General features: G+C 42.2%; 1 protein-coding gene across 14 annotated transcripts; it reads right to left on the minus strand.

Annotated features, from left to right (window-relative positions):
• Positions 1–8,969: 8,969 nt before the first annotated feature.
• Positions 8,970–108,054, minus strand: svila (supervillin a). 14 transcript variants are annotated; one of them, XM_074621537.1, is made up of 45 exons: positions 107,897–108,054; positions 101,072–101,146; positions 63,477–63,540; positions 60,908–60,999; positions 59,505–59,568; positions 59,237–59,379; positions 58,442–59,156; positions 53,633–53,716; positions 51,766–52,635; positions 49,883–50,068; positions 49,143–49,177; positions 46,955–47,019; positions 46,390–46,526; positions 44,665–44,760; positions 43,930–44,236; positions 41,621–41,686; positions 40,337–40,883; positions 37,127–37,277; positions 33,434–33,566; positions 30,177–30,230; positions 28,809–28,889; positions 28,296–28,352; positions 26,408–26,573; positions 25,091–25,174; positions 24,705–24,731; positions 24,159–24,245; positions 23,114–23,291; positions 22,840–23,012; positions 20,620–20,775; positions 18,522–18,658; positions 17,850–17,997; positions 17,610–17,755; positions 17,238–17,413; positions 16,109–16,259; positions 15,732–16,011; positions 14,867–15,021; positions 14,632–14,737; positions 13,431–13,638; positions 13,154–13,287; positions 12,892–13,047; positions 12,517–12,660; positions 11,757–11,878; positions 11,320–11,475; positions 10,279–10,299; positions 8,970–9,905 (listed from the first exon to the last, which is right to left on the minus strand). In XM_074621537.1, exons 5-45 carry the CDS (start codon positions 59,510–59,512, stop codon positions 9,819–9,821), a joined length of 6,933 nt encoding a protein of 2,310 aa, XP_074477638.1. In that variant the 5' UTR covers positions 59,513–59,568; positions 60,908–60,999; positions 63,477–63,540; positions 101,072–101,146; positions 107,897–108,054; the 3' UTR covers positions 8,970–9,818. The 14 variants fall into 14 exon arrangements, with proteins under 14 accessions (XP_074477638.1, XP_074477639.1, XP_074477628.1 ...); XM_074621538.1 differs by lacking the exon at positions 101,072–101,146 and having other exon boundaries at positions 107,897–108,050; XM_074621527.1 differs by lacking the exons at positions 101,072–101,146; positions 107,897–108,054 and adding an exon at positions 92,216–92,361.
• Positions 108,055–139,355: the final 31,301 nt, after the last annotated feature.

Genomic DNA, 139,355 nt, shown 5'->3' on the forward strand with positions numbered 1-139,355 from the left:
GCCAGTAGAGTCTTTTAGTCAGTGCACAGCAGGTCAACTGAACATGCAACATGTGTCCAAAGGATAGAGCGTACAATTGAACAAGAAGAATAAAGTTTCCAATAATAAATGAACCATGACTGTATATTCGTTGGGTTTAAATGAAGCAGTTCTTTCAAGGAACTTTTCCTATAATTAGTACCAGTTTACAAAGTAAAAGTACCATTAAATACATAGGAAACTGTTACTGTAGGACTTTACAGACCCGTAAAATAAAGCAGTTTGACGCTGTTTCTGCAGAGAATCTATTAATCAACATTTTAAGTGGCTGATAATAACTCTACTCACAAGCTGCCTGTTTTCCATAATGGACCTATGGATTATGGCACTATTAATGTTTGTTAGATGTGGACTGCTGGATACTGACGGACATTTTGGTATGAAACTCCTCAGCTGTTTCGAAGATATTGTGCAAAAATAACCTGTATATTTAGCAAAAGCTGGCAAGATCGAAGACATGGTCGTCATGGTCTAAGATGCATTTAATAGCTCTGGAAAAAGCTACTTGAGTTTTAAGATTTTTATGTCAAAAATAATCTTCAGTCGCCGCTCTGTCCACAACTTACTTCTAATTTCTTATTATTTTCCATCTAGAGGTTAATTCCATCATAAACCTGAGGAATAAAAGCTAGACGTCTGTAGAGCTCATACTGTAGTGTGTGGTCTGCTGGAGCTGATGTGCCCCAGGTGGTGCAGAGCCTTCATCCAGCTTCCAAAGTGACTGTCCAGGTCTAAATTGGACAGGAGACAGAGGAGAGACACAGTCAGCGAGGGGACCTGAGGCACGTGGCTGCGCTCCACATTATATAAATCCACACCACTTTTATGGGCTCCATCAGGGTAGAGATCTAAATCTGGGTTAACAAGCAGAGCTTACCACTAAGAGCCCAGGGCACCAGAAAAGAGAAGAAAAGTCTTCTTCCTGAAATTCATTTCCCATAAATCATCTCAGGCCCGAGTCTTTGAAGTGGCTTTCTTAGACTTTGGACAGGAAGTGTGGGGATTAGAGCTTTTTTTCCAACCCAAAGAGGGAGAGGAGAGGAGAGGAGAGGAGAGGAGAGGAGAGGAGAGGAGGAATCAGGAGAGGTGAGGAGAGGAGAGAAAGGGAGGAGAGGAGAGGAGAGGAGAGAAAGGGAGGAGAGGAGAGGAGAGACAAGGAGAGGAGAGGAGACGAAAGGAGACGAGAGGAGAGGAGGGGACAGGACAGGACAGGACAGGACAGGACAGGAAGAGAGGAGAGGAGAGGAGAGGAGAGGAGAGGAGAGGAGAGGAGGAATCAGGAGAGGAGAAGAGAGGAGAGGAGAGGAGAGGAGAGGAGAGGAGAGGAGAGGAGAGGAGAGGAGAGGAGAGGAGGGGAAGAGAGGAGAAGAGAGGAGGGGAGGAGAGGAGGAATCAGGAGAGGTGAGGAGAGGAGAGGAGAGGAGAGGAGAGGAGAGGAGAGGAGAGGAGAGGAGAGGAGAGGAGAGGAGAGGAGAGGAGAGGAGAGGAGAGGAGAGAAGGAACCAGGAGAGGTAAAGAGAGGCGAGGAGAGGAAAGGACAGGACAGGAGAGGAAGAGAGGAGAGGAGAGGAGAGGAGAGGAGAGGAAAGGACAGGACAGGAGGGGAAGAGAGGAGAGGAGAGGAGGGGAGGAGAGGAGGAATCAGGAGAGGTGAGGAGAGGAGAGGAGAGGAGAGGAGAGGAGAGGAGAGGAGAGGAGAGGAGAGGAGAGGAGAGGAGGAACCAGGAGAGGTAAAGAGAGGCGAGGAGAGAAGAGAAGAGAAGAGAAGAGAAGAGAAGAGAAGAGAAGAGAAGAGGAGAGGAGAGGAGGGGAGAGGAGAGGAGAGGAGAGGAGAGGAGAGGGGAGGAGGAATCAGGAGAGGAGAGGAGAGGAGAAGCCCCATTGTGATGCTGAGAGCAGCTGATAATCCACACATAAATAGAAACTGTGAACAAAAAGGAAACACAGCATGCAGAAGAATATGTGCTAAGCCTTATTTGGACGCTCATTGTTCGCTGCTTGTCATCTTCTGTGGATGGAGGAGAGGAGGAGAGGAGGAGAGGAGGAGAGGGGAGGAGTGCTTCTGGGCCGGCACACCGCCAGATGCAAATATTGTGGAATAAATGGTGCTAAAGCTCAACTGTGCCACTTTGCACCTAAGCCTGTGTTGAATTAACACTGTTATCATAAACAAAACATTATGTTACTGTGGAAGTGGGTTGAGCGTCGACAGATGGTTAAGAGCATTAGGGAGATACCTGCCAAAGGGCGCCTTTCACCCCGTTTGGGATATTAAAATTCACAGGCGAGCCATGGCTGCAAAAGCGCCCGTGGCATATGGCCCGGTAAATATTGACTGATATTTTAATTACCCTTTGCATAATCTAATAATTAATCACAAACATTACAGTTTCACCTTTCCCCGCCGCTGCTTCATGGGTTCAGAATCACTCTCTGCGGAGACTCAGGATGAAGTGCTGTCACATCAGGAGATGATGGTTAACGTCCAACTTCCAATAATTTGTGATGGAAAGTATTCAGATCCTTAATTCAGCAAAAGGCCAATACTACAATATACAAATACCACATTAAAAAGGAAGCCCTGGATTAGTAGTCATGGTGCAAAATGCCACCTTTTATAGTGTTATATGTATTATTTCATTATTACTGGTTAATGTGTTAGCAGGATTTTCATGTTGCACCTGGTTTGAGGTGGAACACATTTATATACTGTTGGGTAGGCTAGACTTATTATACTATACAACATGATCATGGATTTTGGATGCAAAATCTCCAAAGTAGAATTATTAAAGGTGCACTCCACCAATTTTGCATGTTAGGTCAATTCACTCGTCAGGAGGAGTCCCACTCAGCCTGTGAAAACAGTTGTATTATATCCTTTTTGACACTGGAGGGAGCTTTACAAAGTACAATTAAAGGCACGATGGGCGATCTTGAGAAACCAGCAAGAGTACACTAGATTTTTAAAAATGATCCAACCGAAAAACCCAGCCCAGTGTTGCCAACTCTTTTCCAATGAAAATAGCTCCAAAAGTCCCTAAATCTAGCGAGAAAGTTGCCAAGTCGGCAACACCGACAGCCCACTGATGACGTCATCAAGTTTATCTCAGCGTGAGCTTGGAGGCTAAAAACATAGCAGAAAGCCTGTGTTACAAACTGGGGTCAGGTGTTTAAAAGATACAGGCTTTACCAGGCAGGAAGGGTTAAAAAAAACAAAAAACAGATGACATCGGTTAATTCATGGGAAATATAGGATCCTGTAGTGACTAAATATACTAAATAAATACCACTGACTAAAAGACAGGATGAAATAAACAAAGATCTATCTCCTCTAATGTATATAACAGTAGCAGAAGTTGGGTCGAGTGTACGGGTTTGTAGTACTGAACGATCTCAGCAGGGAGCGCATACAGCTACGGTAAGCCTCGAGGGGAAAACATGTCATTCAGTCACTATGTGCACAGTATTTTTATCTTAGTCACATGGTACTGCAGTGACTTTGTGATACATGTCATGTTCTACCTGCTTCGAATGTCATGGTTAAATTATCAATTATCATTATCAGCCTCACAGATATGGGTTAGAAGGGTCCTGCTGTAGGTAGGTTCAGAAGGCCATTATCATCTATTCATATGATTGATCACCGATACGGAAACAAGGAGACAACACCGACCTCTAGTGGCCATGTGTTGCATGAATTGGCAGCGCTTTTTTTTTTATCTGCCTCCATCAAGTCCTCAAACTTTATGGAAGGGCCAATACTAAATCTCAGGGTTACCCCTTTAAAGTCTCCCTGTGGAGTTTTTGGCCACTAGTAGCACCATGGAGCAATGTTTTTACGAGTGGGTCCCAGTTTTGCAGATGTCTGTGCGTCTTCAAGCTTCTGATTGAAGGCCCACATATACACTGCAGCACATGCACAAGCTGTGGGCACCGCGACTCACATCATGCCATCAGTTTCACGACATTCCACCGATCAACAGTGGCAGTAACTCGCCAACAAACGCAGCAATACGCCAACAAAGGCAGTGAAGAAGAAGACTGCTAGAAAGCAAACACGGATGCAAACAATGCAGGTTTTGATAGATCCAGACCTAGTTACTTTGGTCCTGCAACAAACTGCCTGATGACCTGAGATCTCCTACATGGATATGTATGTACAACTGTGTACATTGTCATGTAAAGCAGTTTAATCTATATAAATACATTTTGCCTTGCGAACAGATTAATAGAGAAGTTAAAGGGATTAGAGGTTAGAGTTGAAGGAACTCTATTTAACCGATTTGACTAAATGTGCTCGTAAGCCCTGAGTGTTTTTACTGTGCACTATGCGACACATAAAAAGGTTACAAGGGGATTTTTTAAATCATTTAAACCAAGTAATAAAATGGAAATATTTTCCACAAAAGAAAAAGTCCCTTTGAAAACTCTTGACGGTATGTTCTATGGATTACCCAGAATACCTGGGAAATTGTTAATGGCAAATTTTTCATGTACTTTTCAATACCGTGAGCAGCATTTACTAAAGCGTTTGGTTAATTTGGGTGAACTGACCCTTTAGCACTTGAATAAATGGACTTAATTACTTTCTTCCACTGATGTTTCATTTCTCTTTGACATTCCGATCTTTGACCTTTACTTTGTCTCCTATTCTGGTGCTGCTTTCAGTCCGTCTGCTATACATATAATTACTAGATTGTGTATGTGTATGTGTGTGTGTGTGTGTGTGTGTGTATACACATACTGTACAGGTGTGTGTGTGTGTGTCGTGCTGTTTTGCATTCATGTTTCTACATCCTGTAAAGGGATTGTATCAAAGGAAAAGCTCAGCACAGAAACTGGGCTCAGAGTCAAAACGGGCTCAGAGATACTACACACACCTGGCAGCAGCGTACTGTACATCCTACTGGAGACAGGATGGAGAGGGTTGGGGATGGAAGGGAGGGAGAGGGGGGGGGTTGGAGCATGTTGCACTGAGTGGGTGCGGAGGAGCGGGTGGGCGGATACGCTCCGTGTCGCACATCAAACTCCTCGCAGGCCAGAGGAGTTCAGAGGAGGCATGTGCAAGCAGAAGAACCCAGCGCCGGCTCAGCATCCAACAACTTAGCATGCAAGAGAGGGCGAGCAGATGAGAAACAGCGAGAACCGCGCAGCGCTTTGCCAACCTTTTCTGGAAAAAAAAAAAAAAAGGCAGCAAGCAGCTTCTTCTGCTTTCTCTCGTTGCTGTTTCGGGGCAGGCTGTCAGTAAGGCTGTTAAAATATTGAGCAACACTCCAGCAACAGTTGGATGAACAGAAACCTGCTGTGTATATTGTTCTACTGTGATTGCATGAAATTCCCCTCTAATTGCTCTTGTTCCTCAGCACAGGCCAAACGGCTGATATTGAGAACATCTGAGGGCTTTCAGCGTGTGTGAGTGTGTGTGTGTGTGTGTGTGTGTGTGTGTGTGTGTGTGTGTGTGAACTTGGAGGACAGCCTGGAAAATGGGGCTGTGAGGTTTGACAGGTTGGAGAGCTGATTGTAGCTTTCACCTGTGACTTCACATAGGTAATTGAGCTTTTAACAGAATCCATAAAGCTGCCATATGGGAGCCACACAAACCGAACGGTGGGTTGTTACTGCATATCACAACCATAGGTTGTATGTAAAGACAGACGACGCTTCTCTACTTCCTCCCTCTGCACAGAAGTGAAGCCAAAATATACCGGATACGGGAGATGCCATGTTGAGATTTTGACGTCATTCGGAGAGGACGCGTTATCGAGGTCACCCGCCTGAACCAATTGTGAAGAGCAGCTCGTCAGCGAGAGAGATTCACGACTCAGACGCTGCAAATCATGACGTCTCGCACCCTTTATGGCACACGGGAGAAGTTTCAGTTGGTTGCAATCTGCAGCCTCACCGCTAGATGTTGCCAAATCCTACACACTGCACGTTTAAGTAAAAGTAAGTAAGTATTATTAGCAAAATATACTTAGAGTTTCAAAAGTAAAAGTACTCAATATAGAAAAAAGTCCCCTCTAATTATTATTATTATTGAATTATTACCTCCGCCAAGGCCGAAGGCCTAGGAAGGAGGTTATGTTTTCAGCGGCGTTGGTTTGTTGGTTTGTCTGTTTGGAGGATTACTTCAAAAGTCCACGATGGATTTGAATGAAATTTTTTGGAGGGGTGGGATGTGGCACAATGGAAAATTCATTCGATTTTGGTGGCGATTCAGATTATGATCTGGCTTTGGGATTTTTTTTGAATAACTGCGGTCAGCCTGTGCATTAACACCACAGGCTTTAGGACATGCACAGTGTAACTGATGACGCTTTAATGACGCGTCACCCTGCCTCTTTCCTTTTGCCTGCAGAGGAACAGAAAGAGAGAGAGCGGGGGTGTGGGGGTGGGGGACAACTGTAGATCTGCCGTTTTTTCACATTAAACTCTGTGAAATTACAGTTGAGTTCGACCAAAGCACACTTGGTGATTGTTGGAAAGAGTTACGACAACGGTTTAGGTGAGTTTTACTTTGTTTCTGTCCAGTTTGAATGAAGTGTTTTACGATGCTCCGCTATGTACAGCTGATCTCAACATAAACAAAAATACACTTGGATGATGGCGCAAGCTGAACGGAGAGGGGGGGGCATTCGTACTCGTGCAGCTTGGCGGAGGTCTGCGCTCTCAGAGTGCCATTCTAGTTAGACTAATACTGCTGCTGATGTATTAATGTGTAAGTAGCATTTTACCGTTGTAGCTGTTCAAGATGGAGCCAGTTTTAATGACTTTATGTACTGTTTGGTAGTATAGCCTACTACAGTTTGTATCAAACGGTACACAATCCTATTTTCATCCTATGTATGTTTTTTGTAAAGTAACTGCACCTGTCAGATAAATATAGTGGAGTAAAAAGCACAATATCTCCCTCTGAATGGTAGAAGTATAAAATGGCATGAAGTAGAAATACTCAAGTAAAGTACCTCAAATTTGTACATGAGTATATGTAATTACCTTTAGTTACATTTACGTTTTTAGATTAAAGACAGAAGGCCCTCTCAATACTCTGACGGTAAACACAACAGCCAGATAGACTTCATATTTTGGATTTAACTGACATGTTTGTTTTTCTTTTCTTCCCAAAAATCTGCTCCTTTAGTGTTTTTACATGCTCGCTGACTAAACCTTTCCAACCTCCATCTGGATAGCGTTGCATCCGAGCACGGTTGTTTCTTTGTTGTTACCAAACAGGGCTTTTTCACATTATACATTTTGACATGTGACAGAGGGAAACACACACAGGTTTTAAATAATAATAAAATGAACGATGGCTGGATTCCATTTAGCTGGTTTAGTTTCACAGCTTTACTGGGACGCTTGAATAGAACGGAGCCATCATCATTAATGTTATTAGTAACACCTGTGTTGCTCCTACAAGTCAAAATGTCTGCTGTGAAACAGGACTATGAATCAGATTCATTCAGCTTTTGTTCTTTCAATACAATAATTCATCTATGAGCTATACTGCAGTCGTAACTTAGTTGGTTTGTGGCCCATTTACAGTATATCTATGTAATGTCTACTCTCTTTTTAGTGTGATTTACTTCTGTTTCATTTGAATAAGAGACATGAATACATTACAGATAGAGGTAATTATAGAAGTAAAATCCCTCCAGTACACAAGAAAAAAAGAAAAAGGCTTGAAAAAAGAAACATAATTTGGTGCAGGGCAAATTCTTCTGCTTTCCTATACTGTTATTAATCTGTTCTGATTTATAATCCATCCCCCAGTGGTGGTGGTCGTCGACCCCCTGGGTTAGGAAACCACTCAGTTTTGGTATGTCTCATCTTTCTGGGTACTACAAGTTGTATTTAGTCAAGTTTACCACAGAAAAAGAAACTGATATACAGCAGGTACGTTTGACTAGAGCAGTGGTTCCCAAACTTTTTCATGTCAAGGACCCCTAAACTGACACAAATTAGAGAATACTGATGCAAATACAGTGTGTTCTGTGTTACTGAATCTCACATGACTTCAATGTGACTCACCATGAATCCAACCGATCATCAGTTTCTATACCGGTCATGTCTCGAGTCCACAGAAATTAGTGTTATACTGCCCTCTACTGGATTATAAAAAACATTGTGTTCATATTGTGGAGCAGTTCATGTTGTGAATCTAAGATTTTAATCCACAGTATATAAATTAGAGCCGTCATTCGATTAACATATTTAATCATGATTAATTAATAAAACATTATATATGTTAAAAATGTACCTTAAAAAGGAGTTTTAGCAAGTATTTAATACTCTTATCAACATGAGGGGGCAAATATTCTGCTTTATGTAAAAGTATGTATATATTTATTATTGGAAATCTATTAACACTAAATAATGACAAATATTGTCCAGAAACCCTCACAGGTACTGCATTTAGCATAACAAAATATGCTCAAATCATAACATGGCAAACTGCAGCCCAACAGGCAACAACAGCTGTCAGTGTGTCAGTGTGCTGACTTGACTATGACTTGCCCCAAAACTGCATGTGATTATCATAAAGTGGGCATGTCTGTAAGGGGAGACTCGTGGGTACCCAGAGAACCCATTTTCATTCAAATATCTGGAGGTCAGGGGACCCCTTTGAAAATGGCCAAAGCAAGTTTTTCCTCGCCAAAATTTAGGTCACGTTTGGAGCGTTATTTAGCCTCCTTTACGACAAACTAGTATGACATGGTTGGTACCAATGGATTTCTTTGGCTTCTCTAGTTTCATATGATACCAGTATCTTCACTCTAGCTTTAAAACTGAGCCTGCTACAACCTCCAAAAGATCAATTGCGTAAATGAAATTAGTGGCATTAAAATGAATTTGCATTAAAGCGTTATTATCACGTTAAGAGGAGAAAACAAAAAACAAGATTCATTTTCCAACTTTCCATCTCTCAGTTTATTTTTCTAATATTTATTTATATCACAAAAAGTCTTCAAAATGCAGACTAGGATCTGTATAGAAACTGTACACAAAAGCAAGGCACTATACACTGTGGGATTTAAAAATCAAATACATTTCATCATCACTTTATAGCCTGTATCCTCTCTTCTATCACAAACAATAATGACACTAGACGAAAGCTGCATCATTTGTAAATGGCAAAATGGTGAACTGTACAGCGAGAGAGAGAATCCTGTAATATCCAGTATTTTATCAACATATGACACAAACCTCCTCCATATTAATTACATTATTTATTCAGTCTTTTTTTTTTAGCTCGGTGAATATTCACGATAAAAATTTACTATATGAATTTTGATAAATATAAATTATTTGTAATGCACAAAACATACATAGAGGAGTAGCAGGGAGTCTGACGTGGAGTGTGCTGAGCGGGCTGACGGGCCTGCTCCCCACTAACAGATGGCTGCATGGCTGACAACGTAAGGGCACTGGGCTGTTCTGCTACATATGTACATACATTATATTCAATAACGTTCTTGGACCTGGACGTCAGACTTTAAAGAAGAGCTGTAACACATTCGCTCAGAAGTGCATCCGCCTACATCCGTTTCCTACTTTATACAACCAAAATATCGAGACAACAAATGGAAGGAGCCGACACACCTCTCGTTCATTGATCACCTCTTCAGCGCTTTCTTTCCTTCCTCCCTTCGTCCGTCCGTCTGTTTACGGGGTTACCTCAGGAGTGGTAGTTCCTGAGCCTCTGTTGTGTCCAGACGTGAATAGGAGACAAAAGGGGACTTAACAACATCCTGGTGTCTCCCAGGTCAGCTCTCTGTTTAGAAAAGTCCTTTGGCTTTCTTCACGTTCACTTGCTTCCAGCCAGGCAGACCTCCGTACTCCCTTCTGGTCATCTCCAGGCCCTTCTGTGGGAGCAGCCACACACACAATCAGCATGAAGCAGCAGTCACGACAAAGTTTACCATACAGATTGTTCACGATTTCAAACCAAAAGACATCCTGCAAACTCGCATGGTGAGGAATGAGTAAACACACTCATGCGTCGGTAAGATTAAGAACGTCATTCTTCAATTCACATCTCCGGTAAAATATAGTCAGAGAGCTCCAGGATTCAGTACTGCGTATCCACACCAGCTCGCAGATTGTGAGTGAACAGCATGCTAATAAACAAATGAGAGCAGTTTTTTTGTCAGAGAATGATGAGGAAGAGAGAGAGCGAGAGAGCGAGAGAGAGAAAGCACTAGTCCAGGCCATCCATGCTCAAGTCCGATGACTCACCTTCCCATCAGCCCCTACACCCTGGAGGGTGGAATGAATGAAGTAGACAAGTTTACAAAAAGACAAAAGGACGCAGAGAAGATGGCAGAACATGATGAAAGATTGTGAAAAGAAAGAGGAAGAAAGCGATGAACATAAAGGGAAATCTGCAAAAGCTGAATGATGCATATAGCCGTAGAGAAGTCAGGAAGAACATAACATATTCCCCAAAAAGTGATCTGTAATATTCCTATAACCTTACAGTATTTATTAACAGGAATTTTCCTCCTATTTGAGTCAAAATAATATACGTTGTATAGAGTTCAAGTTAAAGGATTAGGCCTGTCTTATTCCATATTCTTCTGTGCATGCTTTCGGCACTTGTAGCGCCCAAAAAGTTGTAAAACCACAGATATGACATGGGCATATATGTTTATATGGCTAATGTGTTCGCAAACATATTGCTTGCTTATTTACACATTCAGCAAACACAGAGCAACATCAATTTTTGTTTGTTCAGGAACCACATCGCTTCACTTTGCAATGTTAGATCAACCTCATCACACCACAGACGCCAATTCAAGGCAATGTGTCTTCAAAGTCTGGATGCTAATGATAATGTGATGATAATGTGATGATTCTGGTCTTAAAGTATTTAATTATTGCTAAATATAAATTGCAAAATATAATTTGATTAGGTCATCCACGGCAAATGGCGGTGTCTGTGGAGTGATGAGGTTGATCCAACCTTGCAAAGTGAAGTGATGTCTTTAAATATAAACAATAATTTTAGTTTTTTTCCCCTGTAAATCTACTACTTTCATCTCAGAGAATATCCAGGATTTTTTCTTGGAAATTTATGGATTTTATCTTGGACATCCACCTCTCCCTGCTCTGTAAAAAAAATGTTTTATTACTTTAATTGGCCTTAACACGCCGTCTCAGGCTAAATGTTTTCTCTTTTACTCATTTATTTACAGTCATACTAGTTAATATCTAAATAAAAGCTGCAACGCCTTTAAAGTGACACATCAGAGACGGTCTGTAGACTGCAGTTCTTACCTCAAAGTCCTCATCAGAGAGGTAGACCTCTAGACGAAGAGGGTCAACGCCCTCGGGCAGCGGCCGGGCCAGGAGATCTGCCAGGGGATACTTGGTCTTACACAGCCTGGCCAACACGTCCTCCACTAGAATGATCTGGTTACACACCTCAGCCTCCTGACAACACACACACACACACACACACACACACACACACTAAATATATTATTTTTCAATGCAAAAAGCACCCAGAGTTGGATAGTGTGGAGAGTGGACAACAAATTTAATCAGGAAATCAATGATGGGATAATGGCTTACACCTGGACTGACCTGTATTCATGAAAAAAAAGTACAAAATAAAGTACACTAATGGCTACAGGCAGACACTGTGAGCAACACTGGTTCCTATCAGATGATGTAGCTGGGAGTAATCAGATAATAGGATCCGATCCACACACCCTCTCAGTGATCTCAGCGATGTCCTCTCTGTGCTCCCAGCTGGGGAACATGTTGGTGAAGGTGAGCGGCTCCAGACCGGCGTGGATCAGATACGCTTTGGGAGGCTTCTTCTCGTTCTTTTCTGTGGAAAACAAAACAATAACAGATCGGCGGTTTTAAAGCACTGTAGTTGACATTTATCATTTTCTATTCAACAGTGTGGCTAGCACTGACATCTGAGGACGTTCTCAACCCAACATCAACGAATGAAAGATGTAGCTAAAATGTTGAACAGTAACAGAGAGAGGTAAATAAGGCGGCGTAATAGAGCCATGGTTGGTAAAAAAAAGAAATGAATCATGTAGCCGGGGGACGGGGGGTTAATATACCGAGAAAAAACTTGCATATTCTCTGAGATTAAAGTCTTGGTCTTCAAGTTACCTCAGTGTTCAAAGGGGATGGTGTGATGAGGTTGATCCAACCTTGCAACGTGACACAATGTGTTTCCTTGACGAAACGTTTTTTTCCTTTAAGTTTGTGACGTTAATCTTAGAGAATTTCTGAGTTTTATTCTTGCAAATTTATGACTTTATAATCTCAGAGAATGTTCAAGTTTTTTTCTCTTAAAGTTGCGACTTAATTTCGTAAAAAAAATTTTTTTTTCTCTGAATAATACCACCCTTCCCGGGCTTCGTAATTTTTTTAACTTTTCTACCTACAATGGCCCTAATAAACCGTCGTTGGTAAATATGTGTCTAATAATAGAATGAAGCTGAATACCTCGACAGTACTGCAGCACAGTCTCCATGGCACACTTCCTGTCCGAGTCCCAGCGGATTCGGGCTGAGCCGGTGCTTTCGCTGTCTTGAGGCCACCAGCCCTGCCACAGATACACCTCGTGGTGGTTGTCCACCAGGAACAGGCCTGAACAGCAGAGAGAGAGAGACAACAAGATGACGACTTTCAAAGTGAGGACCATTTCAGGCTGATAGTTTGTGTGTTGCAAGTTGCTTTTTCGCTGCGTAATATTCGCCTTCTGTATGAAAATACTAATAAAAAAACAACAGTTCGGAAAAATATATTGATGTGTGAATTAATCGCAGGAAAAAAGACGCCTCCAGTGTGTAAAGGCCTTAATGCGTGCGTGTACTGTACCTGGCTGGGAAGCTGTGTAAAGGTCCTCCTGCAGGAACGGCATGGAGTTGACCTCCTTGGGGTCTCTGGCGGGGTACAGAAACTCCACAGCTGCAAACTCCCCTGAGCTGCTGCTCAACTGGTACAGACGTGGTGAGAAGTTAAACCTGCCAGGGTCTGAGGGTCAAAGGTCAACAAAAGGTTAACTTCACCATCAGCAGCTGTTCACAGTAAAGAAAAACATGTTAAGAATCAGACTCTGGGTTTTCATGGTTCCCCCCACCTTGCAGCATGCAGTCGTACGCTTTCCTGTCCCTCCTCCCGAGAGGTTCCCAGAATCCCGTGGGCTCGGCTCCCTCGTCAAATTCCTGGATGTTCACCTTGCTGCTGCTGTGGAGGCCTGTTTCCAGAGGACAACTGCACGAGGACAAAACGTGTCACAATGACTGATAACGGCAGCATGAGAACAAATCGGATACCTCAATACATTTGTGAGATGATCAATTGGTTATTTGTTGGCAGAAGTCAAATGGAACGGTCCAATCAATTTTCCCACTCACAGTTCTTTGAGTTTGTTGGCGGCGGTGCGCGCCACCTCCCGCGTGTGTGCCTGAGACTTGCAGCCGTGCCACAGGTAGATGAGCGCCTGGCTGACGCGCAGCAGCACCATGGAGACCCTGGAGCGCAGGCTGCTGCAGTGACAGGCCACCTCCAGCAGGTGGCCCTCCACCTCCGCCTCCCCCCGCACACAGTACAGACGCCAGTCATCTGGGGGGGGGGGAAGAGACAGGGGCAGAGCGAGAGGTGAGAGAGACGGACACATGAGTTTTCTCCAATAAATTTGGACTTTTGGACTTTACAATGCTTATTATTATAAGTTAATAAGGAAAGGAGATATTGGAAATGTTTGGATCACACGAGGCGGACACAATCCTCTGCATCCACCACTAGAATCTTATTCTACAAATAGTCTAACACTAATAATATTAGCCTGATCTTTATCCGCAACTGTGCAGAAATACAGTGAACGTGGCTACGTAGCAAAAAATTATATCTTTTAAAATAGTTTTATATAACGACTTTTGTTTCAATTATCCAGTAAGCGTGCTATTTTGATTTTATTTATACATGTGCAAATCTAATTTTGACAACCTCAGAGCAGACAAATGCTGCTGCACCCCCCTGTGGTCTTTGTCGGGGGACTGGACCCCAGGTTGGGAGCCACTGCACAATCCTGTGGTCTAAATAATAGGGCTAAAAGCATTCATGTTTTTCCCTAACGGCAGATTAGTGCATGTTAAAACACATTTCCAGCCAAAAGAAAGACATGACCGTAATGTTACGTAACTTGCTAACATACGATATAATGTACCTTGTGTTTAGAGTGCATGGAGAAAGTAAAAGAAGAGAACATCTTTGCTCAGGTGTAACTTGCCTGAAGAACAAGGGCTCAGTTATTTGAGGAGTTCGTACAGAGTATTCTTACAATCCAATTCTTCTCTAAGCCACAACACAGTTCTCATGTGTATGGGTCACTCATTATGGGCAGATGATGAATTTACGACTGCTTTAGAATTAATCATTGCTGTTAATGCAGGTCTAAGAAGCCACTGTGAGTCTTATTTATTTAGAAACAGGACCTTTAAACACACTATTGTCTTATTAAGCCTGAACAGGAAATGACGGAACAGCAGCAGAGAGCAAACTGTGTGTTTGTCGTGATGACTGATGGCTGATCTTAAAGGAGTAACAGGGGCTTACTCTGGGAGTTTTCCTCCTCCTCTTCTCTCTTCCCTGAGTGGACGACCATCCCTCCTTTGAAGCACTGCAGGAAGCACGGAGGCTCCTTACCCTGCTGCACCTGAACCTGGAGGGGAGATGAAATCCAACAGGAGAGGAGTAAAGCTAAGACAAGAAAAGACAAAGAAAACAGACCTATCTATCGTTCTCTCTTTCTCTATCTTTCTAGCTTATACACACACACTCTTTGGTGTACCTGTGCTCCCCGCTCCTCGTCCAGCTCCACCGTCATCAGCGCCGACGTTCCTTTCTCGCTGACGGTGGAGTTGCGGCCCTGCCAGAAGAAGTAGCAGCACTTCTCCTTGCCGGCCCCCGCCGTCTTCTGCTGCTCCGGCTTCTGTCTCCTCCCGACTGATGAAGAGAGATTGTTATCTTTTGTTTGTACTGTAAGTAATGATGGAACATGATCTTATAAGGAAGTGATGGATAATCTAATTTAAACTGGATAAATTTGACACCTTGGAAGGTTTATGTGAGGGATAATGTACAGCGAGCCGGTCATTGTTCGGCGTCGGGGTGCAGCATCGCCCTGAAGGGGATTCTTTCACCACAATGACCCGCTAGCTGTACATTATCCCGCTTATTACACGGCTACGAGTATTCACCACAGCCGTGTAATAATCTGTTGTCTGCAAATAGAGAACACTAGTGTCTAAATCAAAGATGTGTGTATTCAAAGTGAGTCAGAAGTGTTGACGTGCAGTTGGAATGGCCTAGATATACAGTAACCTACATACTGTAAGAATCATCTAGTGTTGTGGCTTTTGAGGAGGAGGCAAACATAAAACACTTTTTATGAGGGTAGAAAGGCCCTGGAAAATGTCCCCGGAACTTAATTTAGACCCTGGGCCCTCCCCTCCAGTTGAAACGCAATGAGTTCCTCAAAAGGCTCTTAGTTCCGGGGGGAAGTTCCTGCAGTCGAAAAGGGGCTGCAGTAGCGTATTCAATCTGAACAGAAGTTATCTCAAGAGGCTTTTCATATAGAGCAGGTCTAGACCGTACTCTATAATATTATATATATATAAAAGTGTGTCGCATGTGTGAAAACAGTTGATACCGACCTGCAGCGCTGACCATGTACTTCCACTTCATCACGTATGTGTCGCCCTCGTGAAACTGCCCGATGCTCTGGCGCGGCAGGCGGCTGTAGTCGAACTCCAGGATGTGCCACACCTCCACCGCCAGCGTGCTGATCTCGTAGCTCCGCCACTCCTCCGCCTCCACCAGGCCGTAGCCCCGCCCCACGTTGAACCCGTCCAGTTTGGTGCAGACGGGCGCCTCGTGCAGGGGCAGCATCAGCGAGGTGTCGTACGCGTGGGGCTGATCAGAGGTGGACTGCTCCTGGGGTGAAGATGTGCATTTGATACCGAACATTAACCTCTGTGCCGCAGTGATTATAGTAATAAGACTTTTACGACGCTGAAGTACTTTTCGATACCTTTTGATCGGCGATGTGGTCGTTGGTTCTTGTGGGACTTGGCGATTTTCTGGAGTCGCTCCAGTCCAGGAACTTCTCTTTGAACAGGGTGGTTTCATTGTGCTGAGTCAGCCTGCCGAACACCGCCCAGTCAGGTCGGCCCTGACCTTTCCTGCAGGCGAAGACGACACAGTCCGTCAGTGACACAATACCAATACTTCAATCAAATATTCTCATTACACTGTTGTAGTAGTAGCAGTGATCTGTGGCATTCACTCGTGAATGACAAACATTAAGAGCATTTAGACCATCAAGCGAGATTGAAACTCTACATTCAGACTAATAACATTGTTTTTGGTGGTTTACCAGCTTACTGGCAATGCAGGCTACTGCTGCTGCGGATGGGGGATTTTAGACACCTAAAAAAAAGTGTACACCATATATAGAATAGAATATTTTCACTACTTTACCTCACCATCAGACAGCTCTTTTGCACAGGGAACTGAAGCCATTATCTATGCTCTCTTCAAAGCCACCAAACTCCATTGACAAAAATGGTAATTTTAAATCGCAGCACACAGGAGTTGCTGGTCTACCGCTGCCTTGATCGGTTAGTTTGTTTGTGTTATTGTGTGACTTTGGTGAATCCGAACTAACCCTTTAAAACAGCAAAGTCACACAATAACAAACAAACAAACCGATAGAGGCAGCGGTTGACCAGCAACTCCCGGGCTCTGCAAGGTAAAATTACTATTTTTGTCAATGGAGTCTGGTGGCTTTGAAGAGAGCATTGATAACGGCTTCAGTTCCCCGTCGGAAAGAGCTGTCTGATGGCAAGGTGAAAATAATCTAAATATAGCGTACACTTAAACTGATACTGGTTCTTTTAGGTGTTTAAAATCTTTTTTACTGCTGCCCCCGTCCACAGCAGTACATTGCTTTGTTCCCGTGCTGGTACTCCTGTCTGTTTCTCCTAACTGGGGGCGTGCCAATCGCCATCTATTGTAGGTAATACACTGACTATGGATCAGTACCTCAACACTACTTCAAAACATCCAAACTATCCCTTTAAAGTTTGTAAAATCTCCTGTACACACACACACACACACACACACACTGTTCTATAATGACGCAGTACATGTTTCCGTACTTGGGTATGAGCGGGTTGCACTCTCCCGGGTCGAGCGGGTTGATGTCACAGTTCGTGTAGTCGAAGGTGCCGTTCCACAGGTGCTTGGCCAGCTGGAAGGCCACCTTCCTCTGGGCCAGCGTCACTTCCTTTCCGTGCCATATGTACATCTCGCTGCCAAAGTCAAACACCAAAACCTGCACAGAAACACAGACAAAGAGTTTTTTTCCCCCCCAATCCAACAATACCAGCAGGCCTTGATGTTGCCCACAGTTTCCATTGGGTGGCGCCAAAGTACAAATATTTAAATCCTACACAAAATGGCTTTAAATCCCTAGCTGATTTACACCTCAACATATTCAAGATAAATTGACTCCAGTCAGATTATCTGACCTCCTTGGGGTCGAGCAGGGAACAACGGGGCACCTTGGCCCAAAAATCATCATCTGGGACCAGTTTGTCATCCATCAGGCGGTAAATACAGTTGGTCTCCACAATGGCACCCTCGTACAGCTCGTCTTCATCCGGTGTCCCTGCAGCTGCAAGAAAGAAACACAAACGCCATCAGGCTTGCATTTTATCACTTCGCCGAATGTTTTCCTCGAGGTCGGCTTTATTATGCCAGATCCTTACACTGATAACTCGACTGCCCTCCCACAATCTTCCAGAAATCCTTGGCGGCATGGCTGTGAGCGCCGCCGCCCTCCTCGATGACCTGGACGTAGTTAGCCCGGCAGCCTAGATCTCTCTTTCTCTGGATGAAGTTTGCTAACTCTGAAGCCTGGAAAAAATGACAGAGAAAAACTTGTATTACATTATGCTGACGAGTTCTGTTAACTCCAAAAACACAGGGAGGGGTTCTGTGCTTTTTAATAAACTGTCATTTTAAGGGAAAGAAAGTTCAAGTTCATTACTCAGGAAGAAGAGTCTGTAAACTTTAATGACCTAAACTGAAACAACCCCTCATAAATAATGAGGGCCATAGCTCAGAGCTTTCCCTCTGGTCCAATTGAGGTCAGCGCTTTGTTCAGCCAATCACAGGTCACCAGTCTAGGCCTTTGAACAATAGCCTTGTTTTGTGTCTGCTTCCTGCAACAACCCCCACACACACACATACTTCCTTTCCGTCAACACACACTTCTTCCTGTGCTGTGCCACCACTGCTTCCTCCCAGGGCTGTGTTTACATCCTGCACGTGAAGTCTGCACCACCCTTACTCCACCTGTGTTGACTGAAACTTCTAAAGTCTATCCAAACTAGCTTTTCTAGTTGTTTTTTTTTGCAACGCTCAAAAGCCAGACTCGCCTTGTTTTTCTCGATGACGTTGGCGAACTCTCCGGTCCAGATGAAGCAGTGGTGTGGCGTGATGAGCAGGAAACAATCGCCGCTGTTCAGGGAGGACGCTCTGGGCTCCACCAGCCTGGTCTGGACGTGCCGTCGGCCTGGTGTTATACACAGGCAGGAAAAAAAACAACACCCAGACAGGTGGCTTATCAGTGGCAGCTCTGATTATCGCTGTCAGCATGCCTGGATTATCATACCGGGGGGTGTTGGGGCAAGGATGTGCCAGCCATCACCGTTTGACCCTGAACATGTATGTACATGTATCTGCCTTGTCACGTACCTACCTCTTCGTATTAAAGGGGACCTAATATGTTTTTTTTTCCTTTCCTTTACTGTGTTATATAATTTTTTTTGGGCATGTAAAAGGTCTGAAAAGTTATGCTGCCTTCAAATGAAGCTCAACATGGGAAGTCGTGTACACGATATGTTTGGCGTTCAAGTCGCTAAGTCGTGAGAACACCGCTGCTAAGCAACGGCAATATCAACGTTACCGTCAGCGACTAGAAGCCACAGAGGCGAAGAAAAACTATATACAACTAAAATTACAATATGTTAACTTATTATGCACCGAAAAATTTACTTCCATGGCCTCCGCCATTTCCCGCCTTTCCTTCTGTAACGTGGTGATGTCACCAAGTAACACATTTGCATAAAACCTGCCTAGCGGCTAGTTCTGCATGCCCTCAAACAAAACTAGTTAGAAACGGCGATGGAGTGGAGTCCGAAGAGTTTGGTTCGGTTGACCAATCACAACAGAGTTGGCCAGCTGACCAATCAGAGCAGACTGGGCTCAAACAGAGCGTTTCAGACAGAGGGTGAAAAGAGGTGCTGCAGCACAGCCGGTATGAGAAAAATAAAGCGTTTTTTTTTAACATTAAACATGAAAACATGTTCTAGTAGAAACCTCATATACAAGAATGCAACTGAAAATAAACATAATAGGTCCCCTTTAAAAACACCTCTTTCCAACTAATTCATGCAGTCAGGCCAGTGTGCAATCTTCATTAAATCATAAATGTGCCTAAATACAAACTTTTTAGGGGGCCTCAGTGACTCAAACGACCCCATTGGCTCTTCAGGTGATCCAAGCAGAAGCTATTCTAAAGTACGACTCTCAACACTGTCAGGTTGGGACAGCTAACCTCCTAACAAAGCGGTACCCCCCCGGTGTGCTGGATTTGCTCTGGATTACAGACAGTGGGAGGTTTTTAGGAGAGGATCAGCCCACGATAGTGTGAGGTGACCTGGAGAGAATGATTTAGAGACACAGCTGTCACCAACAGACGCGTGGCGGAGCCGCGAAGACACCGAAATAGACCGACTCTCGTCTCCTATTTTAGATATCTTCTGGAGAGGACACTCTTGAAGTAGCATCCTCCAAAAAGCTTATTGTAAAAACAGTAGCCATTTGTTTTTTCCACGCTCTTAAACAACCGAATGCAACAGCTGGTAAAGATGCTGCCTCACTGGAACCCATACATGAAAACAAACAAAAAAGATCAGGAAAATGTAGCCAGATGTTTTGGATCTCTTCCTGCTTGGATGGCTTGTTTGTGTAGTAAACATGTTGCATCCTCAAGTCTGTCCATTACAGGAGGCTGGCCCTCAATCTGACTTTTATAAGGGTTGTGCTTTCAACAGAAGACAGAGATATTGTTAAGTACGACATGATGGCCTCTGTGCCCCCTCAGGACAAATCTTTATTAGTTCCCACATTAGAGTCCCTGTGGTTCCCAACTGGTGGCATCCAAAAGTTGAGTAGGGTGCATTCTGGCCGAGGTGTGGATCTAGTAATGGCAAAGCACTAGATGTCACTTTTCATTTAGCGCCATCATCAGGTCAAATTTTAACTTTGGTTTATGACCAAAAACCTTCAAAACAAAGGACATTTCCCATCAGCCTCAGTTGTACTTTGTGTTTATTGATAATCGTTAGCTAGTCAACATTGTAATATACCTGCTAAACGTCAGCCCCTACTGGAATTATGGTGCGGTAAACTAAAAATAGGATGGAAAAAAAGACCCTATTGTGGGTCTATGTGCCTGTTCACTCAACTGACCTTTGACCTGTAACAGCATGAGCTTCTTGTACGGCACGGCGCTGTTGTTGGTCATCTGCTCGGAGATGTTGACGCTGCGCAGGTTGACGCTGCTGAAGTTCTCCTTGCTGGCCAGACCGGCCAGAGCCACGTCAGAGAAACCAGAGTTCTTGCTCACTGCAGTGAACACAACAGAGCACAGAGAGGCACAGACACAACATTCAATCATTACATTTAGCTCTTATAACACAAACGAGACCACAGCTAGAGACCAAGTGACCTTTCGAGCCCGACAAAGCCGGCCTCTATAATATGACTGCAACAAATATAGAACACTGCAGGAGACAGTTGAAGTGGTTTTATTGCTGTCACAGGAGGTGAAGGAGGAAGCTATGGGAGCAACATGACATTGACTTTGTGGGTTATCTCACGTCACTCTGAAAACAGGCTGCAGACCACGTCCAGCTTTTGAGGACTGCTCCGCACAATGACGGGAAACTGACTCCAACCCCAGATATAGGTCAGTATGAGTCCCAAAGTAGCTCGGGTGGGCTCATTCTCAGCATGGAGAGACCATTTATAGACTGCATCATATCAGTGACGCTTAATTTTGTATCTGTGATTGAGATGGATGCTCTGCTCTCTCTTATTTTGCAGCAGAACTTCAAACACTGGATGAACACTATTATAAAGACAAGAAAAAGCAGACATTTACTGCACTTGGGGGATTATGAAGATTAAAACATGGAGATGTTTTGTTGTTCTGCAGAGGACACATCTATAAAAGCTCATGCATTTTCACATGTCCAGCGATTTTTCACAACTCGGCACATGAACAAAGTGGAAACAAGATAACACACAATGTACTTATGGCTGGGCGATATGCCTTATAAATAATATCTCAATATTTTAAGGCTGTATTGCAATATACGATATCTATCGGACCTCTAACTCATAAATTATTGAAAATTATTAAATTTGACAGATTTCTATTTTAACCGGCGCAGCAACCGTGGCGCGTGAAGCCAAAATGGCTCGACTTCCGAGAGGAAAAGTACCCGGATCTTCCGGCGAGCTTCCGCATCCATTGCAAGGCCTATAGAAGGAGGCTTGGTCACGCATCATCGACGCGTCATATCTTTAGGGCACAACACATGCGCAGTAAAGTCTGGTCTGCACTCGCCGAAATTGAGCCAATCGTAACGCATGACCGCAACTTCAGTTATGTGTTATACCCCGTACCCCAAGACCCATGTCTGCTCGTGTCCCAGCCTCCTTCAATAGGCCTTGATCCATTGGGCCAACGGAGCAGGCGCAGTAGCATCCGCTCGGTCACGGGGTCACAGATGTTGTCGCGGCTTGCTAATTCCGCCTCCCAGCCCTCGCTCCAGCCTCGGTCTGGGGATCATTCACACACGTGAGGAAGGGAAATAACTCTGGATTCGGCTAATAGTGCGTTTTACAACTTTTAGGACCTAATGATTTAAACAAGGGCAAGTCAAGGAAGTTGTAATTCCCCCGTTTGGCCACTACGAAAAAAAAGGCATCAACGGCCGGCGCTCTTCCTGGGGGCTTGTATGGCACTGGTTTAGCGGCCCATTAAACTCACAGACCAATTGCACGCATTGTAAATCTTCTCAGGTGATGCTACTAAGCGGTAACGTCTTTTTTGAAGTGGAGGCTGGCATCTTCCGTCACCTTTTCTAAGGCCTAAACACGAATAAACTCCCTTTGGCGTTTCACTTCTTCTGCTCTCTCCAGGCTGTTTCCCTGTTCTCTGCTTCCCTCCAGATACCAAAAAAACACACTCCCCATACGCACATCCATGCTCATACGCCACACACAATCACCCAGGAGAGTGTCTGTGAGAGGGGGAGAGCTGCGGGAGAAGCAAGACGCCAAAGCGAGTCTCATGCCGGCAGCTTAAAAAAAATTACAATTAATATTTATACTCGATGTTGGCGATATGGTCATTTTCTACATCCCACGTAGAACAAGCAACAATACAGCGAGTATATTGGATATATCTCCCACCACCTACATGTACTGCACTTTTATTTAAAATATGAAACTCCCATGTGACGGGCCATTTCTCTTGAAAACATTCTAGGTTTTAATATTGCAACATCGAGAATTATATTGAGAGTTTTATTGTGCAAATTTAGAAGTCATTTTGGAGCCTGTCACATGTTGTATCCCTGAGTGTTTTGGTCTCCAGCTCCTCATCGCATCCTCACTCACTCTTCTCCGCCTTCATCCTCTTGCTCTCCAGCAGGCCGATGTTGAGCCTCTGCTCCGTGTACTCGTGCCTGATGTCCTCCCTGGCGGCCAGCATCTTCAGAGGGTTCCTGGACGCCTGGACGTTACGCGTCGGGCGCACCGCTCGCCTGTGCCGCACCATCTCCGAGGTCAGCCTGTGGGAGAGGTCAGAGGTGAAGGAGAGGTCAACAGAGGAAAAACTAGAGTCTCACAATGATGTCAGTTCAAATTGAAACCTCTGGCAGCGAGAGCTTACTTTGGCTCCTGGGGACCGAAGATGGCGTCGAAGTCGTCGTCTATCTCCACCTTGTTGGTGTTGGCGGGGAACTCCTCCACTTGGCGGTAGAACTTGGAGAAAGTTTCATCTTCGAGGGTCATCACTTCCTTTACCTTCTTCTGTGTAACTGTGATGGTTGCTTCTGGCAGTCCGCACACTGAGGAGAGACAAGAAGTTACTACTGCAGACAATTTGCCAAAGCCTGTGCCTGTGCTGAACATGTGATTATTTATTCATTATTTATTTATGGATAAATGTCAAATTTAAATTGTAACTTTGATTTGTGAAGAAAACTTTCACATAAATCTAGTAAAAGTCTTATTTATGACTTATTTTGTCGCCTCTCTAAATGATAAATTTAAGTTTTACTTGCAAGGTGCATCTTTATCTGAACTTAACTGAAATTGCCTACAAACACACAATTCATTAACATGATGAATTATTTATTTATTTTTTCATTTTTCTATTTCTTTCTGTATATTTGGACAGTAGAGATGTGACAGGAACTTAGAGGGGGGATGACGTGCTACAAACGTCTTCGGCAGGAATCAAAACAGGGATGTTGCGATCATACTGCAGTATATGGTAAGCATATTTAGCCACAAAGGTGTTTGTTGCTCACAGGCTGCATCACTGATGGACTTTTAACCCTATTTTGCTGTTGAAGCACTCAGACTTCGCGGTAACGCGCCTAAAGGTCTGTGAGTCTGTGAGCGCGGACGTTGGGATCGTGTCTATTACTAGAAAATAAGAAAAAAGCCTGAGGCTTCCTGGAAAAATGCAACACCAATAGATGTCTCTCATCTCAAATGGATTACAGCGAACTAGGCGGAGAATACTGCATCTAATTCGTTAAATTTGGTCTGGATTACACATCTGATATACATCAGGAGATTTAATCTATAATTGATCGTATGGTTGTTAACGTGGGAATATTTTCTCACGGTGTGAACAACGTGACGGAGTACGGCACCAAGCAGAAGCATGATGGACTTGTGGACAGCGTGCCGAAAACAGGACTGACCTTTACTGTTGAGCTTGCCGAGGAATGACTCCAGTTTATCCAGCTTCAAGTCCGACTCCAGGTTCAGATCTGGTACGGCTTTGATCTCTGCACAACCACACACACACACACACACACACACACACACACACAGCTGTTAGAGCCATAAATCGACTCTGATTTTAGCACAGGTCCTACTGTGTCTGAGCAGGCAGGATGTCTGAGCTTCTGTTGTTCACAGTCACACTCCCCACCACTGATGCTGATTTGGAACAATAACCGAGCATGAGCAGTTGTCACAATGAAGTCATCTCAACATAGTAATGTCAATCACAAGCATTTTAACAACTAAATATGAATCCTTCTGCGCGTCAGACTCATGCGCACTGATGGTAACATTGTCCCATGGTTTATATTCTATCAGGCTTTGATGACCTAATAGAAGTCTCACAGCAACATCAGCCACATTAGCGTTGATGAGATTTGTGGTTTTGGTGAATATGATGATGATGATGATGAATATTGCATTCAGTGCAACACCAAAAAAAGAAAGAAAAAGCTAAACACCTTCGATATCAGACATCTCCTCCACGTCTTGTGAAAAAGAAGCAAAGACAATCAGTTACTCTGTGTTCAAATGAGATATGACCCAGAATCAACTGTATATTTAGAAACAGTGGAACCAGCTGTCAGCTCAGAATCTGTAATCATATTACACAGGAATCCATTTATGTTCACGACAACATTTCAGTTAGTTAACTGTACGCAGGATTGGTTTAGGAAACTGTGTCTGGTGTCAGTTGAGGATGTCATTAAGTCTTAATCAGATTGGAGCAGCGGCAGCCTTCATTAATCCGGCTAAATGAACTGAACGGCTCAACATGATGGCGGTGTGACAGAATAGGTAACAGTAAAGGTAAAACGTAGACACAGCGGGATAAAAAGAAACGTACCTTCCTGTGGTTTGGAGATGGCCAGGCTGCTGTTCTTGGGTTTTGAGGACGCTGGAGACTGGAGAGCTGTCGGGGAGGCCAACCCTGTTGTATGAACACAGACAGGCATGAACACCAAATGACCCGACAAGCATCAGATATTATTTTTTTCCCCCTTGTGACGTTACCAGAAAACATTGGTTCAATGTACACCACAGAACAGGTCATTTATTGTTATTAGAGATACTTGAAGACACTTTGATTAGTTGAACAGAGGTGGGAAGGACCCCTGTACTGTCTCGACGGACCGCTACGACCTGCAAGGTGAGGGGCACGTGACTGACAGGTCTAACTGAGTTAGTACTATAACTAATATCTAATAGATCTCACTAACTCTGGATTGTTGTTTTATGAGTTTATATTTGAAAAACTGCTTTTCCTATTTCCTCATCATCAGCTATTTCTCCAGCCGGACATTCTGCCTTCTAATACAGAAAGTATTTCATAATGAAGGGATGCTTTTCAAAATCTGATTAACTAGATATGTTTGCTTAAATATTCATCATGATATTTTGGGACTGAAGTTGGCTTGCTAGTTTTTAGTTTGTTTCTCTGGTCTTTACATTTGCAAATTTTTTGGATTCTTTGAATCACAATTTGTCAAAACTGAGTAGAGGTGAAAGAATAAAGAAATACAGCAGGTTGATTAACAAGTGTTACCTTGTTTGTTTTGTTTTTACAACAGAATAACATAGCTAGGCAACAGCTTGGCTCCATGTTTACTTCCTGCCAGCTCATTCACATTCACTGCAACAGGAAATCGTTGTTTATGTTTTAACGACTGTCATATCACACCAGTGAGGAATGATATGCAGCAGTAGTAAAGGTCCTCTTATGTTGCAATCATGCAGCTAAAATGTAATAAACAAGTCAGTGGAACTAGTGCTAACAACACTATAATTTCTGATGCTAATCTTTGCTATGCATCTTCTGGCCAAACCCACCGACTGACTCCCCCGAAACACAAATTAAACCTCCCATCAGCCGCCCCCTCTGGCTGAGCCTGAAGCTAATAGGGAACAACTCCGACCATGAAGTCATTTTCTGCCTGAGCAGAGTCCCGTCAGCAGCCATTCTGACCTGGTTGTGTCTGGAGGAGAGTCATTTCCCCCCCCCCCAGCTGCTAAATGAGACGGGGGCTTTGGAGGGTTCAGGGCAGAGAGCAGAGACGGAACTACGGACTTGAGTGTAATTCAGCATGTGTTCATTTGCTTGTGAGCGATGAAGAAAGAGGACTTTAGAGACGTGTGAAGTGTGTGTTCGGTTTCCCCCTCTGACCTTTCTTCACCATGCGTGCAGCCACAGTGAACTGGGTGGAGTCGTTGGCGGCTCCGTGGCCCTTCGTCTTCCAGGCCTCCTCTTGGGCCACTATTAGCCGTTTCCTCTCCTGGATGGACATTTGAGCGTCGATGCTCTGGCACTCCATCTCAGCCTCGGCTATCCTCTGAGAGAAAGAGAGACAGGAGGAGAGAGTCAGTTACAATGAATACGCCCGATGGACTGAAAGTTAAAGGAATAATCCACGTCGGGGGTACTACGCTGGGATATATCTGCAGTTTGCGATGTTCGATGAATTCCAGGAACTATTTTGTGAGTAGGTGACATGATTGACCCTTCCTAAGTCCCGCCCCTTTTCTCTCTGTTCTCCAATAACAGTTGAGCAAGCCTGGAACCCGGCAGAACCTCGGTCAACTTTCCTGTTGGGTTTTACTTAGATATGCTGTGTCTGAACAAAGGTAACATTACAATGTAAGCCACATTACAATCTTCACAGACACATCACATTGTATATAGTCACAGTTACTATGAGGAACTTTCATTCTGTGTTGATTTTGGCGTTCCCTGTGGAAAAAGCGGTCGTGGGTCCGAGAAAACCTCTTATTTTACAGCAGCAGGGTCTGACAGTCTGTCACACAGAGTCTTGGTTCTGGTTCTCCAGTGCCTCCCTTCCCTCTGGCGGGCCCAGCAATACGGCCTGTGCCTCCAGCAGCGTGGTGTCGGTATTGGCTCCCAGTAGGGACTGGCGGAGCAGCGAGGTGAAGCTCCTGGCCGGAGGAAGAGCCGCTGCTGCCGGGCGTGGAGCTCGTCGCTGCCGGAGGCCCCGCTAAAGTTTATATTATCTCTGATTCGTGTCGCCCTAAAGTATGTTTCTTTTTGTCAAGCTTGTCTGACCTAGCAACAGTAACTAAGGGGGGCGGGACTTAGGAACAGTCAATCATCCAACTGGATCCACAACAGTCCTTTTTGTTAGAATTTCCCTAGAATGACTGCTGCACTTGGACTTGGACAGAAGGAGTACAAAAAAAATTCTTTCTCTGGAAGTATGTTGTCACGCTACACCACAGCACCCGACTACACAATGGAACCATCTTACATTGCCACTGGCTGTTTGTGATAAAGTGTTTAAATGTGGAATTTTCCTTTAACAGCAGGCCACGTTCACAAACAAAGTAGCCAAGCAAATCAAGGACACCAAACGGGGGGTAATTAACACACAGGAAGCCCATTAATCCCTGCTCACACGGAAAACAAGCTGTTTATGACTAATATTCTTTCTTTTCTCTGCTGGATGACTTGAGCAATGTTTTACTGACATTCATGAAGTAAAAAGAATGAAAGAAATGTTAGTTAAAGTGAAGACAGAGAACGAAAGCAGACAGTGTCCTTTAGTGACCAATTATAACTAGGGCTATCAAAGTTATCGCAATAATGACGCGTAAACACAAATTCGTTTGAACGATTTCTTTATCGCATTAATGCAATTTTTAGGTTTTAGCTGGAAGTTAAAATGCTGGCATCATATGAAACGAGAAAACCTAAGGAATCCATTGGTACCAACCATGTCATACTAGCTTGTCGGAAAGGAGGCTAAATACCGCTCCAAACTTAGGCTACATTTTGGCAAGGAAAAACTGTCATGGCCATTTTCAAAGGGGTCCCTTGGCCTCCGACCTCAATATATGAGAATGAAAATGGGTTCTATTAACTATGGACAATCATGCGATTACTCGTGATCAAATATTTTAATTGATTGACAGCCCTAATTATAACATAACTCATTGGGTGCAAATTTGGATTTGACCGTATGTGTGTGTAAAGGCTGGGGGGGGGGGGGGGGGTTGAGGGGGATTTGCGAGAGCGCTGTATACAGTATTGACAGGGTCACCTTCCGTCTCCAGGGGTGTCTCTCATCCACCTGCACGGGTCTGGGGGATCTGATGGTCTTCACAACCAGAGGGATGAATGAGGATGAGGAAGGTAAGAAAGGATGAGGGTTTAGAAATGAAGATGAAAAGATGGTAGAGAAAATGCTCTGCATATGCATTGGACGCTACAGGGGGGCTGCCATGCTGGATTCAAAACAGGACGGGGATATTTCAGTGGCATAAAACAGGAGCAGGGTGGCTGTGAAGAACTGCAGGGCACTACTGAACATAATGTGCACTAATGTGCAGCTGAGGGAGCAGAAAGACTTGACAGCTTTGGGCGGAGTGAAATGGTTTTGTGATGTGAAACAATGCAGGGCCAAATAACCAACACAGGTATGGCTGAAGAGCATTTTGGGAAGCTTCACACTCTGTACAGGGAAGATGCATGTTAAATGGGGTTTGGTTAAGTAGGTGGGGAAGCAAGCAAAGGGCAAGCAACTCATGCAGCAAGAGCTGATGCCGCTTCCTACCTGGCTGAATGACTCATCAGGGGAAGGAGATAGGAAAGGAGGCTCAGGAGGAGGAGAGAAAGTACAGGCAAAGACCGGCTCCTATAGAGACATAGCCATGGGAAGAGGAAATAGTATTTAAAGGACCACTCAGTTTGCTAGTCGGGGTCGATGCTGTGAGAACTATTGTCTAATGGCTAATAACCCCTGATGATGTCATAGTGATGACATCAGGGTTATCTCAGCTTGAGCTATATGAGACTACAAATTTACAACAGAAAGCCTGTGTAACAAACAGGGGGTGTAGAGTTAGAAAGAGGAGAAGTGTAGGATCCAGTGTTTTTGGAGGGACTAAAAGTCAGGATACCTCCGCCTCTGTTCTTTTCATTTCCCATAAGTCCCTCTAATTTATGGCAGTGCAATATTAAATCAGTGAATCCTTCAAGAGATAAAAAATCATACTTCATTCATTTCACTGCTCAGTTACATTTAATCTTCACTTTAATGCCCTTCATAATGGTTTCATTATAGTCCATATGCTGTTTTAAAGCCTTCTTTATCGTGCCAGGTGTGTTATTTGGGTGGAGAACACAAAATTCCTTTTACTAAACTAGAATTTATCAAATTCATTTTGGCCAACTGGCAACAAGCTTTAAACGCAAAATTGGCATATTATCGATTTATAAAGTTACGTTGGACAAGCCGGCAATTACTGTACTTATTTACATATTCAGCAGATGCAAATGAAACATTAGAAACTATTTGGAGTAGTGTTTCTGGTCTAATATTCATCGCTTTTATTCTGTTTTGGGCTCAACAAACTCCTGAGGGAAATACTGTATTTGGTTCTTAAGCAGCTAAATGCTCCAATATGATCACCAGCTACAGTCGCTAACTTTGTCTGTTGTTTCACTACAGTATCATACAGTTGGTTAGTTGGTTGGTTACTGTTACCTCACATTACCAATAAACATCTCTCGCAAAAAATATGATGATTAGAGACAAATACACTTAAAACTTTAAACATACAGACACATAGAAAACACGTCCAGAGTGTGTGAGAGTGTGAGAGAAAAACCTTGACAGTCTTAATTCTGAAAACCAACGAGCAGAGGTGGGATGAATTAGAGAAGCACACACCATAAGTACAACACCTTCACCATGACTGTAAAAGGAAACACCATCACCGAGTACCACTACCAATACCACCACATGTACACACACATACACAGATGAATGTGTGTTACACTCAGGATGTATTTATCAAGAGGGTTGTGTTAGCAGCCAGGAGATGCGGTTAAGGATGTAAAACTTAGATCCAATCCAATTTGAATGCACTTGATAAATACCACCGCAGTGTGTGATTTGGGTCTTGCACGCTGGCCTTACCCATAGCTGGTCGGACACAGCGAACTCATCGATCATCATCAGTTCTTCGTCGTCCTACGGACAAGCAGCCGTAGGTGAGACCACAGACCGGATAAAAACAACCAATCAGAGCTGATCTGGAGTCTGCCATCCAGCTGATGAAAGCCACGAGTCAATCACTCGCAAACTCCGATCAAACGGTCAAACTAGGCAGCGCTGATCAAATATGAATCAATATTCTGTTACTGTAATGCCTATTTCTCTCCTCAGATGTTCTCAGAATCATCTTGTAGTGTACTGTTTAGCTGTAAAATGAGAAAGTTTGTGACCCGGCGGCCATGTTGAGATCAGTTGAGGAAATACCAAGCACCGCCCACCAGCCGGAGCACAGCCAATAGGAACGCTCTCTCTCTGAAATGACTTGTGATTGGTCAAAGTGTCCCGTCACGTCCTAGATTTTTTAAAGCCTGAAAACAGAGCCATGAGGAGGTGCTGAAGTCTAGTTTTCTCTCAGAACACTTGAATTACAATATGCTGAAATGTTATTATGGAATTTGTGCCCAATGATGCCAAAAACGTGTTGCCTACTGAAGCTGTAAAGGATAAAAAAACAAACTTTTTTTGTTTTCAACTCCAAAAATGCAGATAACCACAGGTTCCCATTCATTTTATAATAGACATTTGTGTTGTGATATTTAAGCAAACCATCCGTCAACAAGGAAATAAAAGCCTCTTGTCTACAGACCGATCTTTCTAGAGAGCTCCAGCCAGCTCATAGCGGTCTGTGAGCGTGACCGCCCGGCTGGCGAGGTAGAAAACCCTGCAGGCGCTAGATAGCCGTCATGGGAGTTTTTTTTGAGCTTCTAAACTCCGAAAACGCTGGAGCAAATGTTCGATTTGCCATCTAATATTGTAAAACTGTCAATATTCAACATCTACACAGTTGATTCCTCGCCTCATAAATTCTCAGAAGTGAATTTAGTAATGAAATAGTTACGAAAAATGTAAATAAAAAAGACAAGCCGTTTTTGGCTGCTGTTGTTGTTGTGACTGTAACCTGGACCATTACAGCACTTTGCATTGTGGGATGCAGTAGGCGAGGTAGACTGGTCCGATGCATACTGGAGATCTTTTTTAAAATCATTACGACCTCTGGGTATTTTTTGCATACTGGAGATTTAGCTTTTTTTTTGCATACTGCATACTACATGCTACATTTTGGCCAAATCAGTGCATATTACTAATATAGTATGAGGTTTTGGAAACAGCCTTGGTTGGAACAATGGAAATCTTTGTCTGATCTTTAGTGCTGCTCTTCTTTGATCTAAAATAGGAAATTGACTGATTGTGTCCATGAAAACAAGATGAACAACATCACCTGTCCTTCCTCTTGACCTCTACTCAGCGATCACTGGAAATTGATTTAAAATGTTTTTGCCCTGATTTGATTAAAGCGTCATGCTTTTGTAGCAAACATTCAGAGAAGGCCGTATCAGATCATTCACAGCGGCGTCAGAGCATCAAAAAGCAAAACTCTTCCTGACCTTAAATGAACTGAAATACCTAAAATGAGAGTATTATGCAGCAGGCAGAGCCGTTGAGCCGAGCTGAACAAACCCTGATAAGCAGCTGGAAACAAAAACAGCCGTCGGTTTGGACAGTAGCGGTTTGAATATGTCTAAACAGAGAGGTGCGTGTTGCCGTCCCCGCCCTAACCCTCCCTTCAAAAACAAACCAACACAGAAACACACTCAACATGCAGAGGATGAAATGAGGTTTATTTTTTTTAAAAAGTTAAAAGGACATGCAAACAGAGACAAAGGCAAACAGGAGAATGAAAGGTTACATGTAACATGCAGTTTAGTGGAGAGAAAGGTTGAAGAGACGACATGCAGAGGCTACATTACACTGGACAGTTAGTCTTTACTGTCGCTGACTGTTGTTTTTGAAAAGTGCACACAAAGTAATTTACTTTTCTCTGAGTAAAAATAGACTCCGTATGTGTAATTTAGGTAAAATTAGGCTTCAAATTGAGCTAAATGTACTCTAATCTTGATATTCTCTGATCACAACGACTGTAACAAATATACAATATATACTAGAGACAATTAAACTGCTGTGTATGGAAGTCCACTACTGCAAATATTAAAATTAAATCATTTGATCTAATTGAGATTTCATATTCCACTTGTGCACGAATAATGTATGACAAAAGTCACATTTTATAAATTATTATAGTTGAAATACATAACTACTATCAAAATTAAAATGAAACTCCAATGACAAAGATGTTTTAGTGTAGTCCAGCTTACGGGACTTGGATAGTGTTATTAACACATAATAATGTTAATAAGCATATTATAAGGATTTGTAAGGGCCTTATTACCTATTATGCTTATTACAAGGATTAATAGGATTAACATAAACCTTAATATACAGCGTTACCTATGATTCTTATGGTCATGCATCATGCATGCACAAAATGAAAAAAAAATACTACTACTATATACTAATACTACTTTAATTTAATTAAATGCTTTCATTTTAATATCGCCAGCCATACACTTCCATATCCATGGAATGAAAACAGCACGCACCGTCGTGAAATAATGTGCGACTGATCCAGATGCAACAGTGTCTATTCTAAAAGCAGATCAACTCTCGATACAGTCCGAACACAAGAACATGCAACAGCTGCGTGTGAGACAGAAAGAGACGGGAAAGAGACAAAGAGATGAAAAGACGCAGACATGGACAAGACACAACCTCTCTGTTTAGAGATATCCATTATTGTTACCATGCGCCGCTGCTGGTTTCTACTCTGATTGTTTAAAGGCAGTCATCCTTCTAACCTTCCTACGACTGTAGAGTGTCAGCAGAAGAAGATCAGAAACATCTCCTGCTGTAAACTCTGTGTAATAAACAGCCTGACTTCAGAGGCGGATACAGGAAATGCTTGCTGACGTAATGCAAGAATCAAATCAAATTACTGGAGCCTCAGCGGGATGTCACTGCCTCTGTATTAGTGCTGCATTGGGCAGACAGTAGAGTGCTGGAGTGACCGTTAGAAGCAGTTCCCTGGAAGGGATCATGTGTTTGATTGGTGCCATGATTGGAATTTGGATGCTCCTGATATGTAGTTCAAACAGGACACTTTACTATCATTTAAAACATGACATGAATGGAGCATAGAGTCATGAAAAACATGACAGACATAAGAGCCACAGATGTCTGCTGATGTGTTGGGTCAGCAGTGAGTGTGCAGGTCAAGCGTTTACCTTCTTCTTGAAGCTCTGCTCCGCCTCCCAGAGCTGAGCCTGCTGTTCGCTCACGGCGACCTTCATCGCGTCCTGCTTCCTATTGATCCGGTTCCTCCAGTCGTCCTCGCCGCTCTTCTTCAACAAGGCCACTCTGAGGGGGCAGAGACGGCAGAAGGAAGGGGGGACAGTTACAATACAGTTCATACTAGGGAAGAAAATACAGCCCACATATAAAATATATTCACATTCACATAAATTGTACTTTATTTTATGGTTAAGATATTTTACACAGTACTTAAAACCACAGAAACGCAGCAGTCTTTGTGGTTCTGGCAAAAAACTTTGAAAATGTGGCATCCCCTTCCTGGACTACGCTGAATCTCACACCGCATCAATGAAATGGTTCATATTAAATTCTTTAGCATTTGACTGACCCCCCAAATGTATTTATTATTTCTTTTTTTATGTGTTTGTGTGCATGTTTTGTTTTTAATTATTTCTAAATTTTTTGTCATTATCACTCTTTTGTTTGTAAAACACAAAATGTTATTTGCATTGAACTCTGTAAAACTGAAAACCAATAAACAATTGTACTTTAAATTTGCCAAATCATAATTAAACTAGGGCTGCCATTAAAATAGTTAGTCGCGATTAATCGCAAATTAATCGCACGTTTCTTTACTGTTCAAATTGTACCTTAAAAAGGGAGATTTGTCAAGTATTACATTTATTTATTTAATTTTAATTTCCTTTGGGATCAATAAAGTATCTATCTATCTAATTGTCTCATCACCATTGGAGTGGGCAAATGCATGGATGTGATTATCATAAAGTGGGCATGTCTGTAATGGGGAGACTCGTGGGTACCCATAGAACCCACTTTCATTCACATATCTTGAGGTCAGAGGTCGAGGAACCCCTTTGAAAATGGCCATGCCAGTTTTTCCTCGCCTAAATGTAGTGCAAGTTTGGAGCATTATTTAGCCTCCTTCGCGACAAGCTAGTATGACATGGATTCCTTAGGTTTTGTAGTTTCATATGATACCAGTATCTTCACTCTAGCTTTAAAACTGAGCCAGCTACAACCTAAAAATCGCAAGTTGCGTTAATGCGTTAAAGAAATTAGTGGCCTTAAAACAAATTTGCATTTTAACTTGGACAGCCCTAAATTAAAACCTTTGAGAATTGACCTGAGTTCTACTCACAGCACTGGTAATGTTCAATGAGTGTTTAGTGGTGATTTCAGAAAAGTGTTGATGAAACCTGCAGAGACTCAGAGATCTAACTCATCCAACTCTGATCAAATAGCGCATTAAAAGCATATCTCCCAAAATGTCAAACTACTCCTTTAAGTTTACTAGCTTGTATTAAAATGGGACTTTTTGGACAGAGAAATCAGTCCATACCATCATCACACAAATACTACAGCGTAGAGCTAACATAACATGCATGAAATGAAGACAGACAACCCTTTGCACGAGGTTACTGCAAGTCAAGCACTTGTCGAAAAAGAACCTAAATTTTGCTTCCCCTCCGCTTTTAACTCGACCTGTCACAACAAAAAAACAGAGACGCTGCCAGAAGACAGCAGACACTAAGCAGAGGCAGACAGTCTGCCATTTAGCAGCCACAGTTAGAAATACTGTTTCACGTTCTGGATAAACAGACTGGAGACAGTTTAAATACAATCACACATAAAGATCACTTCGAAATGTCAGTCAGTGTAATGGGAGCTGGCTGAGTATTTGACGTTTTTAAACAAAGCAATTTATTTTAGCTAAATCTAGGCCAAACATGTGGGGAAGTGACAATTTGAAATTTGAACATATACTCTTTTAAATGAGTTGTGGAAAAGTGGGATTACATATGAAGCACATGGGAGATTAGAAGATCACAAACTGGAGTGACAACAACAGAGGTTCGATTATTGAGCTCTCATTTGTGAGTAGGGAGCAGACGAGACCCATGATGGAGGGGTCAGGGTGCTGGCAGTCCCCTCTGTGCCCCCTCTAACAAGCACCCTTCTGTGACCCAGTGAGGGGACGTCCTGTTCTGCCCCGGGGGGGGACTCCACGACAACGCCACAACACAGGATGAAAGTTAACACTGAATAGATGTGGCCCAGCTGTATCTGGGATACAGATCCTGCCTCCAGTGAAATCCCTTTTATAACGGCAGAGACTCAAAGACGTCCTGACAGGGTGAGCACACTGGAACAGGCCACACACACACATACACACACACGCCCTGTAACACCAGTTCACATGTACTTCTATTATGTCACCAATCAATTGGGAGTGTGTTGACCAGTCAAACCAGCAGACGATGTAAACACAATGTGACATAACTGGACTTATGTAATGGTTACAGTTGTCAAGGAATCCAATGATGACCTTCAGTTAAAAGTAGAGCTGTAAAAATTGTATCTTAAAGGGAGATTTCTCAACTATTTAATCCTCTTATCAACATGGGAGTGGGCAAATATACTGCTTTATGCAAATGTATGTATATATTTATTATTGGAAATCAATTAATAACACAAAACAATGACAGATATCATCCAGAAACCCTCACCGGTACTGCATTTAGCATAAAAAATATGCTCAAATCATAACATGGCAAACTGCAGCCCAACAGGCAACAACAGCTGTCAGTGTGTCAGTGTGCTGACTTGACTATGACTTGCCCCAAACTGCATGTGATTATCATAAAGTGGGCATGTCTGTAGAGGGGAGACTCATGGGTACCCATAGAACCCATTTTCATTCACATATCTTGAGGTCAGAGGTCAAGGGACCCCTTTGAAAATGGCCATTCCAGTTTTTCCTCGCCAAAATGTAGCGCAATTTTTAGCGTTATTTAGCCTCCTTTGCGACAGGCTGGTATAACATGGTACCAATGGATTCCTCAGGTTTTATAGTTTCATATGATACCAGTATCTTCACTCTAGCTTTAAAACTGAGCCTGTTACAAGCTCTGAACAATCAATTGCGTTAATACATTTTAGAAATTAGTGGCATTAAAACGAGTCAACTTTGACAGCCCTACCAAAAACACATCAATGAGCTGCACCGTATCACTGATGGACATGTTCCATCATTACCGTATAATGCACATACTGTACACACTGTAGTTTATTTTGACTCATCTCACATACTCCAAATGTGTATAAATCTACAGCTAAAAATAGTCAAATGCACCTTTTTCTCCTGTTTGAGTAATTTCAGCAGTAAAGCTGCTGAAATGAGCAGCGTGCCAGGATAACCCGCAAACGTCTCATTGTAAAGACATCTATTTATCTCATTTAATAAGATCCATGCGTTAAGATTAGTAGCATTCAAGAGCATCAGCATGACTGTAGATTGTCCATTCTGTCCCTTTCCATATCCAGAATACTCAACTCCTTATCCTGGGGAGCCCAGCAGCACAGCAGCAAAAAACTCTAACAAACCCACTAAATTGCTCCGTCTCATCCTCATGATCTCATGTTCTGTCTCCATTTAACCCACATTTCAAACAGACAATGACAGGGAATCTTCTCTTCTTCAGCCTCGTTGGCTTTATTTACTGACCGACTGATTCAAATGGCAGATTAAATGAGAGGTTTACTCGGTCATACAAACAACATTCTGGATGAACGAAAAGAAGAAAAAAACAACAGCTCACACACTCTTCAGCTTTAAATCAATCCCAGCAGACCACAGCGCTCACCTGTCTCTGATGGACATGTGTCTGGCCATCATCGCGTCGCTCAGCTCCTCTCCCTCCTCGGGGTGAACCAGGCTGTCTGCGTGTGCGTCCGCACTGCCAGGCGAACCGGATGCTGCTCTGGATGTTACCACGGTGGACTCCGGTGGCAGCTCTGTGAGCACAACGGAGGGGAGTGAAATCAATAACTTGACAGCAACTATGCACATGTTAACATGGTTCCCATGGAGGGTTAGATTTATTTTCTGCTTAGGAAGGGGCTTATGTGAAGAAAAAAACGGTGTGAAACTGGATTTAAAATGCATTCTGCAAATGTATCAATGACCCTGATATTCTGCATTGGATACACCCCGGGTACGCTTGACCCCAAAGTCCAGTTGGATAGATTAGTGTGAACGCTCTGTACCGTACTTGGGCACGATTCGTCGATCCGTACTCGAGTCTACTTGAAAGGTGGTCTTGAGTACGGTTCATGTGTACTCGGGTATGATTTGCATCAGGTGTGAAAGCTAACTGTACCAAGACACGGAAGTGGACCGCTATTTAACACGAGTAACGTCAGCAGTCAGAGAGTAGTTGTGAAAGGGCAGGCTTTTTTCAACTCCGCCGGTCTCCTCCGATCATCTGTATCCGTGCACAGCATGTGCCGGTCTCCTCCTCTGAACTGCACGGCCACGGATGATTAAGCAGGAAGGCAGGCGAGAAATTCCTTAATATATAAACAATAGTAGACGATGTTTGTTTGTTATTTTATTTGGCTAATTTAATGATCTGCCTCCGAAAAATGAGAGACACTCAGCAGGCAGAGAAAGAGAGAGACAGCGGGGGGGAAACCCGGCATATTTTCACATCGAACTCTGGGAAATAAGAGTTTATTTCGACCAAACCAGAGTTGGTGATTGTCTGAAAGACTAACATAGACAGTTTTGGTGAGTTTTATTTTGTTTCCATCAAGTTTGAATGAAGTGTTTTGCCATGCTCCGCCACTAATAACAGCTGATCTCAACATAAACAAATACACGTGGGTGATGACACAAGTGTACTCGGGTACAGGCACCGAGCACGGTAAGGATCGATCGTAACTAATATAAAAATGCCCTAAATATCACAATAATCCAAAAGTTCCATGACTACAGGGTTTTGCAGTCACGGCCTCTCACAGTGCAAACTCAGCAGCACAAACCAGCGTGGGAGAGAAACATCTTTCATGCTCACCAAGAGGCTGTCATGTCATCCATCTGTGAGAAGCAGCGCAGACACTTTTAACAGCTTTAACCCTCCCCGCCACAGCTGTGATCAATAACCCCACGCCGAGGCCCGCTTGTCGAGGAACTACTGCCTGGTTTTCGTCCGTGCGTCCACACCGCTCTGTCTGATTTCTGTGTCTCTCTTTCTGACAAGTTGCACACCGATACAGACACAATCAAAGTGTTTGGCTCGGAGTTACCTCTGCTCAGACACAGAGGAAGCCCGAAAACCACAACCTGAATGTAACACAGACGCAGGAAATGTGGTTGAATGAGAAAGAGGTTGTTGTCGACTGTGGACTGAAATTGACGCCGGTGTTTATTTAGTCTCACAGTTTGCTCTTTAAATATTTAAAATCCACTTCAGCATCATTTTCATTTCTTAAATTTTGTTCTGTAAAAAACCACAACCACCAAATATGACATTGCTCCCTTTATAATGTAAAACCTGATATTTAAATGCTAAATGCTAAATATGATAATATTATGACAATGCTGATGATTAGCAGGCATTGTGTTTATTGTGTTCTTCATCTTAGTTTTGTGTTAGCATGTTAAAATTTAGCACACAGTCTAAAATTGACAGTTGTATTAAAGCAGCAGTGGGTAGAAATGGAGCAAATATGATTAGAAAAAGTTATTTTTATAAAACGGTCACTATATCCTGACAGTAGTGCATGAGACAGGTAATCTGAAAAAAATCATGTTCCTCTGTGTCCTCTGGTGCTCCTAATGGCATCTGCAAGATTTCAAAGACTGGAGGAAAACAACCAATAAGAGCTGATCTGGAGCCTTGCCGTCTCTGAGCAGCTGTCAATCACTCACCAACTCCGATCAAACGGTCAAACTAGGCAGCGCTGATCAAATATGAATCAATATTCTGTTACTGTAATGCCTATTTCTCTCCTCAAATGTTGTAGTTGTAAAATGAGAAAGTTTGTGACCCGGCAGCCATGTTGAGATCTGCTGAGGAAATAGGAAGCACCGCCCACCAGCCAGTGCACAGCCAATAGGCACGCTCTCTCTCTCTGAAATGACCTGTGATTGGCCAAAGTCTCCAGTCAAGTGCTAGATTTTCTAAAGCCTAAAAACAGAGCCATGAGGAGGTGCAGAAATCTAGTTTTCTCTCAGAACACTTGAATTACAATATGGATGAAAGGTTACTATGGAATTTGTGCCCAATGAAGCCAAAAATATACTGCCTACTGCCACTATCTACTGCCGAATCTAATATCAAACAGCCACTTATTCGCCACAAAATGAGTCACTACCTACATTTGCACATTGGAAAAACTATTTGGCTATTTGGTGTCAAAGCCAGACATTGTAACAGTGAAAGCCTGTAAAACCTGATATTGTATAAACTGTGGAAAAGTGCCATTCTAGTTTTTCTAAAAAATGTATGTTTAAATATGGAAATTAGGTATTATCTTATTAAATATGCAATAATTTCATACATTTCCAGAACATAAATCTGAACACTGGATAAAACCAGGTTCAAAATTCTTGTTCCATTTTGTTGACATATTAGAATCAAAGGTTTTTACAGAGGGAACTTTACATATCTCTTTTTATCACTGCATAAATCAGAAAATACAGCCATAAAAAAAAAAACCATTTTCACCATGTTTTAGGAATATCATTTAAATAAATCAGGCTATGAATGATTATATGAACAAACCCCTCTGTGAAAACCTTTCCTTTGTTGTAACCAAAAATCTCAGCGTGTGCGCGAATTGTTCCGGCAAGGGGATCAAATGCAAGAGCAAACAGCAAGGGACTAAGAGCACATCCCTGCCTAGTGCCCCTGCAAAGTTTAAATGCATCTGAAAATGTCCAATAAGTAAGGATTCTAGCACTGGGCTTGTTGTATTGTTCCCCTTAAATTCTTACAAATTCAAAGTTCACATACAGTGAATAAGTAAACAAGAGAGAAAAATGTAAGGACAAAAAAAGGTGTTCTTACCTCCACTGAAGGCCCTGCTCCTTTGACTGTCCTGGTAGTGTGTTTCCTCCCTCTGATACGCCTCCTGCCTCTCCTGGAGCATGTGGCTCTCCGAGCTCTGCCCGGCTCGCTCTCCACACCCTCTGGCCAGCCACTCCTCCACCTCCTCCTCCTTGTCCCTCCTCTCTCTTCCACTGTGGGGCTGTGGCAGAGCGGCCTGCCTGGCTGCTCTCTCCGGAGAGGGCAGCTTCCTCTTCCCTCCTCCCAGATCAGCTTGACCGTCTGAGATCTGGTACCTCTGGTGGTCCGCCGAGTCCTGGGACCTCCAGGGGGGGCCGTCCGGGTGGTGGTGGTGAGGGGGCAGAGACCTGTCAGAGCTGGGGGGAGGAAGAAGGGGTTCCACCCGGGCTGCTGCTGCTGCTGCTGCTGCTGCTGCTGCTGCTGCTGCTGCTGCTCTGGGTATGTGGATGTCTCCGGCGTGGTCGGAGGAGACGGTGCCTTCTCTCAGAGCAGAGGAGGACGATGAAGTGGGGGGCTCTCCCGACCGAGAGCCTGTTCCGTTGTGAAGCTGTGAAACGGGGACGGAGAAAGAAGAAAAGTGGGTCTGTTTGCCACATAGGCTCAGAAACATGTCGGGCAAACTGCACACACACACACAAATGAAGAGAACCACGCTGACTAATCAGCGCCCGCCTGACTCACTGCACTTCCTGCGCATCAAAGGGCAGCGGCCTATCTCGCCGGTCAATTGCAACCTACATCACAAAGCCATGCCAGCAACCCTCCCACCCCCCTACTACGAAGAATGCATCCAGCTGAAGCCAAAGACACACTTTCCAAATCCAGAACTTCAGTTAGTGAACCAACCTGACATGTTTGCTGAGTAATAAATGACAAGCAGCAGTAAACATCCATGGAAACCACGGAAAAATCTTTCAAAAATAGAGTCCTTTAAAAAACGTTATGATGAGCAGCTGTTTTCAGAGCATGTGGTGGTGAACGAGAGTCACAGAGCTTCTGTTCTCCTCCACCACAGCATCATCTCTGTGCTGAAATATGGCCCTGGCATCATCATCCATCCACTCACACATCACACAGCCTCGTCATTGACACAGCAGGATGATGAGTCAGAACTTAATCAGAAGCCGGGCAATGAGCTGAACATTCATAATGAAATCACACAACAACAATAACATGGATACGGGATGGCACGTGTTCACAGAAAGGTTTGGTCATTTCTGAGAAGCCATGTCATCCTCCGTTGTGCCAGGCAAATGCGCGGCGATCGTTCAGAGGGAACCTTACTTGTAGGAGCTCTACCGGGCTGTCACACAGCTCCTGTTCATCCCTGACGTCTATGTCTGAAGGCTCCTGGAGCAGAAAACACGCACACGCTGCAATGCTCGGTTTGTGGATTCTTCTGTTTTTATTAGGGATGCAACAATCCGACTTTTTTTTTGTCTCGACACCGATACCGATACCTGGGCTTTGTGTATCGGCCGATACCGAGTATCTGTCCCATTCCAGTGTTTAATTAATTAATTAATAAGCTGTATGGCTCACTGTGTGGAAGTGACTGGGATCATTCTTTTATGTGTAAGACAACATCATTGACTTAAACGTTGCTTTCCTAACTTTGTAAAACTAAATGTAACAAATAAATACGTAGATAAAATAACATAAATTTATTGAATTCTTATTTATTATTAAAATAATAAATCGTACACCAGCAACTTGGCACAAAAAATTCTTCAAAATTAACAGGAATTACAGTTCAAGTGTAAATTGTTTTAAAGCAGCAAACAAATTGGTTAAACAGGAATTAAAATTCCAGTATATAATGTATATAAACATAGAATTGAATTGAATAGATTAGCCTCATTATCAGCTATTTGAATCAGTATCAACCCGATATCCGATCCGGTATCAGTGCATCCCTAATTTTGATATACTGTATATATACTGCACTTGTTGACACTCCTTGACACTTAAAGGCACAATGTGTAACATTTCGGGGGATCTATTGGCATAAATTGAATATAATATTCATAACTATGATTTCATTAGTGATTAATCACCTGAAACTAAGAATCATTGTGTTTTCAATAGCTTAGAATGAGCCGTTCATATCTACATAGGGAGCGGGTCGCTAAATTACGAATCCTGCCATAGCGTAGGGATGACCCGTCCTACTCGGCCTCTGATTGGCTAGCACTCGCTGCCTTTGTTGGTTGGATTGGTCAGGTTTAGGCAGACTGGTTAGGGTAAGAATATTATGGTAAAGCCAATCACCTTATCCCAAAAAATATGTGATTTTTTTATCTATATAAATAAAATTCACATGAACATTTTTGTACCAGTATTTCTTTCAAATGGTCGACACCTTGGAGAATATGCTTAGTCACTCTCTTGTTGAGAGTTAGATGAGATGATACCACTCTCTCCAGCACCTCTAAGGCTCACTAATTAACACATTAACAACTTCTCTGCTGGTTGCCTGACATCGGGCCAAAATACAGTATACAGTAGCTCCAGCACGTCACTTCCATAACACCACAAAAGAGTTGTTTTTACATTCTGGTTTGTGGATTAAAACAAACAGGAATGTCAAGCTATTCCTTTAAAACAATATATTTTGTGTGTACAACATAAAAATGACACTTTATAGTGAAAAAGATATGGTCATCATGTGTTGAAAGTAGGGCTGTCAATTGATTAAAATACTTCATAGTGATTAATTGCAAATTAATAACTTTTTTTGTCTGTTCAAAATGAACCTTAAAAGGGAGATTTATCAAGTATTTAATACTCTTATCAACATGGGAGAGGGCACATATGCTGCTTTATGCAAATATGTATATATTTATAGTTGGAAATCAATTACCAACACAAAACAATGACAAATATTGTCCAGAAACCCTCACAGGTACTGCATTTAGCATTAAAAATATGCTCAAATCATAACATGGCAAACTGCAGCCCAACAGGCAACAACAGCTGTCAGTGTGTCAGTGTGCTGACTTGACTATGACTTGCCACGAAACTGCATGTGATTATCATAAAGTGGGCATGTCTGTAAAGGGGAGACTCGTGGGTACCCATAGAACCCATTTTCATTCACATATCTTGAGGTCGGAGGTCAAGGGAACCCTTTGAAAATGGCCATGACCATGTTTCCTCGCCAAAATTTAGTGCAAGTTTGGAGCGTTATTTAACCTCCATTGTGACAAGCTAGTATGACATGGTTGGCACCGATGGATTAATTAGGTTTATCTAGTTTCATACGATGCCAGTATCTTCACTCTATCCCACAACAACCTAAAGAGTTGTGTTAATGCGTTAAAGAAATTAGTGGCATTAAAAAACTTATTATTATTGTGTTAACTTTGACAGCCCTAGTACGGATTAAACAAACTGGAACTATTCCTTTAAAACAATATATTTTGAAGTGTGTACAACATATTCATGACACTTTATAACCAAAAATATGGAGCAAGAAGCATGAATACGTTGTCATTAGAATAATAAGTTTAGTGTAAATGCAGATTTCCAGTGATATATCGGCAGAAAAGACAGTTATTCTACAGAACAAACTGATCCTGCTGCTCTCCTACCTGCTCCATATCGCCCAGCGTGATGGGTTGTGTCTGGTAGCGAGCGTTGGCCCTGCGCTGCCGGGTGTCCGCTCTGGTGCGGGTGACCCTGATGGGGGGCTGAGCCAGCCTGTTGAACAGCGCCATCTTCTCCGCCAGGCTGAGGGTGCTGAGGTCAGGCTCGTCCTGGCTCTGACTCTGGTTCGGATCTTTTCTCTCCACCGTGGACACCGGCTTAGAGCGCTGGACCTCCTGGGTATCCTGCAACTGCCGGGCCTCTCGTGCCTGCTCCCGGGCGACGGCGCTCTGCTGCGAGGACGCCCGTAGGCTGGAGGGGCAGGAATGACAACCGAGAGACAAAGAAGGTAGGAAAAAAGGGAGACTTCTGGTAAGCATAGAAGGAGCTCATGCAAGCTGGCTAGTGGCATGCTACATGGCAGGCAGGAGCTGTGTGCACCTAATAAAGAGGTATAACATAGAGCTTGTTGTTACACACGCAGAGTGAGTCATGGCCACAACAAACAAAACTATGATATTAAGTATAATCCTTATCATGTAGTTTCCTCCAATCACACAGGAGGGCACCAGAACTCAAACAACCTTGTGCATTAGGACTCTTCCATCCATCCGACATCCTGTGGGGTGAATACCACTCTACTGTATGTCGTAGTGTATGAGCAGCATTCAGTAAAGATCAACCATGTTAGTCACACGCTGTAAAAGGTTGGCGTGAGCATTCGTATCCGTGCCATGTACCTGTATGGCGGGACAGTGCTGCGAACTAGGGTGGGGCTAGGGACGCGTGCTGCAGCAGTGTGAACAGTCACCGTGTGTGGCACGTGAGTGGGCACGCTACAGCGGCGAAGGACAGGGACAGAGTCACACACACACATATACAGACAGAGAGGTGACAGAGGAAAGAGCAGGGAATGAACTTCCAGGTAATTAAGAAAAAAAAAATCAAGCTAAGGGAGAGGAGTATAAACAATGGTGAGGTTCAGACAGGTGTTCAGAAAGATGGCTGGAGGCTTAAAACACAAATTTAATTTCAGAATTCATGTAGAATTTCACATTTGTTCCACAATTTTCAATCAGAGCAGTACATGTGATAGTTAAGGTGACAAAAACAGAAAATGCTGCTGCATCATAAAGCTTGTTGAAATTTCAAATATCTAAAGGGGTAGGTTCCCTTTACAAAATATATTACAAAAAACATCTCGTCTCACTTACCCCGACTAAAGTCTAGCCATGCCGATTGATAGTTTGGGTTTTATAGCGATACGAACAAAAATGTATATCAAGGTATTTCTTTTGTTTTTTGCGGTGACGGCATTATTTCACGATATTACAAAATTAAAAAGGGATACTCCACTCAAAATATGATTCTACCTCTTTTCTTTCTATTGGCAATGTAAGGGGACATATCTTAAGAAAGAAACATTTTTTTTTTTAAAAAACAGATCCAAATTGAAAATGACTTATAAGCCTACATGTGTTTTGCGAGGAGTAGCTTGCCCCATAATGTACATTTAATGTGATTCATTCAGAGTTAATAATAACAGTCATGCTGTTGTTTTCAGTTGTGAGTGAACTGTAGTTGACTGTCAAGCAACCTGGATCTCAGCAATAAAAGAATATTTGGAACATTTTTTTTGTTTTTTTCACATATTTAGCCTACTGTTTTATTATTACAAATTATTATATTTTTTGTCCCCCTCTTTTGACCACAGCCAAACTGGGAATTACATTATATTTAATTAAATTAATTAATTAATTGAATTTAAATCTTTGAAGAAACCGAATATTTAGTTCCAAAACTAAATCCAGAGCAATGAGAACGTAATTAAAGAAATAGATGTTGCTTCAGATATTTTCAATGCTGTGAGCACCACAAACTAAATCCTGTTGACCTCCGCTGCTTTTTTTAACTGACTCTTTAAAGCCTATTTTCCTTGAATCCCCCCACCCCCACAGTTGTATCTAAGACCACCCCTCAGTGTCGTCAACATAAATAAAGTGATGACGTCATGACGGATTCGCCAAACGAATGCAGATACATAAAGTGATTGTTTTTTTTACTTTATTAATTTACTATAACCGTGCTCAAGCCAAAACATGTTTTTGTTATTGTTATATTGTTATTATTATTAATTATCCAGTAAGTGTGTTATTATGATTTACACATGTGCAAATCAAATTTTGACAACCTCAGTGCAGACAAATAATGGTGCATCCCCTGTGATCTTTGGCGCCCCCCTAAGGGGGGCCCGGACCCCAGCTTGGGAACAACTGTTCTAAAGCACATAAGGTGTGCTTCATTTAAAGGAATAGTTTGCCATACTCCCATTCGCTTTCCTCTTGAGAGTCAGAAGAGAAGATTGATACCACTCTCACGTTTGAAAGCCGTACTGATCTTCTCATCCAACAAAAAAAAAATTCAAACTACTCCTTTAATTTAGCACTAAACACAGTAAGACTTACGTGGCGGCGATGACTACTTCCTCAGTGGTGACGGGCTGAGTTCTGGATCGGTCTTGTGTCCGTCTCAGTCTCCTGTCCACGGCTGCGTTCCTGGAGCGTGGTTTAGGAGCTCCTCCATCAATGCTCTTCTCCAGCTCCTGGATGGAAACGTTGGAGGAAACATGGAAAAATCATTTTAAATCAATGGAATATTTCACCTCACCTTAACTCTGGTAGGATAATCTGGGAGCAGAGCCTGGTTGTTGAGAGTTTTGAAGTGAAAGACTGTTGAAACCTGGGCTTCACACACTCTGACAAGGGAGTGTTTGCATTGAAAGTGACAGTGGGTTTGATGACTCAATTGGCTACTGAAGTAGATCGAATTAGCACAACAGCTTGTTCCAGTAGAATGTCTGCGCTGAAACCAAATCATGAGTATTTCCAAGTTTTCATCTCTAAATCCTCACAGTAATGAGGGCAGGAAATAAAGTGTCAATGTTTGTGTCCATGATCAGTAGCACATGTCTCCGTGCTTGGTGTCTGTAGAAATGAGAGGACAAACAGACGACAGTTGATTGAAGCTCACCCTGAAGAGAGAGCGCTTGGCTGCTACGCTCAGCTTGGCCCGTTCATCTAGCGTCTCTTCATCAGCTACAGAGAGAGAGAGAGAGGCAGAGGACATAATGACATCACAAACTGTGGATAGTACCTTCATCATTACTCAGCAACAGCTGAGATAAAACCACAGAACCTGTGACTGGTGTCATTGAGGAGACTATGCAGAGCTAGACAGGTGTGAGAGGCATGGCTGCACATGCACATACTCTCACTGCAGGACATATGACATGACATCACCAAACAGCTATTCGCTCTGACTGACGCCGCTGTGCTGAGCTCCGCTCCCTCTAATTCTCCTCAGGATGAAAAAGCGTCCCAGCTGAGTGTGCGCTTATAAGAAGCAGATGAGCTGCTTCTGCCCTCCGCGGAGCTGCTGCTGTGCTGTTATGCTACCGTGAGCACCAGTAATGACTCTATAAACTCCACTTCCAAATGTTGAGCTTTCCTGTTCAAAAAGGGAGATTTGAGCCATTTGGACTTCACGCTCATGTTATATTCTTGAAGCTTTGACATAAAGTCACTGGAAAAGTCACATTCTATTCATTTGTGGCTGGCAGCAACTGTGAAGCTCCAGATACAATCATGTTGTTTTCATTGGCAAATGTATACGTGGACTAGATATTACCTAGTAAAGATAAAGGGTAACTTTGGTATTTTTTAACCTGAACCTAGAAACCCCTGTTTCCCCATGTTTTTTGTGTCTAATTGACTAATGGGGACAAACAGTTTTTGAAATTGGTCCAGTATCGAGGGAGAACACTTTAGATGCGAGGGGCAAGTGAGCAGCTTCAATGTAACGTCCACTAAAAGTTCTTGTTTTTACCACTGACAGGTTCAGATTGTTATTGTAAGTGTCTGAGATTCAAAGACTTCATCCACATTGTGGAAATCATCTAAATATTCAGCCATGACATTGAAAATCTATCATTGAAAAAGCTACGTTTTCTGTACTCCAACACAACAAACTCCAACATGGATGTTTTCCACTATTCCACCGTTGTCTTCCGGCAGCAACTTCACCTCGCCAGATTTCAGAACGAGACTTCTCCTTGACCGAGACTCTTTCCATAATATCAGACACTTATAATAACAATCCGAGTCTGTCGTGGCCAAAACAAGCACTTTTAGTGGACGGAAATGACGCTGCCAGCTTGCCCCAATAGCACCATATTACAGCCTGTGAGCAGCTGCCGTCTACAGCACTCTCCCTCAATTACTGGTCCAATTTCAGAAATTGTTGTCCCTATTAGTCCCTTAGACACAAAAATATGGGAGAATAAGGTCCAGGTTGAAAAATACAGAAGTTACCCTTTAAGTATGACAGATAACCCGTCCCACACGGAAACCCTATAAATATGATTCAGAGCCAATTTAACAGGAATGGAAAGCAACTCAAACTTAATTAGATGTTTTTTTTAACTTCAACGTGATCTCAACAACACAGCCCATCCAAAGACAAAAGACTGTTGGAATTTCCCTCATCCCTCATTATTCCCCTCAAAATCTGTGTCATGGTTTCATATAATATAGAAACATCATTCATTACTACCAGTCAATCTAATTATATATTTTGGAGTTCAAACACGCTAGAAATGGTTATGTTTTTCTTCTCCCTCATGTGCAAAAAGAAACCAGACTGAAATCCAGTAACTGCACTACAAACCAAACCGTTGCACCTCTAATTCTAACCCTTTAAAGAACCTAAATATAGTGTGAATGTTTGCTGTTGGTAGCATCACATCATAAGTCAAAAATTACACCATGAAACTAAAAACATAGTCCCCATTTGATGCATAAGCTGTGAACAAAACTTACTTCTACTGCAGTAAATGGGCCATCGGACATTATGCAACTGGAAGTCCCGGCCAAGTAATCTCATTGGTCAAACACATACAGCCATGTTGATAATTCCACTAAAGCTAGCCATGCTTAATCAATTATCTCTCCAACACTTGAGGCTACAGTAGTTCATGAGCTTTTACGTTACACATGTTTGTAGAAATACGTTGAGCAATAAAACCTGAATGTTCATCGACAAATATGCGTATGTTCTAACCTTTTTTATGACAAAACTGGTGCATTATATGTCCATTATGTGTTACAGTGGTGAAAGTTCTACTCTAAAACCTTCAAATCTTAAAAGAAAAAAGACTTACCTTCAGTGGAAGGGAGATTGGAACTCACGCAGGACCTTCAAAAGTGCACAAATTAGAAAAAAAAAACAATTAGCAAAAGCTAGTAGTGGTATCCACGCAGCAATGCATAAGTCAGTAATATGAAAAGGGTGGTGAGTGGTTAGAGACAAGAGAGTGAAAGCTAGTCACAGAGGAGGAGAGGAGATGAAAAGTTTCTGGTTACTGCTGGAAATGCAAGTGACGGCGAGTGTTAGGTGAAGAAATGAAAAAAAAGGGGAAACTCAGTCTGGTAAAGCAGACTAAGCTGGAGAATTAAGACGGTATTACAGAAGTCTGTTTGGTTCCATGGTCTCGGGGAGTGATTACCAACAAAGACCAATTCATGCTCCCTTGGTATGGTCACATGTGATGACCACTGCCAAGCTCCAATCAGAGGGACCTTTGGCCTTTAAGCTTCCCAGTTTGCTAATGTTGTTAGAGGGGTAAAATCAAGGAGAAAGTGTGTGTGTGTGTGTATGATCCAGCTCATGGTATTAATCTGATTACTGACTTACTACATACTATAGAATTATTTATAACAGCGTGTACTTGATGATTAATCGGTATAATGCACCAAAACATGATTGGAATCTGTGCATCAAATATAATAATAAAAAAACAAAAACATTATGTTATGATTTCTGTGCCATGCATGATCATGTGGATATTTCCCAGCATTCTTCACTCTCAGCCATGCATTCTCGAGTCCAGGGCAGATATACCTATCGGTCTCCTGGCGCTCAGCGGAAGTGATGGGCTGCGTCCTAAACCTCTCTGAGGTCTGTCTACTCTCCCCGGGATAGATATACTGCCGGGGCCTGCGCCCCCTTTCCCTCTCCCCTCTCCATGGGGCCCCGGAGCCTGCGAGGGCCCCAGAGCCTGCGAGGGCCCCGTCCCCTTCAACCTCACTGTAGAAGGGGGCCACCATGAGGAGAGGGACCGACAGATAGAGTACCAAAAAAGGAAAGAGAAAATACAGCAATAGTGAGGGAGAGATAGAGAGGGACTGGTAGCAAAAATGAAGATTTTTCTTTTTAAAAGCAGAGGTTTGAATATTCAGTCACACCTCTGGTTTTTAGATCAATTATGTGAGTAAGACCATGCAGATTTATTAGCAGTTACAGCGTGCACACGTTCATTGGCCCCAGGTTGTGACCACAAAAGTCACAGAGCCAACGAAGAATAAAACGTACATTATAGGAAGCTTAAGTTGAGCATACACTGTACGATTTTAGCAATGTCGTTGTGTACTTCCTACTCCTGCTGTACGAGTAGATCGTTTGCGATGTAAAGCCACTGAACGGTCCGATTGTCAGTCACAACCTGAGTGATCCCACTGTATGTGTAAAATAGAAAAAAGAACACGGCCCGTCGGCCCCTGCAAAACGTTCTGGCTGTTGACAGTTGTCAATAAAGATTTGTTTGAAAGCTCCGAGGCAGGTTAAGTTTGTTTGCTGGCAGAGGTCAGTATGGGTCACAATGCTAACAAGGCATAAATGTGCTGCCTTGATCATCTGTGCCATCCTATCTGCTGAAACGTCTAAAAAGAAATGGGCACTGGCGTATATGGACTCGCAGGTGGCTAGTACAGGTGTGTCAAAAATAAGGCTCGCGGGCCAGAACTGGCCTGCCAAAGGGCCAAATCCAGGGCACTGGATGATTTTGAAAAGTGTGAAAATTGCAGAGAAGTCATTAATTTGTGTCCACTGGGGGTCACGCTGTCCTAATAAGAGTAGCAGGCCGAATGCTGGATACGCTAATATAGATCCTGCAGGCTGCGTGACACAACACTGTCAAGCGTAGGCTACTGTTCATGCCGCCGGTGGAAAAATGAAAAGAGGACACAGAGTGTCAGGTTTTTAGGGTAAATGGGTAGCCAGTGTGCTCTGTGTGTTCACAGCCCCTGTCAGTGCTCAAAGAATGTAATACTCTGTGCCATTATCAGACTCATCGTGGCGAAAAAAATACAAGAACTTGCAAGGACAACTGAGAACAGAGAAGATAAATGAGATTTTGACAGGTTTGTAGCCGAGAGATCAGCGAGACATCTCAGGCTGTTTCATCAGTTTTCAGAATGTACTTATAAGTCTTTACACTAAAGAAAGGGAACATTTGGAGTTGTTGTTTTTTATAGGTTAGGCTATTATGCAATGGTTTTACTGGTCCGGCCCAGTTGAGATCAAATATGTGTTCCATGAACTACAATGAGTTTGACACCCCTGGGCTACGAAGACGTGGACAGTTTGGCTTGTCCATTTTGCAGAGAGAATTGGAGGTAAGCTAGCGACGTTTTACTATATCTATTGTACATTGTTATGTTAATAGCTACGCTCTGATTACCGTAAAAAAAGCGAGTCGTGTGGCTCAAAATTCAGGCCAGGAACGGGCTAAAATCGCAATTGTGTATGCCCAGCTTTAGTGTTAGGCCATTAGTGCATGAAAGCCATTTCTACAGATTAGAAACTGTGACGTTGACTTCGCTCCAGCCTCAGTTGTTTGTTAGTCATTCAGTAGCCAGCCGATGTCGGGTAACAAGCATCGGTGTGAGTTCTAGAGAAGCCAGCCAGTGAGCAGCGGCGGTGCAACGCTCTACTTTGACACCTACAGGTCATTCCTCCGGCTGGTCGGAGGGGTGGTGGTGGTGGTGTTGGCGCTCTCCATGTAGGAGTGTCTGAGCTGGGCCACGGACACCCGGCTGTCCTGGTGAGTCTCTCGGTTACCGATTCCTTCGCCCTCCCTGACCTCTCGGGTCTCGTGGTGCTGCGGGTTCCTCTGACTGAGCCCTCGAGGATCCCCAGCGTCCGACACCGACCTGCTCCGAGCTGTAGCGGAGCTTCCTTGTGCCGCTCTGGGCAGGACATTGGCGGCCGCCCCTTTGTGGACATAAATGGCGTTTTCCCGCTCTCTGGGCCTGCTCTCTGACGCTTGCGGACGGGAGGTGTGCTCCGTTTCGTCCCACCTGGCTCTGCTTCTGTGTCCTCCTCTTGTGGGATCCTCTGTCTCAACCTCCCTCGCCTGGCTGAGACTCGGCGCCCTGGACATCTCAAGCTCCTCTTCCCCCCGTCCTCGCTGGGGGTCTTCGGTGCTCTTCTCCCTGCGGCGGATCTCGGAGGGCAGCACTGCTTGCCTGCTCCTCAGAAGGCCCTCTGTCTTCACGTCCTCAGACTCCTCAGTCTCTTCCTCCTCCTGCTGCTGCTGCTGCTGCCCTCCTCTTGATGTGGGACCAGAGGCCATGGACAGGTAACTGGGGTAACCGCCGACTTCTTGTCCTCCCGGCGGCGCGGGACGGGTGAGCTGAGCCTGGGGGTGATGCTGGGGATGGGAGTAAACCTGCTGGGGGCCTGGTGGGTCTGTGTGGTAGCGTGTGGAGGGTTGGGTTTGGGGTCTGCGGTAAACCGGGGCTTCTGTAACATTCCCCAGCTCTGGGCTCCTCTGGCGACCCTCCTCCCGGGCAAGCCTCTCCCTAACTCTGATTCTTCAGGGAAACAAAGGGCTGGTTAACATTAGTACTACATGAACAGACTGCATATGTCTCTTAACCTCATAAAGAGGGATACTGTACAGCACCCAACTCCTATTCTAACCTAGATGATTCTCCGTGTGTACACCTGAAGAGCTGATTCTTTATCTCGTTTGATATTAGGGCTTGGTACCTGTACATTAACTCCTATTGTTATTCTTTTTCTTACTTCTACGAATCTTCTTGGGATTTTCATGTACTTAGTTTCGGGACTACAGTTCCCACTGGGGGATACAGAACTGGAAATATAATGTTGCTATGTCAGGGCTCAACAGTAAGGATTGCCCACTCCAAAGCTGATTATGGAAGTAGCTATGGAGTGAGCCATCTCGCTTCCTTCTCATCTCTGCTAAGAGTTGGACATGCGCAGTACCGATCATGATGTGGTAGGACGCAAGATTTGAAGTTGTGATTTCAAAGCGACAATAAGCGTTTCAGCTCTAATTGAAACAAGTTCATTTTAGCATCTGTACTGAAACTGATACTGAAAACACCTGACACAACACCTACCTCACCTGATTCTTGATAGAAAAAAAGAACTGAACAAAAAGCAGAGTGGAAGATGCTAATTGTAAACACAGGTCAGTATTAATCCAGGAAAAGAAAGCAATACTGCAACGTCACTATCCAATGTTGTATCCTTCATTGATATGTTAAACATATGTTCAAACACTTGTTTTCACACGGGGATTAAACACAGCAACTTGTGCATGGGAGATGAAGTTATGCCCTGAAGCAAAGGAAGTTGTGGCGATGAGGATGATGACAGAGCTCAAAGCAGAGCTTCTTAAACATTTGTGTCTTCTAATCAGTCCAGGACCAGAACGTAGTTGGGGTCCTGTTCTGACCTACACTTTAATAAGAAGCACTGCTCATAAAGGTTGATGGGTCCAGCTGAATGGGGAGCATGGCAGGGGGATGTTGGGGTGACACACAACCAGCCTGGGTGTACCTCGAGGGCCAGTTGATGAGGGAATGGGTGTCGCCCTCAGCATCGGTCTGGAGGAACCAATCAGTGCTCGGTTTCGCCGTCGCACTGTTGCAATGGAAACCCAGTGGGAGACAAGTGAATGAGGAGGGGTGGGTCAAAGTCTAGGTTCAGTATTCAGCCTTTTTTCTTGGAGCACACACACACACATATACACCACTGCATTACACACACCACTGACTTCACACTGAGCATGACCAGGGTGAGAATGGGCTTGGACACCAGCAGGATCCTGCTAAGAGTACAAGTTCAACTCCCCGGGGAGACATTTCATTGTTGTTGTGGTTTTTCGGGGAGGCGATAAAATATGAACAATAAATCTCTGATCTAATGTTTGTTAAATGAAGAGCAATGACTCATATTAGATCAGACGTGGCCACAGACTGCACCTCTGTTATCAATGCAACGCTGTATCAAGAGAAAAAGTCTCATCTACTGAGAAGATATTTCAGAGGAAATGCCATCTCACTCCGCCGCAGCCAAAAGGCAGATGAGTCACGCTGGCCCTCTGATGCTGCATTAAGACAAATAGCCTAATTCATTTTAATTAAACCGAGGCCTGAGCTCAACAAAATCGAGGAGAATGTTCCTCAATCATGATAACAGAGGGAGAGGACATAAAAGGGAAACTTATGGAGGGAGAGAGCATTTTATAAACCAAATATAGCCTTTTAGTGCTGCTCGGATCTGAAATCACAACAAAACAAAAAGTTATATCTGATTGAAGCGTAATTAAATAGATTTATTTATTTTTTAATAGTTTTTGGGCGTCGCCGTTTTGGCTTTCAGCCGTCACCACATTGCTTTTTTGCAACAAGAAGTGACACGACAGGGTGGAGCTAAGTACAACAGAATTGTATTGAAGACTTGAAACAAAGGATTGAGTATGGAGGACGAAACCTGCCAAAATCAAAAATAAATGAATGAATGAATGAATAAATAAATAAATAAATCATTAAATGTAGCAAAAATATTAAAAATAAATATAGCCATTCATAAATTTATATTTCTGTTTTAATTTGCTTCTTTATTTATGTAAATTCCCTTATTTACTTAATCTTCTGTTTAATTTTCCCTTTTTTTATGCATCTATTTTACATTTAATCTTTTTTACAAAGATAGATAAATAAAGCAGCAAATTAAAACAGAAAAATCAATTTGTGCCACATTTTATCTCCTTCTAGCTACATTTATTTTTTATATTAGTTTTGCTACATTTAATGACATTTTATTTATTTATCGAGTCATTTATTTACTTATTTATTCATTTTTGTTTTTGGCAGGTTCCGTCCTCCATAATTGAGACCATAAACTCATGTTTACAATGTTTACTGAGGTAATAAATCAAGTGAGAAGCAGGCTCATTTTCTCATAGACTTCTATACTATCACACTTCTTTTTGTAACTAGAAGAGTCGCCCCCTGCTGGCTATTAGAAAGAATGCAAGTTTAAGGACACTTCAGCATTGGCTTCACTTTTGCAGAACTGGAGGTTGCCCGCCTGATCCGCATGGATAAGAGCATACCGAGTATCAGCTCTGATCACGTGGTACATAAAAATCACTGCAAGACAAGGCGTCCTGGTAGCCGAATGGTTAAGAAGCATACCACATAACAGCAATGTCCTTGATTTAATGCTTCATTTAATCAAGAAAATGTCCCGGCGGAGAGCTCGTTATTTTTTTTCCTAAAAGCGACTTGATGCAGAGAAAACTACTGTAAAGTGTAAATGGCCACAAATGGCTTCTTCTGAAGTATCTACTTCATGGAATATGTACAGACACCACCAGGAGCGATGCAGAGAAGATGGGCAACACTGATGATCGGCAGCATCTTAAAACACCAGTTGAACTGTGCCTGGTAAAACAGACTGTCTAAAAGGTCAAGATTGAACTCAAGGTCATCACATAGTTAAAAAAAGGATTTTTACTACTAAGTCCTAAAATGTAACCATTCATTTTGAGCCTCAGACTCCCTGAGAAGACGTAGAGGGGACGCTCTTCTACGTGCTTCTTTCCCGTCAGGCCTCCCTGGTCTTGATCAAGCCCAGCTGTGGGTCAGAGTTCTGACCGCAGAGTCACACTGAGCCGCCCAGTAACACAACACCCACCCTACAAAACACACAAACACACACACACACACGCACGCACACGCCAGCCAGAAGTTTTGAAACCAGAGAGGGTGATTTAGGAGCAGCGACAGGGACCGTATGATAGAGAACGACAGCGTAGTCGGGTGTGGAGTCGTCTTCATCTGGTCGTTAGCGACTAACAGGGTCAAACCTGGTCAAGAGCTGGGCCGGGCCAGCTGGTTGTTACATCACAAGATGAGGAAGAGCGGCACGTTGATGCTATCTGTGCTAGTGGAGCCAAAACACTCCTTAGCACTTATCCTCTGCAGCAGCAGCAATGAATATCTGCTTTGGATTAAACCATTAATGCTTATAGCCCTTTAGGAAAACATACACTGGCCGTCTCTTGAGGTCTCGAGGCCACTATAAGAATAAACACACTTCCTCACAGTCATGTATTTAATGAATGCCTAATTTAGTGAGCGCTGGAGCTGCTAATCAGTGTCGGCTGAACCAATTAAAGGAATAGTTCAGTGTATTACAACTTGGGAGCTTAGTAATCGCTGAGGTCTGAGAACAGGACAACATCACTACAACAGTAGTAGTGAATGGTGGTAATAAATGGCCGGATGTACACGGACATGTTCTCACATGTTTGTCTGTGTGTAAGGTCCACATGCATGCAGACTAATGGAATTTATGTCACATGAATCCCTGTGGCCATGCAGACAAAGAGTACAGAAGCAAAGAGGCAAAACTCGGGTGCCTTTTTGGCAACAGCCGCTAGGTGGCGCTGCGGTCGTGCTGCCACCATTTTGGACTGTAAACGCCAATGAGTCTGTGGCCATGGATGTATAAAGAGGCGTCTGTGAATCAGAGAATCTTTTTTTTATTTTTAGGTAAATCAACTTCCCAGTACGAACACTTAAATAGCCCTCATTTAAATCATTATGTCCTAAAATTAGTGTGCATCAGACCCACGGGACTGCACCGCCCTGCACGCTCATATGACTTATCCGGTTCTGCCAGCTTCCTGCTAGCTGTATGCGGCTGTAATAATGGATCTATTGGCTGTAATTCATCACTTTTATTATCTTCTAATACACCCATGGGCTGTATGCTGTAAGCCTGTACCGTGGTGGATGTATTAACGTCTCTGTTCCCAAACAACCGGCTATCGGCCAGTAGCTAGCAGTACTAGTAGCATGACATAAGCAGACTTTAATGGAGTTGTAGGCTATTTACTAACACACAGGGCGAAAGCACAGGACTCAACCTCTTATACATCCATGGTCTGTGGTCTGTTGGACTCCATTTTGGATCCTTGACATGAAAAAGTTTAAGATTGCTCTCAAAATCTGGATTTTTCTAACTTCCTGTATGTACTTCGCATATCTCGAGAACCGTTCATCCGATCTACTGCACACTTGGCGGGTACATTGCCGGGGACCCAAGGATGTGCAGTGTCACAGTTGGACATGCGACTAAGGCTAAACGATTTTGAAATATTAATATGATATTATATTGAAATTACGATAGGATTTTACGATATTAGAGGGAATGATCATTTTTACATCATTATTGTCATTTTCATTGAAAAACATTAAAATGATTACAGAGTAATTTTTGGAGGGATCTGTACCAAACAAAGATGTTTTTGTGAAGTCTGTAGAATATGATGTGCAGGCCAGGACATCTCCGCACCACCAAATTACTGAATTTAAAATGCTATTTTGACAAATTGTGCAGCCCTACATGTGACACGTTCAACATTAATACATTTTAAATAAACAAGCGCTTCAGCTGCTTCAGGGCTCTGCGTACTGAGTCGAGCATGTTGTCCTCAGATCTCCTACTGATCTCCTCTTCACTCCCCTGGAGTCAAAGAGTGATGAGTGGTTGGTAATCCAGCCTTGGTGCAAGCACAGCTTCTACAAGTACGGTACAGTATGTTGAAGTTGAACCACAAAGTCGATCTGAAAACTTGTGACTGATGTCAACAACAGCCCGATAGGAACCATCGGTTCAACTCGAGCCGTAATAAACTGGAGCTCTCCTTTAAGGAAGCACCTGGTGATGCTCTGATCAGCATCCTAGAACTTCTCAAAGAGGAGTTAAGAAAGTGGGATCAGCTACAGAGCCAGATGGTTCGCTTCATCCAAACAGCATCGGAAAACAGCTCTTCCTAACCAAATAGCGACAGCTCGGCCAGTGAGAGTTCCCTTAGGGAGTTTAAAAAGTACGAGAAATTTGCTTTTCTCAACAGTTCAGCCTGAAATCTCTGGAATTGAAATACAGCACATTATGTATTAACCTGCCCTGTATTTTTGCAAGCCCCAGCTGTGGGTCTCAGTGGGACTCAAAGATTGTTCCAGAACGAGCTCAGGTTACGAGACCCGGTATGAAACCACAGGCCTGCCGACAGGACGACCTTGGACACGTGTGGATAAGAGGGACAGAGACAGAGATGGAGGGAGAGATATAATGCTGTCACAGCGAGTCCATCTATTAAAAGAGAATGATACAGCAGTGTTCTGGCTCGCATGGAAACTCATGCTCGAACCCTGTGCATATGGATTTGAAAGGAAAGCTGGACCCTGGAAGGGGAATAGTCTGCTGATGAGATATCAAACACAGAAAAACAAGAGAAACTATTTTGGATATAAATAGAGATCACAAAGGAACAGGGACCGGACCACTCACCCTTGCCTGCTGAGGATGCTGTGGGCCTGCTGCTCGATGAATAGGTCCCCAGGAGACGCCCCGTGTTTAGGTGAGGAAAGGGAAGCGTGCCTGCTCATCTTGGGTGAACTGGGTGGCATCCCCGTGACGGAATAGTCCTTGGCGGGCACCTTGGCAGCTGATGACAGCGATGTCACATCCATGTACGAGGAAGAGGACGGAGGCTCGGGAGGAGCGGCTCTGCGTTGATTCTCCAGGTTCATCAGCCTCTCCCTCTCCGAGAACGAGTCCACCCTGGTCCGACTCATCTCGTAACTCGGGTCGGGGTGCTGCGGCGCCGTGCGTCCGACCCTCGGGCTAGTGGTGGAGGTGTATGAACTCGGGGCGATGTCCCTCCCGTCCTCCCCCGCTGACTCCCCTCGGATTCTCCTCTCCGAGCCTTCCGAGTCCTTCCGGGTGCGAGCTTGAGGGCGGGGGGGTTGGTCCGAGTCTGGCTCCTGATCTAAAGAGATGCCGTAGCGCTCGGCCAGCTGCCGGCGCCGCTCCGCCTTGTAGCGGGCGATGCGTTCGACCTTGGACTCGAGCTCGGGGGCACCGGTGGTGGAAGTGTAGATGGGCTCTGTGTGGATGGAGGACTGGGGGTCAGGTCTGCAGAGAGCTCTGGACTGTCGCTCTGGAGCCGTCAGCTGCATTTCTGGGCTTTCGAATCCCTCCGTGCCGTACCGCTGGACTGTAACTAGGAGACACAGAGAGAACACGAGTCAGTCATCGCCATAGCAACACAAATAAAGAGTCACGGTGCTGTACTGGTCTCACCACCACAGGGCTCACAGGGATCAGAGGCCCTGGTGTATCGTGGCGTGTCCTCCTCCAGAAGCCGATTGGCCACCAGGCTAGGCAGCAGAGACGGATGCACCTCAGCCTCTATGCCCTCCAACCGCCGAGCGATACGCTCCTTTCTACACACACACGTGGACAGAAAGGAAGAAGTAGTCGACCTCAGACACGTTATTATCCACCACAACATTTATCATCATCAGAAATGCTTCCAGCCCTTTTTATACACTCATCATCACCTCCTCACCTGTTCATTTCCCAGTCGCTTGTGCTTGTGGTTATGCCTTCAAATCGTTTCCTCAATTCAGAGACTAAAGTGGGAATAAAAACATAACACTATTATAGCTTAACAAAAGGAAAACATCTGTTTTGGCATCTCAACCGAACCAATCTGTACCTTCCGGACATTTACAGGTTAGATCTGGATGTCAGATGTTAGAGTCCAGTATTTGTATCTGCTTTTAAACTGAATTTAATTCTTTTAAATACTTATTCAAATCTATTTAGGTTTTGCTTTCAATATTTTTAAGTAAAAATGTATAAATAATAAGGCTGTCAAAGTTAACTTTACGCGATAAGGCAAATTTGTTTTAACGACACTAATTTCTTTAACACATTATAACAACTTGCAATTTTTGGATTGTAGCGGGCTCAGTGTTAAAGCTAGAGTGAAGATACTGGCATCATATGAAACTGAAAAACCTAATGAATCCATTGGTATCTATAGCTTGTAGCGAATGAGGTTGAATAACTCTCCAAACTTACGCTACATTTTGACGAGGAAAAACTGTCATGGTCAATTTTCCCTTGAGGTCCCTTGACCTCTGACCTCAAAATATGTGGATGAAAATGGGTTCTATGGGTACCAACGAGTCTCCCCTTTACAGACATGCCCACTTTATGATAGTCACATGCAGTTTGGGGCAAGTCATAGTCAAGTCAGCACACTGACACACTGACACACTGACAGCTGTTGTTGCCTGTTGGGCTGCAGTTTGCCATGTTATGATTTGAGCATGTTTGTTATGCTAAATGCAGTACCTGTGAGGGTTTCTGGACAATATTTGTCATTGTTTCATGTTAACTGATTTACAATAATGCATATATACATACATTTGCATAAAGCAGCTTATTTGTCCACTTCCATGTTGATAAGAGTATTAAATACTTGACAAATCTCCCTTTAAGGTACATTTTGAACAGATTAAAAAATGTGTGATTAATTTGCGTTTAAGAATTTTAATAGATTGACAGCCCTAATATTGCAAAGTATTGAATCGTAACCCCATCTATTTACATTTTTACATCCACAGACTCTCTCATTACTCAAATCACAACTTGCATAAAGCGAATCATACTATTATATTCACCATTCAGTGGGCCTTAACAGACCCACTATAGGATCAAATCTCTTTATTGGAGTAAATGGAGCCGGTCTAAAAAAAAAAAAAATAGAGTGCAGAGTTTCATACTGTATGTGAGGACTGTGTTGGTAAGAAAACTGGTTTTAGACAACTCTTGACATGAAGCCACCTGGCAAAGAGGCTGCTGTTGCACAACAGTGACTTTCAAAAGCCCTGAGAAAGTTGACATTGCGAGGGCCTTTTGCAAGCAGGCAGGAAATAAAAAAATAAAAAAATCCTTACTCACCTTTGGGGAGATTGGCCAAGAGACTAACATCTATATCCTTGGTGCTTTTTGCTGGGTCGTCTTTTTCGTCGAGGGAGAATTCTTTCTGGAAGCTGAGGGGTGCAGGATAAATACCGACTGTTATTGAAGCAGGGCTGAGCTGTGGGAAAGTGTGGGGTTTGTTTATAGGCCCACAGTGTCGGCGGTTGTGAGGGGCTCAGCCGAATGAATCTGAATTTGATCAAACAGTAAATAAAAGGGTTTGGCTGGAATGATGTTCAAGAATCTCGTCAAACAGCCAATGGGTTATGGATGAAGCTACGAAAACAAGAAATTAATCATCTAAACAATACATTTGTAAATTTCATAAAGTCTTGAATCCCCTAATATTTATCTAGAAATTAAAAGGCTTTACCCTCGGCACACCCACGTCTCTCTGAGAAACATACTGAAGTCGTTTATGGCTTTGAGTCAAAACCACACAGTTACGATACGGCTATAAAAGAACTGGCAGTAGATTACTGATGTGAGAAAACAGTCAAGAATTGGGAAAACATGACTTTGCGGCTTTGTCCGTTCCAGCGACCGCAGAGTTGTGAACACACACATAGACATCATACATCTTTTTCTATCAAAACAGCATCTGTTTTTCATGACATCTAACTCCTACATGCACAACGTTCTGAGTCACAGCCACACCCACACACACACACACACACACACACAGTACGGCACCAACTTGGTGTCACAGCACCCAGCGTCCTTGCTGCTGCGAAAGAAACGTTCTAAATGGAGGGTAACGTATAGACCTGGTGGTGTATTTGACACCTGGCCAACAACACAAATGCTGCGCAATCCTACTACAGTGTAATGCTCCAGCAAGGAGGTTTCACACTGCCGCGCAGCAAAGTGAGCTTATCTTGGACACTTGCCCTGTCTGAAAGCACCAAAGCTTTATCTGATACCCTGCTATCTGTTTGCTTACATAATTAAAGTACTACATTAAGGTTGTGTTTAATGGATATCTCCATTTCGGTCTTGGATAAGTACTTAAAGGGAAACTTTGGTATTTTTCAGCCATGTTTTTGTGTCTAACTGACCAATAGCGACAACATTTTCTGAAACTGGTCCAGTATTGACGGAGAGCGCTGTAATATGGTGCTATTGGGGCAAGCTGGCACCGTCAATTACGTCTACTAAAAGTGCTATTATGCGATTTTTATTGTCTGACATTATGGAAAGAGTCTCACTCAATTAGGAGAAGTGTCGTTCTGGAATTTAGCAAGGTGACGTGAATGGAAGACAACGGTGGAATAGTGGAATACGTCCACGGTGGAGACACGAGTGGCAGCCAGGCAGAGTTTGTTGTGTTGGGACGTACAGAAAGCGGAGCTTAAGTGTTATCTAAAATATTTCCAATGTCCTTGAGTGGGACTTGGACACACTAATAAACAGTCCGGATCAAGTAAAAGGTAAGAAAAAGGTTTTATTCCTCTGTAAGGTCTTTTCCTTAATGTTGTCAGACACTTATAATCACAATCTGAGCCTGTCAGTGGCAAAAACAAGCACTTTTAGTGGACATAACATTACATTGGTGCTGCTCACTGCACTAGCTTTTTTAGCTTTTAGCGGCTGCTGGTTCCAGTGTTCTCCGTCAATACTGGACCAGACAAAATTGTTGTCCCCATTAGTCATTCAGTTTTTTTTTAAAAAGAAATAGCACATTCTTTCTCTTACATAAGCAATAAAACGCACACTTGTTCAGTTCAATACATGCAAGGGTTTTGCTGTTACAGCGTTACTTGCTCTGGTAGCTGACCAGTATGGTGGCTATTGAGTGCTTGATGATGATCTCATTCTTTTATTGAACTCTTATTAAAGTCGACATATCATGCTCATTTTCAGGTTCATGCTTGTATTTTAAGGTTTCTACTAGAACATGTTTACACGCTTTAATGTTCAAAAAACACATCATTGTTCTCATCCTGTCTGTCTGAATAAACCTGTATTCACCCTCTGTCTGAAACGCTCCGTTTTGGCGCGTGTCTCTTTAAGACCCCCCTCCTGAAAAAGCCCAGTTTGCTCTGATTGGCTGGTGTAAAAAAATATGGTGCACCTTTGCAAAGGTTGTTCTCAGATCTGAATGGCTTGTTGAATCACATGTGTTCTGATCTAAACAGCTCACAGAAAACTGACTGGGTCGTCTTATTTCACAGTTTGTGGGTCGGTAGGCTCTCCAGATACCCAGATGTGCACAAGCATTGAAAAGAGATTTTTTATGTCTCCTTTAATATCTCAAGATGAAAGCCCCCATGTGTACAATAGTTATGTGATTGTAGCATCTTTAAAATCATTCTGATGTTTTTTTTTGTAATAGAAACTGGTGTCTGTCTCTTCTTCAAGACTATCACAACAGTTGTGGTACAACTACTACCATGGACCGGACATTTTCAAATGCTACACATAGGAGCTTTAATGTGATGATGATTTATTTATGTCAAATCTCTTATATGGACCCAGGTTGTTTATTCACCGGGTCTTTAACAAAGTGATCTAACGCAACAGAATGTTTTTTTTAAGCATATCTTACCTCAAAGCTCTCTTCTGCAGCAATCTGGGGTTGCTTAGTTTAAGGGCCGTCTCACTCCCAAGTCCTGTGGACAAAACAAAAGAGTGTAACGTTTAGTCACGTCACAATGCTCGTCCATCTAACTGCATTTTAATTTTGCACAGCAGAACCTTCAGTTTTAGCTTTTAATGAACACATTGCAAAGGTGACCCAGTCTGCAGGTCCTTGGCACAGAAACGCATTCATTAAGTGGACTTCCGCTGAGAAAAACAAGATGTGATGTGGAAAGCAATAATCGCCCCGCCTGACCGAATCCCATCAAATAAGAAGTGATCTGTGTAGTTAAAAAGGTACAACAAACAACAGCAACAAATCATCACTGCACTTAACACCCAGAGACAGTGGCTGTAACCATCTCAAGTGTCAGTCGCTGTCGCTGCGCATGAGGTCATAGCTGAAAGGGTTTGATAGAAGAGTGACTGCGTGTATGTGTCACTGAGACCGGCGCTGTGAAGTCTGATCGCACGTCAAGGTTGCAGTGCAGCTGGAATGATGCCAGGAAGAGCCGAGCACATCAGTGTCACTGGGCAGAACTTTCATACCCGACGTGAATATAGATTGGGGACAAAATGAAGAGTAAGGGTGGAGGGGGTGGGGTGGGTGTAATCGGCACAGCATAGTATGGCCCTATTTTGTGTCACAATATTGTATCGATAAACAGACATCAAGTATCTTTTATTATATAAACTAACCTCTTAACCCGGCCGCTATGCTGTCTTTCAGACGGCGGGCTCATTCTTGAAGCTACAGTGAAGATACTGGAATCATATGAAACTGAAAAACCACAGGAATCAATTTGTACCAACCATGTCGTGTTAGCTTGTCGGGAAGAACGCTAGATAATGCTCCAAAGAATTGGTAATTAAGGTTTTAAAACTCTCTGAGACCAACGATCCCGAGTGACATTACTGTCTTTAAGACAGGCTGTAGCGGGCTCAGTCTGAAGATACTAATTTCATATGAAGAAACAAGAACATATAGAAGAACCATAGCAACCATGCCATGTTAGCTTGATTAGAAGAATGCTAGATAATGCTCCAATTTTAGTTAAATTTTGGAGAGGAAAAACTGGCATGGCCATTTTCAAAAAGGGTCTCTTGACCTCTGACCTCAAGATATGTGAATGAAAATGGGTTCTATGGGTACCCACGAGTCTCCCCTTTACAGACATGCCCACTTTATGATAATCACATACAGGTTTGGGGCAAGTCATAGTCAAGTCAGCACACTGACACACTGACAGCTGTTGTTGCCTGTTGGGCTGCAGTTTGCCATGTTATGATTTGAGCATATTTTTTATGCTAAATGCAGTACCTGTGAGGGTTTCTGGACAATATTAGTCATTGTTTTTTGTTGTTAATTTATTTCCAATTATAAATATATACATGTATTTGCATAAAGCAAGCCCAAGCCCGTGTTCATAAGAGTATTAAATACTTGACAAATCTCCCTTTAAGGTACATTTTGAAGAGATATAAAATTGTGAGATTAAATATTTGAATTGAGTGACAGCCCTAGTTATTAGATAAAACAGATGTTGACAAACTGCATAATTTACAGTTGAAAAAGGATAATAAATCACAATATATATTTTCGCAATACTCAGCATATCGCAAAATGTTTAAAATCACAATAAGATCGTATCGTGATTTAAGGATCATGATAACATCGTATCGTGGGGTTTCTGGTGATTCTCGCCCCTAATGAAGAGACATAGAAACCATATTGTCCAATTCCCCAAACCTTACAAACACACTATTATGAAGCCATGTTATAAACTCAATTAGACACACATGAGTGAGCAATCACCTACTAAAGTCTGGGATCTATAAGGAAAATGGCCAAAATCAGTAAACAAGGGCAGCATGTGACATAAACACCTGCCTCCAGAGAAATACAGCCTCATTACTGAGAAAAGGGGGCATTAGTGGGTATTACACATCGTAAACAGTCTGGTGAGGAATGCGAGTTGTGTGGAGCATCCCCTTAAGGAATGTCCGCTCCAGTTATCGACTCCAAACCTCCAACGTGTGGTTGCGGCTGCCCTCGGACCTCAGAGCGGCCAGAGCTGTGCAATTTCGGGACAAACATGTGGTCCCACTTCCATCCCGTACGAGTTCACCTCAGGGCCGCGTGACGCCCCCGACTCCCCCACGGCTCCACCCCAAAAACCCCTAACCTCTCCCTCGAGGCCGCCCACCCTAAACCCCCTCCCCATTCCAGATCTGTTAGTCCTTATTAAGGATGTTTGGGTTGATGCTTTAAATCCCTCCGACTTAAGCAAAACATCATTTGAGAAGAAAGCGGGCTTATTTGGAGAGGGCCGGCGTGCCTGGATGTGTTTGGGGATGGTCGTGTATTGTTTCAGCTGGGGGGGAATATACGGCTGGTGAAAACACGACTCATTCCCTGCGAGTCTTGAATGATAATCCTGGTTATCTGAGCCGTTTGTGTTTTCTTTTGAAAATGATCCAAAGATTAGGTTGACAGCATTCTAGCAGGTATTTCAAAGTATAAAACAATGGATAGATTAGATTTGTCTGATATGTAGCCAAGTATCCCGCTAACACCTACACATATGTGCAACTACAAAGCTGAAACCGGTTCTGTGTGAGCTTCATGAGGTCTGGGCGAACTGAACTTACTCAAAACATACATTACCATGTAAAAGTTCACATTAACCCTTTGAACCCTTTACTTTTTTTGCTCTGATTCACTTTCATTTACAGGCTTTCAGTAGCTTTCAGTCACTAGAAGTCTTATCTAGGCGTGCCATGAAATGCTTTTTTCAGAATAAATTGACCATCTAGAAACAGCATGTACAGTAAGTGGTGCTATATATGTTCTAGGACAGGTTTCACGAGAAGGAAATGTTTTTGCAATTTGTAATAGTTGAAAAGATTTTGGGCCTGAGACAATTTTTTTTCCCGCATTTCTTTACATCTTGGTGAATCAGCACCATAAAAAGTAGAGATGCGGCGATACCGGATCGGATATCGGGCCGATACTGACTCATATAGCTGGATCGGATATCGGTGACAATGGGGCCAATCTATTAAATTAAATTCTACGTGTATATACTATAAACATTATATACTGGAATTTGAATTCTTGTTTATGTTTTGACCAGTTTGTTGCTGCATTAAAAAAGTTTAATTGCTGTTCATTTTGAAGATCTTTTTTACCAAGTTGTTGGTGTACGATTTATTATTTCAATAATAAATAATATATGTTATCTATGTATTTATTTGTTACATTTTGTTTTACAAAGTTAGGAAAGCTATGTTTAAGTCAAGCCTGATGTTGTCTTACACATCCTTTCCACACAGTGGGGCATACAGCTTATTAATTATACACTGGTATTGGATTGGTTCTCGGTATCGGCCGATACCCCAAAGCCCCGGTATCACTATAGGTAACGAGAAATATGCGGCCCCGCAGCAAAAGCTGGACCGGAAAGGCCAGAACCACCGCCATCCAACGTTAGAGATCCAAGTAAGTGCTCTACATATATATTGAGCATCATCTTTTCTTGTAAAATGTCCGGTGTAATCGGTAACACCGGTGTTGTCACAAGTTTATTAGCCAGTGGGAAGATTTCCTCACTGTGACATCCCTAGACTACAACACAAACTTTGCCCAAATCAACATGTTTTTTGCCAGAGCGCGTGTTTCCCAGCTCTCTACAATGCAGGTGGTGAGCAGAATGTTATCATGACCAACAGTCATAAAGGTCAAAAATGTAAGAATAACACCCAAGTTGACAAATCCCAGAATTTCTCTTTAAGCAACAGTGTGGAACAAAACCAGATGCCACAGTAAAGGATAATGAGCTGCTAGTGTGAAAATAACAAAAAGCAATCGTCCCTCCGGGGCAGCTGTCTGAGGCTATCGTCACGTCTAACATACAGAGTTCTCCGCAGCTCAGACCTGTGTTCCTATAACACCTCATACAGCCTATATGTAGTGGCATGCGGGCCATCGGAGGCGACCCCCCCCTCGGAAAGCCTCGATGCATTCGTCATTCCAGACGCGGACATAAAAACCTCCACGATGATCACAGATGTGGCAGAGCCTTTGATGCTGGCTGTAATGTATAGAAACTCTATGGCTGCTTTAGCCGGGAGGGACTGATGCAGGAATTCCTCAGCGCAGCGCCCCGTGTGCATTGATGAGGCCGTAAAAGCGTCTCGACTCTGACAAAACATGAGGATAAAAATGGTTTCATGATTCAATGGAGTGTCATTCAGGCTCTGCGGTGAGGAAAGCCTTTTATGTGAAGGTCTCAAAGGTGTGAATATGTAATAATATACAGTATATATATATATTAACCGTTAGCAACAAATTGGTCAAAACTTAAGCAAATAAAATTCCAGTATATAATGTATATAAATATAGAATTGAATTGAATAGATCGGCTCCATTGTCACCGATACCCAATCCAACTGTTCGAGTCAGTATCGGCCCGATATCCGATCCAGTATCGGTACCGGTGCATCCCTACTTTAACCCGACGCCCAGGTCGAAGCTCCCAGTTAGAACACATTACAAATAAATGAGGGACCATTCACAAGAGGACTGGAGTGGATGTCAATCAAACAGAAATGCTTACACCGTGTCTTGAGACACAAACGCACCCGGTGTGGTAACCAAAGAGGCATCAGGGGCCGAGCATTATGTCCAAATTGAGATACAGGATTAACTCCGATTGCTGGGATCACAGCGGAAATGTGTCACTCTTTAACTGTCTGTATTACATCACACTACATTGGCATGTGTGCGCGTGCATGTTTAAGTCTTAACACCACCCCCCCAAAAACAGTTGCCCACCTACTCTGCCTTCACCCCGTTGAACTAAAGCCCTCCCTGAGAGAGGCTTAAGAAGTAAAGCATTAAAAGAAAAACAGATGGAGAATCAGAAATTAGGTGAGGCCGTGTCTACAAACAGTAGGTTTAACAAAAGGATGTGACAATAAGCCAATTTAGCACTAATAACAATGAGGATACAAGCAGCTCGGCCTCAAATTCAATGCAGGGGGAGGAAACAGAGCAAGCTACACGGACACATTTAAACCCTCCAACAAACATCCTCAATCCTTCCCAAAACACATCTCTCTTCTTGTGTAAAAGCCTTAAACTCTGGGGCCACCTGTTGCGGATTCCCAGACAGTTTAGCGTGGAGGCCAGATCTCAACACTCAGTTCTCACTCCGAAAATATTACAGAGACGGGAGGGAATAAGAAGCATTCTGAGAGCCAGACGTGGACCTGTAGCTTGTGAACAATAGTCCTGGATGATGTGAATCTAGAATCAGAATAGGTAGAAAGTAAGTAGGTTATTCACATACAAGGACTTTGCCTTGGTGTTTTGTGCATAGCCTACAATAAACAATAGACATATTAAGGATATAAAAGTATTTAATCGCAAATCACATTTTTTTTAAAAAACTGAGCCCCCTACAACCTAAAAATTGCAAGTTGAGTTAATGGGTTAAAGAAATTAGTGATGTTAAAACAAATTTGGTTCTCAGGATTGCATGTCATTTCATTCAATACAGATTTACTGACAAGGGGGGAAATCTTCGCAAATTAACAAGCTACCTTGCTAACTGTCATTCAGCTTGTTAGCTAACGGCAAAATACTATAAATTCACACAATTCATTCAAGAAACACATTTGTTCTATAAATTATTCTCTCATTCTGGTCTAAAACAATTAATTTTTGCAAAGCAATTTATACTCCATCCATAAAAGTGGATGGTGCAACACAGCTAATAGAGTGCTGCAGGGATGACACATTTTTGTAGGCCAACCAGGAAGTTAGCATCACCCTGGGTTCCCTCGACAAAAAGCCAATGGGATTGTTCCATTGGATTTTGGATTACTGCAGAAAATAAGCTCTGTGGCAAACACACGTTTATGATACTTACACATTTTGTTCAGCAAGATAATCTTCACAACTGAACACCACTTTTATGATTTTTGAAAAGTGAATGCAATCGCCAGAAGTATAAAGCTAACGTTAGGCTATAAACGAACTACACCACGGTCGCATGGGTCAGCATTATGACGTTTCATTTAGCCACTTGTTAGCAATCGTCATTTTTAAGACACAAAGACTTCAAAATTCATGAGTGGGGTATTTATTGATGTATTTTATGTCGTAAAACAAAACATTAAAATCTCTTCAGCTTGTGTTAACCACAGAACTTATTTCAGGCATCTAACTAAAAACTCATTCAAAAAACCCATTGACTTCCAGACGAGGGAACCGAAAGTGCTAAAATGCTAACTCATTCCGCGTTTTAGTGAGAATTCCTCTAGCTCTCTATAAGCTAAGCTACATTAACGTTCTCCATTTTGGACTGTTCGGCTTTCTGTTCCCTCAAAGGTCAGCACTTTCGAGATGGTTTGCTAATAGTCAACAGAGCAAATTTTAATGCCAAAGTTCAACTCAATGTTAAAAGAAAAAGTGCTGCTTTATTTCACCCTCTAAATGGAACCCACTGTTTGGGGCAATTTCAATTGAAATCAATACATTTTACTGCAAAATGATGCCATTCTAAATGCTGGTGTGACTTGGACCTTAGACTTAGGGCAAACTGGCTGGCTTAACTTATAGTTAGACATTGAAGGTTTAACAATTTGGAATTCATTCATATTATTTTTATAATAACGATGAGAGTAAAGCTCCATAATGTCGGCAATTCAATGAATTGATTTGTCATCCAGCCCCAGTGGTAAACCTAAGAATACATCCATACATGCAACTTCACTTTTCCTAAATCGGAGTCCAAGTAGCTGCGGAGCCTAGAAATAGCTTCCTCTCTAGAACAGCCCCCTGCGCTGTTAGAGTCCCTTATCTCTGCTACGTAGTGTCCTTGGAGGCTACAGCTGCAGTGCAAGGACAGCTGGCTAGAAAGCAGGACAGTGAGAGCAGAGAGGAAAGGGAGTCTGCGGTTTACTGCCTGCCAACTTCTGAGAGCTCAGATTCCCCCGCTCCGCAAACCAGAGTAACCTGTCCCTGATGCTCCTCAGCCTGAGCTTCAAAAATCTCAGCTGCGAGTCTGCATGCTCTTACCTTGGCTGCAAAACTTGACATGAGTCAGGTAATTCGAGATCCACGGGTTCCGATACATTTTGGCAACAAAGTCGGGGTGGAGGGGGAGACAGAAAAGAAAGGAAGACGGGGTAGAAAGAGGGTGAGGGCTGCTTAGGAGGTGATGCAGCTACAAAAGCAGTTTGTCAGTGCTCCGGGACAGACGAGGAGAGGGGAAGACAGAGGGGAGTCAGGTAGCGTTAGAGAGAGGCAGAGGAGGGAGGGAGGGGAGAGATTAGAGAGAGAGAGAGAGAGAGAGAGACGTCCCAGCCGCAGTGCCGGTGCGAGTTTAGAGGTGGTCCTGGTAGGCAAACAGAGGAGTGGTGAAGCTGTGGCTGCAGCTCTGCCCTCTTCTGAGATCCACTCCTCCGCTCTGGAACCGCTAACCAGTGCCCGCCACAACAACCTGCAGGGCTAAAAGCTGCTCAGCACGGGCTAAGCTCATTAGCCAAGGCGAGCAAATTAGGCCCCATCCCTATACTCCAGATTGGAGAAAAAAAAAAGAGTCTTGCATGCTTCAGAATGAAGCGCACGGGAAGAGGAAGAAGAGTACGTGTGTGAAAGTGAAAGAGAGAGAGAGAGAGATAGTTAGGAGTGTCCCAGGAGAGCGCCTGCCTTCCCTTGGCTCGCACACACGAGCGGGATGCCAAAGAAACCGGTGCATAGCGTCAGAAAAGGAGGGGAGAGAAGAGAAGAGGGAGCGCGCAGGCAGGCAGGGTGGATGGGAGTGGAAATAAAGTGAGCAAGGGGAAGAGGAGAAAGTTAAAATGACCCTCTCGGCCAGATGAGAAATTCCAGTCATCTCTCAGCGGGGACAAAATAAAAGGAGAGAGAGAGAGGGAGAGAGAAAGAGGAGGTGGGAGGGGACAAAGAGAGGGCAAGAAAGAGAAATAGTGAAGCAAAGTCAGGAGGAGATAGAGCGTAATGAGAGACGGAGAATGCGAGTGTCCGCTTGTGAGTAATGCTATCATTATGCTTAACACCGTGGTTCTTCCTAGAGCAGCTGAAAAGAGGCACAAGGGGGAAGACAAATAGGTTTGATTTATCGTCAGCGCCGTTTTCACACACTCATCAAATGTGTGTGTGTCTCAGAGCACACATATTCGCCGTGAGTCATGGTGTGTATAAACCCATTTCCTAGTATGATTATACTGTAAGTGAATACCAAGACACCTCCTCGCCTACGCATCAACGTGACGACGGCGACGTGCTTATCATTGTACTGAGGGGGGAATTGGCACAGAGCCCAACGCTGCTTTTCAGACGCTGTTGTGGGAAAACAGTGAGCAGGGTATCTTATCTCTCTGCAGAATACAGAGCGAAAGCTGTCGCCGCCAAACATGCGGGCATCAACATAAAGCAGATCTAGCGGATTGAAGCGGTCGCAGAACGTCAGTTTCTCAAATCAGAGGCTGCGGAGTGGCAAGAATAGCAATCAGAGGAAGACTTGGAATGAATGCTGTGATTTACAGAATGCAGATCTCAGTAGGGCTGGGACGACACCTATCTCCCGATTCGATATTGATAATTGCAATTTTTAAGTATTGCGATTGCTTTTTTAACACTAGACCATGGGAAAAAGTTGAATCATACACTTCTATGGACTTTTACTTTGGAAAAAATCTAAAATAATAAAGTAAAAATGTTTGATTTTCAGCATGTACTGTATGTAGTCAGAGATGTCCTGAATATACCATTGTCAGACTTTTTTTTTTTTTTTCCTGCAATCCAAAAATCAAAGAATAAAATACATTTCCCTCACAAATTAGTGGTATTTTCTTTTTAATTTATAACGGACACGCAATGTTTTATACTTCTGGTGAATATAATCCAATCAATAATATTTCCATATCTGTATTTTGTATATACAGTTCCCTTTGTTATCACCTTATTTTGAAAACCGGACGTATTCACACGTGTATACTTCCTCTAACTTCTCCAAGTCCGTCTCTAGCTTTCCCATCAGCTCTGTTCTCTTTATACATCCATGGTCAGCTCCATCGGGGCCGTTTGAATGCATTTAATAAAAATGTCAGCATATGGGTGCTCTACATTTGTAGCGTCGGCCCATTTGACCACGGAGATGAGAGTGACGGCCGGCTTGACAGACGTTACCGCAATACGATGACGTCTCCTGTCCGTGACAGAGTTAGCATGCAGCTTTAACCGTGATGTCTAGCTCTGCTTTTCATGTTGATGTGTGAAACCCAAAGTGTTTCCATACTTTACTGTAAGTGTAGTGTTTACCACTTTGGATTTAACATGTGAGGGTGCAGGTTGTATCCACGTGGACCCTCCGCCGTTTTCTACTTTCTCGTTTCTGCTCGCTGCGGTTTGTTTGGTTGACGGATACGGAAGGGATTTGGTGTCACGTTACTCAGACTACAACAATAAAAGCAGTTACTTCCTTTTACCTCCGTATAGAATCAAATGAAGCAAAACTATCGATTCTGCCAATAAAAAAAATATTTCAAAATCGCAAAAAAAAAAGCATAGTTGAATCGATTTTTAGATCTCATTGCATTTCATCTAAAAATTCTTGTAAATGTAAGTCAGGTCGTTGGAGCATTTGATAAAACACCACCGCAGACCAGACTTATCACATCGTAACATTTGACAAATCCCTTAAATCTGTCCAGCCTCACCATCAAAGGCTACTCAGATGTGTCATGATGCAGACTGACTGGAGTGTGTAAACTTTAGAGGTGGGATGTTTGGATCCTTCTCTGAGATGAGCTCATCGAGCTCAGCATGTGAACTGCACACATACACATACACACACACACACATCACAAACATGCCAATTCCCACTCGGGGTATAAAGTTGCGTGCTACCTGCACGCAACACTGTTATTTTCAGCACCAGCCTTCAGGGGTAAGACAAGACTGTAATTCATCAAACTTACTGCCGGACTGAAAGCAGATGATTCATAAAGTAATGAATTAATAAAGGGAAAAAAAAGCATCTATTGGTGATCTTTTGACCTTATCTGGTGGTGAATGCTAAATTGAAGTAGTTTAAATGGAAAGTGAGTTAAAGAGGCTAGCATCAAACAAAGCAAAGTGTCCAGTTTGGTATTGTTTCATTTTAATTTCAGTCATCACTCATCATGTCTAGAAGGTAACTGACAAGATGCGAATTTCTCCCGAGATGGTTAAAGGGGACCTATTATGCTTTTGTGCTTTTCCCCCTTTCCTTTAGTGTGTTATATAGTTGTTTGTGCATGTAAAAGGTCTGCAAAGTTACAAAGCCCACAGTCCAGGCCAAAGGGAGTTACTCTGTAAAAACGTGAATGGCCCTCTCTACTGCCAATGTTTGGTTTGTCCGTTCTGGGCTACTGTAGCAACACGGCGGACTCCGTGAAGAGGAGTCGATATAAACGGCTTATTCTAAAGTTAATAAAACAGAACAATTCATATTTTCAGGCGATTATACACTAAAGAGAACACACTTATTAGTATTATATTCAGATTCTGCCAATAGATCCCCCTAATTGTTTCACACTGTTCCTTTAAAAGGAACTCTCTTTGTTACTTAAATTTGTTGTTCAAATGCGGTAATAATGGTTTATCACTTGACACATACGTAATCTAATGAGCTTTTGTAATTATCTGCCTTCAAGCGGCTACCATTTTGTGGTTTTTCAAAAGAAAGCAGAGTCGATGAACATCTGACATCTATTCTAACTAAACAAGCTGTAATAGGAAATGAGTGTGGTAACTGTTTAATCATGCCAACATGCCCCGTGAAGCACCTTTATTGGCATAAAATACGATCACCGATGACGAAAGAACAGCTGTCATCATCAGCTCTACACCTACCACCATCTGGCTGTCTGACTCGTATGTAATGTTTGTTTCTTTGAATCGTCTGCTACAGGGATGATATCAGACCTACAAAACCACTTGACGGCTTCTACCCTGTTATTAGCAATGACGAGTCTTTACTGCCAAGCATGGGCAAGACCTAACAGGTCGCTGCAATGATGCAACACTGCTCTTGTTCTCTAATCTTTGTAGTGGGTTGTAGGATTTATTCAGACTGTAGTATAGGCCCGAGAAAAGAAGCATTTACGGAAGCAAGAAAATGCACAGATGGACTTAAAAGAAATGGTATTTATTTGGCGTTCAGCCCTGTACGCACATATAGAGTGCTACAGAAATGAGTCCTAAAACTTGGAAATGAGTTTAGCATTTTAGCACTTCCGGTTCCCTAGTCTGGAAGTCAATGGGTTTTTAGTTAGGTGCCTGAAATAAGGTCTGTGGTTAACACAAGCCGAAGAGATTTTAATGTTTTGATCTACAACATAAAATAAATCAATAAATATCCCACTCGTGAATTTTGAAGTTTTCATGTGTCTTAAAAAAGGCAGTTGCTAACAAGTGGCTAAATGAGACTACTAAACATCACGCCGACTCGTCCGCCTTTACAGCCTTGTTGTGTACACTCGCGCTAATGCGACCGTGGTGTAGTTAGTTTATAGCATAACATGCGATTTTACTTTTGGCGATTGCATTCACACTTTAAAAATCATAAAAATGGTGTTGATTTGTGGAGATTATCTTGCTGAACAAAACGTGTAAGTAGCATAAGCGCGGTTCACAGCAACGACAGTGAAAGTGATCTATTGACTGTATAGACATCATACCAGCAACATTACTAAAGTTTCAATGTCTAGACATCTGTAGACAATGTTACGGATATGAAAAAAAGTAAAGACTTATTTTAAAAAAAACAGACAGAATTCTTTCATTTGTTAACACGAGGCTTTTATTCTGAAATATTTGCAGGACAGTGCTGTAGAACATGCAGTGACTTGCAGAGTTGTATGAATGAATATAGTACAGGGTTTTAATTGTGGATTAATACTATTATCTACAAATTACCACACATTTCTAAACCTTTCCCTGTCTAAAATAAATATAAATGACATTTATAATGAAATGAAATGGCCATTATGAAAGGCAAACTGTTTGTAGAAAGAAAGGCCTGCCAGAAACGCAGCAGAAACGCAGCGGAAACGCAGCTGGTCTGAACAGCCGACACATGAATCGCCACTCGATCTTGACGTGCCCAGTCTGTCCCAGGCGTTAAGCTCTACCGCTTTCCGACGTTTCTTCAGCATATTGAAAAGAGCAGTGCTCCTGTCATTTGAGGGCGCTCCTGTCACGACACCGCTCCAGTCACGACACCGCTTGCCTCTACAGGCAACCTCTTTGCAAACCTCCTCACCTCAACATGCTGAATGGTGCAAAAAATTTCCAACTCGGGCAGGCTAGAGCTGACGGTGCGGGACACACCGCAAAAGCTAGGCCGACAGACGCCCACCGACGGCCCCAAACGGTGTGGTGTGTCAGAGCCTTAAGAGCAGAGGGAGCTGGAGCAGGAAGGGGGTTTGGAGATGGGAACCCAGGGTATAGGCTGTAGGCTAGAATAAATGTAATTAATGAAAACGTTTCTGAATCTGCTCTATTGATTTACAGATTATGATTTCACATGACAAACCAGCTCTATGCTTGTGATGTTTGCGGGTTTCTAATTGAAAAGATTGATCTTCTTGTGTTGCCACTGTGCACACAGGACAACTTGGCTCAATAACCTAGATCCGTCTTGACCTATTATTGTCGTATTGTCTCATGATGACTTTCATATTCTGTTTACTGATCAGGAGGGCACTCCGTTTAATATTTGTTGCTGTCCATTGACGGGGGGTTCTGAATTAAAGTTGCCTTGGCATATTGTGAAAGGAGGGAAGGGCCTCCAAAATCTCTGTAGCCTCGGGGCCTCATGTAATATTAAGGCGCTCCTGCTCGCAACGTCTCCAACAGAAGTGAAGGGTGGAGATAGGTCTGGCTATAGGCAAGACTACTTGCAAAGAGACAGATGCACACAGCAGCACATCTGTTATAAAGTACCAAACCCAGTCCATATAGAAACGTTAATAGATTATCAAGCAATTAGCAAAATTCATGAAATATAAACCCATTTTACTACATTTGGACAAGCTCTTACATTATCCAACAGTTGTCACATGTCCAGTATTTATATACAGGAAATATCATTCGTATAGATTCATTGTTGTTTTTGTTTTATTTATTTAGTTTTCTGTGAGTGTGTAACACTGCTCAGCATGTCTGACTGAATCCAAATAAATTAGAGAGACAAAGACTCATATGAGAGTTTTGATTGTTAGATTTGGATATATAAGGGACTTCTAATAAAGATATTGGAATTTTTTTTTTTTTAAGTAGCCCCCCAAGGAGTTCATCACAATAATCCAGTTCAAAATAAGTGACACACACTTTGGTATCTTTCTGTAGCTTCATCATCAGTGCAAGACTGAATGTCTAGACTGTTCATTTAGTCTCCCAGTGACACCAACTGCCTTGATAAATGTCATACGTTATCGTCTTTGCTTTACTGTGAGTAACCAACTTGAAAATGTTCTCAAGGTGAAATGCACCTTCTGGAAGCACCCTGTGGTGTTCAAAGGATGAGGCACTGAAGGACTAACGTTACACTCAATGTTGTAAATAACATATTCAGATTTTTTATAGTCAGCACATTAATATACAACAGTGACCTGACAGTTTAACGTGAACTACCTTGTAGGTGTGCATTATCAGGAATTAATTGACACCCTGCAGTCATCAGAATCGAGTATTCATCCAGACCAAGGTATAATGATTGACAAATTAGTATTTAACCAGGCCAGACAAATACAAGGGCTTCGTGCATACTTTGCACTACATACTCAATATGTGTACTATCCTTCAACATACTTTTGTGTGAATAAACAGTAGCATGTATCTTTTAGGACAAACTGAACTGTAATTACCATGTTACTTCCCGAGAGCCACCTTGGCTGTTGGAGATGCGTAACCATGGTAACCCGTACCAACCTCATGTGACCAAATGATGATTTGTGAGAATAATGAAGTGTTAACTAATTAGTTAGACTTCTTCAACCGTGTGAACACAGCCTCCCTGTTTCATTCCTTCAACCACCTTCTTGAAAAGGTTGGTGTTGCGATATTTGCACAAACCAAAAACTCTTTAGGTCATGCATCTCTGCAAACTGTCGGCTAGTTGGTTTGTGTACAACGCACAGAGCTGCCAGTAAACGGGCAAGAGGTTGTGTGTCGCAGACGGCCGTAAAAAACCCAAATTGAGACGCATATTCTAAATGTGCTGTATACGTGTCCAAAGAATGCTACTAAAACCTGAAAAATATCAGCATATCACACATGTTTACATGACCCGTATCAAATCCGGAGTAATGGTGGAATATTAGTGTGCATGTAAACAGTCACTGACAAACAACTGTCTGTTTAAATGAAGAGATGGAAGCAGTTTAACTGTCATTTAAAGAGTAAGAGATGAAAGCAGTTGAAATGTCAGTTTAACTGTAAATGACATAAGCAATTGAAATATCAGTTTCAGTGAAGCACCAAACATGATTTGAGTATGTTCACTGCAAATCGTTGAAGGGTCAGTTTGTATACAAGCAGTCACGTCAGTTGAAATGTTAATTTGTTAATAAAATGCTAATTACAATAACAATGTCAGTGTCAGGCTGATAGATTGGTAAGCTAACATGTTAAAACACTACTAGAAAGGCACTTCAGGTCCTTGAAATTAAACAGCACCAAGACCGAGGCAGGTTATGTTTAATGTCATAATAAGAGAGCCACGCCTCTCCACTAATCATCCCCCCAGATGTGCAGTCAGCTCCACATTCGGAGTGGATGCTATTTCAGCCTGGACAAGCTCACATGTGCAGCCAGTCAGTGGGTCATTATTAGATAAACACTTCCAGACAGTCCATGTTTGCACTTCAAATGACCTATAGCGCAGCAGAGGCATCCCGACAGGTCTGCTATAGGGGAGAAGTGCTTAACGGCTGCATCACCTTCATGGTCGAAAAAAAAGCAACTTTCACGAACGTTGAGAAAGAGGGAGAGATTTAAGCATTAGCAAGGCTCGTCTCCTGCTCTGGGCTCTCTCACAGCCATCTTAGAAATAAAGTACAGATTTATGGCGTCCCCTAGGAAACATATCCGTCTTGTCTGGCGAGAGTGGCGGAGGGATCCAGTGCGCACGGCCACGCCGTCTCAGCAGACACATAACAGAGCCTGAGCCTCTGCAGCATGGCCATAAATTCAGATGGGGGGGGTGGGAAGGGGGATGAAAAGGTAAAGATATTCATACGCACACATAAAAGGGAGTTAGAGGGAGGAGAACTGAGGCTAAAACTCCATTTGCATGGCTGTTTGATGTATTTTACTGGGCATGATGGGATTTCAGCATGAAGCACTTCTATGTGCCCTTTGACCTTTAAAGACTCAGAATTGTCAGATGAGAAATAAAATGTTCTTTGCAACACGTCTCGATATAAAATCTGAACACTGAATTTGAATCTGTAGTTTGAACCGAAGTTCTTTAAAAATGTGTTATCAAATCTATTTAGGTTTAGCTTTTGACCATTTTGAGTAAGAACTAAGAAACTGCTCGACAAGTCAACAACGGTTCCAACGGAGCCGTGGTGCAAACACAAAGCAGACCAACTACAGGATTGTGTGATAGAAGAAATGCGATTTTTAGCATGAATTCATAAGCTGTAGAACTTTATTTACACAAGCCATGCGCTCATAAAGTGATGTCCTGTATAGTTGTGCAGGATCCTTTGGTAACCGCGGTAACATGTATCATGCTGATATGCAAGCAATGACAGCAGTTGAAATGTTAACTTCCTAAAGGTTTGTTGAGCCTTTGTTCCATGAATTTTGGTAGTTCCTCATTAAAAAGTGAGGAACTGATGAGACTAGATATAATCTATAGTCTATAGATTTTGGATATCGTAATATGGCATAAATGTTGTCTTTTCCTGGTTTTAAAGGCTGCATTACAGTAAAGTGTAGTAATTTTCTGAACTTACCAGACTGTTCTATACAACTTAGTCGTTATATCCACATTACTGATGATTATTTAGCAAAAATCTTACTGTGTAATTATTTTGTGAAAGCACCATTGGTCAACCCTACAATATCGATATCGAGGTATTTGGTCAGAAGTATTGGGATATTTGATTTTCTCTATATCGCCCAGCCCAACTCTCCCTATGGCTTTATATTGCTGATCGCCACAGTGGATAAATGAATACAAAGAGGCACAGTAAAGTGCTGAATGACCTGCTGTCAATCACCGGAATTTGACCTCCCCACATGGATCCATGTAGCGTTGATGATGCAGGATGATGAGTCATCAAAAACTGTCCAATCAGTCCATATGCCTCCATGTTTACTCCTCTTGGTTCATTTGTAAAAAGTTAGTGTGAACACGAAATGGACCACAACTTAAATGCAAGAACTTTTTTCCATTTTTTTTCCCAGTTACAAAATATCTGAATTTGTTGTATCAAATTATACATTTAAGTTTTCACGTAATGTAAAAATATCAATAATTGTAATAATTTGAAGAAATTTAATACAACAAAACCAGATATTTTACAACCACATTCAAAAAGGAACTGTTTATCCAACCGATCTGTCCTGCTATATATGCGGAGTGTTAACAGAATCAGCTAGCTAGTTTAAATGTCATTGTGTATACAATGTGTGGCACCCTGAGCCCTGCAGGGCCTCTTGGGTCAGATATGACAGACCTTAAACTTCAAGAGACCCTCCTGGACCTGAGCTTCAAACCTCGTTATCAACTTCGTTTCATGACTGTCTTAAGTCTTTGAAACTTTACAGTCGCACTACAAATAGATTCACCAAGACAACGCTGACCTTCTCTGGCAATTGTAACGGGTATTAACACCCAGAAAGACACAAACGCACACCTCAGCGTGGCTTTCCCAAAATAAAACAGATAAGAGGTTTTAAGTAGGGGACTCAGTGACTCCAAGTGGAGTGATCCAAGAGGTCCAGCGATGTGTGCCTCGAGGCCTTTCACTGAGCTTAAATTTGGCCCTGGGCCTCGGCTATACCTCCGTTAGGCCAATGGAAAGATTAAGGTGGTTCCCTCACCCGACAACCAATAATGTCTCGTCTTTACAAAAGGAGATTCAACAACAGTTCCATCCACAGATATTCCATAACTGTTATGTATCACCAATCTGTGACGTACAATGCCTTTTCAAACTCCAGGAAGTCTTTGATTCCACGGTGCTGACACCAAAACTATGGAGTACGGAAGCTGCCAAAATAAAAAATAAAAATTTGTGAATAAATAAATGACTCGATAAATAAATATGTGATTAAATGTAGTACAAATATTAAAAATAAATGTAATTAATTGATAAAATGTGACATAAATTGATTTCTGTTTTAATTTGCTTCTTTATTTATTTCTTTGTATTAATTCCCCTATTTATTTACTCATGTTTAATTTTTCCCTTTTATCTATGCATTTATTTTTTATTATTTTATCTAGTTTTAAATGTATGTATTTATTTACGCATTTATTTATTTATTTATTTCTGTACGATTTGCCCTTTGCATTTCACCCCTTATTTATTTCGCCAAACTCATTTATTTCTGTATTCTTTTCTTTATACAATTCTTTACACATTTGTCTTTACATTTCTTTTATGCATTTCTACCTCACTATACTAAATGACTGTCATTGGGTCAGAAAACAGAAATATCAATTTATGTCACATTTTATCAATTCATTAACAGCTACATTTATTTTCAATATTATTTTTGCTACATTTAATGACATATTTATGTATTTATTGATTGATTCATTTTTAATTTTGGCAGGTTCCGTCCTCCATAAAAAAACTGACATTTGCTTTTACCATTTTCGTTCTGCTATTTGAAGTACTTCTTGCCAATTATCCATTGGAATCAAAAAAAGTACCAAACAACAAAAACAGACCAAATATCTTAATATAATGCCAAAAAACATTATTCACACAATACTTTTCCTTTTCCTGTCCCTGAATAAGTAAGAAACTTAATACTAGCAGCGAGTGGGCTACACACATCCCACACCCATAATTGCAATCATGATTAATTTGTAAATCGATATAGCACCATCTGTTCCTCAGTGATGATGACACCCTCGAGACATGTGATGCACCTGAAACCCTGAAACACGCGTCTACAATATCGGATTCAAACGGAGCCCGGGGGAATATATACCTAAAGACACGTGTGTGCTTCAGTGAGTTACACGCAGCACATCTGGACAGAGGAGAGAGCTGCAGCACCAGTAATCCTCATCGATCCCACTTGCCAGGGAATTAGTTTCCATCCCGAGCGCGGAGGACACCTTCCCAAGAACTGTCATCCTGGACGACGGGAACACTTAAAGGGATGGTAGAGACAGTGGTGGAAAGCTCGTGTCTCTCGTTTCACCTCCAGAGTCGACGCAGTGTGAGGTGAGCCAGCGGAGCGGAGGCTGCCATTGGGTGGAATCCCACAGCGTCGCAAGAGATGGTCTGTTCACTCTCACTTTCTGTCCTTTGCTTCCAGCTACTTTTCAACTACTAAAACTAATCCAGCAGTGCAGCCAGACTGCATGCAAAATAGAGACAATTCTAAAGGGAAGGTCCAAAAACAAGTCAACATGATACATGCCACAACTTGGTTTGGGAATAGACTTGATTTTAGTGTTGGTATAAAGACAACATGATGACAATACCAAGGGATTCTGGGTAGAAAACATTAATCTAAGTGCAAAAGATATGTAGTCTCGAATGATAGTGAGAAAAGCTTGCAAAAATATTCATGCTTTTGCGCCACTTTTGTCTCTTTATATCTTTTCTGGGTGTTAAGCTATCAAAATCATGAATGCTCGCAGTCTGTAATGCATCTCAGTCACAGCAGCATGTGTCAGAGCTCAAGTCTGAGGTCAACTCCAAGGGTAGAGAGACCCTGTTATTGGCTATTAGTGGCTCATCATAAATCACCACTAATTAGACTTTAAACTGGGCCCGGTGGGTTTAAAATAAAGGAGAAAGCTGTCATGGAGGTGTAAATATGCACTTAAGACCCACCACGTGAGATCAGCAGGCCTAAGCCTCCTGCAAGAGGTGCTACATAAAGCCTGGAGAGGGTCCATGTGGGTCCGTAGACAGGGACACTTTAGCGTCATCTGGCTGAGGCAGACTGATGGACAAGGATCCAGTTACAGTAGACAGGAAAGTCATTGCCCTAACTGTAAGACTCAGCAGGGTTGGTCAGCAGTGCTGGAACGACCTGCTAGAACAACATAGACCGCAAACTACACATCACAGCTTCATTATATTTTGCCCAAAGGCCAAGAAACCAACCAGTATTCCTAAGCTAGAAGACTACTCTGCCCTGCGTTGTGTCAGTATGTGGTAATTTGATCTAAAGCTGCGCTAATCAATATTGCCCAGAACCCAACAGTTATAGACGCACAAAGTTAGCAACTAGCTGGTGAACATGGAACATTTAGCAGCTCAAGAGCCAGATATTTCCCTTGGTGGAGGAGAGCAAAACAGAGCTAAAAGTAGAGTTGGCCTTACATTCCTTATGTGAATTTCTTGCATGATTAATTGCAATTTTTGGAGATCAATTAACAACACAAAAGAAATGACATATATTGTCCAGAAACCCTCACAGGTACTGCATTTAGCATTTGCGTTAACTTTGACAGCCCTGGTAAAGAGGAAACTCTTTGCTAACATGTTGGCCATATCATTGGGGACATATCATGAAAAACTCAATTTCTCAGTGCTTGTGTACATCCATTTGGGTATCTGGAGTTCCTACCATCCCACAAACTGTGAAACAAGACAACCCAGTCAGTTTTTTATTGGCTGCCTTGATCAGAAAACATGTGATTCAACAAGCCATTCAGATCTGCCCCCCCTTCCTATGTCACATGCAGGCTCATTAGAACAGCTTGAGAACTACCTTTGTAAAGGTGCACCATATTTTTCTCACCAGCCAATCAGAGCAGACTGGGCTTTTTTCAGGAGGGGGTCTTATAGAGACAGGCGCCAAACCGGAGCGTTACAGGTATATTCAGACAGACAGGATGAGAACAATAATGTGTTTTTTCAACATTAAAGTGTGTAAACATGTTCTAGTAGAAACCCCAAAATACAACCATGAACCTAAAAATGAGCGTGATGTGTCAACTTTAACCTTGTCAATGTTATTTTCACAGCTAGTCAATATTGCAGCTCACTCCGCTGCCCCCAAGTGGGCAAAAAAGAAACCTCAATACAGCTTTTAACACAAATATATTCAGTAATGTGCACCATAAAAGCAAAACATCAACTGAAATATACAGTGCCTCAAAGGTAAAAATGCAGATGCTGCCTTAAGGCCATGCAGCTATTTGATTCAATCAATCAAATTACCAAAAACAGACATGAACCCTCAGGGGCTGCAGGGCCTGACCCAGCTGGGAGTCCAGCATCATTGGTTGGACAAAACACAAAATTTGAAGATGTAACCTTTGATTGTGTGAAATTGTAATATAGGCGTTTCCACTATTTTCTAACATGTACATCCAAATTTACACATGCACATCTTGAAATATGCTGCCAGTTGATACGGACAAAATCTGACAAAAAGGATCAAACTAACAGAACGTACTACAGAGCAAACTGAGCTGAGACACACTGTTCATGTCCAGCTATGGCGACAGAACAAGTAAACAAAAAAAGTCTTAGGTAAGTCTAAGCTCTATTTAACTCGTCCACCCTGTGTTTGGTCATCCCTGGCTGTCAATAGGGGACGTCCAGGCTAAAATAAGGCCTTGAACAGCAGTATGAGACATGTTCAGTCATGGTGCTTCTGTCAGCGAGACATTAATCCGCAGGCAGGCTCAACCGTTTGTCTCTGTTATCTGTGAAGGCTGCAAACACACTGCTGTAGGTCTTTTTGTCCTGTGATAGAGCAGCTCCTGCTAAACTGACAGCAACACACTCTCCATCTTTGACAGGTGAATAAGCCGTCAGAGGCCTGAGCTCAACTCCCCAAAAGGAAAATGAAAACCCTCAAAATGACTACCTTGGACCCCAGACACAACACAGATACATCTCTGACACGTGAACACAGTGCACTTCCTCTCAACCCCAGTAGGAGATCAGTTGCTCTGGATCTGAGCCAGGCAAATAACCCCTACGGCAGTCTGACACCATGACAAACAGCTGAGAAAAGTGACAGTGACAGAGCCAGAGACACAGCCAACCACTGACAACAACATCGCCGCTCTGCCTCACCTCCTCCCACGCCGGAAATCAGATCAGCCAATTAAATAACTGAACCAGGGCTCATGTATATTTGGAGCGGATGGTAAAAATAAACCGATTGCTCAGGGATCATGATTTAATGACGTATACAAGAGAATATGCATAAATCTGGAGTTATTTATATAACACTTAAACATCAGAATTTCACACAGTTTTGGTTTCCTGACATTACGGTTTTAAAATAATAATAATAAAGTTTTCATACATTAAAAAGGGACTGCATGTAACTTTTTACGAGGAAAAACTGTCATGGCTATTTTCAAAGGGCTCCCTTGACCTCTGACCTCAAGATATGTGAATGAAAATGGGTTCGATTAAATATTTTACAAAAAAAAATGAAACCCTCTGCAACTTTCTGGGGTTTCCTCTATCAGCCTGTAGACTGATTTTAATGTGAAGAACCCGGGCCCGTTTTTCCGAAAAAAATACAACGAATGTGACGTTATGCACGCTGGCGAGCGCCTTAGCCGTAGCTAACGTTTGGTTGGAAATGGAGTCCGCTAACGCTAACAAACGACCAGCCCCCACCACAACTCAGACACAAACTCCACGGAAGCACAAAAGAAACAAAGTTATATCTAGTAAAGCCCGTCTGGCAAAAACAGGAATGTGACCGACGTCGGGCAAAAAATATTTTGAGTGAGTGTGTGTGTGCACGTGGGAAGTGAGTGGTGAAGCAAGAGAGAGAGAGAGTGGAGAAAACGAGCAAGCAGCGGAGAGTTTCTTTTCAGCTTTCAGAATGTCAAGTGAATGTTCAGTGGATGTTGCAGTTTGTGCCGAAATGTGTCTCGTTTCCCTGCTGCTGAGTGGAGTGACGGGGGTTTAACTCTGGAGTGAGTAAAGTTATCGACTCCGGTTCAGGGAGACCAAAACTACGGCGTCTCTCCTGTGTCTTCTGACCACGGTCGGGAGGCTGAAGCAGGAAAAGTTAACACCATTATCAATATCAATTCGTGGAGGGACCTTCATTTGGTCAGCTAACATCACTGCCAAGCAGGTGAATTCTATAATGATATTGTGCTTTTAGCTGCTAATGTTGCTAACGTTAATCAACATGATGCCTGTCAATCACGTTCAGTCTCGTGTGTGTCAGTAGTGCGAGCACCAGGACGCTGACTGTCGTTGACTTTGCATTCACAGGCGTCACTGTTAACAAGCAAATTCTGATTCTTACATCCAGCCCCTTTAAGTGGAGGCGGTAGCTAAATGATAACATGGATTCTCATTGCTGGGTGTTGAGCATAGTGCTAAAACGCTGACATGAGTAACGATTAAAGACGGGGCTCAATGGAAAAAACTTGTGTAAAATGTTTTGGTGTGTGTTGCCCTGTTAGGCAGCGCTCTATTTCTGTCGGTGCGTCCTGACAGAGTGAGAGCAGGTGCAGCACAATGAACAACTGTAGTCTCAGTCACTCACCACTGAATGAATCACACAAACACACGGAGGAGCTCAGCAGCCCCAAAATGTAAATCTCACTCAGACCATTAATTTCCTCAACTCACGTACAGTATATACACATATGGAGGTACGGATATATCCAGCGAATCACTTTCAGTTGAGAGATTGGAACAAGCACCACATTTGTATCTGAACATGTCATAAATTACAGACACGAGGAGCTGGAATCTGTTGCTGAGCTGCTTCTTGGATCTGACAGTCTCCTCAGAAACGGTTAAATGTACCAGACTGTAATTAAATCATTAATCCAGAATGGATTTTTCCTGCAAACATTATTATTTAAAAAAACACTTCTCCTGAACATTAATGTTCTACCTGTGTTGGCATCAATCCTAAAACCACCTAATCTAGGACCATAAAAAAAAAAAATGTTTCACCACCAAAGTCATTCAACAACTAATCCTATCGGTCATCAGTTGAAAGCCACATACCTTCTTAGTGTAGGGTATCTTCTCAGAGAGCCATTGGGTCTTAGAGTTGAAGTGTTGCAGGTGGTTACAGTTACAGGTTTGCTAAAAGTCTTTCCTGTTTGGTTGAGAGTCTACCGGTTTCCACGGTCCCTGAGAAGGTCAGAGCTCTGGAGGGCTTGTGTGGGACAGGACTACTGGGACATAAAGATAGACTGGTCCAAAGGCCCCTGCCAGCTAACACCCCCCCACCCCCCACCCCCACCCACTTTCTATCTACAACCCTTCCCTTAGGGGCGCATGTGTTGTGGCTAGATCCACTCAGCAGGCATGTACCCGTGGGGTGGGTGGGTGGTAAATTTAGAACGGTGCTTTCCCACTCCATCAGGGACAGGCCAGATCAATCAAATGACGAAAGTGACAAGTGGCGTCATCACTCTAGGCCGATCCAACTGGGGGAAGGGAGATGTAGGAAGATTGCCTGAAAATCCTGTCACATTCAAAAGCTAGAAATGATGGAATGACATCCACAGAATGACTCCGTAAAATACAGAGAACGTACAGAGAACCACGGCCTAATTCAACAGATATGCTCACAAACACTCGTTAGATAAGTGCTGAAATTATTAATCTATCATCTCAGAAGTTCATTAATTCAAAATGTGATAATTGTTCATTTATTTGCTTGTTACAGCTTCAGAAATGCCTCAATGACCTTGCTTATCTGTATTTCATAATGTATTGGAATGAATACTTTATTTGGAGTCAGACCACAGAGCAAATCCTAAAATAAACTCTGAGGTACTTGTGACCTTGTTTTAAAACAAATACGCTACTATTAATGGAACAGTGAGTTGCACCGCTACATAAGACATGACATACATTATAACATTCTTTAATATAGCTATATGCTAAAATAAGTGTATCTCATGCAATGTAAATTTACCTTAAAGGGGTACTACAGTGGTGTAGTACTGCACGTCTTCTACAGACTAAAAGAACAACCCTGATTGATGCAGCTAGGGCCGAGATATCTTCACTTTTAGTTCCTAGTATGGGCCAAGCTGCAGAGAGCTAGATCCTACATTTCCCATGATGCAACTGCATCTTTAGATCGACTTCCTCTGCCTCGTCAATGCTCACGATTGTCAAACCCCATACGCCCCAGTTTGTAACTGTTAACTATGCCTTGTCGTTAACAATTTATAGTCTCCAAGCCCTAAACCTGATGACATCACTAGGGTTGTTTCCTCATACTTAAGAAACTCCCCCTCTGAGCTACAGAGACATCATACAACTCTCATCAAAGGCTGTATATGAGAAATAGGTGGAGGAGCAGAATATATGAGGTATTTTATTCCATCAGCTAATCTACATGTAGTTAGGCCAGTTATTAGCTGGTGACTCGTAGCTCATTGGGTCAAGATCTACCAACAGGAAGTAGCAGTAAAGACACTAGAGCAGTGTTCGAAGTGGGCCGGTACGCAGTTCCGCCACTTCTACATTTTAATACTTGGCTAACATGACTTTTTCTATCGCACCGGAACTTATCACAAGCTGCCGGTACTCTCCATATCAGATTCTCCGGGAGATTCATAACGGCGCAGCGCCAGCGTATTTGTAAGCATCATAAGCCGTATGGACATAAAAAAACTATGTGGAGAGCATCAGGACGAGCCGACGCACAGCACGGGGGACGGGGGGGGGGTGAGATAATAAAATAATTATTTAACTTTGGGCGTTATCTAGCCTATAGTAGCCTGATAATAATGTCCAAAATGATGTAAATTTGCATAGTATTAAGTCAAAATCCTTCAAATTTTCTTGAAGGAGGACCCCCAAACCCACTATCTCCTGGTATCTTTGATTCACTGTATAAACTCAGAATGTGTCTCTGTATAATATGTGGGAGCATCCTGACTGGGACACTGCTCCTAAAACCTGAATGAACAACTCACACACCTCAGCTCTGCATGTATATACCTGCCTGTCTGTCTGGATGCTGTTGATTCCATCTTATAGACATCCATATAATATATTATAGAGTGATACTACAAGTAACACAGGAAAGCACTTTAAGTGTTAACCCTATACAAACACACCACCGTAACTTTATAATGTCACAGTTCAAATGCTATTGGAGTATTATAGGCCTACTATAGAAAATGCATAGCCAAAGTATAATCATTGCAATAAAACCACAGCTGATTATGACTGACGCAGTTTAACATGCTTAAAGAAGTAATGAATAAACAGGAATAAGTTGCAACAGATTGCTGATCCACACGCCAACATGTGACTATTTTTCCACTTCAAACACTGCACTACAGCATCGTGTTAAAAAAACAAAACAATGGCTCAGTCTGATTTGAGTCATAATCCTCTCTCAGTGGACACCACACCCAACGACTCATCACCAAACAAAGACCATTAGCGCTAAAAAAGTGACATGAAGACACTTAAACAGTCAGTTGAACAAGCAGACAAACGTCTCATTCATCATGCTGTTTACACATTTGGGGGTTCAAAAGCACAGTGGAGGACAACACCGGACAGATGGAGAGGAAGGAAGGGAATCAAAACGCACGCACAAAGACCCAAAGATAAGGACGGGGCTCCGTTTCAGCTGGCTGCTGAACAAAGGACACACAGGAGAGGACACTGGGACACTGGCCAGTCAGAGGGGAAAAAGGGGACATAAAGGACGAGGCAGAGATTTCTCATTTAAAAGGTTTGTTTTTGTGGACAGTAGTGTATTAAACATAAGGGCTACAGACTCATTCGAACTGGCATGTATTCACTCCAAACACCGACTCCCACTGTGGTTTTAGAGCGTCACAGCGAAGAGCTCCATCTAGTGTTGACAACGAGGTATGACCCGGTTGTTCACTCAGAGGCTTCTGGTCTGCTTTGTTGGCTTTTTAAAGCCCCCTAACACCACCTCATTCTTCAAGTTATCACACCAGCTGATTTGTTTATGGCGGCGTGAATAGGTAAACGCTCACCGTGATTCATTTCAGCTGGTGGAGAAAAGCAGGTCTGGGCTCAGGGCCAAGCCGTGAGGCTCTTCAGCCGGGGCCTTTGTACTTTTGAATAAGCTTTTTTGAAAGCGACGGGGTTCAGCCACTCCCGGGCTAATTAGCGGTGGAGAAACATTAGTTCTTCCAAAGCCAGCAGAGAAACTGCCGGAGCCAATGTGATTTCGATTTAGGCCCCTTGTTTAGGCGAGAGCTGAATGTTGATTGCTAACATGCCGCGACCACACTGAACTGTCAGCACAACACAGAACACTGAGGGCGAAAGAACTCGCCTCCTGTTTTTCCATAAACAGTTGCAGATAGACCACAACAATGCAGAAAAACTGGAAGTATGCATACTATTAAAAACCTCTCCTCTCCTTCGCTGCCTCGCTTTGATGAGGGTCCGCCGTGCAGACACACTCAGCAGCTTTTGGTCAAAGGGAATATTCTGCAGAACATGCAGAGCCCCCGATACCATTAGCGCGAGCATGGACGACTGTTGAGACAGAGCAGACCAGACTGGGACTGAAACCCTTCCAGCCGCCATTCACACAGAGACAACAACTGAGCGTGAACCACCGGCGCCAATTAAACAGAGACGCAATAAAAGTCTGTTTTAAAGTGTTGAGAAAAGAAATAACAGATGGGGGGAAAGAGAACGCCACAAGAACAGGTTGGAGAGAGAAAGACACAGAACATTATCTGGATATTTTAAACAAGTCTGTCTCATTATTAACATCAGGTTTTATATTATTTCAGAATTGAGAGCAATAAGTGGATTTATGGGTTCAAAAGGAGAGTGATATGCTCAAAATGTATGCTCTGATGCTCCTAAAGAAAAATATACAACATCTTTGCGAGGAAAAACTGGCATGGCCATTTTCGAAACGGTTCCCTTGACCTCTGACCTCAAGATATGTGAATGAAAATGGGTTCTATGGGTACCCACGAGTCTCCCCTTTACAGACATGCCCACTTTATGATAATCACATGCAGTTTTGGGGCAAGTCATAGTCGAGTCAGCACACTGACACACTGACAGCTGTTGTTGCCTGTTGGGCTGCAGTTTGCCATGTCATCATTTGAGCATATTTTGTTATGCTAAATGCAGTACCTGTGAGGGTTTCTGGACAATATGTGTCATTGTTTTGTGTTGTTAATTGATTTCTAATAATAAATATATACATACATTTGTTTAAAGAAACATATTTGTCCACTCCCATGTTGATAAGAGTATTAAATACTTGACTAATCTCACAAAAAATGTGCGATTACATATTTTAATCGATTGACAGCCCTAAACATAGATATAAATTTACTGAATTGATATTTATTATTAAAATAATAAATTGTTCACCAACAACTTTGTAAAAAAAAATCTTAAAAACAGAAATTACATTTCAAGTGTAAACCTTTTTATTGCAGCAACAAATAGGTCAAAACTTAAACAGGAATTAAAATTCCAGTACATATTGTATATACACATAGAATTGAATTGAATAGAACGGCCCCATTGTCACCGATACAGCTATTTGAGTCCGTATCGGTGGATCCTTAGGTGTTGGAGCAGCAATGTTGAAGTTAGAATAAAAAGTCTTTATTAGTTACATTGCTTATTCATAAAATTAAAATAAAATAATTGTGCATTCTTTTTTAAAAAGCCTGTCAGAGCAGCAGAAAACACACACTCTAATATAGCCTCTCTAGAAGAAAAGTGAGGTGAGCAAGTTCAGTTAATCCCATCTTTAGTAGAGTAGTAACCCAAAAAGTAAAAACCTCTCACTCCCATTAGTGCCCCAACAACAAGTCAGTTCAACAACGCTGTGCCCTCACCAGACTGCAAGGTAAGCATCCAGATGTGCCACAGTGGTTTTGCTCAAAGCCTCTTCCTCAGACTGAACACTCCCTCTTCCCACCTCTGATGCAGACAAGGGGATAGTTTACCCAGGGGCACCTTTTAGCACGGCAAAATTCTGCAGCCACGAATAGACGAAGCGAGAGCAGATAAGAGCTTCAGAGAGGGCTGATAAAGAGGTCAGTGGGTGAAAGAAAGAAATGGGGAGTAGAAGTGGGTGCATGAGTGTGATAAAAGCACCACAAAGCAAGTGAAGAGAGAGAGAGAGAAAGATAAGACGATAAAAGGTGTATTTTTTTTGTTTATATTGTGAGCGCCTCATCTTGACAGCACCCATCCAGGACAGCACCAGGGGACGGGATGCTATCAGCCTTCTCTTCCCATTTCACCTCTAGCATCCTACACTCCTATAACCTACATGTCTAGTCAACGGCAGCAACACTGCGGTTACACAAACCAGACCTCCCTTTTTCCACCAAAGCCTGCCACCCAGGCTCCCGGCAGATAAACAGGCTTTCAAAGCACATTAATGAGCGGACACATACTACCACAGAGAGACAGAGAGATTAGATGATGGGAGCAAAGGAGAAAGTGAAGATGAACAAGGGACTGTACCTTTCATAGCTCGTCTTCTTCCCGTCGTTATTTGTAGAATCTCCAGTAAAAGTCAGTATCCACGGGGTCAGAACAGTTGAGAAGCAGCAGGGAGGAAGAAAAGACATAGCAAGGAGGACATAGTAGAGAAGACGAGGACAGAGAAGGAGTGAGACTGCTCGAGCAGGGTAGGACTGGAAGGACTAGGAGTCACATGACCAGCAGACTGGCGGCTCACCAGTAACCACGGCCAACAAAAAAACCACAGGGTGGGTTTGGCCGTGACACCGCCGTTGGCCCGTTAAGGCAGCGACAGGCAGCCTGGCATCTGGGAGGGGGACGCTGGGGGCGGGGGGGTCACCAGGATCACAGCCAATGATTTCTGAGAGAGAGAGACGTACACCTGGAGTGTGTCTGACAGCACTAACGGACACTGTGACAGCGATGAATAGGAATGGGAATCTGTCCTAATGAGGATGGATTTGTGGGAGAGGGGGTGGGCCGAGTCACCCAGCAGAGATAGGAGTGGGGGGGCGGGGGAATCGGCCCTGATGAGTCAAACAGAGGGACAGCAAACCAGAAAACAGCTCTGAGGCATGGGGAACAACTTCCCCACATGGCTGAGGACCAACGGCCATAACTGACAGACACAAAACATTATTCCGGTTCCCGCAGGAGATAAGAGAGGCTGCTGTGTCACTCCCTTCGACAGTTTGAGGGATAGTTTTTCCTCCAGGTCAGAGGTTAAACTGACTGAACTGGTGCTGTGCTATATATCAGATCTCAAGGCTGATTAAAAGTGACAGAAGATAATTTATTTCAAAATGCCTGCGAGTAATATACAGTTGATATCCACTGACACAAAATGCTCAGATGAAAGTTGATAAATAATTAGTGTTCTGAAAGCTAAATATTTGTACCAAAGACTTCCGAGCTTTCAAGGGTTTTATCGGCGTGGAAAAGCCTATCGAGGTGCCCTTACACAGTGGACCACGAGAGCTCTCTACTGAAACTAGCAGGACATAAATGAAAGTTTGTGGCTCCTCAAGACAGACTGGCTGTTCTCATACGCCATTCGTAGCTATATAAAAAATAATGCACTGCAATTCGTAAACATCCCACAAAATTAATTTGTGTGTAATCCACGTAATCCTGAACCAGGAAGTATGAAGAGCGACAAATGCCACGTACTAAGGAGGAGGTCGGGGGTGGATGAGTGGGTCAAAAAAAACAACAGACTTTCGCCGGAGACAGGAGACCGCTGTTTGTGTTCCGTGGGAAACCAGAAGTCAACGTTGATTTATTTGTCACATAACTTCCGTACTTAAAGTGGCAGTAGGCAAAAATTCCATAATAACCTTTCAGCATATTGTAATTCAAGTGTCGTGAGAGATTTCCAGACTTCTGCACCTCCTCATTACTCTGTTTTCAGGCTTTAAAAAAAATCTCAATCACAATGGCTGCCGCGTCACAAACTTTCTAATTTTACAGCTAAACCGTGCACTACAAGATGATTCTGAAAACATTTGAGGAGAGAAATAAGCATCAACGTAACATAATATTGATTCATATTTGATCAGCGCGGCCTAGTTTGACCGTTTGGTCGGAGTTTGCGAGTGATTGACAGCCGGCTCTCATAGACTGCAGACTCCAGATCAGCTCTGACTGCCTGTTTTCCTCCGGGCTGTGAAATCTTGCAGATGCCGTTAGGAGCACCGGAGGACACCGGAGGACGCAGAGGCACATGATACTAAAAGCTTTTAAAGACTTATATTGATGCTGTTCCATTTCAGGTCTTGTCTCTTAACTTCCTGTTGCTATTGCTCTCTATAAATAGAAGACAAAAGTCATGGTTTTGATTGGTTCACACAGCCTACTATACTATTTCTCACCATGACTATTACAGTAAGATGACCGGCTGATCCCGGTGCTGTGCAGGAGACCTGATCTGACTAGTTTGTCATGTAAATAGCGATCGATGTTTGTCAGACTGCTGTAATAGAAAGCCTCTCATTTTCTCATCTATTTTTTTTTATGTCAGTCTCATGCTGTGCATTATATTAGAAAACTGGTCAGATGTTTGCTAAAATGCAAGTAAAAGTGATCACAAGCAGGGATGTCTGCCTACACAACTCGACACACTCCGACTTCCAGCGTAGACAGGAAGTTAAAAGACAATGCAAGCACTTCCTTATTGCTGAAACGCAAAAGGTCAATAACTGAGGGAAGGGAGGAACCTAAAATTGAATAGAAGAACAGCTGATATACCTATTATGCTTTTGTGCTTTTTCCTTTTCCTTTAGTGTGTTGTATAGGTTTTTGTGTATGTAAATGGTCTGCAAAGTTACGAAGTCCACGCCAAAGGGAGTTACTCTCCTCCACAGAAAAACGGCTCCTGAACTGCCTGAAACGCCTTGCTTGAAGTCCCACCTTTTCTTCCGTAACGTGGTGATGTCACCAAGTTTACATTAGCATAATACCTGCCTAGTGGCTAGTTTGGCACGCCCTCAAACAAAGCTAGTTAGAGCGGAGCCGGAGTGGAGTCCGAAGATTTTGGTTCGGTTTACCAATCACAACAGAGGGGCAAGCTGACCAATCAGAGCAGACTGGACTTTACAGGAGGAGGAGGAGGAGGAGGAGGAGGGGGGGGAGAGGTGCTGCAGCACAGCCGGTATGAGAAAAGTAAAATGTTTTTTGAACATTGAATCATGTAAACATGTTCTAGTAGAAACCCCAATTACAAGTGTGCACCTGAAAGCATAATAGGTCCCCTTTAAATGAGCAGATGTAGCATCAAAGAATCACGGGAACACTATTGAGACTACTACTTCAGACAAGTGATTAATGTGTTGGGGAACATTCACAAAGCAGTTTATCGTCACAAGCCAAACAACAGTGCCGAGTGGAGAGAGGCCCGAGGTAAGCCATTCAGGAACAAAGGGAGTGAATGAGGCAGGAACAAGCAAAAAGGAGGCAAAGACTGGTTAGTAACCATTTAAAAACAAGACTTGGTCAAAACTGAGTATATGACTGGACTGTGTATGGTCAGTCTGTGAATTTGTGGCTACCCAAACAGTCAGTGGTCATGTCTATAATGTTAAATCCAGCGCTGCATGTCCACCAGGTCCGGCGAGGACACTAGAGGGACGCGCTGCTCCACTCAACAAGTGGTGACGTACCCTATCGTTGAATGCACCTGATTGGTCCCTGGTTTCAAACAGGAAACAACTTGGCAGCCTCCTCATAAACTTCCTGTTATTCCGTCGAAACAATCCACCAAAATCTACTTGTGAAAACATTCTAAGCGAGAAATAGGCCACGCCGCTGCTGAATCTGGTTTCATTTTGTATCGCCTAATTTCACAGCCTGGTCTGAGTTTTGTGAACCGGATGTGCCGCGTTGGGACGGGCTCATTTGCATAAAGTTGAGATTTGTTTCCAACTTTATGCAAATACAGACCTTCTCCAACTCACCGCAAAACACTCCCATCATGCACTGGGTCACCGCTTTCTCCTGCTTTCCATAGGAAATGAATGGAATGCGTTGAGACACCCTCCGTCACCAGATCTGGTGGAAATGCACTTGACATGAGTCCGTCCTTGCACATGGTAGGGGGTTAGGTACATGGGTGTGTATACAAACACATGTACACACCCACAGCCACACACTCCTACCATCTTGGGCATTCTGTTACGAATGCTTGCCTATAAAAGGCTCTCGGCTCTCGGCTCTCAGCTCCAGCATTGCATCAGACCAGGGACAATGATGAGCAGCACCAGGTGTAGGTGTGTGTTCATGTACGTCTGTCACCGGCCAGACTTCGGCACTTCATGATGACTCCTCTTTTAACTCATCGCTCACCTCTTGATCAGTGTCAGCTAGACACGAGGGGAGGATGAACAGCACCTGGAGCCACCTGATAACATCCAGCTTCGTGACCTCACACACTCGGCTGCATCAGGGTCTGTTATTGGAACTAGAGATGGATATTTTTGCAGGATGATTAAAACCCATGTGGAGCGCTAGATGGGTGGGGTTTCCCTTTCCCTTAGCACAGGACTAATAGCATCAGGCTGTCAATCAGATGCGACTACATGAACTGAATTTCAAATATTTGCACTGAAACAACAGGCACAACCTATTTGTAACGTCTGTTTGAGTCAGCCATTGTGAGTATCCTGTTTCAGCATGAGTCACGTCCATGTCATTCTGAGAGCACCGAGCTTCTTCAGGACCCGACTGTGAATCATTCACTAACACATACAAGGTGGGACGTATAGGAAAACACACACTTCAGTGTTAGATTGATGGGTAACTGTCGGTAATTGTTAGGTTATAAGAATGTCCGCAGACACACAGCACACATATGATCCTAATTTATAGAAGGAATACTGTGGGTGGATCTGGTGATGTATAGAGTCTGAGCTCAGGGGCTGAGGGGTAAATTACAGTTTGGGCAAACAGCAGGAACCTGTGAGAAACGTGTTACTCTGCTCAAAGTGTGTATAGAGTTGATCTTTAAAAAGGACAGTTCTACGTCTTACTACAACAATTTCTGACTTTCTTCTTTTCATTTTGGGTCTTTGAAAATGTTCCATATTAAAAGGGACTGTATGTAAGTTTGTACATGTATATCCGTGGAGTTTGTGTTGGAGTCTGACTTGTGGTGGGGGCTGGTCATTTGTTGGTGTTAGCGGACTCCATTTTTAACCAAATGTTAGCTCTAGTTGCACACTGTTAGGCCTGTAATCGGAGCTGAAATTAAAGACTGTAGCGAGCGTGCATGACGTCACATTTGTCGAATTTTCCAGAAAAAAATGTCCCCCATTCTTCACATTAAAAGCAGTCAACAGGCTGATAGAGGAAACCCAGAAAGTCATGGAAGGTCTCATTTTTTAGTTTAGGTTACAACCTGTTCACACATTGCTAATTAAAATGATTAAAACACATCTATACTGTATGTGTAAAAACTTACATACTGTCCCTTTAAATAACCTGAAAAAGTGTAAAAAAAACAACTATTTTTGGTGCTCGACACTCATGTCAAGGAGACATAACTTCAGTTTAAGCGGTCACAAATCAAACGTTTGGAAACTACTGATGTAAAACCACGTTAGCGCACTAGAAATAATGGTAACAATCTCTCATTTTACAAGAATATTATGTGCGCACAATTACGGTAGGTACGGTAAGACAAAGAATTAATCTGTAAACTGTGATTAATATTTAATAGACGGGGAAATCATTTTGCTGTTCTTCCATCCATCCATCCATCTGTCACCACTTATCCTATTCGGGGTCGCAGGGGGAATAGAGCCGATCCCAGCTGACAATGGGGAAGGCGGGGTACACCCTGGACAGGTCTCCAGACTATCACAGGGCTGACACATAGAGACAGACAACCATTCACACTCACATTCACACCTACGGGATATTTAGAGTCAACAATGAACCTAACCTGCATATCTTTGGACTGTGGGAGGAAACCCACGCCAACACCAGGAGAACATGCAAACTCCACACAGAAGGACCCCAAGCCCTGTCCCTAGAGCAGGGGTCAGCAACCTGCGGCTCCGGAGCCACATGCGGCTCTTTAGCTCCTCTCCAGTGGCTCCCTGTGGATTTTTTAAAAAAATTAGTGGAAATGAATAACTGTTTTTTTGTTTGCATTTTCATTTTTATTTATCATTGTTGTAGGTCTATGGTACGACGGTACGACGCAGTATTAGGGGCACATTGAGGAAAACAAATAAATCTGAGATTTTGAGAACAAAGTCATAATATTACGAGAATAAAGTTATACGTTTACGAGTAAAAAAGAATAATAAAAAGAAAGAATAATATTATAAAGTAGAAATTTTACGTGTTATTTCATTTTTTTCTCGTTAAGTTATGACTTTAGTCCTCGTAATATTACGACTTTTTTCTCGTAAAGTTATGACCTAACTCTCGTAATATTACGACTTCATTTCTCGTAAAGTTATGACTTCATTCTTGTAATGTTAAGACTTTTTTCTCGTAATATTATGACTTTATTCTGGAAATATCTGACTTTTTTTCCCCTCAATGTGACCCTAATACTCCGTAGTACATTTGCACTTGGGCCCTCACTGCATTAGACTTATATACTATATACTTAGACAATAAGCTGTGTTACCTTCATCACAATGCTCAGATGTTTTGCAGCTCCAGACAGATATTTTTTTTTTTTTGGCTGATTAGACATCTGCTCACGTTAAAGGTGGATGAGGCTGGAATGACGTGACGTCACTGGACACTAAAGAGCTCTAATGGACCAAAATGAGTGAAATCACCTATGTGGGTTTACCAGGACTTCTAAACCCACCACTGCTTTCTTTCATAACTGCCAATATTGTCACTGTTTTGATTATAAATATATAAAAAAAAACAAAGAATCAGGCAGACCTGGACCAGAATCTGGTTTGGCTTCTTGGTGTGACTATCAGAGTTAGTGAAGTAGGAATAAACATGTTGGCGAGTGGATCAAAGTCGGTCAGGGTCTCCGCTAAAGCACTAAAACACTCACTCCTGACACTATTAGGCCACTTAAGCCCCTACGTGCATGTGTGTGTGTACTTGGCAACACGCTGCCTATTGTGTCAACACAACAGCTGCTGAGGTCTCATCTTTCTAGCATCTAGAAAGACATAACACACACAGCGGAAAGTTTGTCCATCAGTGCCAGTGAGGGTGCTGGATTATTAATATTTAGAGGACTGTGTTGCCCACATCACAGCTTCTGTTCTGGGACAGCAGATAATACACAAAGCACAAATTGGTCGTATAGTGGCACAGATGCTCAATATATATATGCACACCAGATGTGAACACAATGCTAGCAGCAGGACAGGATAACGTACTATATGTTTTAAAAAGGTTAATGTGATTTACATCACACAGGTATCCAGAGGAGGAACTGATGGAGTAGACCGGCCAGTGGCCAACAATAAAAACCCAACAGGCTGCTGGGTAAGAGTTCCTTCAGGTTGTTAAAGACTACCAGACCTTGAGCAAGCATGGGGAGAAATATAGAGGTCTTCTGGCAGGAGACTCCTCTCTACTATGAACTCAGCTCCCCTCAGGCGAGGAACTACAAACAACTGACGAGGGGCCTCATGGGGAAATCTATGGCTACAATGCTGAGCGGCTACTCCATCATTAAAGAAATAGTTTTGGGAATATGCTTACTCACTTTCTTTGTGTGAGAGTTAAATGAGAAGAACCACTCTTATGTCTGTACACGGGGAGCCAGAGTAGAGCGTTGATTATTAGGGCTGTCAAAGTTTACACGAAAATGACGCCGTTTACTCAAATTCGTTTTAACGCCACTAATTTCTTCAACACATTAACGCAATTGATCTTTTGGAAGTTGTAGAGGGCAAAGCTAGTGAGAAGATACTGGCATCATATGCAACAAGGAAACCTAAAGAATCCATTGGTACCAACCATGTCATACTAGCTGGTCGCGAAGGAGCCTGAATAACACTCCAAACTTAAGCTACATTTTGGCGAGGAAAAACTGGAATGGCCATTTTCAAAGGGGTCCCTTGACCTCTGACCTCAAGATATGTGAATGAAAATGGGTTCTATGGGTACCCACGAGTCTCCCCTTTACAGACATGCCCACAATCACATGCAGTTTGGGGTAAGTCATAGTCAAGTCAGCACACTGACACACTGACAGCTGTTGTTGCCTTTTGGGCTGCAGTTTGCCATGTTATGATTTGAGCATATTTTTTATGCTAAATGCAGTACCTGTGAGGGTTTCTGGACAATATTTGTCACTGTTTTGTGTTGGTAATTGATTTCCAATTATAAATATATGCATACATTTGCATAAAGCAGCATATTTGCCCACTCCCATGTTGATGAGTATTAAATAATTGAAAAATCTCCCTTTAAGGTACATTTTGAACAGAAAAAAAATGTGCGATTCATTTCTGATGATTCACAATTAACTATGAACAATGAAATATTTTAATCGATTGACAGCCCTAAAATAGATTAATGCATTTGGCAGCCATATTGGAGCTCCTGAGGAGAGCAACAACAGTTTTGAGCTGCTGGTTTTGTTATTAAATGTAAAACTTGGCAAGTTCAAAAAATTTAATAAACCTTTTTTCTAAAAACACACATAATGCACATGAAATGTCTTTTTGTGTAAGCAGGATAAAACTGTGCTCTACTGATCTCTGGCTCGGACATTTCTGGCTATTTTACAAAACACTGAAAGTGTATAAAACTATTTTTAAAAGACTTTATGATCTGAGGTTCTTTCATTGTATCGTAAAAATTCACGACCCCTACTAAAAATACTGCAAGCAGAATGGAGCCGTAACGTTAAGTAAACATTTGCAAAAGTAATACTACGAAAACCCACACTCAGGAGTCCAAAACTACTAAAAAAAATAACAACTAATGTAAAGTCAGAAACTATAATATCTATAAACACAAAAGACACACTAAACAAGACGCCGTTACCACGGCGAGGAGTGTAAAGTTTGGCATGGTCTAATACAGCCGGGGTCTGTTGTTGATTCACCTCATCATAGCAACACATGATGTCATTGACAAATGGGTTACCACTGACTGGTGGAAGTGAACCAGCAAAACACAGAGAGGCCTTGTAAAGGTCAGCTCATGTCTGGCTGACCCCAGGACAGGAAAAGGCAGATAGCAACACCCCCCCCCCCCCCCTCTTACTACTATGATCAATGGGCCATGCTGCTCAGTAATGTACAGTATGTCCTCTTGGCTGCAGCTGATGTGTCTTTCTGTCCCATGAAACATTCAGAAACTCTAAAAGCAGAATGTGTTTTTATGAGAGGAACAAATGGACTCAGCTGATGTACTTACAAGATGAACATGGAGACAGAAGAGGTCAGCTTTCCACCCCTCCAGTGTCCGGGGGCCCCTGAACGCCACCTGGTCCTGAAAACAAATGATTGACTCAGTCACCACAGTGTGTCGGGGGATTCAGACTTAATATTAAAGCTGTGATAAAGTTTCCTTGTGTCCTTAAATAGTGCAATACCTGGTTCATTTTCTTAAAGGGGACCTATTCTGTGTTTTTTCCCCCTTTCCTTTAGTGTGTTATTTATTTTTTTTGTGTATGTAAAAGGCTCCCCCACAAAAACACTGCTCCTGAACTGCCTGAAACGCCTTGCTTGAAGTCCTGCCTTTTCTTCCGTAACGTGGTGATGTCATCAAGTAACACATTTGCGTAATACCTGCCTAGCAGCTAGTTTGGCTAGTTTTGCCCTCAAACAAAGCTAGCTAGAGCAGAGTCCGAAGAATTTGGTTCTGTGGACCAATCACAACAACGGGTGGGTCAGCTGACCAATCAGAGCAGACTGGGCTTTTCGGAAGGGGGTGGAGCTCAAACAGAGCGTTTCAGACAAAGGGTGAAAAGAGGTGCTGCAGCACAGCCGGTATGAGAAAAATAAAGCGTTTTCTGAACATTAAAGCATGTAAACATGTTCTAGTAGTAACCCAAACTACAAGTATACACCTGCAAATAAGCATAATAGGTCCTCTTTAAAGGAATAAATCAACATTAAAAAAAACGATGAATATGAATGAGTGAACCAAACCTTTACAAAAAGCTATTCACAACATATGAAATGCCTGTCAATTACTGGACAACAGTGCAGCATTGTCTCTGTGACCTATATCAGCCTATACCCACCATACACATGCCACAGGTCTGTGAACCCAGTGGCCCAGCAGCCCTGCTGCAAATAAAGACAAGAATGCATCTCATCACATTTGTTTTAACAAAATTAGAAAAATGTGACGACTCACATTTAAAGCCAAAGTTCTTGTCAATAATAAACTTTACATTATTAATCTTTATTGTTTATTCACTGTAATGAATGAATGCCAAATTAACAACTTTAAAGGTGCTATTGATAACATTGATAACATTCAGCCACTAGATGCCACTAGATTCTCCCTCCCCCGTTCCATTGCATTTACTTCACAACAAGTCGTTGCCAGGCACTTACCGTCAATCTCAGCCATTCATCTGTTTTTACCACACTGACTGACGACCCTGAGATACCACGTGATACCAACCTTGTTTTACTATTGGCTCAAAAGCCTTGTTAGAAGTGGGAACCAAACGTCAAATATGTTACAGCAGGTTAAACCACTGTTCAATTAACTTGATAGAAGTTGGTTCATTATATTTTGTGTTAAATTTTGCACTGCCTTGTATCTTGAGAACTGAAGCAGCAGGTCCTGAAGTTGCACTTTTTATTATTTTCCAATAAAAGGTGTACGTATTTGCCATTAATCGTTGTTTACTTGTTTATCTCCATAATTAATTTATTCCCGATTCCCTTACAAGAAAAAACTTTGAGGAATCCTGACCTGCACTGTCCAGTATCAGATATTCATTTCACAGTCACACTAATTGAATTTTTGGCAAAAAAAGTTACTGTATCGATTTCAAATCATTGAATCGTATTGTATCGCTCTAGATGAGCCAAATATCGTCCTTGAATCGTATCGGAACCACGGAAAGTGATGTGAATCGTATCGTTACTCACCTAATATATCAATAACGCAAAATTCTATATACAATGATAGAGGATTTTATCCCTCTTTTATCTGGAATGATATTAAAGTGTCAACCAGCAATAATTTTCACTCTCACATAGCACATTATTAAAATCTGTTAATGTCAATTGACATACCAATAATGAGTTAGTGATCACCAACTGGTGAAACTCCAGCCTGAACGCCCCAAACCTTCATCCTCAGATCCCCGTACACCTTCACCTCCTCAACAAGTGATCCTGAATCTTGGTGCAGTTCCTTCTAACTGCCAACAGAGGCTGATCAAAGGTTTTAAATCACTTCAAACTGCTTTATGCCTTTATTAGACAGTTTAAAGAGGTGGAACCGACAAGGTTGAGAGATAAAGTGGATCCAGTCGAGACTGATGGTTTTACACGGGACACACCTTAGACCACTGAGCCACACAGTTGCTCTTAAAATAGCAATTTGGGTTTATCTTAATGAAGGGAAGTCAAGGGTAACGCAAGAGCTTGTTTGCACAAACTTAGTAATCTGGAACAAAATACGGCTGCAGATCCAAAAGGTCACACAGCCATTAAAAAGCACGCTGTTCCAGGCCAACGGGCTTTATATCTTCATGGTTCCGTTGCTCCGGATCACAGAGGTACCACAGTGCACAAAAAATCTGACATTTAGGAGATTTTCCTTTTGTTTTGTTCAAAATATACTGTGTTTTAACTACAAATCAGCTCCAACCCACAAAGTTTTGTTTGAGATTGATTTACTGGCGGCGAACACAAGAGGCAGGGTCGTTTTGAGGATTATAGACCTATAAATCATTCCTGTTTTGCATGTTTCTTTCCCTTTGATAGTCATGGCAACCGAGCCCACCCAAACCATACTTCCAACACACGTCAGCTAATCAGCAAACACTGATAGACAAAAGCCACATGAGCACAACACGCATGCAGAAACTATGTTACAGGTGGTTTCATCGGCAGCACCGAACCGTGTCTCCCAGCAGGAGAGACCCACCGAGCATCTGCTTCCAATAGCTTCCCCCTCCTCCTCCTCCTCTGAGGGGGTCTGTGAGAGGCAGCGGACCCATCGGACCCATCTGAAGCCCGAGCCCCAGCTCTCCGGACCGGGGGCCCCAAAACAATGATGTAACACCCAACAGGCTTATGTAACTAATCTGTGCTGGCGGTTTCTCCCTCTGAAACACACAAGGTGGAGACCCTGGGAACACTCACAAGAAAAAGTACACCGGACATGTTTATGTATGTCACGTCTTTATGTAAAATGAATCGGTTTAAAACGCCCAGTGTTGCAAAATTAGGTTTTAAATTGACAAACAAAATCATCATGTGTGATTCATGGTACAATTCAAACGGGATCAAAAAAATATTTATCTCTCGCCGTTGACTACCGTTCATATTTTTTCCAAAATAAGGTCGCATTGGGGTCCACCGTAAGGGGCGGGACTTAGGCTCTCTCTATACTACTCTACGGATCAGAGACGTGGAGGACATCCAAGACCACAATGACGAAAGTACAAACATTCATGCTACATTCAGCTGCTTGAGGCGGTTCTTGAGCATCCGCTGGCCGGATACCATCAACAATCTCTGGCAGAGAACGGGCCAACAACCTGTAGAAAAGGAGATCTAGAGAAGAAGTTGGGGATAGATCAGCCACACAATCCAGAAACCCAATGCCAGCATCAGCAGGCAGGCCCTTAGATGGAACCCCCAAAGGCACAAGAAAGAGAGGCCGGCCCAAGAACACCTGGCGAAGGGACCTCGAGACTGACATCAAGCAGGACATGGAAACAGCTGGAAAGGAAATCTAAGGACAGGAGACTCTTGGCGAACTGTGGTCAACAACCTATGCTCCATGAAAAGGAGTGATGGGCGCCAATATACCATTTTACACACACACACGCTTCACTCTTTAAAAAGGTGAACTATTATGCTCCTATTATGACAAGACATGTCATTGCCAGACAAGCTTCGAGGGCTAGCAGTTTACTGGAGTGGAGATAATGTGCAGACACAGCTCAACGCCATCGCTACACAGATAATCACCACAGACTACGGAAGCACATTATATTGTTTCAACATCGAAACAGCATCATTCAACTCGGCGGGTCAGGGACGGCCGCTTAGCGTGGGAGGATCACCTCGTGGGACCTCTCGCCAGTGCTGGCTGCCCCTGGCTGGGTGCATTTCTCCGTAGCGGCACGCCACGATCGGTCGGCTTGGAAAGGCCCGGGATGAAGGGTGGCTCGCGGCACCCTTCATCCAGACCTCACCACCTCATGGGGCCGTGAACTTAGCGCTTGCTGCAGCGACGTCAGCAACCCACCCCAACCCATCCAGTAGGGCTGCACCAATATGGCCAAAATGATAATCACTATTATTTTGATCAATATTGAGATCACAATTATTCATTAGGATTATTCATTGATTTTAGAAACAACATTTTTATTGCACTTTCATATTAAAATAAACAGAGCGCTGATTTCACTTCCATGCTGAGCTACATTCCTGCTAATGTACAAATTAGGGCAGCATGATGTTGGAAAAAAACTGTAATTGCAATAATTTTTTCTGCTTTTTATATATTGCATATATGAAAAATACAGGAATATTCACCCTACCCTTTCGATAGCTACATTTTAAAGTTAGAATTGCACTTTAAGAGATAAATTAGCAACATTAAGTGATAGATAAACAATGTTGTGCTCTCAATTTAATCATAAACACATTGGTTGTATAGATAATATCTATACCCAAAACGTGAAGCCAAAACATCTCGATCACCGGCTGGTGGCTGGCTGTTAGTTTAAGAAGCGCTTGATTTGATATGCAGCAGAGTTTTCTATGAGCAGAACGTGCATTTTAAAACGTCAATATCGCAGGCGACCTTGTTCGTTTAATTGTGGGAAGCTAAAATTATGATTAATATTCGACTGAGTGTGCAGCCTTACCATCTAAAAAACACTGACTCATGTCTCGTTTACCATGCTTTTTGAGTGGGACTTTTTTGCCGTGTCATCACCATTCATATCTATATAACTAATTGTGTTCATCATTAAATTGTTTACAAGAGCACAAAGTTCTGCATAGATCTAGCCTCTTCATTTTGCTCTCAAAGCTCAACTCAACTTTAAAATGGAGCTACAACATATTCTTCCCGGACCCCTCTATACAGAATGAAAATCCCTGTATTTGTTCGTCTTGCAAGATATATTGCAGAAAAAAAAATATATTCATCTATTATTACTTCTTATCCAAAATGATACTGACACTAATCAGCACAGACATTACCGGATTCTGAGTTTCAGAATGTTGCACCTTGTTTTGCAGGCTCAGGCTGTGTGGGCCTAAAGTCAGGCTGACCTGAGGCTCAAGTTGACTTTGGAAAAAGAAATGTGTCTTTTCATCAAAACTGGGGCAAAGGCAGCGATATCACACCCATGAGAACACCTGAAAGTTGTTTAAACGAATCCTCAGCAGATCATATTATACCTGATCTACCATGGGAAAACAAAGACAACATACCGAGTTTGGCGTGAGGAACTTATTCAGTTAAATAAAAAAAGTTTTGAGCCACAAACCTGAGAGAAAAAGATCAATCCAAGTCCTTCCACTCTCTAGCCATTAGAATTATCAAGCACAAGGTGCTGAAGTGTTGTCACAATCCCTCTGGGTTCACTGACCTCACATCTTGAAGGTTTGGTGGAGGGGAATTGCTGCTAATTAGCTTCCCCTGCAGTGCACTTCCAAGTGTGGAGCAAAAAACACAGAAGTAGCCTCCCTTATTACTCGCAGGTTATTTATTTTGGCAGATTATAAGCACCAGACTACCTGCCAAATAAGAAGGAAAGGAAAAAAACACTGGACAGTGCACTGTGTATGAATGTGGGTGTGTGTTTGTCTAAAGTGTGTGATATAATTCGCCAAAATGTGCATTTACTCAACTTCGCTTTTATACACTGGCCTACTGTGCAAACTTGCAGTGTAATGATGTGTTTGTTATACACTGCTGAAAAATCATGGCAATATGCAGTTTGGCTTTAGAGAAAGAAAGACAACATTGATGAGCAAATTAACTTAAAAATGTAGTTTTTCCAAAAAATGTAGTTTTTCAAATTGTGTTTGGCATGGTAAATGCAAACACCCTGCCACAATGTTGTCTTTCTTGCATGTGTTTGTCATACACTGCTGCAAATCATGGCAATATGCAGTTTGGCTTTAGAGATAAAGAAAGACAACATTGTGGCAGGGTGTTCTGCATTTACCATGCCAAACCCAATTTGAAAAACTACATTTTTTGGAAAAACTACATTTTTAAGTTAATTGCTCATCATTTATCGAGGGATTTAAGGTCTATAAATAGTCGACAACATCCAACGGGAAATTCGGCCTTATGATAATCCTCCAAGTGACACTTCACTTTAGAATATTCTCACTTTTTAGCATTTAGTTAGCTGCTGACGACAGCCCATCCCTGAGGTCTTTAGTAGACGAAACACTGAAGATGAACTATAAAAAAGTCTAAATTCCACTTCATTAAACGCTGCATGGTATGTAGGAGACATGCCGAATTAAAGACAACATCGTATTAAATTAGAAAAGACCTTAAATCATATTTGTTTTGCTGTGTATCTTCGCCGACGACGTTAAATTAGCAGATTTTTCAACGCAGTTTGGCGCTGCGTTCTCAGACCGACGTCCTCTCCCGTCTGCTGTAGTATTGGATGTCATGTTCAGTGTAACATTATATATATATAGCCCATCTGTCTATTGTGTCCTTGGGGCTGGGTCTCTAGTTTCACAAGCTGTCTACCGTTAACTCCACCTTTTACTGATTGATAATGTGACTATAGTCTCCACCTGTCGGGAGGATGATGGGCTCACCTGGATGAACACTTTAAGAGTTTAAGAATTCCATGCCAGATAAAAAGTCCATAAAAGCATCACCTTGACCACATCATAGAGGTGACACTTTATAGCAACATGTTGTGTTGCGTTCATTTACTTCAAACTCCTCGTTTTCTGCGGCTGCACCACTAAAACAAACTTTCTAATGTTAGAAACCAACACGGAGCTACATTTTTCATGCACAATTCATGCACATTCATTAACTTACCGACGCTGTCCTGTGGGAAACAACTTTACTCTCTAGTTGGATGTTAGACCACCGTTAAACACGAGCTCTTGTATTATCCCGCAGACACACGCACGCACACCCGACTGTCATCCACACAGACCCGCCTCATGCTGTAAACTTCTTCTTCTTCTGTCAAGTAAACTACTGTAGAAGAAACACAACGAGTTTCCGACTGGAGTTTTCAAAATAAAAGCCTAATTGAATTAGGACTGTATTTAAACTTTAAACTCACTGCTTTCACACATGCATAAAATAAAATACAGACTAGAGAAAACACTTTTTGGAAGTGCATTTAACGTGCTTAAAGTAGTTCCTTTGGCAAAATATTACGTTAGCGCAAGTAACCTTAACATTGATGCTGTCAAAGTGTAAAAACAACATTTTAAAACAAGATTTTGTGCAGAGTGCAGAAAGGTTAACTTGAGGTAATTGCATATTTTCAACTAGAATTTAAGAAATGCATAAAATGCTGCGCTGCAGCGTTTCTGCATTAACATCGCTGTATGATAAGCAAAACACAATATTCATGTTTGAGCCCGAAAACACTGAAGAAGACGGAGATTTATTGTTTTTGTTTCTTTGTTTTACTTTTTACAAAATACAGTTTGTTAAATTCTTATTTACTTATCTATTACAAGCTAAAACTACAATTTTAATATATTTTTATGGTTGTTTTTGTTTTTTCATTTAGGGCAGTGGTTTTCAAAGTGGGGTCATTTATTTTAGCTATAATTCCATGTATAAGTAGCACAGTTGCATAATTACTATTTTGGTCGTGAGTTTCATACACTTTCTGTAATAAAACATCTAAAAGCAAAAATCCTGTCAGATGGGGGACTCTGGGGTGAACAACTGTGCCATGACATTTGCGAAAATTGTTTGTTTTTGAAGACAATATAGGTGTGTTTTCTAGTGGATTTTGCACAGTATATCATATGCAATACGGTATTTGCTTTTCTTTTATCTATGTATTCTACTTTCTATTTCTTTCCTATATCATCTACCAGTAAAGTATCCCATTTAATCTTATTTTATATCTTACCGATTGATCGATCAGCAGTCTTTAAGTTCACTCAAATAAAATAACAAAACTGAAAACAGAAGTATAAATGCTTACACAGCCACAGAGTAATAAATCAATGTCAAAAGAGAACATAGAGATGGAAACGGTGTGTAGGCTGAGGGCATGGCTTGTTACGGTTATCCATCTAACAATACAAACTGTACAGAATTAAGAACAAGCTAGCCTCTTCATTTTGCTCTCAAAGCTCAACTCAACTTTAAAATGGAGCTACTAAATATTCTTCCCGGACCCCTCTATACAGAATGAAAATCCCTTCATTTTTTCGTCTTGCAAGATATATTGCAGAAAAAAAATATATTCATCTATTATTACTTCTTATCCAAAATGATACTGACACTAATCAGCACAGACATTACCGGATTCTGAGTTTCAGAATGTTGCACCTTGTTTTACAGGCTCAGGCTGTGTGGGCCTAAAAGTCAGGCTGACCTGAGGCTCAAGTCGACCTTGGTAAAAGAAATGTGTCTTTTCATCAAAACTAGGGCAAAGGCAGCGATATCACACCCACGAGAACACCTGAAAGTTGTTTAAATGCATCCTCAGCAGATCATATTATACCTGATCTACCATGGGAAAACAAAGACGACGTAACAAGTTTGGCGTGAGGAACTTATTCAGTTAAATAAAAAAAGTCACAGTTTTGAGCCACAAATCTGAGAGAAAAAGATCAATCCGAGTCCTTCCACTCTCTAGGCATTAGAATGATCAAGCACAAGGTGCTGAAGTGTTGTCACAATCCCTCTGGGTTCATCTTGCACCTTTAAAGAAAAACAGACAAAACTTTGAATTATGCGAATAGTATGAGTCTTAAAGTGGCAGGTAGGCAGAATGTTTTTGGCATCATTGGGCAAAAATTCCATAACAACCTTTCAATATATTGTAATTCAAGTGTTCTGCTAGAAAACTAGACTTCTGCACCTCCTCATGGCTCTGTTTTCAGGCTTTAAAAAAATCTAGCCCGTGACGGGAGACTTTGGCCAATCACAGGTCATTTCAGAGAGAGAAAGCGTTCCTATTGGCTGTTCATTCAACGGGGACAGCTTTCAATCACTCACAAACTCTGATCAAACGGTCAAACTAGGCAGCGCTGATCAAATATGAGTCAATATTCTGTTACTGTAATGCCTATTTTTCTCCTCAGATATAGTCAGAAACATCTTGTAGTGTACTGTTTAGCTGTAAAAGGAGAAAGGTTGCTCCGGCTGGTGGGCGGTGCTTGGTATTTCCTCAACTGATCTCATTTTACAGCAAAACATAAAATATGTTTCTGAAAACATTTTATGCGAGAAATAGGCATTACAGTAACAAAATATTGATTCATATTTGATCAGCGCTGCCTAGTTTGACCGTTTGATCGGAGTTTGCCAGTGATTGACAGCTGCTCAGAGAGTCGAGGCTCCAGCTCGGCTCTGATTGGTTGTTTTCCTCCGATCTGTGAAGTCTTGCAGATGCTGTTAGGAACACCGGAGGACACCGGAGGACACCGGAGGACACGGAGGCGCATGATTTTTTTCAGATTACCTGTCTCCTGCACTATTGTCAGAATATTTATAAAAATAGTGTTTTTAAAAATCATATTTGCTCCATTTCTACCCACTGCTGCTTTAACTTGTCTTGCATCTTTAAAGAAAAACAGACAAAACATTGAAACTCATTATGGACTCAAGGATATACTTGCCTCTTTAGTTTCTTAAATGATTCATTTCGGGCTTTTATTTTGAAGGCAAGATTCAATTAGTATTGATCTCAATATTCTGGCTTGACTCAGCTCTTTCCTCTTAAAGGAACTGAATCCTTTCTGTGCAGCTACATGTGTTCACCTGTGGTCAGACAAAGCTGAGTCAGCAGCATGTCTGCTAATCCTTTATTTTCCTCTTTATAGCAAATCAACCACGTGTACTGCACGTCCTCTTTCTTTGCTACATGTGTATGTTTGAAAGTGCCTTCATCAGTGCGGTTTTCTCCTCATCTGTCTCCTCGTCTGTCTATTAAATATCCTCTAGTCATCCCTCTGATGCACATTGCAAGTGTTTTTCCTGCAGTGGCCTTACAAGGTCAGCCTCAGTACAATCAATTCTCAGTCTGCTCTAATGGCAGAGTTAACAGTCCACATATCCTGTCCATTAAAAAACACGCCTAGATAAACATTCAATTGGACCAGAGTTGGAGCTGCTCCTATCTCTGTGACTCCAGCACTTAATAGGCTCGTAAAATGCAAAAAGCTGGAGGTGAACAGATCACCCTCTCTTGCTGTCAAACAAAGAGACAATCCATTATTTGGAGGTTTTTTGAGTGCACAGTTTTACTGTCAGATGTGAGTCGCTGAGGTGGAAAGGTAACCATGTGACTTTGTTTGACTGACTCTTCGCCTCTGCTCTTTGTTCACTTTGCCTCCTTTGAATAGTCTCCACAGTTGCGAGTTTCAAGGCATGTTGCTAAGGGAAACCGGCCGACGGTAAACAAATGATCCCCAACCGCAGTCAGAATAGCTGATGAGCCTGTAGTGAACATGAAACTCACCCAGGCTGCCGCCACATGGAAAACACAGAGGAAAAAGTTAATTGTCTGGACCTGTAGGTTGATACACACATTTCAGTCCGTCCCCTTCTCTGATGTGATGATATTCTAAGTTATGCAGCATTGTGGTTGCAAATGTATTCCCTATCTCGTGTGTTAACCATGAAAGATAAAGGAGTCTTTGTTTACAAAAGTGGAATCCCGTACACAATGCTTTTGTTGCCGCTGAGCTGCTACCAAATACCTTTGACGATGCTGCAAAGGATGAGAGTTATGGTATTGAACGGTGCATTCCATAAATGCCAGTAACTAAGATATGAAAGCTGTAAATCAGACACACAGAAGGCAGACAGGCCGACCACAGACTGCCAATGACCTTCTGCTGTTACAGAGGATTTCTCTCTGAGCAGAACTGAATAGTTCTATCAGTGAACATGCTGAATTGCATGTATCAGAGAAGACCGGAACATGAGACATTCGACACTGCCATAAAAAAAAAGATTTGCTTTAGTTTTTCGTTGGTGTTTTTCCTTTCATATCAAGGCTCTAAGGATAGTGTTGTATAGCTTGTAAAGCCTTCTGGGGCATGTTATACTGGGCTTTATGAATAAAACCTTTACTTGACTTGACCAACACCAGCAGGTCTATAAGCTTTGAGGCAGATTTCACAAAATATCCCAGCAAGTCATATGAGGATATGGTAACTTTTCTTTCCCCTTCCCCCTTGTGGCATATTATATTTCAATCCATCAGATTTGTGTGTGTATGTGACTCCCAGGTCAATATTCGGTCAGATATCCCATAATGGTTTCTTGGATTAAAATGATTTCACGTTCTTGACTCCAGGAAAGCGTATCATGAGATCCATGCATGTTTTTGACTGTAGTCCCTTCAGTGTGACAGAAATACAGTCTGTTATGCTCTACAAACAGTTTGATGTCAATTCCTTTTGGCACTCGATGCACCAGAAACACATGTGGCTCCAGCAGTCCTTTGAGGTTTGTGACGTTGCACACATGGGTTTGGCATGTATTGAACAGCTCGGGCGGGCGACCACGAGGTTCTCAAACATCACATAAAACTGAGACAGGCTGAGTGAAAGCCATCTGAAAAACATCATCACATCATCAATAAAGCGCACAGTTGTGTCAAAGCAGACAAATTAAGAGTCCGTCTTGGATGGTAATGGCTCCACTGAAGTTTTCCATTTGAGTGTAAACATTCAATGATATCAAAAGCCTAAAGCCCCTTCTAGTGGCCCTTAAAGGCTGCCATTTGATTACATTCTACAATGGGATGTGGGGTTATGAACGGATACATTTGTTTTTCTATTCTTACAGCCCAGTGGGGCTAAAAATATCTTGTTTTTCCTGAGGGTGTCTCTAGAGGAAATACCATTGGCTCATAAAAGTCAAAGGGGTTTGTCAACCTTACAGTACAGCATAAATACGTTTCTTGGCGATCTACCAATGTGGCTATGTGATTATATTGTGTGTTATTTTGGCCTGAAGGTGGTAATAGAGGAAAGCAGCACATGGAGTGTCCGAAATAGACAAGGTTCATTCTCCCAAAAAAAAAAATGTTTTTGCTCAGAAAATTTCATGGCAATATGCCCATAATATTTTGATATTTCTAGTGTCCAAGTGGAAATTTCGGCCTTTAAGGTGCAGTGTGTAGGATTTGGCGCCATCTAGCGGTGAGGTTGCAGATTGGAACCACCTGAAGCTTCTCCCGTGTACAAAACAAGTAGGAGAACTACAGTGGCCAATGCGAAAATGTGAATATCTAGAGCAAGTGTTTGGTTTGTCCATTATAGGCTACTGTAGAAACATGGTGGCCGGTCCATACGTAGATTTAAACGGCTCATTCTAAGGTAACGAAAACCCAACAATTCATATTTTCAGATGATTACACACTTTACAAAACATACTTATTGTATTCCATTTCTGCCAATATATCCCCCTACATGTTACAAACTGTTCCTTTAAGGTAAAAAGGCTATGTTAGCAGCTCTGAGAGGCTGTATTTAGGAACAGCTTTGAGATAAATGCTAACGTCAGCATGCTAACATGTTTACAATGTCAATGCTAACACGCTGATGTTTAGCAGGTATAATGTTTACTTGTTCACCGTCTTAGTTTGGCATGTTAGCATGCTAACATTTGCTGTACCAAATTTCATGGCAATCCATCCAATAGTTGTTGAGATCTTTCAATCTGGACCATAGTGGTAGACTGACCAACTGACAGACTGCCATTGCATCCATAGAGCCTATGTCACTTGTGAGAATAATAAGGTCAAGGGGGTCACAAAAACTTTTAAGGGCAACTTCAGTATTTTTCAACCTGGACCCTATTTCCCCATGTTTTGTGTCAAAGCACCCAATTCGACTGTTATCAGGCCATTAAATAGGCGTTATCAGTCGCTATAAGCACCATAGATGTGGGTCATTAGGGGCCTACTATGCCTACTACGTTGTAAAAGTGAAACTGAAACTTAAAAGCAGCACGTTCTAACATGTTGTAAAACTGAATGAAATGTCCCAATTTGAACACAAACAAAAAGGCTTCTTTAGGTTTAGGTGACAAAAATACAACTTATTTAAGTTTAGGCAACAAAAATACTTAGTTAAGTTTAGGGAAAACATTGTGTTTTGGGTTAAAATAACTACATATAATAAGTTCACAATACACTTAAGTTACAAGGTTTCATTTTCCTTCAAGTATCTTGTCCAGTATTTTCTACCCAAACAAAAACTCTGGAAGAAATAGCAATACTGTTATAGCTTTTGCACAACCTACAAAACTATTATCACTTGTTGCAGGTTACAACAACCCTGAGAAAAACTCTCCTGAATGCATCTGGGTTTTTTTTCTTCAGAATGGCTCTATTTCATATCACACAAATCAAACAAAAGCTTATTGCAAGCAAGTTGTACATAGCTGAAATCCTTCCCCTTCGATGCTCTGCTCACTGCTTGCATAAAGTAATATTGTATTTCTGTCGTGCACATGCTGATGTTTTGAAGAACTCAGAACAAAAAGTTTGCGTGGGTCCGTCTCATTGCTGCATGCCAAATGAGTGTGCATTCTTGGCACGGGGTTGTCGTGTCCTGTTGAGGGCATTTAACTGTGCCGCTCCGCCCCTCGTCAACTGTCTGACTAGTATAAGCCCCGGTAATGAGGTCAAACTAGCAGTGGACTCTGGCAGCTCTCGATACACTAACAAGCCCTCTTTTATCAAATTTTTCTTTATATCTCTGGACATACCAGACCTTGTAACCTTGTTTGTATCTGCAGAGCTGATATTTCAGATCCCTCCCTGCCATTACATTTAATTGCATTTTGCATTATCAGTATTGATTGCGAGTCTTTTGTTTCTGTTGATGAGAAAGATGCCGTGCAAGCCGGCAAGTGCTCATAATGGCCGTATGAGAGAATCATCCAAATGCCTAATGATGGACTCCATCAGCGCAGGAAATGACCTGTGAGGAAAAAGCCGCCTGCTGAAAATTGCAGAGTTCTCGACAATGTTCCATTGAAATGCGAGAGAATCCTCTCCCACTGTAATCTATATCTTGTGTTTTAATTGCAGTGGATGCCCAAGATAGCTAAATGAGATGTTATTTAAGGCAAATAAGGTACTCTAATGGCTATAATTCTGGTGTCAGAAAAGCTTTGATTGTATAGCGCATCGCCTGGATTTGAACTTTGTCCTCCTCTCTGTGGCGAAGGCCAGCTGTGGGTCTTTTATGTTTCAGAAGATGAAGAGTTTCAGAGTTTAGTTTCCCACACAGCAATCATATACCACTCTCTCACACCCCCTGAGAGAAGCTGTTGGATGCGAGCAGTGTAGTGTGACCCTGAACAAACACACTCAGCCAGGTGAACTTTGCCTCACTTTGATTCATACCAGGAAAATTAGATCTTTAAAGTTCGTTTTAATGTTTTTTAAACCATAAAACATGTATTGAAGGTGATAAAGCTAACTCAAAATGGACCACCATGCTCTTTAAAAAGGCACCTTATACTGTATGTGTAGTTAGAAATGAAGGCTTAAGGCCCAGACACACCAAGTTGACATCAGAGAACTGGCGGCGATGAAGGCCGAAAACTTCCTTAGCAATATTATATTCCATTTCTGCCAATAGATCCCCCTAAATGTTACATAGTTGTCCTTTAAGCACAAACATGAAATTGGTATTGATCGTGTCATCTAACACTCAGTAAGAAAACAAATCTATTTACTGTATTTCTGTGAGAAATGTCTGACACTGTGATGCTTTGAATGGCCATATCCATGCTGTAATGCTCACTGGCGGGAGAAAGGCAGAGTGGAAAGGCCAATAGCTTCAATAGTGTGTGTGTGTGTGTGTGTGTGTGGGATGACCTATTCCAAGATGGATGGGATCCTGGCTGGTACAATTTAATTCCACACTGACCCCATAAATTTCCTCTACATATTAAATCCTTGCTAATTACAAGTGCATGCTTTCAGCGGCCTCTGGAAACGGCCCTGGCTAGAGAAGGAGCTGAACTGTAAAACATGTTCAAGTTAATTTAGTCATTCAGGGATTATTTGACTTTTGCGTCATGAGGCACTGCACAATAAAACTCACAATGTTTGCCAATATTTCACTTGCATAACAGACACAATACTACACCCAAACACCTTTTAATTTGGATGTTTTTATAGGCTGTTTGAAAGATATTTGGAATCAATGTACTTGTGTTTTTTATTAGGGCTGTCAATCGATTAAAATATTTAATCGTGTTTAATCGTGTGATTGTTCATAGTTAATCCCAAATAATTGCAAATTAATTGCATCTTTTTTTATCTTTTCAAAATGTACCTTAAAGGGAGATTTGTCAAGTATTTAATACTCTTATCAACATGGGAGTGGGTAAATATGTTTGCTTTATGCAAATGTATTTATATATTCATTAATGGAAATCAATTAGGAACACTAAACAATGACAAATGTTGTCCAGAAACCCTCACAGGTACTGCATTTAGCATAAAAAAATATGCTCAACTCATAACATGGCAAACTGCAGCCCAACAGGCAACAACAGCTGTCAGCGTGTCAGTGTGCTGACTTGACTATGACTTGCCCCAAACTGCATGTGATTATCATAAAGTGGGCATGTCTGTAAAGGGGAGACTCGTGGGTACCCATAGGACCCATTTACATTCACATATCTTGAGGTCAGAGGTCAAGGGACCCCTTTGAAAATGGCTAGGTTTTCCTCTCCAACATTTAGCGTAACTTTGGAGCGTTATTTAACCTCCTCGACAAGCTGGTATGACATGGTTGGTACCAATGGATTCCCTAGGTTTTCTAGTTTCACATGATGTCAGTATCTTCACTCTAACTCTAAAAGCGTGTTTCATTCAGATTCTGTTCATGTGGTTGTGGTTTTAGAAAAACAAGCATTTTCACAATAGTGTCATGAACAACATCTTTTGTTAGTGGAGATGAAAAACAGGTGTAAATGTTGTTTGCCATTGATTTACGGCAACTGTATGTCATGTTTGAGAGATCTTTTTTTTTTTCTCTGCTCTGTTTTTCTGAGATTACCGAAGACCTGTGAAGAGGCCAACCAATGAGACATTCCCATCTGCAACTGATTATTGTGAAATAACAACAAATTATATGAGACGGTTTGGACGCGGGCCAGTACGAATGATATAATGCTCAGTCATTTTCAATAAGGTCAGAGTTCATGGGTAATCATAGACTTTTGAGGAGTGCTTATGGCAGAAAACTTACTTTGATATTTAATACATTTTAAAATGAGGCATATTCACAAATAATGTAGGCTGAGTGAGAATTATTTGATTATAAGTTACAGGAAAAAGTGAGCTGCTTTTTGTCTTTTTGAGACAAATGTGATGCAGCTGGATATACTTTCAGCCGGATTTAACGCAAATGGCTGTATGGCATTAATTAACTCTGCCATATCTGCATCATACTCAACCTTTACAGCCTCTGTGGCCCCGCAGGCATGCCGTGGTGTATCAGTGTCTATCTCTCTCTCTCTCACAAAAGCAAATTCACATGGAGAAAATGAACAATATTTTGGGAAGCATGTGCCTCTGCGGCTCAAAGGGAGAATAATGACAAACATAAATAATGCAACAGCTCAGTGGGGCTGTGCAGATTAGAGAGAGAGAACAGAACACAATCTGCTTGTTGCTTACAAGTCCGACCTGTGTTGATGGAAGGCTTTGCACGCGAGAGAGAGACGACAAGAGAAAACATGAAAGAGTGGAGGGGATAACAAGATGAGAGCAGGGAAAAGAGGGGAGGAAACACAAGTGAGAGATAGATGGCTGTCTGAGCTGATGATCAAAACAGTGTGTGTGTAAGTGTGTTATTTCTATAATTGTGAGGACCAAACCTGAGATTACACAACTCATCAACTTTTTCAATGGTTAAAGGTTAAAGTTTGGGCATGTGACAGTTATGGCGAGGGTTTGGGGCCGTCGTTAAGCATCTGTCGGCCAATTTTTTTGCGGCTTGTCCTGCACCGTCAGCTATAGTCTGCCCATGTTGGAGATTTTTAGGCAAAATCAGCATGTTGAATCGGCGGCCGCGCCCGACGGTGAGAGAAATCACTCCGATTGGCTGTTCATCTTAAGCGAATCAGTGCAGGAGAATAGAAACAGAAGTGAGGAAAGCAAGCCAACGAGTAAAGTCAAGAGGACACACGCATCTTCATCTCATCTGATCATTCCAATACACGGATATTGTCACAGCGACATGAACATCTGGAATGAAGCTAAGTGTTGAGTGAGAGTGGTGTGAAAATGGTCGTAAAACGCCAGGGTTTTTTCATGTACGTATCACAACAACGGCTTGAATATCTGCAGTCCTCAGACTTCCGGTTTCCCTTTTTGAATGACGAATACAGACTATACCTCCGCCTGCTGGTGTGGAGAGTTGTTTCCTCTCACGCGGGCGCAAAGCATATGTGCCGTGGATGTATTAAGAGAACTGGATACAACGTTGGAGGCGGGGGTTCATTCCTATGAGAGTGGCTCAGTGGCGCATGAAGCCAAAATGGCTCGACTTCCGAGTGGAAAAGTACCCGGATCTTTCGGCGATCTTCCGCATCCATTGAGCTCATGGAGCAGGCGCAGTAGCATTGTAGTACCACTGTTTGGCCACTACGAAAATTGGCATCAACGACCGGCGCTCTTCCTGGGGGCTTGATATGTGCTAACTGGCCATGGGTTGTGGTCTTTGCGGCATTCTTCGATGTCAGGATTGGTGTGTCTGAGCCTTTAGACCTGCTGGACTCTGCAGTTCCCCTCAGTTCTACAGAGCATTGTTTTGGTTGTTAAACTTTACTGTTTTCATTCACCCTCACAGCTCTCATGAACCCCTTTTCAAATTTGAGCAAAATAGCCCTGATAAGTCCAGTGTACTCTCCTTGCCCATCACCAAAAGACAGCCAGACAATGTTAGCAGCTTGCTACGCTCGTCAACATGGGAGACCATGTAGCGGCTGAAGAGCCAAACATTTTCCGTCAGCTCTTAGTCGGGGCCAAAAACAGACAGCGGTCCACACAAATCCAACCGCTCTGGCTCCGCAGCTGCTCTGTCACTGTCAGATCTTGTCAGCAACACAGCGGCAGCTCGGTCTGCCTGGTCACTGACTTTCTGTCTGTTGGGTTGCCAGATCCAGGGTGGTCCATACCACCGCACTCATCCCTCCCTCGTTGTCGAGGAGGGTTATGCAGATTTTGGAGCGCTGCCTCCCTCCTTCCCTCCTCCTCCTCTATCCATCCATCCATCTTCTCCTCTTCTCACCCCTCTCTGTCCACACTCATGCCAGTCTAGGAAAAGCCCTTTCCAGTAATGTCTGAACAGCGGTCAAAGTTTTCTCTCTGCATGTGATACATGCCAAGCATACTGTATGCATGAGATGCTACTTTCCTCAGCAGACACATAGTAACAGCCCAGGCTGTAATATCAGAATACTAAGCCAAAATGTTGTGATTAGGGCTGTCAAAGTTAACGCGATAATAATGCGTTAAAGGCACTAATTTCTTTAACACATTACCGCAACTTGCGATTTTGAGGTTGTAGCAGGCTCAGTTTTAAAGCTAGAGTGAAGATACTGGTATCATATGAAAATATAACATCTATTGAATCCATTGGTACCAACCATGTCATACTAGAGCCTAAATAATGCTCCAAACTTACGCTAAATTTTGGTGAGGAAACCTGGGACGGACATTTTCAAAGGGGTCCCTTGACCTCTGACCTCAAGATATGTGAATGAAAATGGGTTCTATGGGTACCCACGAGTCTCCCCTTTACAGACATGCCCATTTTATGATAATCACATGCAGTTTGGGGCAAGTCATGGTCAAGACAGCACACTGACAGCTGTTGTTGCCTGTTGGGCTGCAGTTTGCCATGTCATGATTACAGCATATTTTTTTATGCTAAATGCAGTACCTGTGAGGGTTTCTGGACAATATTTGTCATTGTCTTGTGTTGTTAATTGATTTCAATAATACATATATACATACGTTTGCATAAAGCAAGCATATTTACCCTCCCCCATGTTGATTAGAGTATTAAATACTTGATAAATCTCCCTTTAAGGTACATTTGGAACAGATTAAAAATGTGAGATTAATCGCGATTAACTATGGAAAATCATGCGATTAAATATTTTAATCGATTGACAGTCCTAGTTGCGATACATCTCTAGAAAAGGTTTCATAGACTTGTCGTGCTCTCTAACTGCTGCCACTGCTTAACACTTAATTTATAGTCAGTACAATTATATAGAAGATTTAAAGTGCCTAGATGAATATAAATCACATAATTGTCCTTATAACACATAGTTTTTATTGAACACTGTAAATGCATAGATAAAAAGGAAGTACTATGTAAAATCGTGTATTTTATTTCATTTTATTGATTTGTTTTTATTCTGGCATATTTTAAATCTTCCAAAACCACAAAAAAAATTAAGTAAAACAAAGGCTTTGGGGTTATGGAACTTTAACAAACTTGTGGCTGGTGTTCCTCTGACCAGACAACGCTTGAATCTTCCACCGGCCAGTTAGAGAGATTTTAAAGAAAGCAGTATTCTTGGTATTCTTCATGTTCAGGTTTTAAATCTGCTCATCCTAATCTAACTGAAGTCCGTTTCACAGGACCCTAGTGGAGTTTTTTTTGAGCATTGGTGCTTTACGTGAGTTGTTTCTGGAGTGCAGCAGACAGGAACGGGTCATATGATCAACCTGAGGAGGGCTCAGACTGTCAACCCAGTTATTGGCCAGTTATGTGGAAAAAACTCAAGTCCAAGTTTAATTATCACCCAGCCACAACTGGTGGAATTTGCTTGTGGTAACGTATGGTCAGTACAGCTCGGCTTCCAATGCACAGCCTACAACCCACGCAGCCACATGATACACATCAACAGTAGCCCGCTGTACTGTATGAGCAAAAATCTGTCCGTTTGAATGAATTCAGTGTTCATGTAGCAGATCGTAGCTATGAGTGGGCAGAGAGTATCTAGCAGGGGGTAGTCAACCTAAATAACATCCCCTGTTTGGCAGAGAATTGAGCAGCCTGAATGCTAAATGAATCAACACTAAGACACAGGGCCCATGAAATTGTGAATTAATTCCATACATTTATAAAACTCAGCTTATTACCATAAAAGGAATGCGATTTTTTTTAAAACCAAAGTCTGGTTTTATTTCATGTCATCTATATTTCCCAATGTCAATTACACACTGTACTTTACAGACAAACCGAGAAGTTGATCAAATTATAAAATATATTAATTTAAAAAAGAAGCAGGATTTTTTTAATAATAATAAAAAAAGAATTTCACAATAATGAGCTGAGTTTTAAAAACTATATTGAATTTTCATAATTTCATGGTTGTGTTATGTGCTGTCTGTTGTTCATATCATGATTTATTTAATTGTGTCTTATTTATTTGTTTAATACTAAAAACTTTTGGGTGGTGTTTTTGACACGTGTCATTATGTGAACCTTGATTACAGCGTGCTTTGACATTGTCACATACCGATTTAAAACATGCATGCTCAAAGTGTTGGATCATGTCAGGTAAGAATTGCTTATATTATATATACCATATATGGCACTGTTGGACTAAAAAGTGATAAAGTGCCCTCTAGAGTGCCCTTCCAGTGGAGAAAACATGACAAAGTGCCCTCTAGGGTGTCGTTCCTGTGGAGAAAACGTGATAAAGTGCCCTCCAGAGTGCTCTTCCAGTGGAGAAAACATGATAAAGTGCCCTCTACGGTGCCCTTCCAGTGGAGAAAAAGTGATAAAGTGCCCTCTAGGGTGCCCTTCAAGCTGAGAACAAGTGATAAAGTGCCCTCTACGGTGCTCTTCCAGTGGAGAAAATGTGATAAAGTGCCCTCTACGGTGCTCCTCCAGTGGAGAAAATGTGATAAAGTGCCCTCTAGAGTGCCCTTCCAGTGGAAAAAAGTGAAAAAGTGCCCTCTAGGGTGACTTTAAATGATGAAAACATGATGAAGTGCCCTCTAAAGTGCCCTTCCAGTAGAGAAAACGTGATAAAGTGCCCTTAAAAAACATGATGTAGTGCCCTCTAGGGTGGCCTTGAAACTGAGAAAGCATGCTGGTGCCCTTTTTATGAGTCTGCCACTGATATACTGAATAAAGAACACATTTTAAGACTTAACACAGTTCATATTGCTCCAAGCTAACAACACCTTTTAAGCTCTCTGACCACAGAAAGATAAACAACAGGTTCAGAGATGTTTCCACTACGTTCCCTGTTGGTGTCTGTACATCTGACTCTGGGTTTAAGAATACAGACGTCATCAGCAGAACATCCTGGGTATTACGATAAACCTAAACAGCGTGGTGTAAATGTGGTGTAGAAAGACACTAATGCAATAACATGAGAAAGTTAAATTCATGTTCTAGTGTGTTTATGGGAGGGTGTCGCTCATTTGGGAATAAGAACATGTAGCGTACATTCATTTACAAAGCTATGATTCATAGTGTTAGGAGACCAGAGTATTTTCTTTATGAGTAGTTCCTTAAACTGTGAAACTATAACGGATGTTGTAAAAATAAAACTCAACATGTTGGATTTGAGTTTGTCATCACTTTGCAGATTATGATTCAGAAAGAAAAATAGTAGTGATAATAAATCTAGAGTTTTGAGTGGTCCGTCTCCCCAAACAGAGTCTGGTGCTTCCACTAAGGTCTCTCCAATTCATCCATAATTCATGGTTAAGCCTGTGCTGGATGGGTGGAAGGCCTTGTAATGTTTGTGGCCCACTGTTAGCCAAGATGAATAATTAAAGACAGAAGGTTTCCTCTCCATTGCCATACAATGTGTACCTCGGCAATTTACATAATCAGTCAGGTAGGGATACAAAAGGGAGGGTTTCCTATAGCAGCTGGTTACGCAGGACTTTGAAGCTACCATATACTGTTCTCTTGAATGTGGCAGCTGCTGTTGGTACACTATGTTATATAAAGTTTCTCAGCTGGCCGGTCCTTCGTGTTGCTCATCTGGGTGTACTTTCCCCTAAGTGAGGTAATGTTTTTCAGTCCGCTCTCCCCAAACTCTCAGAGCAAATCATTTTGCAATGTCATTTCAAGTGGGGTTGTTTTGCAAGCTTTCATTCCAGAAAATCGAAACAACTTTTGATCTGTGCCAGATGTTGCCCTCACTCTGCATTTTCTCTTTCGCTCAGTGTGTCCAGCAAATTTATATGTATAAAAAAAATTAAATAAAAATGCTGCTTTCTCGGAGCCCTTCTCACCAGAGCGACAGACTCTATGTCGCGTTGCTTAGCCGTGATGGAGACCAAACAAAAACAAGTTTTCAGATTTTTGGCCACATGTGAGGGAAAAGGGTGGATGATGATGTCGTCAGTTACGAGGGGGTTGGATAGCCTCTTCCCCAAGCTCTTGACCCCCTTTCATTGAGATACTGGAAACATTCGGTCAAATTCCTCGGTGGAAAGACCGCGGTGGTTTAACAACAGCTGGATCTCTGTGGTCAGCTGACAAACTGGAGCTGAAGACCCTGTGCAGAGAGACAGATTGTGTAACACAGAGGACCTATAGCTTCAGTATAGACAACAGAGCCATCCTGCTACTGGCTGAAAAATAGCATCTTTTGTCAACAGAAAATAATGTCCCTGCAGTGGTCTTAGCGTCAGCAGCACCACACCCCCCTACCAGTGAAAACAGGACTTAAAGTACAGCCAGCTGCTTTCTGTCCAGGTGTTTGGCAGTCAGAGTGTGTTCTCACCACAAGCTTACGGATTTCCACTGATTCTCAGCCTCCGAGCGACATGCGTGTTTACATCTGGAAACTTATTGCCAACACTCTGGCATGGATGGATGGGTGGAGCCCCCATTGGTTTCAGGATAGGACATTATGAACACAAACTTGTGCAGAATGCAGCCTGATTGCACTACAAGATGAGAGGTTATCACCATTTCTACCCCAGTGTTTTAAGCCCTTATAAATGAAAATTAGAGGGTGTAATTCCTGCCAGATTACAGTACGAGTACGTGATTATTGCTCAGGTTTGAACACGCTATGTGTGCTTGTGGTGTCCTCTGCATACTCAGGTCAGCTGTTCTTGATCGAGGACGTGCATGACACCAGAACAGAACAGGAAAGCTTGTTAGTGACACAGCACGCCCAGACAGACAGCAAATGTCTGACCAGGATCTCCTGCCACCTCAACATGGAGTCTTATCTCAATCATCTGACAAATTAGGTGGGTTTTTTGTTTCGTTTTATAATAAAGTCCATTTCCTCTGCATATATTTGAAAGGTAATGGAAGAAAAAACAGAGGTCAGATAATGTTAATAGCCTGTGACGGAAGACTTTGACCAATCACAGGAGATTTCATTGAGAGAGCGTTCCTATTGGCTGTGCTCCGGTCACGTGACCAGAACTTGGCGTTCCTTCATCAGATCTCACAATGGCAGCGGCGTCACAAACTTTCTCATTTTACAGCTAAACCGTGCACTACAAGATGATTCTGAAAACATTTGAGGAGAGAAATAGGCATTAACGTAACATAATATTGATTCATATTTGATCAGCGCTGCCTAGTTTGACCGTTTGGTCGGAGGTGGTATTGCATTCGCTTTGCCTCACTGTTCAAAGACTGTGAGCAAAGCTCTCGATCTATCGGTCAATCTTCGTTCCTACTCTCACCTATGGTCGTGAGGGATGGGTCATGACCGAAAGAGCTAGATCGCGGGTACAAGCGGCCGAAATGGGTTTTCTCAGCAGGGTGGCTGGCGTCTCCCTTGGAGATAGGGTGAGAAGCTCAGTCATCCGTGAGGGACTCGGAGTAGAGACGCTACTCCATTGCGTTGAAAGGAGCCAGCTGAGGTGGTTCGGGCATCTGGTAGGTATGCCCCAGCTGGTCGTGTGTTCCATACACGACCAGCTGGGAGGAGACCACGGGGAAGACCCAGGACTAGGTGGAGAGATTATATCTCCACACTGGCCTGGGAACACCTCAGAGCTGGTTAATGTGGCTCGGGAAAGGGAAGTGTGGGGTCCCCTGCTGGAGCTATTGCCCACGCGACCCTTCCCCGGATAAGCAGTTGAAGATGAGTGAGAGAATGAGTGAGTGATGTTACTTTTCTCCTCCTATCCCATGCTTTAGAAAGAAACTTTTTTGAATAATATTTGTCGTAAATCATCATATAAAGGACAAAATAAAATAAAATGACAGTCTCACAGTCTTTCGTCTTCAATTACACCTCTGTATCTTCCTGTTTCAATATGTAGTGGTGATATACCACATCTTAACTGTGCACGAAGTGACCTCTGACATTTAGGCATATTATATTTAACATTTTTTCACATTTGTAATCTTTCATAAATAAACAGTAGGTTTTCAATTTTGGCTTTTGCCAGTGCACTTGTAATGCACAGCATAGCTAGCTAACGTTATATCACAAAACATTAGTTTGAAGGAAAAAGTGTAAATACAAGGTGACTAGAGCCTTCCGTTGTGCTAAGACATTTGAATGAAATTGTTTACTGCCATCATATGGTACTTATAATTGACTGTGGTAGGTCTACATATCAATACTAGTCCAAAACTTTTACTAAATCACAAGTTAGCTATAGCTTAACGAAGACAGTGAATTGCAGATGTCCTATACTGGCGACTTATCCATCTACCTAGCCTAAATCTTTGAAGAACAAAGAACTTTATTCTTCTCTCTCAGGTAAACCATGAAAGGTGCGCAGGTCTGTCACTCTCTGTGGCTAGAAGTTGCCCTAAAGTTGAATTCGCGAATGGAATCCAATGGAATCAGGTCATCTGATTCCAATTCCAGAGACGTGGCAAATGATCAGAGAGAAAAAAAAAGGTCACTGACCTTGAATTGTTTATGTTTAGTGCTGCTTTGTCACGGCTGCGGTCCATTGTTTTTGTATTTTCTTTTTCTTTTCTTTTTTTAAATGCATATATGTTATCCAGCGAAATGTATTTGTTTAAATATAAATGGTTTCGATTCTACTTGAGCTTTTTGTAAAATATATTGGTAAAATATATTGAAATGGAATTACAATACTGCCAATTAAATCAGGATTAAAATATTTAATTGCAATTAATCACATGATTAACGGTAAAACTCTTGTGAAAAATCAAAACGGAAAATTCCTTCATATTAACACGATACATCGGCCTGTATTTTTATGGACTTTTCTTAGAGTGTAGTAGAAGTTGGGATCATTTAATTCCTCACACAGAGAATAAACCATTTAATCTTAGTAACATCTCAGCCTTTACTCTGGCGCCGCCTTCAGGACAAACTTCACTTTTTTTGTTATTTTGTTCTCAATTTTTCATCATTCTCTCACATTTTTTTCTGGCTTTACTGAATGTGTATGCTGGAGGAGGAATTACATTTGTTTGTTGATGTCTGAAATTTCTTTTTTTTTTATTTAATTGAATTCATCATCAAAGCAGCAATCTTATGTTGTATAAGCATTTACTATCACCATATCTACTGTTCGAAAACGTCCATAGGGCTGTGTGTATCGATGCAACTAAAGACAAGTTAGTACAGGCACAAATCCTCAAAAGGGCTTTCAGATACCCGAGGTAGACAAAACAAAACCAGGTTTTTTCATAATTTTGATGATAACAAAAATATTATATATTGTAAAACACAGCAAAACGTGATGAAATTGATCCACTTATTGATTCACACCATAGGTGAACAAGTGCAGCATAAAGCCACTCAACTTCCATACCTTTATTTATATCTCAGACAAGACTGACTCCATACTAAGACACTTCATGTTGGTTTTAAAACCCTCTGAGGGCAAAGCATTTTGGTCCCATATGCTCCCATATTGTTTTTTATTTCTTTTGCAGTCTTCTGTAGATTTGTCACCTACTAATCAAACTGCAAATACTCCAATAATTGAGAAAGATGATAATTGTATGAATTGTGACTGTAAAACCATCTATACATTGCAATGCAGAGGCATCTGTTTTAATTGAGTCAGCTAGTATTTCAAAGGTTTCTCTGGAAACATTTAAAGTGAGACGATGTTTGATGTCATTAAGTCCCACATTTCAGCTGTTTCTGAAGTTACCTGTGGAAAATAAACTAATGCTCTTTAACAATGATGATTTTGTCTTCATTTCATCTTCTGGGGTTTATCTGGAGAAGATGATCAGAATAAAATGTCCAGAACTAGAATCACTTTATATAACCAGTACAATAAACCAGTACACACAGTGTGATGGACAGTCCTGGTACTAACAGCAAATAATAGTTATGGTTTCAATTAAATGTAGCATAATGTTTAACTGGTTTCCTGAAAATTTGAGTAGCATATAGAGTAGTAGAGGTCGGGGAGCATTTAATTCCTCCATTGCAGTAGTCCAGCCAACTTGTCATAAAAGCATAGCACACATATTTTGCCTATTTTGCCTCTTTTCCAGGGCTAAAACTGGTGTTTGACTAATTTTCATTTAGCCAACACTGCCCTCTAGAGGGAAAATGTGACAAATACAAAGAAATGCACAGCAGTATGGGTAAATGTTTCAGTCACTGAACTGGATACTGGACGGTCTGGATCTGAGTCAAATAAAAACTACCTCCTTTTGATTTACATTCCTGCAGCACAACAAAAAAAGTTTAGACATCCAGGGTGCTGAGAGAAACCCATTGAACTGAGCCTGTGTGAAATAAACAAGCTGTACTCCATTTCAAACGGTCAGCAAATTATAGGCTGGAAGGTCATAGAGGTCATTTGCATATATGATTCTCATTCATTTCAATGAATCCGTAACGCTGTAACTCCCTGGAGTAATAGCTAAAAGAGGCAGCCCAAACACTGCCAAAAGCAATGAAATGTTTAATCTGGTTCCTTCATGAAAAGAGGAAAACAACACTGTCCTTGCATCCCAAACTGACACTCCTCCTCCTCCTCGCCTTCCTCTTGGAGCTTACCCTGTATGTTGTCCAGCGTGGTGTGGTCTGGTTGGAGAGGAAGCAAAGGCACATATTTGGGGAAAAAAATTGAATTTAGTACTATGTTTTTGCTCTTTCTTTTTTAAATGTATTTATGTACAGAGCTCAGCCAGGCCTTAAAGTGGCACTTAGGGAACAGCAACCTTGGTCATAACAGTCTCTGACAACAACTTCACTGTGCTGCTCCAACAGGGGGCAACAGCCGTTCAGAGTTCCTTGGCTTGTTTGAACACAGTGCCAGTCACTAACAGGCAACTTGATAGTAGTTTCTTACAGTGGTGGAATGTAATGATGCAATATTTAGAACTAGTACTGTACTTAAGTACATACTTGAGGTACTTGTACTTAACATGAGTACTTCCATTTTATGCTAATTTATACTTCTACTGGACCAGGAGAACCCGGAGAAAACTCACGCTAAAGGCGTATCAACACCGCCCGCATGAGCAGCTTAGAGCTATGGGGTCAGATCAGTCTCAATATTCACAAATGTATTTTGTGATTTATATATAAATGACTGTCTCCAAAAAAATATTTTCAATGCGCACAAAAAGAGTTGTATATACGTGTCAAAAAAATCCACATAAAAAATACTGATGGGATTGTATTTTACATCGTTGGAAAGCCTGTTTATTTACCTTCGCAATGATGTCCAACTTGTAAGGATCAAGCATTTGTGGGATGAGCAGCACAGCTGATTATGTGGGTAGCGCCCAAGAAAAATGTGCCAAAATGCTCCGTCAATGGTAAACAGTGTATTCTCCTGTTGGTGTTGACTCTTGTTTTGTTTGGTGGATTGGATGATTGAACTCTCTATCAGTAACAAGGAACAAACAAGACATATTGGCTATTTTACACTTTATTCATTTAAAACACCGTCAGGAGCCTCAGTAGCGGTGGAAGATCCATACGCAGCCACAACTGCCTGGCACCTCCTCCTCATGCTGGTCACCAACCTGGTCACACGTTGCTGTGGGATGGCGTTCCATTCCTCAACCAGGATTCGTTGCAGGTCAGCCAGCGTGGTTGTGTGTTCCCGCAATGATGTCACTGGCAAAACAAGGCTTGTCATAATTGAAGGCCATCTCAATGCAGTGAGATGTCGGGATGAGATTCTGCAGCCAGTGGCGATCCCATATCTCCACAATCTGGGACCTAACTTCATCCTCAACGCTCGCCCCCACAGATAAGAGCCAGGGTTATCACAGACCACCTCCACAATGTGGGAGTAGAGAGAATGGAACGGCCTGCCAAGAGTCCAAACCTCAACCCAATTCAACACTTGTGGGATCAGCTTGGGCGGGCTGTACGTGTTAGAGTGACCAACACAACCCCGCTAGCTGACCTGCAACGACTCCTGGTTGAGGAATGGAATGCCAGGTCATTCAATTTCATTCAAATCCATCGCAGACTTTTGGAGTTATCCTCCAAACAGACAAACCAACAAACCAACCAACCAACGTCGGTGAAAACATAACCTCCTTCCTATAGGCCTTCGGCCTTGGCGGAGGTAATAAGATATCAGGCTTTGGAAAGACACACAATCCTTGTTAGAAGTAATCCTTTTCATGGGATTAGTTGACAATAAGAAAACTATAAAATACTGCCCAGTATTATCCTTTAAATTCATCTGGACAATGATCAATCCAGTAGAAGTTTACTCGATCCATGAACTCACTTTCATATACGGCCATTTCTTTTCTGAGAGGCAACAATAAATCAGAAGATAGAAAGAGAAATCATTTCTGTAATTGAAAGATTGCAGACATTTGTCATTTAGGTACATTTAGGTTGCATGTCTATTTGCAACCATGTAAATGTATTCAGTCAATTTGAATTACTTTTGAATCAGTAATGTCTGAATCATTACTTACACAGCATCACAGAGTCCAGTCCAACATGTGCTACAGTTTCTATGTCATCTCTTGCCACAGAGTTTCACTAACCTGTAATTTCATTAAACTCCTGCACGGCTGCAGTAAAACATGCTGGCTGTTAAACCACCGCCCTGCTCCAGTTTACCGTACGACTACTGATCATGGTTTCAACTGTGCACACATGATCCCTTTACTTCAAAATAAGAGTATCATTTTGGATTAGCAGGATTAGTTGACAACATTGGGGACATATCATTAAAAAACTCACTTTTTCAATGCTTGTCCACATCCATTTGGGTATCTGGAGTGCCTACCAACCCAACCTAAATCGGAAGTCGGAGCCGGAAATGAATAAATTAATCAACAACACAAAAAAATGACAAATATTATCCAGAAACCCTCACAGGTACTGCATTTAGCATAAAAATATGCTCAAATCATAACATGGCAAACTGCAGCCCGACAGGCAACAACAGCTGTCAGTGTGTCAGTGTGCTGACTTGACTACGACTTGCCCCAAACTGCATGTGATTATCATAAAGTGGGCATGTCTGTAAAGGGCAGACTCATGGGTGCCCATAGAACCCATTTTCATTCATATATCGTGAGGTCAGAGGTCAAGGGACCCCTTTGAAAATGGCCATGACAGTTTTTCCTCGCCGAAATTTAGCGTAAGTTTGGAGCGATATTTACCCTCCTTCATGACAAGCTAGAATGACATGGTTGGATTCCTTATGTTTTCTAGTTTCATATGAAGAAGTATCTTCACTCTAGCTTTAAAACAGCCTGCTCCAGCCTAAAAATCACAAGTTGCGTTAATGCGTTAAAGAAATTAGTGGCGCTAAAAATGAATTTGCGTTAACGTGTTAATATCACATTAACTTTGACAGCCCTAATTTAGACAGTATGAGAAAAATAATGTGTTTTTTGAACATTGAAGAATAGAAACATGTTCTAGTAGAAACCCAAAATACAAGTATGAACTTGAAAAATAGGCATGATGTCCCCTTTAAGTCATAAACCTGCGTATAATGTTAAATAAATTGCAGATGTCAGCATTCAATGTGATGAAAAAAATCACTTTCATACACAAATACTGGTGCACTTTCACACTGTGGTTATCAGATGTGTGTGTGTCTGTGTGTGTGTAAATCCACATCAGGTCCACATTGGTCTCCGTAGTGTCACATTCTGTGGTGAAGTTCGCCACGATTTCTAAAGGCTGGCCTGACACTCCCACCACTCCCTCTGCCAACCAGAGGGAGGACTGTCACCACCCGAGTCAAGACTTCACTCTCTTCACTTTCTCCCAGCAAAGTGGCATTCATCATTGCCTGCTAGCAGCTGGAAGAGAGAGGTAAGGCTCTGTCATCACTTCTAACTGCATGTGCTGTTATGGAAGAGGGACTTTATGGAGGACATGAGTGATTTGATATATCTGTTCAGGCTGAGATGATGTTTTGTATTGTATTTTTGAGAAACGATGCTCTTGTTGGCGGCTGTTTGTTACTTTGGTGGTGTTTCATTTACTGCCCAATCTGCAGCTGTATATATGATATGTATGCATACATGTATCATCACTGTTTTTTAGTAGCTTCTTCCAAACTTGATGTTACCATGGCACGGGGTTTGGTTTGGCCACAAGTGACCGGCCATCAGGACAAAGAGAAGACAAGCTAAATATACAGTATAACTGCATACATGAACCTCTGTGATTATGGGTGAGCGAGGTTGTCTGCCTTAGTGCAAGGCACCAGTCTCTCTCTCTCTCTGTGTGTGTCTCTTGGCATTTTAAAGTCATGCTGTTAGTTAAGTCTGTAGTCTGAAATAACTCTTCCAACGTAATTACTGCATGTCCAACTACTGAATGAGTGGGGAAAGGATGGAGAAGGTGTGTGGGATGATGTTCGAGATGGATAAGGCAGCTATTTTTGGTTTGGGACATATGGTTCCATCATGTAAAGATCATTTCGTCGAATGTCAGAAAAGTATAGTCTTCAACAGTAGTCACCAATTATCTGTCACCGAGAAGGTTTGACATGACGAAATGATGAAAATACTTTAGTCGCTGTGGTTATTTTGGCTTTGACTGGGAGTTCTTCAAATACCTTAAAGCAAGACGTAGAAAGAAGGATTAACACAATCTTCCTCTTACTAAGGAAAATTACAATCCATAAGCAATAAAACATACACCTGTTCGATTCAGACACAGTCCGTCTTTGTCTGGTATGACCGGTAACTTATGGAGGCTAATAATTAGTATTGCTATGACATTACTGAGTAAGTTCTCTGACTTTTCTATATTTTAGCATTCGTCATTACCCTTTAAATGTCAGCAGAAGTTATATAGTCTTGCAGTAATACATGAGTTTAAAGGACCATATATCACTGTTTTTGCTAGCCCTATTTGTATGTACATTATTCCCTGATTCGGTCACATAGTGTTCCCTTTACAAACCTTAGGGGCAAAATCTAAATTGTATTTTTTTTCTTTCTGTTATCCAGCAGAAGGCTGTGCTTTATGAGATCCCACATATATCTACTGTCTCCTCATAATTTTAAAGGGGACATATCACGCTCGATTTCAGGTTCATACTTGTATTTCGGGTTTCTACTAGAACATGTTTACGTGCTTTAAAGTAAAAAAAACACATTATTTTTCTCATCCCGTCTGTCTGAATATACCTGTATTCACCCTCTGTCTGAAACGCTCCGTTTTAGCGCCTGTCTCTTTCTGAATGGCTTGTTGAATCATATGTTTTCTGACTGGGTCGTCTTATTTTACAGTTTGTGGGTTGGTATCCACTCCAGATACCCAGATGTTTGTGCACTAAAAAAGTGAGTTTTTCATGATATGTCCCCTTTAAAATGTTTCCCACTCCACTCTGCTCTTCTTCTCTGCTGCGCTATAGCAGCAGGGCGGGCAAGTCTGTAGAAGTACTGGATTTAAATGTTGGTTTTATCAAACAGACATCTGTGTGATCACAAAAATGCCTCTGGACGAACAACCTGCTGCTGGATAACACTTAAATAATACGTTTGATTTTTCCCACTAAGATCTACGCATAGAGCGCTATGTGACCAAATCCAGAGTGGTTGACCCACATGTGGCTGTGTTTTTGTATGATTTAAATCCACTTACTACAAATCAAATAAATCACTAGACAAGTTTCCATCCAAATGTAGCACAACTTTTAACAGAATTTCTAGAAAATTGGAAACAATGGGAATTAATTTGCCAGTCGACATTAAATGGGACCTATTATGCTAATTTTCAGGTGCATACTTGTATTTGGGTTGAACATGTTTACATGCTTTAATGTAAAAAAAACTCTTTTTACCCTCTGTCTGAAACACTCTGTTTGAGCTCCACCTCCTTACGAAAAGCCCAGTCTGCTCTGATTGGTCAGCTGGCCCACTGTTGTGATTGTTCCACCGAAAGAAAACTCTTCAGACTCCGCTCCAGCTCCTCTCTAACTAGCTCTGTTCGAGGGCGTGCTGAACTAGCCGCTAGGCCAAAATGTGTTACTTGGTGACATCACCATGTTACGGAAGAAAAGGTGGGACTTTAAGCGAGGCGTTTCAGGCAGTTCAGGAACAGTGTTTCTGTGGGGGAGAGGAACTCTCTTTGGTGTGGACTTTGTAACTTTGCAGATATTTTACATGCACAAAAAACAATTTAACACTGTAAAAGGAAAGGGAAAAAGCACAAAAGTATTTAAATAATAATAATTAAATAAATAGACTTTAAATAATTGCAGAGGAAGATGACAAAACGAGATGACACCATCGATACACCAACTTTTTTTGCCGCTTCCACACTGTGTATTTAAGCGCACATTCAAAACAGGTGGATGGAAACACACTTATTGTCAACCATTTTTCAAAGATGGCAACACTGATTTTTTCAATGCATTTCATGCCATTTCAAAACAGGCATGGGGGTCCTTTCATGTCACTATAATAATGAATAAATGCATCAAATCTTCACAGAGAATCTCACATCTGCATTTTATTGTTGTCAGTTATATTCACACTGCATTATAATCAACTTAAGGAATCAATCTGCACTGTCAACTGCATGACTATGCAATGATAATGAACAGACAAGAAAAGTCATGTAATGGATTATTAACATGTTTAAAGTCTGCACATTGTAATGACCAGAAACTTGTAAAACTATATTCAAAAAGCAAAAAAGATAAATAACATGCTTTGGAAAATAGACCTTACATCTAATAATAATTTAATGCAATGTCCAAATACTACTCTCAGTCATCAGTGTAGTGGATCATGTTTAGGAATATATGGCTGTGGTGAATCACCAGTCATCGTTGTTTTGTAAACCAGCCAAAGGCGCTGAGCAATCCCAACAACATCTGTGCACAAGGAATGTTCTGTGATGCTGAAGCCAGAGGGGGCGGTTGATGTGGCCGGTATACTGCACTTCTGGTTCACCAAATGTAGAGTGAGGTTTGGGAGAATTTAGGTTCACTACCCACCTATCCACACTGTGTGTTAGTTTTGTGTTAATGACTAGCGTGCTTTAAGATGAAAGGCACTGAGGAGATGTATAGATGGAGGGGTCTTTAAGAGGATCCTGGTAGAGACACTTTTAGAAATAGTGAAACATTTGAAACATTCTCCAGTGAAATGCTCGATCAGTGTTATACTACAGATGATGAAGGGAATGTGAAGGGAAGTGATGCGATACAGTGATTTGTGGACAGACAGAAAATAAGGACAAGTAAAATAAGTAACAAGTTTAGTTTTCTATGACATTAATCTGATGTGAATTTAATATTAAGAGCTTGACACACTGAAAATATAAAGAAATGCATACAGAAAAAAACATGCACATGCTGCTGAATTTAAGATGTTGATGATGTCAAAATGTGAGTGTTTGATATCAACATCTTCTAAATGTTCACACAAAAGAAGCTTATTCAGCTGGTTTGGGTGGAGCTGAGCAATGTGAATAAATTACGAATAATATAAAATATGAGTAGCTCTCGGCTACTTTAATTTTGTCAAAGTAGCTCTCAGAGGAAAAAAGTTTGGAGACCCCTGCTCTATAGCTACCCCTCTAGTTTCAGTTATGGACGTGTCAGGGACTGCTTTACAGGAAACGTTAGATGCATACAGTCTCCTTTCAAAATAAACTTCCAGCGTAGGTTTAGTTTTTAGGTTTACTTACTCAACAAAATCACTTGGTTAGGTTTAGGAAAAGATTGTGGTTTGAGTTAAAATAAGTACGTTTGGTACGTAAAATAGATACGGTTATTACAAAACTGGCGTTAATTCCTTTGTAAGTTACGTAACACTACTACAGTAAAATAAGTCACCATTGACTTGGTTTCACACGGGTGAAAGTCTGTGTTTGTTTGTCCCACCAACCCATGGGCGGATTATGAGACATTGGGCCACTGGACACAGACATGGAAAAGGCCCCACCACCCCCCCTAGTAGTAAGACACACAGTGTGTCTCTTTTTAGTCGTTATGCATTTTGTGGTTTTGTGTCTCTTTGCTGTCATTTTGTGTCTTTTTTGGTCGTTTTGTGTCTCTTTGTGGTAATTTTTGCGGTTGGCACATGTCTCTTCGAGTGACATTTTGCATCTGAAGGCCAGTAGGCCCATTCAGTAATCCATCCATGATCCAAACTCCCCTCACGCCCGCCCTACGTGGACTTTCTCGCTCTTTATACTACATTAGTTGCTCTGACCGTCTAATACTGACATGGATGGGTTTACATTGGAGTTAATTGAAAGCCAGGTGTGTCTCATACAGATGCTAAAGGATGCCTTGGTGTGTCGGTATCAGACACCGAGGGGCACTGACCAAGCGCTGTTATTTGCATTCAATCTGGAGGCAACAGGACAAGATTTTGGTATTGGAACATTCTGGTTTCCATTTGTAGTCAGAGTGGTATTGACCAATCACGTTGGAGCAGGCTTTGGTTGCATGCAGGTAAACAGTCCCTGTGGAGAGCAAAAGAGGCAACCCAGTCTCACAGCAAAGTGTGTAATAGACCCGCCTGTACATCGCAAGAAAGCGTGTCAGTGTCACGGTTTGTGTTGCCAAGATGTGAATATTACAGGCCTGCACAGTGTTTTATAGCGATGTTTGACATGTGTTGTGTAGTGACAGTCTAAGTCTAACTTCAGAGCTAGTTACATAGTACATAAAATGAGAAAGACTACTTACAGCGGGCAGGGGGGGAGTCTGGTGTTTGTTGATCCAACAAACACCAGACTTTCAACCGGGAGACCAGCGTTCGAGACTAGTGTTTTTGTTTTGTAAGTTACCTTAATGACGTTTGTCGCATGTTTTGTAGTTACGGTTGTCACATGACATTTGTCACCTGTGTCCCGTACTGACGTTACGTTGTTCCGTACCTGTTTTACTTAGTTTACGTAGTTATTTGGCTCAGATATCGGCTGGCTACACCGGAACCCCAGAAATATTGGCTGTTACCCCCAGATGCTAAATCACGGAACTACTCTTGATGAAGTTCACACTAGAGATCTTTATTCATTAAACGTAAATATAGGCCAAACTGATGGGATACATATTTTCTTATGTTCATATTGTGATGCCCCTCCCCCTGTCAGATCCCGGACGAGCCCCCATTTTTCACAAACTGGCTCAGGGAATGTCACAAAAAAGGAGTCCACGCAAGGTCATACATGAAACCAAACAATTTATTAAACTAAGTTTAACATAAAAATTAACAATGCAGTGTGTAGATCAGTAATGTCATCAAATGAATGTAGTGCATGGATGTGTGGCATAAGTGCTGTGGAGGTGTTGAAGGTGCAGAACCAAACAAAGGTAATGTCAGGTGGATGTGGCTGCAGGGAGAGAGAGCAACAGCGAGCACATTGGTCAGTTTTTATAGCCTGGAAGGCCAGGTGAGATCAATCAAAGGTGCATTTTTCTTTTTAAAGGGAAACAAGAATTGTATCTTTGTGTATGTGTATAGTGGGGGTGATTGTAGTCTATTCAAACTGAGTAGGCACATTTAGTATCCATCTTTTTAAAGTCCAACTTAAACCTGCAGTAGACAGAATGTTTTTGGCATCATTGGGCAAAATTTCCTTAATAACCTTTCAGCATATTGTAATTCAAGTGTTCTGAGAGAAAACGAAACTTCTGCTCCTCCTCATTGCTGTGTTTTCAGGCTTTACAAAATCTAGCCCGTGACAGGAAACTTTGGCCAATGACAGGTCATTTCAGAGAGAGAGAGCGTTCCTATTGCCTGTGCTCTGGCTGGTGGGCGGTGCTTGGTATTTCCTAAACAGATCTCAACATGGCTGCCGGGTCACAAACTTTATCATTTTACAGCTAAACAGTACACTACAAGATGTTTCTGAGAACATTTGAGGAGAGAAATAGGCATTACAGTAACTGAATATTGATTAATATTTGATCACCGCTGCCTAGTTTGACCGTTTGATCGGAGTTCACGAGTGATTGACAGCTGCTCAGAGACAGCAGACTCCAGATCAGCATTGATTGGTTGTTCTCCTCCGGTCTGTGAAATCTTGCAGATGGAATCTGCCTGTGAATCAGTCTGTGAATCTGGCAGAGGACACAGAGGTGCATGATTTTTTTCAGATTACCTGTTTCATGTACTACGGTCAGGATATAGTGACCATTTTATAAAAACAACTTTTTTTTAAATCATATTTGCTCCATTTCTACCCACTGCTGCTTTAATATTGGAGCAGCTGACTTCACATAATTTGCATGTGGTGCCTGTATGAGATTCCAATACACTTTTTTCACAGCAGACATTTTGAAGGAAAAGCACAGGTGTTACTAATAATGATAATGATGGCTTTGTTCCATTCAGTGTGCCAGCATAGACAGCACCAGGGTTGTGAACACCATACTGTAGCACTGCAGGAGCACAATTTTGTTTCCCCTGTATACTGTGACAATAGGCCTAAATTCTGCCTTGAACCTTGAAAATCAGAAACTTCCGGAATCATTTTAAGCAAAACTACGATCTTTTCCAGAGCCTAACTAAGTAGTTTTGTTGCCCAAACTTAAGGAAGTTGTTTCCTGAGAAGACGGAAGTTTATTTTGAAGAGACTGTATGCATGCAACTAGCGGAAATTGACATGTGTTGCTGGACATTCGTAGGAAAACGAACGAATAACTTTTTCATTTGATATCATACAAACCATTGTATCAGAATATATTGATCTCATATATGGCTTGGGGAAACTGGCCTAATTTATTAACCTGAATAGACTCACCAGGGATTAATAAAGTTTCGCTACTGGCCCACTTTAAATCAATGGCTATGAAAAGGAACCCTTTTGAAAATGTCACTTTCCCCCACATGAAACCCAGTAGAGGCCCATACAGGCCCATGTTATTGAAGTAATATGAGTCTTGTCTACAGTCCACAATTAGCCCTTGAAGGGCCCTTGGAGTCCGCCCATATTACCCAGATGCCATTCATATGGGTGCACATGTGCATGTTGACTGGACATTTAGAAACTATGAGGACTTTATCAGTTAGTGTTGTACGTTAAAATTCTTCACATGTAGGAAGTAATGCATAAAATATCGGCAATTATTTGCTATATCTGTTAATATTGGTATTGGTTAATGCACTTTCTATAAGCGGGATCAGATGAAGTTTTACAAGTTTTATTTATTTAGTTTTCCTCCCCAATTATTTTATTTTGAAGTCAGACATTGCAATGTTAATGTTATACTGTTAAGTATTATTTCAGTGTATAAAACTGCAAACTAAACTGAACTCACAAGTGGAAGTACCTTGGTGTAATATGGTTCTATAATAGCAAGTCAAACAAAGAGAGAGAGAGAAGAAGAGAGAGTTACAGGAAGTGGGAGGAGACTCTGTAAAAGAAAGGTCGTGGTAGCTGTTCTCTCTTCAGCTGACTGATCCTCCCCGGTCTTTAAAGCTTCTGCCAGCACGCTGCAGCCCTCTCTGCCTTGTTTGTATTTCTGTTTTCCCATCCCATCCCGGCGCAGCGCTCACGTTGTTATTTTCTCCGGCCCGGCCTTGTGGTCGGCGGAACCATGTTTGCGCTGCAAAATGAACACAGGGACAGCTCCGCAGAAAACACACGACTAAACCATATGTCGCATGGCACAACATGAAAACTCACAAAAAGCATTTTACAGGAAAGAGGAGGAGGAGGAGGAGAAAAGAACAGCAGGGATGGTGGAGAGGAAAAGAGAGATGTGATTTCACAAGTCAGTCATGTTTCATATAATGGGCCAACTCAATATTACAATACAGTCGGTTCATTTGGGCTTTTTATGGACCGTTGGAAAGAGTCCTTCTAATTCCGAGAAACACGTACACATCTATTACTTCTGTATGTATTGTGAGGTGTGTATATAAAGTGTCAAGACTTCAGAAACAAGCTAAAGTACTAGCATTTAGTCATT

Source organism: Sebastes fasciatus, chromosome 21, assembly GCF_043250625.1.
Source record: "Sebastes fasciatus isolate fSebFas1 chromosome 21, fSebFas1.pri, whole genome shotgun sequence".
Taxonomy (NCBI): Eukaryota; Metazoa; Chordata; class Actinopteri; order Perciformes; family Sebastidae; genus Sebastes; species Sebastes fasciatus.

Bases quoted from the DNA above. Each gene is read 5' to 3' on its own strand.
- svila (XM_074621526.1), bottom strand. From the start codon at position 70,653: ATGTATCGGAACCCGTGGATCTCGAATTACCTGACTCATGTCAAGTTT. The intron at 15,022-15,731 runs GTCGGTATCAAC...TCTCTTCATCAG, and splicing joins GTACATGGTCAGCGCTGCAG to TCGGGAGGAGACAGAAGCCG. The intron at 11,476-11,756 runs GTGTGTGGATCG...GTGTGTTGTCAG, and splicing joins TCGCTGAGATCACTGAGAGG to GAGGCTGAGGTGTGTAACCA.